Source organism: Patella vulgata, chromosome 4 (genome assembly GCF_932274485.2).
Source record: "Patella vulgata chromosome 4, xgPatVulg1.2, whole genome shotgun sequence".
In the NCBI taxonomy this organism is placed as follows: domain Eukaryota; kingdom Metazoa; phylum Mollusca; class Gastropoda; family Patellidae; genus Patella; species Patella vulgata.
The window spans coordinates 76917584-77061762 of NC_065882.2; the positions used below are offsets into that span (position 1 = coordinate 76917584).

The 144179-nt window shown below is 36.9% G+C and overlaps 7 protein-coding genes and 1 long non-coding RNA gene across 13 annotated transcripts in view; 3 read left to right on the forward strand and 5 right to left on the reverse strand.

The window, feature by feature from the left end:
• LOC126819427 (uncharacterized) overlaps positions 1–2073 on the reverse strand; it is a 16430-nt gene extending 14357 nt beyond the window's left edge. For both annotated transcript variants that reach the window (XM_050547450.1, XM_050547449.1), the window contains exons 1-2: positions 1940–2073; positions 942–1121 (exon numbers count right to left, since the gene is read on the reverse strand). In XM_050547450.1, coding sequence (XP_050403407.1) covers positions 942–1121; positions 1940–2033 — 274 coding nt within the window. In that variant the 5' untranslated portion in view covers positions 2034–2073. The remainder of the gene's footprint in view (positions 1–941; positions 1122–1939) is intronic.
• A 4369-nt stretch (positions 2074–6442) lies between these two features.
• LOC126819451 (uncharacterized) lies at positions 6443–27820 on the reverse strand. The gene is made up of 6 exons (XM_056100538.1): positions 27678–27820; positions 23006–23209; positions 18340–18503; positions 9625–9819; positions 7551–7633; positions 6443–6580 (listed from the first exon to the last, which is right to left on the reverse strand). The coding sequence occupies exons 3-6, from the start codon at positions 18479–18481 to the stop codon at positions 6542–6544; spliced, it is 459 nt and encodes a 152-aa protein (XP_055956513.1). The 5' UTR covers positions 18482–18503; positions 23006–23209; positions 27678–27820; the 3' UTR covers positions 6443–6541.
• Positions 27821–27853: 33 nt separating this feature from the next.
• Positions 27854–40972, forward strand: LOC126819437 (AP-1 complex subunit mu-1). 2 transcript variants are annotated; one of them, XM_050547467.2, is made up of 11 exons: positions 27854–27955; positions 31082–31156; positions 32092–32316; positions 33371–33501; positions 34649–34793; positions 35250–35376; positions 35788–35933; positions 36371–36442; positions 36972–37130; positions 38059–38184; positions 38952–40972. In XM_050547467.2, the coding sequence occupies exons 2-11, from the start codon at positions 31115–31117 to the stop codon at positions 39048–39050; spliced, it is 1272 nt and encodes a 423-aa protein (XP_050403424.1). In that variant the 5' UTR covers positions 27854–27955; positions 31082–31114; the 3' UTR covers positions 39051–40972. The 2 variants fall into 2 exon arrangements, with proteins under 2 accessions (XP_050403424.1, XP_050403425.1); XM_050547468.2 differs by having other exon boundaries at positions 35791–35933.
• A 5118-nt stretch (positions 40973–46090) lies between these two features.
• LOC126819423 (E3 ubiquitin-protein ligase Topors) lies at positions 46091–57010 on the reverse strand. Its single transcript, XM_050547442.1, has 2 exons — positions 56912–57010; positions 46091–51457 (listed from the first exon to the last, which is right to left on the reverse strand). Exon 2 carries the CDS (start codon positions 51443–51445, stop codon positions 47012–47014), a length of 4434 nt encoding a protein of 1477 aa, XP_050403399.1. The 5' UTR covers positions 51446–51457; positions 56912–57010; the 3' UTR covers positions 46091–47011.
• A 97-nt stretch (positions 57011–57107) lies between these two features.
• On the forward strand, positions 57108–87228 carry LOC126818067 (DNA excision repair protein ERCC-6-like 2). 4 transcript variants are annotated; one of them, XM_056100646.1, is made up of 28 exons: positions 57108–57158; positions 57507–57711; positions 58156–58362; positions 59382–59451; positions 60139–60288; positions 61316–61506; positions 62794–62897; positions 65033–65161; positions 65406–65489; positions 66405–66526; positions 66860–66959; positions 67549–67608; positions 69258–69373; positions 70567–70682; positions 71470–71553; positions 72200–72348; positions 72914–73153; positions 73767–73838; positions 74272–74417; positions 74989–75084; positions 76212–76311; positions 76987–77139; positions 78153–78324; positions 79727–79903; positions 80409–80560; positions 81617–81762; positions 82723–82943; positions 83686–87228. In XM_056100646.1, exons 2-28 carry the CDS (start codon positions 57660–57662, stop codon positions 85023–85025), a joined length of 4749 nt encoding a protein of 1582 aa, XP_055956621.1. In that variant the 5' UTR covers positions 57108–57158; positions 57507–57659; the 3' UTR covers positions 85026–87228. The 4 variants fall into 4 exon arrangements, with proteins under 4 accessions (XP_055956621.1, XP_055956624.1, XP_055956622.1 ...); XM_056100649.1 differs by lacking the exons at positions 57108–57158; positions 57507–57711; positions 58156–58362; ... (18 more) ...; positions 76987–77139; positions 78153–78324 and adding an exon at positions 78724–78744; XM_056100647.1 differs by lacking the exons at positions 57108–57158; positions 57507–57711; positions 58156–58362; ... (18 more) ...; positions 76987–77139; positions 78153–78324 and adding an exon at positions 78834–78849.
• Positions 87229–87299: 71 nt separating this feature from the next.
• Positions 87300–106568, reverse strand: LOC126819457 (choline transporter-like protein 1). The gene is made up of 15 exons (XM_056100308.1): positions 106557–106568; positions 105400–105545; positions 100924–100933; positions 98439–98486; positions 97226–97297; positions 96585–96651; positions 95768–95775; positions 94280–94386; positions 93102–93155; positions 92260–92346; positions 91335–91450; positions 90092–90258; positions 89638–89730; positions 89231–89323; positions 87300–87880 (listed from the first exon to the last, which is right to left on the reverse strand). The coding sequence occupies exons 1-15, from the start codon at positions 106566–106568 to the stop codon at positions 87806–87808; spliced, it is 1155 nt and encodes a 384-aa protein (XP_055956283.1). The 3' UTR covers positions 87300–87805.
• LOC126819456 (uncharacterized) lies at positions 100933–104188 on the reverse strand. The gene is made up of 4 exons (XR_007679630.2): positions 104104–104188; positions 102802–102901; positions 101957–102020; positions 100933–101032 (listed from the first exon to the last, which is right to left on the reverse strand). It is a non-coding gene; the product is annotated as an uncharacterized LOC126819456 (long non-coding RNA).
• A 2447-nt stretch (positions 106569–109015) lies between the features above and the next one.
• LOC126819445 (uncharacterized) lies at positions 109016–117237 on the forward strand. Its single transcript, XM_050547483.1, has 5 exons — positions 109016–109568; positions 110599–110670; positions 112658–112784; positions 114094–114178; positions 116544–117237. Exons 1-5 carry the CDS (start codon positions 109044–109046, stop codon positions 116647–116649), a joined length of 915 nt encoding a protein of 304 aa, XP_050403440.1. The 5' UTR covers positions 109016–109043; the 3' UTR covers positions 116650–117237.
• The last annotated feature ends 26942 nt before the right edge of the window (positions 117238–144179 follow it).

The window sequence follows — 144179 nt, forward strand, 5'->3', positions numbered from 1 at the left end:
AATTTCATGTCGTGCAAATCAAAAAGGGACACAAAGTCTGATCAACGCTAGCCTGATCTATCATCAGCGTGTGAAAAAAAAACAACAACAAAAAAACAAAAACAAAAAAACAAACCCAAGCAAACCCCGTAAAAATCATCTCCACTTTTCCAAACGTCCCCAAACCTTGCCATGTCTAGTAAATTATATATTAAAAGATGTACATTAGCGGTGAAAGACAAATGAAGCAGTTGAAGCTATAAGAATATAATTTTTAGTCTTCGTCCTAATAATTGAAATAGGACGAAACATAATTAAAATTCATACCGAACAAATAAAGAAGTTGGATTATACATTGTCTTAATTTAGAAATTACGTGAATGGAAGTTAGAAATTACATGAATAGAAGTTAAAAAAATTAGACGATAGCATGTTATAATTTTGAATCTAACATACCGCCATACTTCCAGGACCCCAGAGCCGAAATACATCTTCTCTACCTGCCTAAATCCGTATATACGCGTCCTGACGGGTGCCTCACCCCTCCGTCAATGAAGGTTTTAAAGGGGCATTTTGGGAGATAAGATAAAGAGCTAGTAGTTCTCACTATAATAGTTAAAAACTAGATAATGTAAAGGGAATATGCTGAAAACTCTGAACGGAGATATTAGTGTTTGAATTTTAGGCCTAGCCTCGATCATCATTACTAAAGTCGGTACGATAAAAAAGCAGTCTCGATTATCCATTTTTATTTAAATCATCAATGAGCGTTGAGCAGCAAATCGGATTCAAATCCAGTGAAAATCCGACACAAAAGATGGCATCGATAGTTGATTAAGGTCCTTTCATGATAATAAATGTCTAATTAATATTTAAAATAACATTTCAGGCCCAAAGAAAGACCTGCAATAGGCAGATTTAGCTCTTGCATAATGCATGTTTAAATTATCACACAAACTTACCAACTAACCACATGTTAAATTCTTTGGTATTAGGAGTAACAAGTGTCCCGCCTTGCCGTGAACAGGCATCCTTTGCTTCTGAAAAGTACTCCGGCTCCTTTCGGAATTGAACGCACACGGATACATTGTACTGTACCCAACCATCGTCACAATACGAGTTACTAACATTGTTTACAATCTCTGGAACAAGAAAAAAGATACCCCAATAAAATGTATAATTTAAATAAATATGTTGGCAGGAAATGGGACATACACTCACCAGCACCCAAGTCGCCCGATACGTCCATAAACGCTACAATGATTTAACTCCATGGGCGAATTAAGATCGTACAAAATAATATTGGAGCAGTCCCACGAGGTTAGTCTTTTTAAAGCCCCAGCAGTTTAGTGTTCCTGGATCAAAGATATTTGTCATAAATAGTGATTGAAAGTTGAGTAAATTCTGAGAATACTTTGTGGACTCGGGGCCATGTTGATTTTTAAAGCCCCAATAGTTAGAGTGTTTTAGGGTTTTGATTACAGTACAGTTACTGTACGGGCACCCCCCCCCCCCCTCCCCAAATAAACACCACATGGGGTGTTCCCATCTACATTAGGTTGCTTGAAAAGAGTAAGCCCTTAGACCCCCGCGATAGCCAACGAGTCAAAACATCATTCAAGCTAAGTTCAAATATTTAAAGAACTTTTGAAATCCTTTCTTCGTCCCCCGGACCCGTTTAGCATGACGTTTGCTATGACATTGCAATTCGGGAAAAACTACGATATAGGATAATGAATGATAATGAAATGCCTCCTGGAAACGATAGAATAAAGCAAGAAGTCACCATATTTCAAACAAATGAAATGAAATGGGGTTTAACGTCCTACTTTTCTGCATCGACTGGTGAATGAAGAAGGATATTTCAAACAACTATTCCGATGTCTTTGATAAATATACACAACCCTAAAATTCTCTCAGAGCAGGGCGGGTTACAATATATATTAGATTTGGCACTTACCTGTTGAAGAGACGGTTTGACAATAAGAAACACCGACAAGAAATAACGTATATAAAAAAATAATTAATAAAGTTGAACATTTTAAAAGCACCATCTTGTTATAATTATAGCCTTTTGTAACGAAAGATGGGTGACCTCCCTTTGTCGCGTGATTACTCCCATTAATTAATTAACTAATTTGATAAGATAATTAAATAAAGAGTTCGGGTTATAATTTACTTCATCAAGATCTCATTTAATATGGTCATTGATCATAAATATAACGGTTAGATCATTTTAAGAAGTATGGAAACTACGTTGGCTCAGCCTTCGGATGAGACGAAAAACCGAGGTCCCGTGTATACATTGGAATGCACGTAAAAGATCCCTTGGCAGTTGGAATTCGATATAAGAGTAGGCGATAGTGCCGCTGCCCTGGCAAGATTTCCCCCTCATAGCACACTGTATGGCGTATGCCCGTCTTCATTAGCCCAGCATAGGAGCAGGAGCACCCGGTGTTGAGAAAGTTCCTCGGGATTTTTTTAGCGATGCTTTCCCTTGTCAGTGGTGCAGGGCGAGGGGCTGACAAGGACCATGCTCTAGTTGTTCAGATCGGATGAAAATATTGACAGTTGGAATTCCTTATGTCCGGGCAAAAGTTTCCTCATTCGATGCCGTATGTCTGTCTTCATTAGCCCGTTTGGTGCAGAAAAGTAGGGCGTTAAATCTAATTTCATTTTACTAAGAATGAAAAGATTGAAAGTATTACGAAACCCCAATCCAATTAAATAGGAACTTATTCCTCACTCCCTAGGACACCAATTGGGGGAGCCATGCTGGCTAAGTGGGTAAGACGCTGGCTCGCAAGCCTGGAGGTCGCGTGTTCGATGCCTGCATTGTCCGAGAAAGTTCTCTTAATCAATCGTGCAGGACGGAGGGCCCGACAAGGACAGCTGTCTAGTCCTTCGGATGGGACAAAAAATCGAGGTCCCGTGTACACATTGGCGTGCACGTAAAAGATCCCTTGACAGTTGGAATTCGATATAAGAGTAGGCCATAGTGCCGCTGCTCGGGCAAAATTTCCCTCATAGCACACTGTATGGTGTATGCCCGTCTCCATTAGCCCAGACGGAGCAGAAAAGTAGGACGTTGTATATACATCTCCATTTGTTGTCTTAGATATGTATCAAAACACTAGATTGTACCTCAAAATGTACATCAGTGTTAGCAGAAAGATCGCTTTAAAACTGCAGCAGCTATTTTGTGGAACGGCATATCAAGACAGACAAAACCCGAACAAGTTTTAATCTTTTTGTAAGAACTTTTTACAGTCCGGCAATATCTATGGAGATAGAGAGAATGTTTCAGGTTTCACTTTTTAATAGGGGCAAAGACAGTACTTTGTAAGAATGATCAATCTGAATAAAATACAGATCTATATTTCGTTTCGTTTTTTATACTTTCAATGGCCTACAGTACATGAAGATCTGAACGATTGTAGTGGAAGGTCGCGTAAGGGATCGTACGAGCGGCTTTTGACCTTATGACGTCAGACATTGATCAGCGCTGGGGTTCCTAGTGGTTTACCCACAGTTCCGTGCATCGCACGCCAAGAACTCGCCGTAACAGACCGTTTCATTGGATAATCCCTCACATCATTCAGAACACGTCAATGATAACAACTCTTCCAGATCCTAGTGTAGTAAAGACAAGTAAAACGAAATTTTGAACTATAAAAAACGAAACGGAATAGGATTTGTGTTTTAATCAGATTGTAAGAATGACTAGAGTAAAATAAAATCAATCCACCAATTAATGATGGATAAGAGGTTGGGTTTTCTATATTCATTGGGTTTCAAGGACAGATGATGGTACTGCTTCAATTCATGACTGGCAATAAATGAAATGAAGTGTAACGTCCTACTATTGTGCTGCAAATTGCCCAATGACGACAGTACACCCCATAGAGGGTTCTATAAGAAGCGGTGCTATGGTCTACTCTAATTTCGAATTCCAACTGTCAAGGGTTCATTTAGCTGCATGCCAACGTGTACGCGGGACTTTGGTCCTTGGGCTCATGTTGTGTCTTTGTCTAAATGTTGGTTGACGCTTTCTATTAGTAAATGCCGGGGGACTACACATCCCACGTACTAATGAAAGTAAAATGACATGATTTTATATAAAAAAAACCAGTGATATTTTGGTAAATCATTTATTTATGACATATATCTGGTAGACCAAATATGGTAATGTTCTCCCCCCTGGTCTTGGGAAATGGGGATGTTTATTCCATATTTGGGATAGAAATTAACGTCAACGTCAGTCTAGGACGTGCAGAAATTAGGGTGTTATATTAGGGTGTTGAGCGAGACTAATCAGAGCTCACCCAGATATTCTGAGCAGCCATCATCTATGCTTTATTGAGAACGAGGGACCTGTAGTTTTATTACGATCACAAGGAACACAACAAGGAAGTCCGATATTACTACAACTTTGGTACCCTCCTAACCATGTTGTTCCTTGTCAGGTCCTGTGTACTTCACCATTAACAAGGCGTTTGTTTGTTACCACTTTGGAAAACCCTGAGGTATTTTCTGGACCATTATCACCTGTAACTACTTGGATGGCTATCCAAAACTTTACTCACTAAGACACCCTTATTCCGAATGGCAATAAATTTCAAGGCCTTTTTAATGTAGAACAGTTATATTATTAAACTTATAAACATTAAATGTCAAAACATGTTGTTATGTAGTTTAGCAGGGGCGGATCCAGAATTTTCAGAAAGGGGGGGGGCTTGCTGCCCCCACTTGGGAGTGCGAAGCCTGGCCCTCGGTGGGCGGACTCACGGGCAATCAACCAAGTCACCAACCGATTCGTTTCGGAGTAAATTACGATTTCCAACCTAAACTGACTGTTAATTCCTTTCCCGCGAGAATATATGATGTAACAAATTGTTCGCCACGGCAAAAAATAGTGGGGGCCCCTAGCTGGATCCGCACCTGGTTTAGGGTCCCTCTTTAATCTTGATGAATTTCTTGATACATGTATATTTGTTTGAGGTCTTTGGAAAGCACCATTGAAGTTCACATTTTAAAAAGTTGTTCTTGGCAAAGTCTTTGGGACCTCTGGCTTCCAATAGTCTTCCCTAGCACTGAAAATGCATGGGGGGGTGGATGGCCGAATGGCTAGCCCGTGCGCGCTGTATCATAAGGCCTGTCATTGAGTCAACTGGTGTGGTTTTGAATCCCTGGTTGTATGTGACAAGGAATAGGAGAGCCTGTCCAACCACGTGGGTTTTCTCCGGTTTTCTCCCACTGCTAAAGACCCCCCGCATGGAAGCGAATTATTGAAATAAAATTAAACCATATGTTAGTCCCGAAATGACCTAGTTTGTGTCAAGTGGACGTTAAACCCCATTTCTCTCTCTCACTGAAGATGCATAACCATTCAGCTATCCTTCATATTAATTAGAAATATTGTCTGTACAGAAAGTTTATATCTGTCACTTCTGCTCAAAACCCAACACGATTGGTAGGCTGGACCAGGCCATTTTTTAAGGTCTTGAAACTGCCGGGGCCCCCGTACATTGGCCTTAAAAAATGGCCTGGGATTGACTCCCACCCATAAAAGAAATTACCAACAGATTTTATATTTAAAAATTTATACACGATTTTGTTAAAACATAAAAGATTTCACATAAAAATATATTTTTTTTTACAAATATGATTATCATATTATCAATTAAATTAAATATAAAGTTATTCTAACGGACAGTCTACACATAGATTGCTTGATAATGGTGAGAATATCCTCATTGTAATGCTGCAGTTAATAAACCTAGTGAATATTATCCATAAAGCTGTCTGTTGATATATATATGGCTTTCACTAAATAATATCCTTTAAAGATACCTACAATGGCTTACTAGAAAAGAAATGAATCCCAAAAGTTATACATAAACAGGTCTCTTTTAAATATTTCACATTGCACTTAAAAAATACACAAACATTATGAACACAACAAGGATTTACGCATTTGCTTCACTTAAAAAACATGTAATTTAAGCAGCACTTGTCAACCACAGAAACACTCTGTAAGATTATTTAAAACCTTACTTATTATATATACAATATGTTTCATAAAAATATAAATATAGCTTGCCAGTTAATGAAACCTACTTTTGGTGAAAAATGTCCTGTATGTGAAGTTGATGATGCACTTGAAGAGACAGTTGATCAAACTGTTCTCATTACTACTGGTGAAAAATGCCCTGTACTGGAAGCTATGCTGATTCTCTAGAATGTCTTGTATTGGAAGCTATGATGGTGCTCTATAAAGCCCTGTACTAGAAGCTATGATACTCTAGAATGTCCTGTACTAGAAGCTATGATGCTCTAAAAAGTCCTGTACTTAAAGCTATGATGATGCTCTAAAATGGCCGGTACTGGAAGCTATGATGATGTTCTTGTTTTGGAAAATCTAACATTTTTATATACAAAAATTATTCTTACACATTTAAGTGTAAGATTGATGCTTTGTTAGATTATACAGTGTACACATAGCTTGATTAGATAATTGGTTCACGTCTATCGTTATTTACACTATTATATCTCACTGTCATCAGATCCTCTGTAAATAATGCTGAACAACAAGATATTCCTAAAATAGAGAAAACAAAGTCAAACTAGTGATTGCTCAAATTCCATTGTACTGGGGTGGGTGGGTGGGTTGGTCGAATGGTTACTGAGTCAACTGGCGCACGGGAATTATTGAAATAAAATAGAACCATCTTCTAGTCCTGAAATGACCTAGTTTATGTGTGTGTGTGTCTCTCTCTCTCCTATCTTACTCACTTACTCACTCATTGTAGTGAAAAACGTTATTACCGGTTTGATTGCAGGTAAGCTCCCTCCCCTTAAAACTGAAAATCGCTCTCCTTTACAAGTCATGTGAGGGGTTTATCATCATTTATGGAACCAGGAATGACCCCCAAAGATGCAGTTATTGATCTTCAGAACCATTTCCCATACACACAATCACTCTCCTTAATATCAGATCACTTTTCTTTTCTAAACTAGCAGAGCTTTTTTAGGGGAGCGATTTTTTCAATTTGTCAATTAAGGGGAGTTTTTCTCAGCTCCCCTCTAAAATACAAATAGCAACGACTGCATTTAACATTCAAAATTTTGAATCAAAGATTATCATCAAATTAACAATTTAAGCCAACAGCAGAATGGAAACTATTCAACAGTTCATTTAATTTACAGAGAAAGATTCTAAAGCAAAATGTCATTCTGCACATAGTGAACTTTCCACTTTGAGAATAGATCTCTGCCCTAAATGGTCGCCATATCCAAAAATAAGTATATTGTTTTGTAATGTGGTTCTACTCTGTTTAACATCTGCCATACACACATAAAGACTTAATAAACTTTTTCAATTCCATTAAATGGAAGCAGAATAAATACATCTTAAAATTCTCGAAGTATACTTAGTGTTTTCGACTAAAATCGTCGATTTAGGACTTAAAATGTTGATCAAGTAGCTTAGTGTCTGTTCTCAAGCAGAGCTAACTGTAGACAGACATCCTAAGTTTAGTATGTTGTAGAATGTGAAGAGCCTGACAAACCTGAAGATTTGTGAAGAGTAATGATCTTGATATGTAGAGTTGTCTCCCCTGTTTATCATACCTCCATAAATGTAAAACTTTTCCTGCAAGACAGAGATAATCAAATTACTCAATAATAATAAAAATAACATTGTTCAAACCAGGGTTCTTAATCCATTTTGAAACGAACTGGCCAGAATTGGGTCAAATGAGGTCCCGGTAGGAAATCGGTTAATTATAAGTTTCCATTCCCTTTAATATAACGACAATTCCACAAAAATAATTCTTGGTACTTTGTTATTGAGAATGTCGTATTATGATGTATGTGATTACCACAAAAATAACGACAAATAGGTACACCATTTGAAAATTTTCCATATTTAATTCACGTACCAGCTTTCAAGTTCACATCAGTAATTCTGTTGAATAAATTATTCGATGAAACGTTCGTATTTCATCAGTCGATGAACTTCAAACTTTAATTGTGTCCCAGTTAATGCTAATGTGTAAGCCTTAAAACAATTGCGTTAAATCATATGGTCTGGACGCAATTAATCTGTCCAACAAATTATGACAGACTGGCAACTAAAGTGGTTGATCTGTTAAATTTCTTTAACTATTGTTTTAAATGTAAAACAAAAATAAAAATGGTTCGAGTGCCCAAGTTTAGATGTGTCGTTGATTCCATAAAGTAGTTAGGTTTTAGAACGTTAAATACTGTGTAATTCAACATGGCGACCGAGGGGTTTAATATGATATAGGTACGAAATATTACCAAATGGTTTATTTATATGAGAGTCAAGGTTTGGACTATAATGCCTTGGAAATCGGGAGTAGGAGGCGACTAGTATGTGTCTCTCTTTTGTGGACCGATGTGAGATTGTCCGTTGTATTAACTGGACAGGTAGGCCTATTCACCTTCGGTTATGTGTCAATGTCAAATGAGCGGCTTCTTATCAACAAGATCGGCTCTAGACCAGTTTGATTCTAGGTATCTCTCGTAGCTGAGAGAATAAAGATTTTTTAGCCGAGAGAATATCTTCCGTCAAAGTAGTGGTTGATTCAGAGGCAAAAGAAGGAATCACGACTGACCGATTTGATCAACAAAATTTGCCTCAATGAGATCGTAAGCAAAGAGTGAGATAATATAAGAGATGAGGTGGGTATGAAGACCTGTTATCCTGAATGTCAGTACTGACATTCAGGATAACCAGGTCTTCATAGCCACCTTATCTCTTATATTATTGGTTTAAATGTCTCAAGATTTAATCTTTCAATAATTATATTTTTATGTCAACACTTTCATAGTAACTAATTTATATAAAAAGACAAATGTATGTAAGATGACTCATTAGTTGGTGAGGCCAGCTTAGGGAACATATATACTAGTTGGAGGTCCGGTAAATTGTTGCTGTTAATTATTTGTTCCTGAAATAAAGTGTTGAAGATCCATTCCAAGAATCTGTATTTATTTTCTATACTTAGAGAACACACGTCGTCGAACTACATTCCCTGAAAGTCGTAAGGTGTTACCCGTCTTCATTGGTCCAGTCAGTGTAGAAAAATAGAACGTTAAAAACTGTTTCATTTCGTTATAAAATCATAAAAGGGCCAATCCCGATAATACTTTGGAGAATAAAACTGCTTAATTTTGTGTTAAAACCCCTTAAAATCCTCTACCTAAGGGCCGAACAACTTACACCCGTCAGTCTTCATCTGGAAATGGAGACCGGTGTCCCAAGCGATATTATGCGGTGTCTGGATAAAACCAGACTTTTATTTTATAAAAACTATGTGTAGGTCAAATTTACCTTTTTGTTATCCAGTACGGCACATGGGTCATTCACTGTATGGCCACCCAACGAAAAAATTGACCAGAAATCTCAAAAGGGTTACGTGTCCGGATAAGCATTTTTGACCTTCACTTGCAACGTGCAAACAACTCTATATTTTGAGCTGAAATTTTGAGACAAGGTAAATACACCATTCCTCTATATTTTGGAGATTAGATTTCATACGAACTCAGTCTTTTATTTTTGAGACTCTGTTCAAATCGTGATAGTCCCTTTAAGAAATAATTAAATATTAAACCTACCTAAAACGGTTTCAGAGTAATTACCACTTTCATCAGCTACGAAATAATTTCCTTCAACACAACTAATCTGATCCAGCTTATTGACATTAATTAATAAATCTTCTTCTAGAGGTTTAAATAAAGCTGTACCACTCGTCTTCCATTCCTCTGTATGGAACACATGAGTGCTATTTCTAACTGGTAGAAAATGTCGACCTTAAATATCAATAGAATAAATAAATGATTATTTGGTTTTAAAGAAAGAGAGAGAGAGATGGGGTTTAACGTCCACTCGACACAAACTAGGTTATTTTGAAACTAACATATGGATGAATATTATTACTTAGGTGTAGGGGTCTTTAGCAGTGGGAGGAAACCGGAGGACCCAGAGAAAACATTTGAGGTTGGACAGGTGACTCTACTCCTTATCACGTACAACCGAGGAATTAAAACCACGCCAGTTGACTCAATGATACAACGCGCTAACCATTTGGCCATCCAACCCTCCGGTTTTTAAGAAAAAGCAACCTTACAAAAATGCATCCACACGCTCATCAACTAAGTCTACTGTAAAATATCACGGTAAAAATTCCATGACATAATCAAGAGCAACAACTCAAGAAGTAATTAATCAGAATTATTCTTATTTAAAGGGACTTTAGGTAAGATTGGATAATGGGCTGACAGTTCTCGCTATAATAGTTAAAAAATTAGATAACTAAAACAGAAAATTTCAGTCAAATTAGCGAATCATTTTTAGGCTATCCTTGATCGTCATTATTAATGTTGGTACGATAATAAACAAAGTCTTGATTATCCATTTTTATTTTAAACTATCCATAACAAAATGTATTCAAATCCAGTAAATATTGCACGCTAACGATGGCATCAAGAGTTGATTATGGTCTTGGCATGTTAGTAAATGTCTAATTAATAATTTAGATAACATTTCAGGCCTAAAGAAAGACCTGTAATAGGTAGATTTAACTTTTGTATAATGTATGTTTAACAAGACTTTTTTGTTGCAATTATCAAAACAAGCTAAACTCGATCAAACAATACTTTTGCTGTTTGACAAGATTCCATAAAGCACTAGCAAGATTCCATAAAGTGCGCAAGGACAATAACTCTAAAATTTAGAGTCTAAAGTAAGGTAAACAAAAGAATTTGTTGAAATTTGATAGATTTCTTTAATCTGAACAATCTGTAATAGTATTAGACCGACTGCTAACCTTCGTCGCTTGAGCATTGGGGGATTGGGCGGCCAAATGGTCAACGTGTACGCGTTGTATCATAAGGTCTGTCATTGAGTCAACTGGCATTGTTTTGATTCACTGGTTGTACGTGACAAGAAGTAAGGTTGCCTGTCTAATTTCATGGGTTTTTCTCCAGGTCCTCTGGTTTCCTCCCACCACTAAACACTCCTACGCGCAAGTGAATTATTGAAATAAAATTGAACCATTCATTAGTCCCTTGTTTGTGTCGAGTGGATGTTAAACCCCATTTCTCTCTCTCTCTTTTTAATTCATGTAAGAGAAACATCAAGCAGATAATCTACCAATTTTGTTTATCAGTTAAATACCTATTAATAACATTATCTAGGAATGGTTAATCAGTTATTAATAATTAATTCATTTAATATTTTGTTATCTGATGTAGAAAACTTCGTTTTATGTGTCTTTGTCAATTAACCTTAGTAAGCTTAATATGCCCACATTAGAGAGAGCGAGAGAGAGAGAGAGAGAGAGAGAGAGAGAGATGGGGTTTAATAATAATAATAATAATAATATCTTTATTTTCAATAACCTCCACTCGACACAATTTAGGTCATTTCGGGACTAACATATGGTTTAATTTTATTTCAATAATTCGTTTGGGGAGTCTTTAGCAGTGGGGGGAATCCTCCCACCTCCATCCCATTGTGATAAGCATCAAGAGTATTGTTGTAATAACAAAGTTCAGTTCATAATGTAATTAGCCGACCACAATATACATTCCCTAATTAAGATAAAAACAGTGAAAAACAAGAGAATAATATTATTTTCTATGTGAACTCTATTTGACTGTGTATTTAACACAATATGCTTATATAAACATGTGTATATAACTTACTAATGAGTCTCACAGGACAGTAACAATAATTACTTGGAAGGGTTGTAATAATCAGGACAATAAATCTCTCTAGATCTAATTCTGTTATAGAGAGAGAGAGAGAGAGAGAGTTTAATGTCCACAGGACATAAATTACATCGATTCGGGACTAACATATTGGTCAATTTTATTTCAATAATTCGCTTGCGCGTAGGGGTCTTTAGCAGTGGGAGGAAACAAGAGGCCCTGAAACCCATGAGGTTGGACAGGTGACCCTTTTCCCTGTGACGTACAACTGGGGAATCGAATGCCAGTTGACTCAATGACAGACCTTATGATACAGCACGCATGTACTAACCACCCCCCCCCCAAAATGGAATAAGACCCCTGTTCTAAAGTTTGTTTCGATTCATTTTAAACAATATATTTATTAAGGATAACTGAATGAGATTGGGGAACAGGTTTAGACTATGTAAAACTACTGGTAGTTATAGTTTCTATTGAATTGAATTTTACTTTTCGCTTCAGTGGAGATTTGAAGTACCGGTATATTTGTTTTGTTTGCACTGACATCAAAGTCTAGATACAATGTATTATCTTATCTAGATTTTTTTAGAAATTTTCAAGGTTACTATGACATATCATGATACCTTTCAGCACTTATTTAACAATCAATGATTTCAAGGATTAAAATTATCAATTGACCTTTTATTTTATGGAAGAAATGGGGTTTAATGTCCACTCGACACAAACTAAGTCATTTCGGGACTAACATATGGTTTAATTTTATTTCAATAATTTGCTGGCGCATAGGGGTCTTTAGCAGTGGGAGGAAACCGGAAGACCCGGAGAAGTAACCCTACTCCTTGTCATGTACAACCAGGGATCCAAAACCACGCCAGTTGACTCAATGACAGACCTTATGATACAGCGCGCACGTGCAAACCATTCGGCCATCCAACACCCCATGAACAACTAAAATGTCCATATATCATCACTGTAACGTATAAATACCTCTAGTCTAGATCCTACTACAAATGTTTATTGTTTTCTTTTGTATATGAGAAGTAAGTAACACATGCTGTATATTCAATTGATCTGTTTGACCTCTTGAACTCTATGTTATATTATTCTCTTTGATGTTTATTTAAATGGTCATTAAGATTACAATATGATTCACCAACATAACGTATTACATGCTGTGCTCAGCAGTTTTTTCTAGGCTAAAATGGGTGGGTAGATGGATTTTTTCAACATGCATATTCACCACCATAACTTATTACATGCTGTGTTCGGCAGTTTTTTCTAGGCTAAAATGGGTGGGTTGATGGATTTTTTTAACATACATATTCACCATCATAACTTATTACATGCTGTGTTCAGCAGTTTTTTCTAGGCTAAAATGGGATGGTTGATAGATTTTTTTTAACATACATATTAACCACCACAACTTATTACATGCTGTGTTCAGCAGTTTTTCCTCATACTCCTTGCAGTGTTTCGTTTGATTAGACCTAATCCCACTCAATCAACAACCAGTACATAACCACGTAACAAAATCAATGGGGATTAACCAGAGCTCTAAATATATTACCGTAAATTGTCTGGTGACAAACACGGCTACATTACGCCAGAACGCACGAAATGTATTACGCTCAATTAACCGGTGCATAAACAGAATATTGCAGAGAAACTACTTGTTTGATAAATGAGGCTATCTGAAATAGCTACAATGTAAACATTTGGTAATCGCTGCGCACATGGAATCTTTTTATCATCTCTTGGGCCACACAGCAGATCAAAGAGAAGGGCTGTTGAATTGAAATTTCATTGATCTGTGCAGCTTGCTATGTAATAAGTTAACGCCATCTTTACATCTTCGCAAAAGCTGATTGATGGGCCTGTTTTGAACCTGATTGAATCCAAGCTGAGACATTATCTATTTTATCTGATGTGGATCAAATTGTGGGAAATTAACATCTACTTGACACAAACTAGGTCATTTTGGGACTAATATATGGTTCAATTTTATTTCAATAATTCGCTTGAGCGTAGGGGTCTTTAGCAGTGGGAGGAAATCGGAGGACCCAGAGAAAACCCACGAGGTTGGACAGGCAACCCTACTCCTTGTCACGTACAACCAGGGAGAGAGAGAGAGAGAGAAATGGGGTTTAACGTCCACTCGAAACAAACTAGGTCATTTCGGGACTAACACATGGTTCATTTTTATTTCATTAATTCGCTTGCGCGTGGGGGTCTTTAGCAGTGGGAGGAAACCGGAGGACCCGGAGAAAACCCATGAGGTTGGACAGGCGACCCCACTCCTTGCCACGTACAACCGTGGAATCGAAACCCCGCCAGTTGACTCAATGACAGACCGTATGATATAGCGCGCGTGCTAACCATTCGGCCATCCAACCCCCCCGTACAACCAGGGAATTGAAACCACGCCAGTTGACTCAATGACAGACCTTAGGATACAATGCACCCCACTAGCCTCCCTGGGATACAGTATAATAAGATTCAAGCCCAGAAATATTATATGTACCAGTACACTGAAATAAGAGATGAGAGCTCTCTATACTTTTTATATAGTATTGTTCTATTGTTTGTAAGTACATCAGATATTTGTACTGTGAACTGTAGATATCATATTCCATTAACGATCAGATTACAAAATCTTACATACAGATACCATCTACTGTTTAACTCGAAATAATTTTTTTTTCTTTTTTTTTAGCATATCTTTACGTATATCTACAAATGTTAACCATACATTATGTAAGAGCTAAATCTGTCTGTTGCAAGTTTTTATTTAGGCTTCAGATGTTATAGAAATTATTAATTAGACCTTTATTTTACACGAGAAGGGTGTTCGATCCCTGCATTGGCCGAGAAAGTTCATCCAGATTTTCCGGCGTGGTTCTCCCTTGTCAGTGATGCAGGACGGAGGGGCTGGCAAGGAAAGCTGTCTAGTCGTTCGGATGGTACGAAAAACCGAGGTCCCGTGTACACATTGGCGTGCACGTAAAAGATCCCTTGGCAGTTGGAATTCGATATAAGAGTAGGCCGTAGTGCCGCTGTCCGGGCAAAATTTCCCTCATAGCACACTGTATGGCGTATGCCCGTCTTCATTAGCCCAGGTTAGGAGCAGAACAGTAGGACGTTAAACCCCATTTCATTTCATTTCATTACACGAGAAGCTCAAAATCAACTCTGTAGACCCACGGATGGCTTGGATACAGTGTGGATTTAAACAGTCGTCCATTTAAAATTAAATTAATAAATGACTGACCAAGCTAACGTTTACAGTTAAGTCCCTGATGTCCATGCCGGAAACTGGTGATGAAAGGCCTGTCAAGCGAGGCTACCACCATAGCCATTGAGCATGTTACTTGATAATCGAGAAAATGTTTGTGGAGTTATTGTCTGTCAATCAAACGATCGCCAATTCTTATAGACGGTGCAGACACAATTGATGCCTATTTCTAGTCTAAACTTCCAACAGTGACAATTCCGTTCAGAAAAAATTAATTTGACTGAAATTTTCAACATTTTCTTTTTCTATTATCTATTTTTGAATTATTATGTGCAAGAATGGCCAACTCTTTATAAAACTCTTAACTAATGTATCTTTAACTATCAAGCACACTTATATTCAACAAATGTTTTTGATTTGTCAATTGGTTAAATAGGCGGCCTATACCTTTTTATTTTTGGGACTTTGAATTTTGTCTAATGGTTTGGAGTGTTCGTACTTGGGTTTATTTTATTATTACCCCAAACAAATTGCAAAAGAAACCAATGCAGTTTGGTTCAATAATACATATATGTCAGACAGCATCATAAAAGCGAAATGACATAATTAACATAATTCAATATGGCAGTCGTCAGATAGTTTCTCGTAACCAGTGTGTTTTAGCAGTAGAAGAATAACACTTCTAAAAAATTCTTCAAACACAAAGTGGTTATAGAGACGAAATGTGCCGAAAAACGAATATGACCAAAATAAAACCTCAAAAAATGTATATTTCACATGGTGTCGGTTATTTCTTTCAAAATGGCTGCCAAATACAGTAATAAAATATCATTTTCTCCATATACATGTAACCAGCGAGAATCTCGTAGAGATATGACTTTATGCTATGTCTTTTATATGGTTTTCGATGTCCCTGAGTTAAAAGATAAATTTTAAACATCCAACATGGCAGCAATTCAAAATGACAGCCAAACTGAAATCCAAAATTACGGATTTTAAGTTAATCATCATTTTGTCCCCTTAGGATATGATTTGTAATATGTCTTTTACATGGTTTATGATGTCGGTGGGTTCAATTCTGTAATGTAAATGGTGTTTTCTAGAGTATATCCTGATATCTCTTGCTTATGCACATATTTAGGGTGCGGCAATCTTAGCAATTCATCAAAACAATTAGGGACCCCTGAAACATTAAAACGTGTTGCAAATTTCTGCATTACTTGATTACTTTAATTATCAGTAAAACATACGCCATATAAAATGTTAAGTCATATATTATTTTACATCTACAAATGTTTTCAATTTATCCAAAAAACAATTTATTGTTATTTCATGAAGAAAGATATGGTGTCAAAGCCTGTTACAAATTTCCGTATTACATGGTCGACTTTAAATTCTCATATAAATTAACAATTGGTATATTGGTCGGGTATTTTACTGCTATAATTAGGACAGTTTCCGGTTAATCGAAAATTCCAATAAACAATTTATGTTTAATTCGAGGGGTAAGTGCAACAGGTGGTAGACAATATTTAAATGTTGTTTAAATATGTATTTTCATAAACTTATTATGTGGATAGATTATTATATGGAAGGTCCGCCTGTTTTAAAATAGCCACGAGAGAATAACTCCTTACTCTGACTCAGAAAAATCCTATGCAAAACAAAAATTTGCATTTTATCAAAAATTCCAATTAACAATTCATATTTGTGGTAGGCCATATTTAAACTGATAATGTGGAAACTATCTGTCGACATGAGGGGGGAGGGGGGTTGAAGGTCTCTGCACTCTTATGACTGTAAATCATGCTTTCTAGAGCCTATCCTGTTTTTTGTTTTAGCTTTTGCACATATTTAACATGTGGCAGTCTTAACAATTCATCAAAACAGATAGGTGCCAAGTAATGAAACATATGCCTACTACAGCAGCTAAGTCGTACTTGCGTTCAAAACATTTACAACACACTAAAATCTGATTACAAGTAACAATCGTTAAGTAATTATCAGAAATCACTGGAATTTGTTTCGATTGTTTGTCTCATGACCTTATAAACACCGTGTATAAATTAATATTAACATTCGCAAGATTTCTCAAGTGATCAAGAGCAATAACTCTGGTGGCAATTATCGGAAATTGTTGAAAATTAATAGGCTTTTTCATCTCAAGACCTTAAACATTGTGTGTAAATTTAAAGGCAATCGGATATTAACTTCAGCTTCCAAAGAGCCCAAAAGTGATCATGGGCCATAACTCTGGCATAACCATTTCTGAACTAATATTAGGACGCAAATTTTTAACAACTGGATATATCGAAACGACGTTTACCCCAGTGAAGATGATTCAAAGATATACCAAATAAAGAAAATTGTACTAAGAAGAAAAGAATGCTAGATAGATGTTTGGATTTCTTAAATTTATTTTTGAACCCAAAATATTGAAAAGACCAAAGATCTTTTGGAGATAAAACTATATTTCAAGTTTCATCAAAATCGGATAAGAATTGTGACCTGTAGAGTGTCCACAAACAAATTAAGGATGGAAATCCGGACAGGGGCTATGACATAATACCTCCACACGAAAATGTAGGCGTATAAAAATGCTTAATTAACAAGATTTTTAAAGAAAATGCAGGAAATTATGTGTATTTGCCAAGATTTTATATTAAATTATAAGTTATTCACTTTTATTCTTACTTATTAATTATATTTCTAAATAGAACCAGTAACCAACTTTATAATAAATAAAATATAAGAATTCAATCTCCCATTCATGAAAAGAAAGATATAAATAGGCTATTGAATAGATATTTTCCAGCTCTATATGGTCTAAATAAAAAAGGAAAATAAAAACAGGATCTTTTTTCATTTATCTGTTGATCTGACTTGATATTTTTGCAAAGTCATATTTTTATATTTAGTCAGCCCTACAAAACACATGATAAAACACTATGGCAACAACTGCAGTGGCTGGCAATTTGTCAGGTACAACATGTAGTGTATGGCAATTTATCTGGTACAATATCTTTAGTGACTGGCAATTTGTCAGGTACAACATCTGTAGTGACTGGCAATTGGTTCGGTACAACATTTGTAGTGACTGGCAATTGGTCAGGTACAACATATGTAGTGACTGGCAATTGGTCAGGTACAACATATGTAGTGACTGGCAATTTGTCAGGTACAACATATGTAGTGACTGGCAATTTGTCAGGTGCAACATCTGTAGTAACTGGCAATTTGTCAGGTACAATATCTGTAGTGACTGGCAATTTGTACGGTAGGCCTTCCACAATTGCATGTACTTTTATATGAATTAGCTGATTTCTTATCATATCATTAATCAAATAATTTCTTAATTATCAAGCAGGAGTAGTAGCAGTACTTACCAAAAACCATCTCGTTATTGTTAGTAAAAGATGAATTTGAAAGACAAGATTGTTGGTCGGTCATCTTTCTCTTCTTGTGTATGTTAAAATTATTATCACCATCACTGTCATCACAACTTAATGAATCACACGCTATATTCATTCTTCCTTCCTAATTACTGCAACTAGAATAATAACAACTATATTTATTACATAGCGGGGATTTATATAGATTATATATTTTACAGATCAAGTTAAACAAACGGTCAATCTGATTAAAATACAGATCTATATTTCATTTCGTTCATAACACTTTTGATGGCTTACACTAAATGAAGATCTGACCAGTTGTAGTGGAAGGTCACGTCAGAGGTCATATGAGTGGCTTTTGACCCCATAAACTCTGACATTTGATTAACCAATCAGCGTTGAAGTAAGGGGGGGGGGGGAGTAGGGAGAGGTTAACTGAGTGGTCTGCCATGTGAGCTTCACTGGACATGATTTTAATCCCAATAATATATGTGACAACGGGTATAATCGCCTGCCTAATTGTGTGGTTTTTATTGCGGGACCTGCGTGCAAGCGAATTATTAAAATGAAAATGCACCGTACGTCGATCCCAAATCACCCTATTTCTCTCTCACTAACAAGGAAAAAAACAACACTGGAAAATCTGGTCCCTGGATAATTAATGAGAGAGAGAAATGGATTTTAACATCCACACAAAATAGGACATTTTGGGATGAACATATGGTTCAATTTTATTTCAACAATTCGCTTGCGCATATGAGTCTTTAAGAGTGGGAGGAAACTGGAGGACTCGGAGAAAAGCCAAGAGGTTGGACAGGCGACCCTACACCTTGTCACGTTTAACCAGGGAATCAAAACCACGCCAGTTGACTCAATGACAGACCTTATGATATAGCGTGTGCTAACCATTCGGGAATCCAAACACCCAGATACTTAATGATGTTAGAGAGTAGGCCTACATGTAGTCACAAACTTAACTGTCTAAAACATATGTTTACAATCACAAAAAAAATTATTGACTCTGTTTACGGGACATTTTTACAAATATAAAATCCCTTTCCTTATCTTTCTCCCTCCTAATGACAAATAAAATTGGACTTTGATTAATTCAGTGAGATAGACTAATGTTTTGTTGGGTTCATTGCTAATAATGCAGCTGCACTGTTAATTATAAACATTTAGGCTTAACATAAATAAATAAAAAAACCAATATGATAATGGAATCAATTTAGAGATAACATTTTCAATATTTATACAATACAGTCGTAATCAATTAGTCTAAATCTGATAAAATTACATTTAAATACATGAATTTTATATCATGTGTGTGGGTTGAAGTATATCAGCCACAATCTCTGATGAATTTTAGCTTCTTAGCTTTAATTAGGTGTCATACATGAAGCAGGGTATACATGTACTGACTTAACAGAACACCTTATGACATTTATATATCTTATTACATGTGGAAGCCACGGTGGCTAAGTGGGTAAGACGCTGGCTCGCTAGCCTGGAGGTTGCGCGTTCGATCCCTGCATTCACCGAGAATGTTCATTGGGATTTTCCGACAGGGTTTCCCCATGTCAGTGGTACAGGACGGAGGGCCTGACAAGGACAGTTGTCTAGTCGTTTGGATGGGACGAAAACTGAGGTGCAGTGTACACATTGGTGTGCACTTAAAAGAACCCTTGGCAATTGGAATTTGATACAAGAGTAGGCCATAGTGCCACTGCCCGGGCAAAATTTCCCTCATAGCACACTGTATGGCGTATGCCCATGTTTGTTAGCCCAGTCAGAGCAGTACAGTCCCACGCTAAACCCAATTTCATTTCATTTCTTATTGCATGTGTACGTACATGTTTCATTTATAATCTCTGACCTGCTGTGGCCTCTCAATTGCAAGCTGTGGTAGTTGTCATACATACATAAAGCAGTGTATACATGTACTTATTCTTCCCAGAACACTTTATACCACATCTCTTGTCGCAGTCTTATATAAGTGTATATGTGAACACTGGGTAGCTAGGATTAGGAATTTAAGATGCAGTGGAGGTGTAAAGACACTAATTTTTCTGACATATCTGTTTTGTAAAAATAGAGACATTGAAAAGACACTTACATTGACAAGGCACTTACATGTACATAAACAAAGCATTGACAAAAGACATTATTCAAGAGCTAAATCATAGTCCTGAAGCAATGGCTTGAGAAATCCCTCTCTGGCCGTTGCTGGATTAACTTCTGATACTTGAGCTTTTGAGGGAGTTGGTCTATTCTTCCCGTTCACTCAAATCTATCTCAAGTAGAGCAACATGACAGCCCTTCGTTTAATCTGGGGAGTTCCCTAAAACTTTGGACAGCGATTTAATGTCCATGTATTGTCATTTTCAATCGTAATGTTTTGGTGTCAAAATGTCCCTCAAAATACGATTTTCCAAGCAAGTTTGGAACTTGTAACCAAATCCACCATAATTTAACCCATTATATCGATATTTGATAATATTCTGTTTATGCTTAATTGTCATTTTGAAATTAAAATCATAATTCACCCTCTAAACAATTTGTTTTGATCTTTATACTAATTTCTTTCAAAAAGCCAACAGTGAGGCTGATGTCCCCCGTCGAAATCCCAAATAAATAGATGAATATTAATTAATCACACATTTATTTTTTTTCAAAAGTATCAAGCAATCAAACTGATTTTCAACTATACACTAAGTTACATCACTCTCTATCAGATAGAATCAAAGTTATCTTGTCCCAAAGCATCGACCAATGAAATTGCTTAGCTCTGTTTAGCTTTAGTCGAAATGTTAATTATTGAACTCAGTCAAGACATTCACCTAATGAACAACCAAGTTTAAACATTCTACCTCAATTAAAAGCAGAGTTGTTATGTTCCAGTCTTGACCAATCAAATTGCTTATAGATCCTTAGCCTAAGCAGAAAATTCTCATCATTAAACTTAGTCAAGATAATGATATAATGAATCTATACTCAGAGTTCCATTTTCTCACTTAATTAAAACCAAAGTTATTGGCCCCAAAGCATCAACCAATCAGATTGCTTATCTCTGTTTACCCTAAGCAGAAAATGCTCATCTTTGAACTCCATCAAGGCATTTGCCTAATAAACACCTACACCAAGTTTGAACGTTCTAGCTCAATTAGAAGGAGAGTTATTGTGTTCCAAAGTCTTGACCAATCAAATTGCTTATCACTCTGCTTACCCGAGCAGAAAATGCTCATTATCGAACTTAGTCAAGCTAATGATGTACATGTAATGAACTATACACCAAGTTTCATCACTCTCACTTAATTAAAACTAACGTTATCGTGTCCCAAAGCATGAACCAATCAAATTGCTTATCTCTTCTTACCCTAAGCATACAATGTTCATCTTCGAACTCCATCAAGGCATTGACCTAATAAACACCTACACCAAGTTTGAACATTCTAGCTCAATTAGAAAGAGAGTTATTGTGTCCCAAAAGTGTGACAGACAGACAGACGAACCCATTTTAATAGTCCCCCGCTTTCTTCAAAAGGTGGGGAACAATAACTCAGAAAAATACATACATGGCATGTACATATTAACACCTTCTCACTACCTCAGTTACATGTTGAATCCCCTATATTTCATTTCCCAAGTAATCTAACATATGAAGAGGAAGAATTAGCACTTGGATATGTGAATACTCAATATCCACAGTTGATGTTTCTCATAATACAGTACAGAGCACAATCTGATATATTTAAATGAAATGAAATGAAATGGGTTTTAACATTCTATTTCGACTGGGCTAATGAGAGAGAGAGAGAAATGGGGTTTAACGTCCACTCGACACAACTAGGTCATTTCGGGACTAACATATGGTTTTTAATTTTATTTCAATAATTCGCTTGCGCATAGGGGTCTTTAGCAGTGGGAGGAAACCGGAGGACCCGGAGAAAACCCACGAATTTGGACAGGCGACCCTACTCCTTGTCACGTACAACCGGGGATTCGAAACCACGCCAGTTGACTCAATGACAGACTTTATGATACAGTGCGCGCACGCTAACCATTCAGCCATCAAACCCCCCCTGGGCTAATGAAGACTGGCATATGCCATACAGTGTGCTATGTTGGAAATTTTGCCCGGGCAGTGGCACTATGACCTACTCCAACTGCACACGCCAATGTCTACATGGGACCTCGTTTTTTTTTTTTTGTCCCCATCCGAACGACTAGACAGCTGTCCTTGTCAGCCCCTCCGTCCTGCACCACTGACAATGGGAAACCACGTCTGAAAATCACGATGAACTTTCTCTATTTAAACCAAAATAACTTTCCAAAACAAGATGTCTTTCATGATGGAAATCAATCATACTTTCAGTTCAAGAGGAAGTATCTTGACGACATCATGTTCCTCAGCAAGTATCGAGCATATATTATCAACATTCGGCTTAGTGCATTCTAAACTCAGAAACAGGTTAAGCGTGGAGAAGGCTGGAAAGCTAGTTTTTGTTTACAGAATGACCAATATGAAACTTCAGTTATGTTTTTGTGAGAAATTTTGTGTAGCTTTCAAATTTTGACTTCATTTATTTTCAACAAATAAAACATGTTTTTTTTCAACCCTAAACATCAAAATAATGAAATGGAAACAATTTCTTACCTTTTAATTGACATACATGTATGAATGAACAGGTTGTTTACTGTTAGAGTTCTATAGATCTTGTTATTATTCTGTTTACTACATGTAGTGGATAACTTCACTCAGCCTGTCAAACTCAGGTCAAATCACCTGTCAATAACAAAGAGGGTGTGGCCTAGTGGATTTGGAGCAATCTGATTGGTTAATATCAGCTACATGTAGCCACTAAAAAAAAAGGAAAAGTGGTAGTGTAAACAGTATTACCAATGCAAAACTTATTACAGACCTGAATTGAAAGATTATAAAGTTCAATTTCTTGCTTATCAACATAAACAAAGGAATTCAATGAAGCAATAGTAATTAAGTCCAATCCAGTAAACAATATTGTAAAAACAGTATTAATAGGTTGCAAGCTAGAGTTCTATTAGTAAGTGCAGATCGACCGCACTACACGCAAAAAAAAATATCTGCAAGATAAACCTGCGGACAAGACAGAAAATAGACACTGCACCCAATAAACAAATATCAAACCAAGGGAATCGGGGGCCATTGTAGATAACCACAAAATAACAACTTAACTGAATCAGCCAAAAATTACATGTATCTATAGGCTTCTAATAGCTTTATGTAGATACAGTAGGTATAAAAACAACTTATCAATGATAGGCTACATGTACTTCTACAAAATCAAATTAACTGAATCAGCCATGCGAGAGTATTATTGTCACTAACCTATTTTACAGTGACAAGATGGGGGCCTATTGATAGATCTATCTCATCAGTCACAATTCACAAACTAGGAAGACATAATAGCACTTGAAGCGTCAAAATGAAGGGGTTGGGGTGGGGAGGACAAAATGCAAAACATTGCCTTCAAGCTCCAATACTCTAGAATAAAAAGTTAAATACACAATCAAAGAATTTTAGACCATACTCAATCAAAAGTACATTTTGTCCAGTCTGTCATGAACTATACTTTAAAGATACGTTCCCAGAAAAGTATTTATCAGGTGGTTATTTCCAATAAAAGCATGGCAATTTTGGTATATATGGAAAGTAGAAATATCCAATCTTACTAGAAAAATACTGGATTCCCTGAAAAAAACTCTTCGAGCGCATACAGGACAAAAATGTAAGGGTTTTCCTAATCGACAGCCCGACGATAAGGAGCGCCTGCATGCGTGACGTCAAAGGTTGCACGCGGAGATTGAGGGCTTGATGTACATGTTGATAAACTTTATGAAGAGTTAGGCGTACAACAATTTCTGAGATAACAATCACGGAAAAAGACGCGGGCAGTGAATAATCTGAGAATTTAATTAGGCTTCGATATTTGTAATAAATAGTCAGCGATTAAAGACAACATCGTCTTGTGTATGCAATGAATTCTCTTCCGACTTCGCACCCGTTGCTAGGTACCGAGAGAGGTAAGTCACGTGACACAAACATGACCTCTTTTGATTGATTTTTTATAGCCAGAGTATTCCCTGATAATTGCAATGTTTTGAGAAGGATTTGAAGCAAAATTATATATATATATATGATAAATTAATTAGTTGGAATATGTTTTTAGTCCAAATATATCATCAAATCACCCAGTTTGTACCCGGGAATGTATCTTTAAATACACAGGATTATCAGGCCTGGAAATAATGCTTTTAGATGTACCTGACCAAATGTCAGGCACTAATGAAATAGTACCTGACATTTTCAACTTAGTGCCGGACATGTATTAATAATATTAGCAAAAAAGACATATCAGTGCCGGACAAAATGACAGGCACCTGAGGTTTTGTGCCTGACAAAGCCTGAATCTGTGTCTGACATTGTCAGTGACAGGTGCCTTATTTCCAGGCTTGAGGATTATATTCCATGGTGTACAATTACTGTTTGTTATTCAGCAATTTTTCAACTAGGATTCTCTAGTCATTATCAAACAATGATTCATTCTGCCATTGTTTGTTTTTGTTATTGTATTGTTGTTGGATAATAAAGACTATAGAACCATCATCAAAACTTCATCAGTTGTAAATGGTATTCCATAGAATCATGCCCTGTGTATTTCCAATTGAATTACTAAATGCCATTAAAGCGATTTATACTATAATTGATGAACTACCTTTTAATAGAGAGAGAAAAATGGGATTTTTAATGTCCACTCTACACAATTTAATTACCAAATGCCATTAATGCAATTTATACTATAATTGATGAACTACCTTTTAAAAGAGAGAGAGAAAAATGGGGATTAAAGTCCACTCGACACAAACTAGGTCATTTCGGGACTAACATGTGGTTCAATTTTATTTCAATAATTCGCTAGGGCATAGGGGTCTTGCGCAGTGGGAGGAAACCGGAGCACCTGGAGAAAACCCACTAGGTTGGACAGGCGACCCTACTCCTTGTCACGTAGAAGAAGGGAATCGAAACCAAGCCACTTGACTCAATGACAGACTTTATGATGCAATGCCCACACACTAACCATTTGGCCATCCAACCCCCTCGTAAGGCTAGAAAAGAGAGCTGGAGTGTCTCAGTGCATAGATTTATAAATGTTATTAATCTATAACTACTGTCTGTTCCAGGTGATTCTCCGACTCGAAAATTGCTTGCCATTTCTTCATTTTTTAATTAAAATGGTTAAAACTTTGTGATATACTACATGTACCTGGAAATTTCATCCCTTTGATTTCTTCCCTTAGCCTAAATGACTAGACGGCTGTTTTCAGTACTAAGATGTCAACAAACCAAGATTTTCAAGGGAGAAAAACTATATAGCTTGATCTGAACTTAGATCTCACAAGACAGAAAGCAACGGGATGACCATTCCAGGTATTTCACAAAGTTTTAGCCATGTTAATTAAAAATTGAAGAAATGGCAAGCAATTTTCACGTCGGAATATCACCTGGAACAGACAGTAATTAGCTAATCATAATCAGCCCAGTGTAGTGACAAAACCTTTGTATAACTGCAACAATTAATTATCGGGTAATTTAAATTAATCAAGCCTTGTTTTTCACTGACTTTCGATATTTCATTCATATTAAATATAGTTATGATGTATTAATTATTATTAGATAATACACATGCACCCCACTGTGAATCACTGTGAGAAGCAACTATATATATGTATAATGTATGTACTGTAGACAAGCAGGGTCCAATTTTCTAATACCTATCTTTTGATATGACTATCAATAATCATAATTTCTGTTTCTGAGCTTTCAGTTTGACGCTGAATATGATTATAGTGGGTAACTGGCTTGCTAGTCTGGATGAGGTCGCATGTTCGATCCCTGCATTGGCTGAGAAAGTTCATCAGTATTTTCCGACGTGGTTTCCCCTTGTCAGCAGTGGCGGCGCCAGAAAGTGGTTGGAGGGGCAAAGCTGGGGCAAAGTCCAAGGTTAAGGGGGCAAAGGCACGAGCTTCAACTGCTACGGGTAGGGGGGCCTCCCCCTGAAATTTTAGAAAAACAGGCTGCCGGAAATGCAGCCTGGCAGTTTTTCAGGCACTGATTGTCGAGATAAAGTGTCAAACAACCGAACCTCGACTAAGCCCACTCACGATCGCCAAAGTAGGGAAAAATAGACTGTTGGAAATGCTGTCTGACAGTATTTAGGCACTGATTGTCGAGATAAATAGAGCTGATCAGATACCGTCTGTCGTTTGATCTATCCGACCCCAGAGAGGAAAGTGTCAAATGAACGGACTTGCGAACCTCAACGAAGCCCCCGAAAATTTGAAAAGTAGACTGCCGGAAATGCAGTCTGGCAGTATTTCAGGCACTGATCGTCGAGATAAATAGAGCTTCCCAGATACCGCCTGTCGCCAAATCACTAGTTTATCCGACCAGAGAGGAAAGTGTCAAACGGACGGAGTGAGTGATTCAAAGTGAATGAATATTTTCGCCACGTTATTTTGTGAAATAGTCTGCCGGAAATGCAGCATTTCAGAAATAGAGCTGACCAGATACTGTTCGTCGCCAAATCACCAGCTGATCGGAACAGAGAGGGAAATGTCAAATGAACGGAGTGAGTGCATCAAGTAAATGCATATTCTCGCCAATTTGAACCTATATACCCAAAAACTTTGAGGATCGTAAAAAGCACTTCTCAAGTGGTTCACGTGTTATTGTTTATAGTAGGTTTACAGCAGGATGGGCTTGGTAAGAAATCACTCAGACTCTACAACATGCAAGTCTATGACTGAGTGGGGATGTGGGATTTAATCACCGTAGAAGGTATTAATTACTGAAACGTATCACAAGTAATTTTTTTTATTTTCCAAAATTATTGGGGGGGCAAACAGAGGGCAGACCAGATTTATGGGCCCCCCTTGTCCCCTGCAGGATGGAGACAGGCAGCTGTCTAGTTGTTCTGATGGGATGGAAAACTAGGTCCTGTGTACACATTGGTGTGGATGTAGAAGATCCCTTGGCAGTTGGAATAGCACCATAGAGTACGCCATAGCACCGCTGCCTGGGCAGCACACTGTATCATTTATGCCCATCTCCATTAGCCCAGTAGGAGCAGAAAAAGGTAGGACGTTAAACCCCATTTCATTTCATTTCATTTCAATATGATTACAACTGAATAAGATGAGATGTCTTTGCTCTACTCAATACTTGAGACATACATATAACAAATTAGAAATAACACTAGTCTAATAGATGGTATAATAGCGTTAATTACCTATACAACGCCGATACGCAATCAACCGCCGAAAACAAATTCTTTTGTCTTTATTATGATCACTGGTTCAAAGGTTCAGCATTGAACTTGCCGCCGTTGTATATTGTTGTTGACACACTTCTATTATCCAGACGGTTTGAAACCGCGTGAAAAATACGTCTGGCAATTCAAGATCAATGTTTACGGAAATGACGTAAGGGACACGAAACAGGAAACGGTACAGGTGCGCGAGATTGATTTCCGGTTGAATTTGATGGCTTCAAGAAAATAAATTTTAGGTGTGTAACAGTTTTATAAGCTTTTTAGAATATGCTGTAAACTTAGAGAATTTACGAAAGCGTATAATCAAAAGGCATGCTGACAGTGAGCTAATTTCTTAATGTCTGCTGTCAATTAATTCATCATGTTCGCCTTCGGTCGATGGTGCGTTCACGCTGGTGGTTGTGAAATTCTGTCTGAACTCCTCTTTTAGAAGTTCTTTTACGCCGGGCAGAAATGAAAATGAAATGGGGTTTAACGTCCTACTGTTATACACCGACTGGGCAAATAATGATGGTCATAGGCTAAATTTTGTCCTGATGTGTACACACACAGGAGCATGGTTTTTTTTTGTCCCATCCTAATGGCTAATGACTAGTATACACACATTAAACACTAGCTACGAGAACGTAACTAAAAACGCTAAGATATACTGATGTGCTTGTTTTTAGCTACGATTGGATGCCTTTAGTTCCAAGTGGCAAACTCAATTTCTTTATTAAAGCAGAAATTGCAAATTTTTAAGTTATATTTTTAAAATTTATTAAAATAAAGCCTGAAAATAGATGGTATCCATGAACAGTCCTACCTTGTTAAAGAATAATCCTATTAATCCTATAATTCACTATTGCCAGCTGAGAAATTGGCAAAAATATCATTTTCCTCTTCATTTTCAAACGTTTGAAAAAAGCTACTCCATGGTGGAGAATAGAAAACAAGGGAGGTAATTGTGTTATTATTTCCTGTGTAAATGAATTTTAAGTGTGAGAATGACACCTATGATCGTATAATTGTGAGTTGACAACCTATTGAGCAAAAGACATAGAAATAATTATGTTTTGACTTTCTTAGAAAATTTGCAATTTCCACTTTAATGTATGTACCATCTTGAAAATAAGTTAATTTTATACTATTAGTACTTATTACATATATGCAGTCCAATCTACTGAAACAACATTCATGTATCAGCAAATATTGACAATAAAGTAAATCAAGCGTTGTTTTTATCAAAATTGATTCAGATGTTCATAATTACGCCTTAATACCTACTGCGCAACTCTGATCAGATGGGTACTTTGATTGGCTATTGCACACAAGGCCCTGCCTTTATGTGTGTACAGACGTAAATTTAAAATGTCGGAAAAAGCGATCTACTGTCGCTTTGATTTAAAAAGAGGGGATTTGTACCTGTTTCAGGTAGGATTATATGCTTAATTGTAGTTGGGTGTGACAGAAATATCCTAAATAACAATAACCAATCGTTGTTTTGATTAAAAATATTGTCAATTTTGTTTACAAATGCCGGGTGCGAATCGCTCCCACATGTGCTACATTGAAGGCAATGGCCTCATCTCTTATCTCGAAACACGGAGGGTTGAGAGATTAAGGTTTGTTATCTAATCAAACACTAGGGAACCACAAGTAAAAAATCCTGATGAACTTTCTTGGCCAACGCTGGGATCAAACTTGGAAGCCCTAGGTTAGCGAGCCAACTTCTTACGTACTGAAAACAGACATATGCCATTGAATGTGCTATTATTGGGGAAATTTTGCCGAATTCTGTGATTCTTTTCTTTGACCGGCCTTCCATCCGTCATTAATGCCATGTAGATAAGAAACTTCATCTCTGTGTGTGTCTCGAGGTAGAGATGGTACTACATGTATACATATAGTACTTCAATAAGCAAATCTATCAATTCTTTCTTCAAAACAATGATTGTTTATTGTTATTTATTACATTTCTGCCACATCCAACTTCAATCCCGGATACAAATCATCTCTTTAAAATCGAAGCGTTAAAAGCTGGCTTTGCTAGACATTTTAAAATGAAGGCCAAACTAAGTATATGTCATGTACAAGAGCCAATCAAAATACTCGTCTTAAAACCACAAGTCGAGAACCCGTATGTGTCGTGCATGACCAGGGATTGAAACTAACGCTCACCCGGTCGCCCATGGCGAGTAAAAGTCAGTACAGGCGAATGAAGTTCAAAATCAATTAGCCTGTGTGGCGACCTGATATTTTGGTACATGTAGTTGTAATAATTGATAATTTGTACTTAATGAACATTGTCATGAAACTAACTTCCGAAAATCGTCGCCATCACTATTTACGTGTTTTTAATCGCCATACCGGTATGAAATCTGAGCAAGTGAGCTTGCTGGTTGGTTGAAATTGTATGATAACGAGGGAGGGTACGGAACAGCCTCTGTTTACACCTCGATGAATTATGAAGCGAAAGTCGATATAATTGAATAACTTTTCAGTCATATTTCAGGTTAATTATCATAAATCGCCTAACCTAATCGTTGATATATATACATGAAGTAATTTAGCGAAGAACACAGATGTTAAAAGGTTTTATAACAGCGATATATTACGGCAATGAAGACGCTCGTAAATAAACATGCTCTGCTATAAATAACTTCATCACTCGGTGACAACTTATGATATTAAATTTTAAGGACATTACATCATATTATTTTGCACATCACAACTGAATTTATAAAACATAAATGAAATATAAATACAAATGAGGCCCCTGAAAAAATCTATTGTATTGAAGATTAAACTTCCAAAGGACAAATATGAAATGAAATGTGCCAAATTGAATTTTAATATATATGTCTTCATGACTGATTAATGAATTCATTATTTGATGAAAAAACAGAGGCAACAATGAACAAAGTCTATTTGTTGTATTATTAAATGTGCCAAAATAAATTTAAGTGCATTTATTTTGGTGTTTTTGATTGATTAATGATGAACAAAACAACAGTCTAAATCAGAATTTTTACGCCTGGTGCCAGTTTCTTACTGGGCTAGTAGAATGTTGGCTGGGCTAGTAAGATCTGAAAGCTACTAGCCCAAATGGCTAGTGACCATTTCAGGTTAGTTTTACAAGTTTTACCCCTGATGACTAAAGCACCGTTATTATGAATGGCCAATCTAATTTTGTAACAAACACCGCTTGATTACATGTAACTTTGCTGACAATATTTCAAGATATTAAAACAAAAGTTGTGTCACTGCATTGGGCTGGGTAATTAGTCCTAATAGTATAATATTACCTTAATTTTAGGATGTTACATTCATTAATAAAGAAATTAAGTTTGCCTAGTGAAACTAAAGATGTGTTTTTTCAGGTGGTTTGTTGATCAACTTGTACCAGTGTCATCATGTCAGCGTCAGCTGTTTATATTTGTGATGTCAAGGGAAAGGTAAAAAAACGTTCTCCTTTTTTTCAGATTTATATTATTTAGGAAACTAATAGACTTGTTATGATGCAACCGTCTTTCATGTAGATGTCTAGACAGATCCATGGGTGGTCCATTTTAAAACATAGAACTGATCTCAGTCATGATTTAGGCAATATGTTGAGAAGCAACCACTATAACCAGTGAAGATTAGACAAACTCCGTGGGAGTACTAGTAATAAACAAATTTATTGGTGCAAACGTTTCGGACAAGTGGTGTCTTTACTGAAGAAGGACACCACTTGTCCGAAACGTTTACACCAATAAGGACACCACTTGTCCGAAACATTTACACCAAGGAGTTTGTTTAATCTTCACTGGTTATAGGGGTTGCTTCTCAACAATTTTGTCGTCTTTCATGTAGATGTCTAGACAGGTCCATTGGTGGTCCATTTTAAAACATAAAACTGATCTCAGTCATGATTTAGGCAATATGTTTACACCTGAACCTCTTGTGTATCGCTGAGATCCCAGTTTAGATGTCCTCCTACTAGTCTCCAGCTACATAAGACTGACTTTACAAGAGTTGTCGTCGTCTTCCACTGCTTATTTAGGCAATATGATATTGATTTAACAGTTATCAAATAGTTAATAAAACATACATGTATATTCATATAATCGGAGATAAATCCACACAATATATACAACTCAATTTTGCTAGAGATATGACCATCATTTACCATTATATTGACCGTCTTTTATAACTGGTGGTTCAAGACTACATGTATTATACCCTCAGTCAATCAAACCATTCCTTCTTATTAACTCATTGCAAATATATACAAAACGTTTCTTTTCTATTCAATTATTTTACTATCACTAAGCATGCAAATAAATGTTTGTTTTGTATATGATGAACAATTCAGAGATAATTATATTAAATATATTCTATTTTGTAGGTGCTGATATCCAGGAATTACAGAGGTGACATTGACATGTCAGTGATTGACAAGTTTATGTCATTAGTAATGGACAAAGAAGAGGAAGGAAATGTCACCCCTATAATTCAGCACAATAATGTCACCTTTATTTATATTAAATACAATAATTTATATTGTGTGGCTACATCCAAGAAAAATTCTAATGTCGCACTTGTCTTTTCTTTTCTACATAAAATTGTCCAGGTAAATAACATTTGCTCTTCTGAGCTTCTCTCTCCTCTGCTAATAAATTCCCAGGGGGATCACGTGGCTAAGTGGGTAAAACACTGGCTCACTAGCCTGGAGGTCGGTTGTTCGATCCCTGCATTGGCCGAGAAAGTTCATCCAGATTTTCCCGGCGTGGTTCCCCCTTGTCAGTGATGCAGGATGGAGGGCCTGACAAGGACAGCTGTCTAGTCCTTCGGATGAGACGGAAAACCGAGGTCCCGTGTATACATTGGAATGCACGTAAAAGGTCCCTTGGCAGTTGGAATTCGATATAAAAGAAGGTGATAGTGCCGCTGACCTCGCAAAATTTCCCTCATAGTACACTGTATGGCGTATGCCCGTCTTCATTAGCCCAGTTTAGGAGCAGAACAGTAGGACGTTAAACCCCATTTCATTTCATTTTTCCCAGATCCCTTGTACTGGCTTGTCCATTCAGTGCAAAAATAAGTAGTGATTCATTGTTTTATAATATGCCATTGCTATACTCTGACGCTTGTGGCATTATGAGAGGTCGTTGACATTACTAGTACCCATGGGTTTCACTTGCCCAATTTACATGTCCGAAAACTAGCATACTATTCCTAACACTATTTTGTAACTTGGCTATGATTAACCTCAGCCTCACAACTGTAGAAATCAACTGACTGTACAGGTTAGGGGGATGCATGGTCTAGTAGGTTAACACATGCACATAAAATCACAAGGTCTGTCATTGAGTCTAGTGCAAGGTTTTCTCCATGTCCTCTAGGTATCTCCCGTTTCCCTCTCTTTCTCTTTAAAGATTAGTGCAATCAAGACAGATTTGGAAAATCGTGTAGGACATGTTCAAAATATACGTGTGAAGTAGCATACATACAGTCATTTTTGTATTGTCCACGTATCAAACATGGTGCATATTGTTGAATTATAAAGAATTAATGTAACATGGTTTTTTTTTAGGTCATGTTTATAAATATTTCAAATGATATAATTCTTTTAATTTATAGTATTCTCCCTTATTTTTAGAATGTTTTAATATTTCTTTCAACAGATATTTATAGAGTATTTTAAAGAAATGGAGGAAGAGAGTATTCGAGATAATTTTGTTTGTATTTATGAATTATTAGATGAGGTCATGGACTTTGGTTATCCGCAAACAACTGATACAAAAATATTACAAGAGTAAGTCATTTTGATATTTTGGTGGGACCTCAGTGAGTATTGAGTGGGCTCACTCAATCTGTTTCACAGAGTATTATGAAAGTCTTCTAATATCTCTGTAAAAGATGACTGCCTTCAACACATGACGTTATATCACGCGGCGTCAATCATTGGCTCAATGGCGAGTGCATTGTTTACATAACCCGTTACTGATTCGAGGAGAATGGCGTCTTATTACTCATTTTAATACCCATTTACACTAAAATAGGAAATAATTTTTACCTACAAATACTTCAAACTTCTTAATTTATTTTTCTAATACATAAAAAAATGTTTTAGAATTTAATTTGTCGGAGGAAATAGTTAATATTTGTGGCTCATTAAGTCGCATCGATGTCATCCTTATCAGTGATCGTCGCGGCCTAGTGAATATTCACTGCGGATCAGTGTGGAGCTCACTAATCAGGAGTTCCTGGGTTTGACCCTAGTGTTGACCAATAAAATCATTCAGGAGTCTCCTGTCTGGTTTCTCCTATTCAGTGGTGCATTATAGTAATATTATATGTTTATAGGAATACCGAACCCCTGACATTTGGAAGTCAGAATAATAATAGGCCTTAGAGTCGCTTTCATGGCAAAATTTCCCTCCTAGCTTACTGTATGGTGTTTTCCCATCTTCATTTGTCCAGTTGATGCAGAAAAGTAAGCATTTGATTATGCTATTTTGACTTTAAGCCTTTGTTATGACTACCATTTCGATCAGGGAGCCAGCGCTGGCTGAGTGGGTAAGACGCTGGCTCACTAGCCTGGAGATCGCATGGTCGATCCCTGCATTGACCAAGAAAGTTTCTTGGGATTTTCCGGCGTGGTTTCCCCTTGTCAGTGGTATTGGATGGAGGGCCTGACAAGAACAGCTGTCTAGTTGTTCGGATGGGACAAAAAATCGAGGTTCCGTGTATACATTGTCGTGCATGTAAAAGATCCCCTGGCAATTAGAAATCGATATAAGAGTAGGCCATAGTGCCGCTGACCGGGCAAAATTTTTCTCGTAGCACACTGAATGGCGTATATGCCCATCTTCATTAGCCCAGTTGGAGCAGAACAGAAGGACGTTAAATCCGATTTCATTTTCATTTTGATCATTACTGCATTTTATGTTTACTGACAGGTATATTACACAAGAAGGTCACAAATTAGAGATGGCCCCTCGACCACCGATGGCTGTGACTAACGCAGTTTCCTGGCGATCAGAAGGTGTTAAATATCGTAAAAACGAAGTATTTTTAGATGTTATTGAATCTGTTAATTTATTGGTACGTACATACAGGTCATCAAGATCTTTATTATATGAAAGAATGTAGTTTCTTACACATTGATGATTGTCTTTGATGGAAAAAGATTTGGAAATTTGTGTAGTTAAGCTATCTGCAGACACAGAAATAATGATATAAGCTGTACCTGACAATATGACAGGCACTATTGAACTTGCACCCGACATTTGGAACTTTGTGTTGGCCATGTATTAAAAACAGCAATAAAAGCACTGGTAAATTTCCGGCACCAGAGGGAAACTGCTTGACAAAGCACGATTTGTATACAGCATTGTCGTAACAGATACTTTATGACCAGACTCGGCTATCCCTAAATGATCGTATGTTAATATTAACGTATTGTTGTGTATATACATGTATTTGTACCTGACGTTGTTGTAACAGGTACTTTAACTCCAGACTCGGCTATCTATAAATGATTGTATGTATATATTTCAGGTTAGTGCTAATGGTAATGTGTTACGTAGTGAAATAGTTGGATCTATTAAAATGAGAGTGTTTTTATCTGGTATGCCTGAACTACGACTAGGATTAAATGATAAAGTTCTGTTTGAGAGTACTGGAAGTATGTTATTGTTTAATTTTATTATCTCCACTATAATATTTTATATAGTTAACTTAAAGCCACTGTTCATCACATTTTGGGATTTAGAATCCTTTTCAAACTATAATATTTTATATAGTTAACTTAATAGTTAATCTCCCATAATGTATCTTTAATACAGCCCTGAGGATCAGTGACTCCACATTTATCCTTTAAATATTTATAAGTCTTTTAGTCTAACATAGATTCATGGACAATAAAATTTTGTTATTTCTTTTTGTTTAGCTTGATCTCTATCCATCTCTTGCAAAATGTGGGCGTACCCTGCCTGGGAGCCACTGGTTCCTTTATAGACAAATATTTAAATATTTATAAGTCTTTTAGTCTAACATAGATTCATGGGCAATAATATTTTGTTATTTCTTTTTCCATGAGGAGGAAAGAGTAAGTCTGTAGAACTGGAGGATGTCAAGTTTCATCAGTGTGTCCGATTATCACGATTTGAAAACGATAGAACCATATCATTTATACCCCCTGATGGTGAATTTGAATTAATGTCCTACCGACTAAATACACACGTAAGTAGGAAAAAATAAACAGAAAATTTGCTTTCTTAATAAATGTATAGAGTCTTAATCTTATTTATACCAATTGGGTGGGGGGGGCGAATGGTTAGCACGAGCGCGCTGTAGCATAAGGTATGTCATTGAGTCAAATGGCGTGGTTTTAATTCACAAGGAGTAGGGTCGTCTGTCCAACCACGTGGGTATTATTAGGGTCCTCGGATTTCTTACCACTGCTAAAGACCCCTACGCACAAACAAAATATTGAAATAAAATTGAACCATATGTTTGTCCTGAAAGGACCTAGTTTGTGTCGAGTGGACGTTAAACCCTGTTTCTCTCTCTCTCTCTTTCATGCTAAGATTAAACCTGGAATACAAGTACATTAGAACAGAGCATTGCAAAGGAATATGTTTTTAAGAATGCTCTAATAATGGTTGATTATTTTCTAGGTAAAACCGTTAATATGGGTAGAATCTGTGATAGAAAGACACGCCCACAGTCGAGTTGAATATATGATCAAGGTATGTATTTGAAACAGAGATATTTTTTCCTTGTTGAATCGATCGGGTCATTTCTTTCTCATTACCAATCTGATTGAAATACACATCTATATTTTATACTTTCGATGGCTTACACTACATGTGGAAGGTCGTGTCAGAGATCATATGAGCGGCTTTTGACCCTATGACATCAGACATTTGATTAACCATTCAGTATTGATGTTTCTAGTGGGTTACCCACAGTTTCGTGCACGTCACGCCAAAAACTCGCCGTAACAGACTGTTTCATTGGCTAATCCCCCATATCATCCAGAACGCGGGTTATATAACAACTCATCCAGATCCTAGTATAGTAAAGACAAGTAAAACAAAATTCTGAACTATAAAAAACGAAAGAAATAGGATCTGTGTTTTAATCAGATTGCAAGTTGATATTTTCTCAGATTCATTTAATTAAGAAAACAAAATCAAAATATGATTGCTAGATAAAAACATAACGAAATAGGATGCTGTGTTTTAATCAGAATGGATTGATATGATTTTTTTTCAGGCCAAGAGTCAGTTTAAACGTCGATCAACAGCTAATAATGTAGAGATTATAATACCAGTTCCTACAGATGCTGATTCACCTAAGTTTAAAACAACTGTAGGTAATTGTAGATATACACCAGAGATCAGTAGTGTTGTATGGAGTATTAAATCATTCCCTGTAAGTAATCTCTTCTCTTACTAATATAATATACTACCTGTTTACCTGGTGCTGAATGCTTAGTTCCTGTTGATTCTTCCTTGTAAGAGTTTTGTGAAACCGAAGTAGTATAAATCTGCAATCGAAAGTAGTATATATCTACAACACTAAAAATAGTGTAAATCAGCAATCGAAAGTAGTATAGCTCTGCAACCGAAAGTAGTATTGCTCTGCAACTGAAAGTAATATAAATCTTCCACAGAAAGTAGTATAAATCAACAGCTAAAAGTATAAATCAACAGCTAAAAGTATAAATCAACAGCTAAAAGTAGTATAACTCTGACATGAAAGTAGTACAACTCTGCAACTGAAAGTACCATAACACTGCAACTGAAAGTTATATTGCAACACCTATGTCAATCCCTGGCTCAAGCTGCCCATTTTCCCGAAATTTTAGTCTTATGGCAGTCCTGGGCCCTTATTCACGAAAACTTAAACTAAGTTATAACCGAAATTTTAAGAAATACTGCAACTTCATTGGATATATGCAAATTGATTTTACTGGTCAGCCAATCGAATTGCAGTATTTCTTAAAATTTCGATTGTATCTTAGTTTAAGTTTTCGTGAATAAGGGCCCAGGTGTAGTTACAATCCCTGAACAGACAAACAAACGAACGAGATTCACAAATACATATATTTTTACATTTGATTTAGTAATAATTTAGCCATCTTGCATCTCTGGTACGTCACCCATGGGCTAAAACATGAAGCTGTAGAATTTGGTTCACCAATTCTGTTCTGGAGGACTCGTGTTGTTTTCTTTGTTTTCTCCCATTAGTGACATTGCTAAAGATCTGCCAATTTGTAAATGGCTGACATTGTGGTAGTGCATTCAACATAATCAAATACTCTTTTATCAAAATAATTCAAGGTATTTTGCATTTTTAGGGAGGAAAAGAATACCTAATGAGAGCCCATTTTGGTTTACCAAGTGTAGAAACGGAAGATTCAGAAGGTCGTCCACCTATACAAGTCAAGTTTGAGATTCCATATTTTACCGTTTCTGGCATACAGGTAAGGTATCAATTATATTATGTTTAGTTCCTCTATATGTAGACAGTGTATAAAAAAGACTTGTTAACTTGGAAGGAGGCGGGAGTGTAGACGAGCGAACAAGGTTTTGGACTAGAATGTACCAGGTCCAGTCTCGATGTGGGGTCGAGAAACCCCTTTGAGCCGGCCTTGCTTTCATATTATAGGGTTAGCTCTTGCAGGATTAACAAGGAAAGTATACCTTGTCGTTCAGAAGTAGCGATGAAAAAACCCAGATGCAAGTACATGTACAAGACCTCTGTAGACAGGTACGCTGCAATATGGAAAAGTTATCTTTCCTTGCATTGCACCCGTAACCCATGACATGGTATTGCGTTGATAAGACATAGAGTTCAAATCCATTCTATTTTGTCATTAGGAGTAAACTTTGTTATTATTCATATTTAGAGGGAGTTGGATGAACGAATGGTTAGCACGTGTTGTATCATAATTTCTGTCATTGAGTCAACTGGTGTGGTTTCGATTCCCTGGTTGTCCGTGGCAAGGAGTAAGGTCACCTGTCCAAACTCGTGGGTTTTCTCCATGTCCTCCGGTTTCCTCCCACTGTTAAAGACCACTATTGAAATAAAATTGAACAATGTGTTAGTCCCGAAATGACCTGGTTTGTGTCGAGTGGAAGTTAAACCTCATTTCTCTCTATTCATATTTGATTATTATTATGTTGAGATTCAATATTCCACATGACCCACTATATATACATTAAATTCTATTATACTATTTTTATTAAGGTTCGTTATTTGAAGATTATTGAAAAGAGTGGATATCAAGCTCTACCATGGGTGCGTTATATCACACAGAATGGAGATTATCAATTACGTACAAATTAATCAAATTATCAAATATCGTATTTAACTTACGACATAATTGTCCATTTATTTACAATTCATTTTTGTCCATCTCTTTACACAGTTGCTCATTTTAACTCCTCAACTTTCAGTTAAAATAACAGACATTTTAACTCAGCATCTTATAGTAGCGGTATTGTTATTAATTTTTAAAAACGTCCAGTCTTGGCATGGAGTAGGAGAAATACTATATTATGGTCATCTATAAACTTGTTGAATCTTGTAAACCTTCAAATTTCTCAAAAACAACTCTTAATTCTTAAATTAGGTTGGCTTTCAAAATATTGTTTTGTTTAAGGAGATAAAATATGAACATTATGCAAATATAATGTAAATAACAGAGCTTAAACTGTAGGATTTTCTAAATTGATATACATATTCAACAATGGCGCCATATTATTCTGGCTTGTGGGGGGTTGGTTGGCTGATTGATTAGCGCGTGCATGTTGCATTATAAGGTCTGTCATTTAGTCAACTGGTGTGGTTTCGATTCCGAGATTTTACGTGACAAGAAGTAGAGAAGCCAGTCCAATACCCTGGGTTCTCTCTGGAGTTCTCTGGTCCCCCCTCCCACTGCTAAAGACCCTTATGCGCAAGGAAATAAAGTTGAACCATATGTTAGTGCCGAAATGTTATTGATTGTTTTATTATTCATGTTAAGATTTTCCTGATGTAAGATTATGTGTCCGTTCAATGTTATAATGTTTGGGCAGTATATTATTCTGTTGAATAAGAAAGCTATTTATGTTGTCCGGACTTATTATAGAATTTCCCACAGCAGGATGTAGAATAATACATACTTATAACTCCGTTATCAAGGTTCTGCATATGATATATAGAGAATCTACTACAAGTCTTTTTTTTGGGGTATCAGTAAAGTCGAGTAGAAGATTTTATTTATCTCCCAACCCTTTCCATCCTAAAGCAATATCTCCTTGGAGAAATCGCTCAGTCGGAAAAGTTATCACACAAGCAATGTCTACTGTAGAATGTGTTATTGGATGATAAATGTCTTTTACTCCTAGCGAGAAACTTGAGTGCTCTGGTAATCACAAATTATCTAAGGCCAATTGCACATCATGTAGTTTTCTGTAAATTTAATGTCACAGATTGTCATCTGAGAGATTTTGAATGTTAAATTGTAAATTACGCAGCATTCGTCATCGTTTTCAGATAATGTAAACAAGCCAGTATTACCTGGCATTTTTTCAATCCAATTGAATCCAAGCTTGTAGATTGTCTATCATTGTTATTTGGTTTGATATCTAGTCAAATATCAAATAATAAATCTACATTTTAGCACAGATTAAGGGGGGAGGATATCCGAACATTTTTGTTCTGAAATGTTAAAGCTATTGAATTGAAAATGGCACAAGTAGTTAGTAAATGTAATAGACAAGGGAAATTACTTGTGCCATTTTCAATTCAATGGCTTTAGAATTTCAGAAAACATTTTTCGGGTAGCCTCACCCCTTAAGCTATGAAAAGTTATATATTATCCAACAAATAGAAAGGAGAACTAGTGGTTTTAATGCAGAAACCACATCATGCAGAATATAAAAACTAGGTTTAATATTTGAGTGTCATTTCATGTTTGAGGAACACATTAACAGAACTTAATTTTTATGGGATATCGATAACTGGTTTGAGGATACTTGTCAAAACGTGCTATTAGAATGAAACCAGTAATTTATATCCCATAAAACTTGTATTCTGTTTAACTTGATTAAATATTAATAGTATAAAGAACTTGTATTGTATATTTATGTATGTTATATATTATATGTGTGTATATTGTTTCCATGGTAATGTATATTGTATATATACGTGATGTAATCATAAATTCGCTTTTGTGGCATTTGTGACATTCCTTGATAGGATAATAAATTTATGTAATCAAATCATTCAATAAGGTTCTTTTCTTCTTTAATATAAGGGGGTGGGGTGGATGGCTAGCCGCGCTGTTTCATAAGATCTGTTATCGAGTCAACTGACGTGGTTGTATGTGACAATGAGTAGGGTCGCCTGTCCAACCTTGTGAGCTTTCTCTGGGTCCTCCGGCTTCCTCCCACCACTAAAAACCCCTACACGCAAGCCAATTGAAATAAAATTGAACCATGTAAGGACAATAGCTCTAGAAGTAATAAGCTGAAATTCATGAAACTGTTTTTCACTAGTCTAAACAGGAGCCATGGTGGCTAATTGGGTAAGACGTTGGCTCGCTAGCCTGAGGGTTGCGTGTTTGATCCCTGCATTGGGCGAGAAAGTTCCTGGTTTCCCCTTGTCAGTGGTGCAGGAAGGAGGGCACAGACAAGGACAGCTGTCTAGTCTTGTGTATGGGCGAAAAACTGAGGCCCCATGTACACATTGGCGATCTCTTGGCAGTTGGAATTTGATATAAGAGTAGGCCGTAGTGCTGCTGCCTGGGCAAAATTTCCCTCATAGCACACTGTATGGCATGTATGCCCATATTGATCAGCCCAGTCGAACCAGAACAGTAGGATGTTAAACCCCATTTCATTACTAGTCTAAACAGTCTCCATAAATTTAAAGTAAATGAGATGATAACATTTGTTTACTAGAGGCTACAAACTAAGCAAGGGCATTAACTCTTGAAGTAATGGAAACTGTTGAAATTTTCAATAATGTGAACAATAGTGAAAGTAAAATAACTTTCACTTAATCTCAGGTGGGAGTATGATGCTAATCTTGGGAGGGGGAGGGGATTGGCTGAGGCTATTTACTCGAAAATTTTCTTGATATATGATTTCTTTGATATATGGTCTCATTCTCTGATGTTTGTGTTCGAATAATCGACAGTTCACCGAATCTAGGACACCCCCCTGGAGACACAAAGGCTGCAGCCCCTAAAGCCCAAACCTTAATTCAAATCTAGGTGCATATAATAAAACAGCAGAAAAATTAAAAAACATTTTCGTGATTTATTTATATTTTTATCATAAATTATTCATCATTGATTGTTCATTCAAAATTAAGGATACAAATGTACACTATATACAAGCAATATATTACATTTGATTCAAACAATAGACAACAATAATACAGTTTGATTTTATACCCTAGACTTAAACATACATTATGCAAGAGCTAAATCTGCCTATTGCAGGTCTTTCATTAGACTTGACATGTTATATAAACTATTAGTTAGACATTAATTAACACGAAAAGATCTTAATCAACTCTCGGTACCATCTTATGTGTCGGATTTTCACTGGATTTGAATCCGATCTTCTGCTCAATGCTCATTGTTGATTAAATCCAAAAATGGATAATCGAGACTATGTTTTTTATCGTACCGACTTTAGTAATGATGATCGAGACTAGGCCTAAAATTCAAAAGCTAATATCTAGTTTCAGATTGGAGCAATTTGACTGAAATTTTCAGCATATTCTATTTACGGTATCTATTTTTTTTAAAACTATTATAGTAAGAACTGCCAGCTCTTTATCTAATCTTCCACAATGTATCTTTAACTGAGAGTAACTGAACCCTTATAGACATTGAAAGACTACAGAGCCTTATACAGGCTCGATGTATCATTTAAGGCTATAGGAAGGCCCTATATGAATCCCTTGCAAATTACAATTTTGTGAAACTTTAATCACTAGTAGGATTATCAGTCTGAATGGTTCAATTTATTATAAATATTTACAAAGTTCTGATCAATTTTGATTTCTTAAAGAGCTGACCATTCTTGCTATAATAGCTCAAAAATAGCTAATGTAAAATGAAAAAATTGAAAATTTCACTCATATAACTTCATTCTGAGACAAGTTATCACTGTTTGTAGTTTTGACAAGATGTGTGCATTGTGGTAACCAGGGCACTGGTATATTCGAGACTTAGCCTCGCTTTTCCATTTTTAAATCAAACTTTTAAATGGCAAACCGTTTTAATCCAATTAAAATCTTGAGTGTGCGATACCATCGAGAGTTGATTATGGTCTTGTTTTGTTAATAAATGTCTAATTAATAGTTTATATAACATTTTAGGCTTATAGAAAGACCTGAAATAGGCAGATTTACCTCTTGCATAATGTATGTTTAAATGAATCTAAGTACATATTAACATGTATAAAACTGTGAGAAATTTGATATTTTAGCGAACCTACAAATAACATACTATTACTGAGGTTTTAATACACATGTATGTAGTTATCACACAGAGAATATGACCTGAACTGTGGAGATGATGTCAAAAAGTCCCTGACATCCTGATTGTACTCGAGTTAATGGCTGATAATCTATCGTTTTTACGTCATCAATGTCATTGTGTTTACTGTAAATATTACACACTGTATTCGAATAATTACAACATTCTACTACTGACTTAATAATATAATTACAACATTTCACTTATTTAAAGCGATAGTTGCATATTTTGTAAGAAAATCAAAAATAATTATTCTTATATCTATTGTTTAAAAGGTTGTCAAATCACTACTATATAATCATAGGGGAGAGAGAGAGAAATGGGGCTTAACTCTACTTGACACAAACTAGGTCATTTCAGGACTAACATATGGTTTCTAATTTAATATTTTAATAATTCGCTTGCACTTAGGGGTCTTTAGCAGTGGGAGGAAAATGGAGAACCCGGAGAAAACCCATGAGGTTGGACAGGCAACCCTACTCCTTGTCATGTACAACTGGGGATGCGAAACCACGGCAGTTGACCCAATGACAGGCCTTATGAAACAGCGCGCACATGCTGACCATTCGGCCATGCACACCCCCTCCGCCTAGAATCATAGGAATCATTCTAGCACTTAAAATAATAACTTGGAAATAATAGAAAATCTACCTTGTTTGTTTTCTATATGCTCCATGGCAGTAGTGGATTATAGGATTAAACATATATTATGCAAGAGCTAAATCTGCCTGTTGCAAGTCTTTCTTGAGGCCTGAATATTACATAAAATATTAATTAGACATTTATTATCATGAAACGACCATAATCAACTCTTGATGCCATCTTATGTGTTGGATTTTCACTGGATTTGAATCCGATCTGCTGCTCAACGCCCATTGATGATTTAATCCAAAAATGGATAATCGAGACTGTTTTTTTATTGTACCGACTTTAGTAATGATGATCGAGACTAGGCCTAAAATTCAAACACTAATATCTCAGTTCAGAGTGAAGCAATTTGATTGAAATTTTCAGCATATTCCCTTTATATGATCTAGATTTTAACTATTACAGTAAGAACTGACAGGTCTCTATCTAATCTTCCATAATGCCCCTTTGATAAGATCATTCTTTAACAAAGTAGGGCTGTGTGTGGATTCCATGTGATTCAAGGCTTTATTTTAACATATTTATTTTGAACTTTTAAAAATTGCAACTATCGTTAATCATTCAGTGGCATTTAGTAACTGAGTGGAGTTATAAACTATAAAACACATGCAGGAAAAACGGCTAGTAATAATTTGATAGCATTGAGAGAATACTCTTCAAGACCTTGATCAAATATGTTAGTAGCTGTTTTCCATAAGAATGTGTTATAGTTCATTAAACATACATTATGCAAGAGCCTTAAATGTTATCTAAATTATCAATTAGACAATAATTAACTTATCCAGACCATAATCTTTTGTGATGGATGATTTAACGTCAAAATGGATTATAAAGACTGTTTTTTATCGTACCGGCTTTAGTAATGATGATCGAGGCTTGGCCTAAAATTCAATCTTTAATAACATTTGTCCTGTGACGATTGATGAGACACAGATGCATACTTTCAACAACATGTATAAATAATAACAGACAGCTTTATGGACAACATTCACTAGGTTAATTAACTGCAACATTTCCATGAGGTTACTCTCATGGTTATCAAGCATTGAAATGTTGCAGTTAATAAACTTTGTGAATGCTGTCCATAAAGCAGTCTGTTGTTAAAAAATATTGATTTCATTAAATGCACTCTAAAGATAGTAAACATGTATAAATATTTGAGATTATCTGTCAAACAGTCAATTACATAATCCAAGTAATAATTCTATGGAATACAATTACTGCTTATTACTGAGCGGTAATTGTATTCCATAGAATTGTGACCTGTATATTATTCCAGTTCAATTACTAAATGTCATTAAAACAATTTACATAATCCGAGATGCTCAAATGCAAAAATAACATCATTTTGGTGATTTTAACCATTTAAATACTTGAAGTCCTCATAATCCCACTTGCTTGAGGGAAAGTACATGGCATGGGGCTTTAAACCCAATTTCATTTCATTTCCATTTGAGCATTCTAGAGTCAGTCAAACAATGTGTTTATCTGTGACTTGATGTAATCCTGTTTGAGGCCAGTCCAAAATATACAGTCTTACATGTATATGTTCTCTCAGTAAAGCCTAATGCACTGTTTAAAGAATGACCAAGTGTGTATAGACACTGACCCCCACAAAATACCCTGATATTTATTAGAGTCTTTGTACAGCATTTAGAAATTGGGACAAAATCTAATACAGCACCATTTCCGAATAACAATTACCATAGTTTAATAGACTGTGACATTTCAACAAGACTTCATAAGTTGTTAAACTGTTTTAACGGCATTTAGTAATTGAATTAGAGTATACAGGTCACTATTCTATGGAATACAATAAGTTGTTATCTAGCCAATTTGATTAAAATACAAATCTATATTTCGTTTAGATTTTTTATACTTTCGATGGCTTCTATACTACATGAGGATCTGACCGGTTGTAGTGGAAGGTCGTTTCAGGGGTCGTACGAGTGGCTTTTGACCCTATGACATCAGACATTGATTAATCAGCGTTGACGTTTCTAGAGGTTTACCCACAGACCGTTTCATTGGCTAATCCCTTACATCAACCAAAATGCGGTTTATATAACAACCCTTCTAGATTCTAGTGTAGTAAAGACAAGTAAAACAAAATTTTGAACTATAAAAAACGAAACAAAATAGGGTCTGTGTTTTAATTGGATTATTATTTATCATATAAACTAAAATAAACAAAACAAAATTTTAGCCTTGGGACAACCCTAGTGTAGCCGCCAACCCTGGACAGACAAACAAATGACAGCCGCAAATATTAATACAGATAGATACATGTATGTAGGTAATCCCTATGTAAATATCCACTCAGCATGATACAGATAATGTTAATAACCCAGTAATAGTTATTCCACATACACTGTACTAGAGTCAGTTTGGTAAACTTAAACATACATTATGCAAGAGCGAAATCTGCCTATTGCAGGTCTGTCTTTAGGCCTGAAATGATTTCTAAATTATTAATTAGACATTAATTAACTTATCCAGTCCATAATCAACTCTCGATGCTATTAGATTTCTCCGATATTAAATAGATTAGAACAGTTCAGCCATATTTTGATTTAAGCTAAAAATGGAGGAGTGAGACTTAGCTTTGAACAACCAGTACAGTGGTTGAAATTATTGCACACGTCTTGCCAAACCTTCAAAGGCTAATATCTTCGCTCGTAATAGAGTAATTTGAATGAAATTTTCAAATTATTCATTTTACATTAACTATGTTCGAACTATTATAGCAAGAATGGCTAGCTCTTTATCTAAATCTTACATAATGTATCTTTAATGTATTGATGTTTAATATCGTACAGTACTTTAAAACAAAAGGAGCTTGTAATAATACATCAGATCAATCCAATTTAATCATCTATTTTAATTAAAAAAAACTTAATTGAACTTATTTCAAATTATAGCATAAATTTTAAAGAATTAAGCAGGACTTGTGTCGACTTTGTAATTAGGAGCAATGCCTTCAACTAGTTTTAAGTGTGCTTATGCCGATCAAATAAGCAACTGAATCTGATAAAGGTCTCCGGTCATTCTGGGGCCTAATTCAAGAAAACATAAAACAAAAATATTTTAAGGTCCCAGTCATAATTAATGATATTAATATTCAATCTACTGGGTCAATTTCATCACTATCGTCAATATTACTTTCTGATTCGCTTTCTGTACTTTCTTCAGCTGATACGTCTTCTCTCCATGATGAATCAACAAGAGATGTAGCCTTCTTCTTCCAAAATATTGGAAATTTAGATGCTGGAGTGTCATTAGAGGGCGTCACACTATCAGTATTAGAAAGTTCCGTCGTGTTAATCAATGATTTCGATACATCACAAAACTGAGTGTTGTATGAATTCTTAAAATTATTTGCGGTATTAGTTAAAATATCCGATTCATACGAAGTTGATTCCGATTCATTGGTTAGTACTGATGGATTGAACTCATTTGAATTTGTTTGCAATTGACTTGTAGATGGTTGATCACCATTGTAAGATTGTAATTCACTTGTTTTTTTTATGTCATTAGAATGTAATTCACGTTTTGAAGATTTGTGATCGCTAAATTTTAATTCACTTTGTGTTTTGAAATTACTAGCATTTAGATCACTTGAGTAAAATGCATTTGATGCTGATCTGAAGCTACTACTTATACTTTCATACTGGCTAGTTTGTAATTCACTTCCCATAGATTTGTAATCTCTGGATTGTAATTCACTTGACACAGGTTTGGTTTCACCTAATCGTAAATCATTTGAAAGAAGTTTAATATCACTTGATGAATCACCTGTGCACTTCAGTAATTTACTTGGTGTCACTTTGTCTAACTTTTGTGTTTCTGTGGATATCTTTAAATCACACGAATCAGAAACTCCATTACTGTACACATTGGAATCTTGAAGCTGTTTTGCGAAAGGTTTTAGATTTAAAGATGAGCCAATAAATCCATAATCGTTGGGTTTTTTTACATGATGTAAAGATGATGTAACATTGGGGTATTCTAAATAAATTGGTAACGCTAGGTTACAGTCTTTAAATGCACTTGTTGATGATGGTTTACTATTTGAATTGATAGTTGTTGTTGTTTTTGAATATGTGACATTATTTACAACATTGTTTGTCCTTAAATTGTTGTCAAAGTGATTATAATTGTTCGTTATTCGTTTCATGTTTATTTCTAACATATCTGTATCTGTTTTCACTCCATTTTTTTTCAATACTGGACACTTTGCTAAAAGAATGTCATCTTTTTTGTCCGATATATGAACTTCTGGCGAACTTTGTGCATTAATAGAATTGCAATTTAACATACTTGTCGAAGAACGAATTTCGGGATCTTCGTCCGAAATTTGCTGATCTGAAAGAATATTAACATCGATATCTGACTGTGAATTATCAAGTCTATAAATGTCGGTCTCAGCATCGGAGTCATCATAATCGTTACTTTTTTTGCTTAAGTCCAATTCAATAACATTATCTGTTTCAGACTTGGAGCTGTTGATGGTATCATGAGATGAATGTACCATTTGCTCTGAGTCAGAACTTTGTATTTCAGTTGGGGATAAATCTATGACATTTATTACAGCATCATCAGGTGGACTACCTCGTTTCTCTGCAGTGGAAGATTGTGGGAGATTCCCGGTACCTTCTTTATCAAAACTTACAACATCCAAAACAGGAGACACGATTTCTGTATCTGTTTCTTCATTGCCACTACTTGACAGGGTCAGATCCATATTATTAGGTTTTGTACTATCTGCCTGCTGAACTTGTGTTAGGTCCAGTGGGACAGAGTCACGATCTAAAATTGTATTTGCTAAATTTAAAGGATTTGATTGGGTTGTTGAGGATGGTCGAAGACCAAGATTTAACGGTTTATTATTTGAAAGAGCACTGGTGTAGTGTGGTGGTTGTCTGTACCACGCGTGTGGGTTATAACCAGAAAAGGCACACTGAAAACTCTCCAAAACATTGGAATACAAAACAGATCCTGCACCATGACTAAATAATGGATCACCATGCATCATCACATCAGGCAGAGGTAATGAAAGAGATGTGTTTGTTTCTGAAATCCTTCTTGTATGCGACCTTTTATGACCTGAGGGATGTTTTTTGAAAGACATTGCACCATTTTGTTCTTCCAAAGACTGTAGAGAAAGATTTGTAGCTTCAATGGAACCTGCAGCATCTATTGTGGATACCACATCTAAAATGTCATCATCCAATTCCTCTGGATTGACTGAAGTTAAATCTAGGACTTCATCTGTGGTACTAACTAAACTGCCTTCTATTCCAGTTGTCTTTTTAGCAATACTGGTTGCAATCTCAACTGGTGTCAATGTATCACAGATACCAGACAGAGCATCAGTAAATGATCTGGTAGACAAACTTGCTTCGGATGACGTAGTGGCGCAAGTGGAAGAATTTTGTGAGGATGTTTCTGGTGTTGTTTTTTCACTTCGAATGATGTCAGTAGGTTCTGCCACAACAACAGTACTAGCAACAGTCTTGTTATGGTGCTTGTGGGAACTTTTATGTTTATGCTTGTGCTTTTTGTGTTTCTTTTTGGACTTGTCCTTGTGATGTACACTGATGATTTCTACACTTGGACTTCTGGACTCCTTCCTGCTCTTTTTCTTGTGCTTTTTATTGTTTTCTGGTGATCTGGATCTAGAAGCAGATGAAGATATATTGTGATGAGCTTCACCATCATCTGCTAAGTTAGCAGATTTATGATCATGATGCTTACGTTTTGAGCTTAATGATGAGTGAGGAGAATTAACCAATTCTGATGAATAAGATACTGTTTCTTTTTTACGCCCACTATCTGATATCTCCGGGGATGTTGATCTTCTGTGAAACAGAATGTTAATTCTTTTAGAGTAATGGGAATCCCTATAAGACTTCGATTTATGCTTTGATTTTTTCCTGTGAACATCTGAATTTCCAAGGGAAGTAGAGGGTTCCTCGGAAGGTCTTTCAGACGCATCAGCTGGTGTTTCAACTGGTTTTTCAGTCTGTTGATCTGCAGGAGTATCAGTTGCTGCTACTGATGTTGCCTCAGAAGACTTATCTTTTGTCCTATGTGACTTTTTGGACTTTTGTTTTTTAGATTTGCTTTCTTTTTTCTTTGATGTTTTATTTGCTATTAGTACTTCACTTTCTGAGTCAGTTGAAAGACTTATGGGAGAACGTTCCTCCCAAGGTTTATCATATGCTACAAACACGATGGCACTTCCTGCACTACTAGCAGAGTCACTACTTGAATCAATTTCAGTTTCGGTTAAACCAACAGATCGACCTAAAGCAGGAATAAAATTTCTAACCGGTTGCGGTGGAGGAATTTGTTCAAACTGCCAGGAGGGTCCAGGAGTTGGAGAATGCCAGGAGGATGTTGACAGATAACTTGGACCTCCCCAAAAACTGAAATTAGAACTTCTGACCTGAACTTCAGCACTAATATCGGGTAGGTTTAAAAATTCTCTTGAAGGTACAGATGGGGCTGCCTCTGTTGAAACAATCTGAACATCACTATCCTCATCACTAATAGAATTAACAGTATCAGTATCAGAGGACACAGACTCAGTTTGTTGTTGATATATCGCCTTCTTATCGTGAATAGTCATACAATATGGAGACATGGCAAACATTTGAAATTCATGCACAAAATGTCTGGTGTGTCTTCCAATAAATGGGGAGATGTGTTGGTAAAAGTCTTCGCTGTTAATTTCAAATCTTTTAATGAGACCCATTATTAGCTCTAAAACAAACTGAACGTGTGATTCCTGGTTAAACAGAAGAGCATTAAGTTCCCGATTCAGCCAAGGTACTAGACGATGTGTCAAGGCAGGATTAGCTGTGAAGAAGGCAGGACTTATGTCCCTTACTCGACCATTTGTTCCCCTAACCCCAGATAAGCGCATACCATTGGTATAAATTCGTCTACGAAAGTCCGAAGTTGAAGCTTGGCGTCTTCTATTCCAATCCTGTCTGGCATTAAAGTCTGTCGCACGAAGGACATGGGGAGAAGCTCCAATAGCTTGGAGTTGTAACACAGTTTCTGGATCTGTTACTGGGTTCCCAATAACCCTGCTCCTGAGATTAAGTACCCGATCTTCAGTCAAAGTCGTTCTGTATCTGAAACTTCGACTATATGGATGTTCTGGAGAATGATTACTCCTATACATGGACAAATGATATTGGTCATAGTCTTCATAGGATCTCACATTATGAATAATACTCTTAAACGATTGTTTACAAAGTGGACATTCATTTTTAACTTTGGACCATTCTAATAAACACACAAAACAGAACATGTGAAAACAGCTATCTGTGAAAGATTTGTTCTCTAGTTTACCAAGGCAGATGGCACAATTGGGATCTGGTGAATTGGTGGATCTAGTTGGTGTATCTGCTTTGGGTGGTTCATTTCCTGTTTCTGGAGGTGGAAGGGGAGATAACTCCTTTGTTGGGGTTTCGTTCTTTTTCTTAGATTTGTGAGAAGACTTCTTTTTCTTGGAACGTGTAATGGTACTAGAGTCAGCCATGATGATCAATATCTGAAATAAGACACAAAAAAAACCAACAATTATTAAAGTTTTTTAAAGCAAAGGGCAAGTAACAAAAAACACACCAAGCAAGAGGGTCTTTAGCTGTGGGAAGAAACCGGAGAACCTGGCGAAAACCCATGAGGTACCATTCAAACGACTAGACAGCTGCTCTTGTCAGGCCCTCCGTCCTGCACCACTAAAATGGGGAAACCACGCCAGAAAATCCTGATGAACTTTCTCGGCATCAACCATTAAACTAGTATTATACATGTACCACCAATCAGTTAATGAAACATTATATTTACATTAAACCACCAATCACTATTGTGTTAACGAAACATTATATTAGCATTAGACCACCAATCAGTATTGTGTTAACGAGACAATATATTAGCATTAAACCACCAATCACTATTGTGTTAACCAGACATTATATTAGCATTAGACTACCAATCAGTATTGTGTTAACAAGACATCAGATTAGCATTAGACCACCAATCGTTATTTAAAGGGACTATCCCGATTTGAACAGAGTCTCAAAAATAAAAGTCTGATTACGTATGAAATTTAAGCGCCAAAATATGGAGGAATGGTGATTTATCTTGTCTCAAAATTTCAGCGCAAAATATTGAGTTGTTTGGATGTGAACTTCAAAAATGCTTATCCGGACACGTAACCCTTTTAAGATTTTGGGTGAATTTTTTCTTTGGGTGACCTGATAATCGATTCCCATTCCTTTAGAGGTCTATACAGTGAATGACCCACATGCTGTATTTGCTAACGAAAGGTACATTTCACCTAAACGTTATTTTTCTAAAAAAAAGTCTGATTTTATTCAGACACCATACAATACAGCTTGGGACACCGGTCTCGATTTCCAGATGAAGACTGACGGGTTTACGTTGTTTGAAAATGTATCACAAATATTGAGTCAGCTGCTCGGCCCTTAGGTAGAGGATTTTAAGGGATTTTAACACAAAATTAAGAAGTTTTATTCTCTAAAATATTATTAGGATTGGCCCTTTAAGCAGGTGTTTTCAGACCACAATCAAAAATCATGTGTCAACAAAATATTCAACTTCATACGTAATAAAAAAAAGGTGCACCAGGTTATTTTTCAAATTTAATTCCTGTACGGTATTCAAATTTATGTCAGTAATATTCCTATAAAATTATGCGTTGTCGTAACAGGATAGAATGAAAGCATGCCGACCCGTACCTGTTGCAAATGCCTCCAAAATTATTGTATTTTTCGGGGTATAAGTCGATACATTTTTCAGCAGAAGTCCGGCATTCGTCTTATACTCTGTTTCGACCTACATGTACATACGGAAGTTTAAAAAAAATGACATCCCGAAATTTATTTGGCAGTAACCGTAGACACATATAAAATTAATTTGTATATATTTATTGCAATGTAAGCGTTATTATAGATAAAAATAGAGTATACATGACATGTATATAAATACTAAAATATATTACCATATATACATGCATAAGTGAATGAAAATTGTTTTAGTAGACCAGGTGCATATTCATAAATTGTCTATGTGGCTGGATTTAAAACATGTCAGTATAGCTTTAAATATCGGAAGTTGCTGCCAGGATTTCGATAATGAAAATGGAATGTAATCATTACAGTAATGGCCATGTAATGCATAATGGAAGATTTCAAAAGTAATGAGAAACGGAAATGTAATTAAACATACATTATGCAAGAGCTAAATCTGCCTATTGCAGGTCTTTCTTTAGGTCTAAATGGCATCGGATTTCTCCGATGTTAAATAGATTAGAACAGTTCAGTCACATTTTGATTTAAGCTAAAAATGGAGGAGCGAGACTTAGCTTCAAACAACCAGTACGGTGGTTGAAATTAATGCACACATTTTGTCAAACCTTCAAAGGTTAATATCTTCGCTCGCAATAGAGTAATTGGAATGAAATTTTCAAATTATTAATTTTACATTATCTATTTTCGAACTATTATAGTAAGAATGGCTAGCAATTTATCTAAATCTTACATAATGTATCTTTAATTAGATTCCAAAAATCATTTCAATTACTCTTCAATTAACTTTTCATGGCACATACAAATACATGTATTATTTCCAATATGATAAACCTTAAAGAAGTAAATTAACTATCACACAAAACCATTTCATTGGAATTTTAATAAAAAAAAGATTTAAATCAGGATTAACTGATCATAATAAGAAAGCATTAAACATTTTCTTTAATTACTTTTTATTTACAAGTAGGCCAACAACCCTTTTTCAGACATGTAACCTAAAATGTGGATTTCTGAAAAGAAGTATATTGTAATCTAAGATTAGTGCTAATTTGTAGATAATTATACAGTCAATCAGTTAAGATTAAATGACAATATAATTTTATTATTACACTTAATCTTAATCTCAAGGTGACAAACCAAAAACAATGGCCTTCAAGTATCTCATCCTTTTATGGTTACTTAATACACAACAAATTTATATTTTATGTTTTAAGTGTCATACTAAGTAACTTCCCAGTTATACAACGTTACAGTTGGATTAAGAATTTTATAATATTACTTAAAGAAAATGTAGGATTCATTCCTTACGTCACACAGTTAAAACAACAGTTTTTATCACTGCTCCTCAATTAAAAACTTGCTTTTGCCGTGATGTTATAATTTATAGAACACTTATTAAACATAACAAGTGGTTGCCATGCAAGATACACCCACATTTTGCAAGAGATGGACAGAGAACGAGCTAAAAAATAATAATCCAGGAAGATACGTTCCGATATGCGTGAATATCTAAAGGAACCAAGATCTTTGGGTTATAAACATGTATTTCAAGTTTCATCAAAATCGGAATAAAATTGTGACCTCTAGAGGGTACACAGCCTTATACCATATTGTAGCGTACGAGGGACGGCCATTTTGTCTGGCAGTTTTGGTCTGATTTGAAATCAACCATCACTACGGTGTTATAGTGATATATTCAAACGTTTTTTTAAATCGGATAATATTTGTGACCTCTAGAGGAACCACAAGCTAAAAACGCGATTTTTCGTACAATCAGGGGCCATAATTCAGGAAGTTATGATCTGATATGCGCAAATATCGAAAGGAACCAAGATCGTTGGGTTATTAACATGCATTTCAAGTTTCAATAAAATCAGCTGAAAATTGTGACCTCTCGAGTGTCCACAAGCTAAAAACGTGATTTTTCGTACAATCAGGGACCACAATCCATGAAGTTTCGATCCGATACATGCCAATATCGAAAGAAACCAAGATCTTTTGGACATAAACCTAAATTTCAAGTTTCATCAAAATCGGATAAGAATTGTGACCTGTAGAGTGTCCACAAACAATTGTGGACGGACAGACGGACGGACGGACAGGGGCGACGACAAAATCTACATATATGATGTAGGCTACATGTACATGTATGTGTATATTAGTAGCACAAGGTTAAAATTCTATCACAACACCTATTTAGATTACTTCCTGTTTATTAGGTAAAAGTGTGAAAACTGTAAGATTAGAGAGATTTCGCAACTTAACAGTTACACTTACATTTAGTAAGTGGAAATTGTACATTATGACATTTCGCTAAATACCCACTTACAGTTACACTTAGTAGTTGGCGCACCAACTTGGTCCACGATCTTGATAGGCCTTCATCACGGATAGATTGTTAAAGATGAGATTAGTAAAGCACGCACGTTTTGTCACGGCCTCTTGCAAGAAAATAAATGAAGTACAGGGCATGTTTACATGAAGCAGAAGTCTTCTCTGTGGATTTAGTTCATGACCACCACGACACAATTATGGACTGAATTATATAAATTAAGCAAGGTTTAGCTATGTGTTGTGAACTTACAGTTATAGAGGCTGTTATTTGTCGGCACCCACTTTTATAACGTGCGCTTCACGTCATACGTCACAAAAACTGATGATGTTTAACCGTCTAAGTGTAAATGTAAAGTTGCGAAACCTCTCTAATGTTAAAAAGTTCATTATGCAGTAGAACAATCTGGTAGCTCCCATAAATGACTTTGCAATTTGGGTCCATGTCAAAACCCCCTCTGGTCAAAACCCCCTAGGTCATAACCCCCTTGGTCATAAATTAAAAACGGACAATACCCCCTTTTTATTTATTTATTTTTTTATTAATTTATTTCCTTTATTTATTATTATTTAAAAATAAATATCTGAAAAATAAAATATTATTATTTAAAAAAAAAATATAATGACCAACTAAGACAATTGACCACACAATTAACATAATATAATCTGCTTTTTACTAGGAATAACATAGCCACAGTTATTGTAATCGTTCAAGTGAAAAGCAATTATCTGATCAATCTCAACTGAAGTCATGGTGCTACAATTTAAAATCTCCTATACCCAACCCTATTCCCAGCAGAACTCTGGAACGTTCATCTGACAACACTTGGTGGTGGGTCTCGCACTAACAATCTATGTGAGTCTTGGCGTTCAGTTCCCTGCTGGGAATATCAGACCCCACAATCTGGCGGGCTCTCGAACATCTCCATCTGGATCACAGCAATGTCAAGACTGCACTCCTGCAATACTAACGCGGACAACCACCAAAAAACAACAGGAGATCTACAAGAAAGACTTTACAACTTGTGTGCAAACCATAAAAGGTATTGGGCACACCATCCGATGGAAATAATTTCACCCATATAATTGCAAATAAAATATAAAAATAATCGATTTTGTTGTGTACTTCACTTCACAAACCCAAAAAACATAATTTTGAAATTATTTTTATATTATGTAATATAAAAATGGGGGTTTTTGACCAGAGGGGGTTCTGACTTAGGGGGGTTTTGACCTAGGGGGGAATCTGACCTAGGTCAAAACCCCCTAGGGGGTTCTGACTGGAGGGGGTTTTGACCGTATCCCTTGCAATTTACAGGTAGGTCTACTGGTATGTTACCGGTCCATTTTTCACCCTTGTTAATAGTTAAAACAATTAAAAAAGTATGAAATACATGTAGCTAGGCTACCATTAACGACTAATTAACCATCCAAAAATAGTATAGCCATGAATGAGAGATTTAGAGATGGAATCAAGACCCATGTGTAGGCCTACATGCTAGGGCGCAGTGGTTGGGAAATGCGAATCGAATCGAAGTGAAAGTCAAAATCTGAACGATGGGAACTAACAGCTTTTGCGGTCCTCTTGTACTATTAGGCCAGCTGTATGTGTACATAATTTGTCACTTTCTTCGTAGCCTGCTGTTCTTTACAGAGTACTGCATAACACTCGAGATAATTTTGTTTTACATTACAGTGTCAGTAGGGTGCCCTGTCACTAGGGTTGATGTCGAATCAAATCATTATAACAACAATAATTTTTCACCTTATTTCTTTCAAAAACGAAATAATTGTGATTAATTTCAATGTTACTCCCCAGCTAAATTATTCTTGGGTATTACCTTTATAAAATCATCTTACATAAAAACAGCAATTCGATAGGAAAGACCTAGAATTTTCAAGAACAATATCACTTCTTTCCAACTAATTCAGCTGGCAGCCATATTGGTAATAATGTTGTTAAATGCAACATACATGGGGAGTGGTTAGCCAAAAATAACTGGCCAATGAAAGGGAGTATAACAATGTCTTCATAGCATACGGGATTCGTCGGTGGAAAAGTTCAACTTGATAAGGCGCAATAAAGATGTAGGTTATTTGCACAAATGTGCCCATTTAATGCACGCATTTTCGAATATAAAATGAAAAATAAAGTATTCTAACAATATTGACATACATAGGAAGGGACGCTAATCAAAGGGCGATTCGAAGTTTTGTAGGTTAGATTATAATTACGGCCTAAATATTAAGAGTCCGGAATATTGTAGTGTCCACGAAATCGAAAGTAGAGAAAACAGGATCCCTGTCACAAAAGAATCATACAACTTTTTCTGGCATGTCATAGATTATTATTATAATGTACCGTATGTGTAATATGGTTGGTTAAAATATTTATACAAGATAATTAAAAGAGTAAGATCTCTTTCTTTTCTGCAGGAAAATGAATGATGGGATTTGGAAATGATAAACTGAAAGTAGAAGCCTATAATTGTCTTGGTTGGATGTGCTTGATCATCAACATGCATGTACATTTGCTATAGTTATGAGCTGATGAGAGCCAATATTTCCTAATATCTACGTTGGTAAATAATGACTGATGATATTGTCAGTTTCTCAAGCACTACGGATATAAAAGAAAAAGGTAATGGTTCTGGTTCAGTGACATAGATGTAGGCCTATGATATAGCCTATACCATATAATTTATGTAACTGTCTACATCTAAATTATAAAAAGTAAACATTAAAATGCGCATTGAGCAACATAAGATAAATATTTATTGCATCAAAACATCCATAAAGAACAGCATGCATTGCACATAGGTAGACTTCCTAGTACATAGATAAAATCACGTTTCTGGATGACAAGGGATATGATCAACCACGTAAGTCTGCCTAACTGCAAGGGGCTTCTCTTGGTTTCTTCCTCCTACGGCTGAAGACCTTTGTGCAATAGCAAGTTAGTGAAGTGAAAATATACTCATTATCAATGAACAAAAAACATTACATCAAATTTTATCACATCAGTTTTAAATCACATCAAATTTAATCACATCATGTGAAAACTCTGAATATTATTTTACTACAGTATGGAGTAAAGGTGACGAATGTTGTGTTAAGTGGCCTGGCGATGGGCAGACGTACAATGGTAGAATAAAAAAACTCAGAAGATGTCTGGAGTCTAACAAGATATACGCTTTGGTAACATTTGATGATTTTGGAAAGGAGGATGACGAGGAATTTGATATTAAAGAAATACAAAAACAAGAAAGAGAACCTTCACCCGCTAGAAAAAGTAGGTAAATAAATAGTACATGTGAAACAAGTAGTGGAAAATGACGACAACTCTCGTAAAGTCAGTCTTATGTAGCTGGAGACTAGTAGTAGGAGGACATCTAAACAGGGATCTCAGCGATACATAAGGGGTTCAGGTTATAGGGATTGCTTCTCAACATAAATAGTACATTTATTAACATATAGGTCAGTATTTCCCAATCTTTGGGGTTTTGTGGATTCAAAGGGGCCCCTCACCCTCAGTGTTGGGGGGGGGGGGGAAGAGGGGTATATTAGAAAAAGAAAATGAAAGTACAAGAACAGATTAATTTTACATAAATGATGCACATATAAGGCTTGTTGTTGCTATAGAAGAAACTAACATCAAATAAATTGTACTTACGTTATACACATATAAGGCTTGTGGTTACTATAGATAGAAACTAACACCAAATAAATTGTACCAACGTTAGGGTTTTTTAAATATACCTTATGCAAGAGCTAAATCTGTCTATTCCAGGTCTTTCTGTAGGCCTGAAATGTTATCTAAATTATTCATTAACTCATCCAAACCATAATCAACTCTCGATGTCATCGCTAGCCTGCGATATTTACTAAATTGGAATCTGATCTGCTGCTCAACGCCCATGTGTGCTTTGTTGTAACCAGAGCACTGGTATATTCGGGACTTAACCTCGCTTTCCCATTTTTAAATTAAATTTTTAAATGGTGAACCGTTCTAATCTAGTTAAAATCTTGAGTAGTTGATTATGGTCTTGTTTTGTTATTAAATGTCTAATTAATAGTTTATAAAACATTTCAGGTCTAAAGAAAGACCTGAAATAGGCAGATTTAGCTCTTGCATAATGTATGTTTAATGACTTGTGACTCTGTAATTTGTGCTTTTGACAGCCAATTATTGTTATGTTATTGTAAGTATGTGTATAAAATTTGAAATTATAAATTTGTGAAAATGTTTTAATAATTGACCAAGTAATTAAATTCTGTATATTGTTTTATATGTTGTTTTTGTTTTTTCAGAAAAAACTTGTGAGATAAAGAAAGGGTTGTTTCAACCTCTAACTGGTATAGAAAATAATAAACGTCTAGAGTAAGTCTATCCATTCTTACATAATAGAATATTATTAAATGGAATGGGGGGGGGGGTGATCAAATTGTCTAACACTACTGCTTTAGATCACACGTTCTGTCTTTTAGTCAAGTTGCATGGTTTCAATCCCACTCTTGTCACCTGTTATTCCTCAGGGGGTTTCTCAGGGTCCATTGGTTTCCTCCCACAGCTAAAGATCCCTACATGCAAGCGAATTATTGAAATAGAATGGAGAGAGAGAGAGAAAAATGGGTTTAACGTCCACTCGACACAAACTAGGTCATTTCGTTACTAACATGGTTTAACTTTATTTCAATAATTCACTTGCGCGTATGGGACTTTAGCAGTGGGAGGAAACCAGAGGACCCGGAGAAAACCCACGAGGTTGAACAGGCGACCCTATTCCTTGTCACGTGCAACCGGGATTCTAAACCACGCCAGTTGGAAATAGAATGGAACCATATGTTAGTCCCGAAATAAACTGGTTTGTGCTGAGTGCTTGTTAAACCCCATTTCTCTCTGAATGGAATTATACAGCATGTTATATTGAATATATCTCTACAATGCTTAGGCCACTGAGGTTTAACTTGAACCTCAACACTAACCAGTTGATTTTCCCTACATTATCCTGCAGAATCACTGTAGACTGTCAATATTCCATAATCTAAAAACCATCTTTTTTGATAGAGAGAAGTATGGAGGTCTTGATGATCTGGATGAAGAATTTACAGAAAGATCAACCAGCTATGAAGAGAAGACAACTCCCAGGCCTTTAATTAGAAGAAAACCATCTATAGTAACTGGTGGAAGTTCAAAATCGTCAACATCTAAACAAAAGTGGGTGTGTTTTAGAAAAAAAAGAGAAAAAATATGAACAGAACACAATTTTTATGGGAATCAATCACAAAGTTTCGACAAGTATCGTTTATCGTTATCAGAGAGAGAGAGAAATGGGGTTTAACGTCCACTCGACACAAACTAGGTCATTTTGGGACTAACATATGGTTTAATTTTATTTCAATAATTCGCTAGCCCGTAGGGGTCTTTAGCAGTGTAAGGAAACCGGAGGACCCGAAGAAAACCCACGAGATTGGACAGGCGACCCTACTCCTTGTCACATACATTCGGGGATTCAAAACCACGTCAGTTGACTCAATGACAGACTTTATGATGCAACACGCACATGCTAACCATTCGGCCATCCACCCTCCTCCCCCCTTATCGTTATCAAGCAAATTGATAAGAGGATACTTGTCAAAACGTCGTGCTTTTAGAATAAAACCAGTGATTATTTCCCATAAAACTTGTGTTCTGTTAATGTGTTTCTCAATCGCTAAATGCCACTTAAAGATTATTATAAAAAATATGACCATTTCAAGTTTTGTTTGATTGATAAAACTAGTAAAATGTATCTATCTTCTTTATAAGTTGCAATCTGATTAAGATACAAATCTATATTTCATTCCGGTTTTTTATATTTTCGATGGCCTCTACTACATGAAGATCTGACCAGTTGTAGTGGGAGGTCACGTGAGGGGTCACACGAGCGACTTTTGACTCTATGATGTCAGACATTTGATTAACCAATCAGTGTTGAAGTTTCTAGTGGGTTACCCACAGTTCCATGCACCTCACACCAAAAACTAGCCGTAACAGATCGTTTCATTGGCTAATCCCTCATATCATCAAGAATGCGGGTTATATAACAACTCTTCCAGATCCTAGTGTAGTAAAGACAAGTAAAACGAAATTTGAACTATCAAAAACAAAATGAAATAGAATCTGTGTTTTAATCAGATTGTATAAGTTTAGCAGACCTTGCAAAACACCATTTTTGTATTTATTGTCATATTTTTTTAACCAGAAAACCAAATGCCCCAGAACCAAAGCCATCAACAAGTGGTCGACAAGTAAACAGTGAGGTTAAAAATACGGCAAATAGAAACTCAACAGAACCAAAGCCATCAACAAGTGGTAGACATGTAAACAATCAAGCAACAAATACGAATAGTAAAAACTCAACAGTTGATATAGATAACGACAATGACATTTTAGGTATGTTTATTAAATGTTATAGTTATTTTTTGACATATTTTTTTTTATATCCTCTTGTTGTTGTTGTGAATTTTTGTCTTCCCTGTTTGTCTGTCCAGCTGTCATCCACAATTGTTTATGGATGCTCTAATGCAGACGTTTGGCTTTGTTTTTATATAAAATTAGAAATCTATGAGTGGTGTTTTTATAAAATTGGAAATCTATGAGTGGCGAGTATAAAATAGCCCATGCCGTGCACCCTCCAATCAAATCATTTAGAAGGCTGATATGCAAGTAGAAATGTTACGATACAAATAATTGGGCTTTCCATGACTGATCCTGACTGAGACATAAATCATATGTCACGTTGGATAATGTTTGAACCATTTTAAATCAAAATGGATTCACACTTAAGAACTTTTGCAACGAACGGCTATACAATTTCATAACATTTAGTCCCGAAGGGTCCCCACATTGGGGGGTTGGATGGCCGAATAGTTAGCAAGTGCGCGCTGTATCATAAGGCCTGTCATTGAGTCAACTGGCGTGGTTTCGATTCCCCGGTTGTATGTGACAAGGAGTAGGGTTGCCTGTCCAGCCTCGTGGGTTTTCTCCATTTCCTCCAGTTTCCTCCCACTGCTAAACCCCTATGTGCAAGCAAATTATTGAAATAAAATTAAACCATATGTTAGTCCCAAAATGACCTAGTCTGTGTTGAGTGGACGTTAAACCCCATTTCTCTCTCTCTCTCTCGGTCCCCATATTCTTTATATTTATATCTTTGTTTTTATAATTTCTGGTCCACTTGATGTAAAATGTTAGTTCATGTGGGCCCCTGAATCGAAGTGAGTTTGACACCCCTGCTCTAGAGGCTACAATTATCATACACAGTTCCCAAAATGAAAAGGGGGGTTGGATGGCCGAATGGTTAGCACGCGCTCGCTGTATCATAAAGTCTGTCATTGAGTCAACTGGCGTGGTTTCGATTCCCCGATTGTACATGACAAGGATTAGGGTCGCCTGTCCAACCTCATAGATTTTCTCCCACTGCTAATTAAGACCCCTACGTGCAAGCGAACTATGGAAAAAAAATTGAACCATATGTAATTGCCGAAATGACCTAGTCTGTGTCGAGTGGACGTTAAACCCCCCCCTCTCTCTCTCTCTCTCTCTCTCTCTCTCTCTCTCTCTCTAAAATGAAAAAGCTGTTTGATTTTCAACAGTTGGAGTTTTGGGGAGGCTTCTGTTCAACTTTAAGAACATAAAGCAGACTGAAATTTATTTCTATTTTTAAATTTCTGACTTCAGGATTCACTGAAGATGATTTAGAGAAACCTGTTTTTACCATTAAACCTTCTGCAGCTAAAGTTCCTTTTATTTTATCTGGAAACACGGATAAATCTGTCGTTCAGGTAGGTGAAAATATAAATGGTTTATTTATTGGGGAATTTGTAAAACTTTAAAAGATATGTTTACTTTACAGTCTTTGAAGTTCTGTGCGTCATTTGAGGGATTTTGATTCGATTGCAAACTATAATATTGTTATTAAAGTTGAATTTCTAAATGGAATATCTCGTCCAAAATGGTCCAATTCTATTCAGTACAGTAAACTTTGCATAAGTCAGATCTTCGCTCAATTTGGATAAAATAGTTTAAACCCTTTGATCCTGCACGTTTTTCTTATTAAATTTCTGCGCGTAAGTCAGTTTCGTCCCGATGGTCAAAACGCGATCAGGTATTCCATGCACAGAGCCCCAAAATAATTTCTCCAATTATTTTGACTCAAATCAGCCTATTTGACGCGATGCAATAATAGAATTTTCACGGAAAATTCGAAAATCGCTGTTTAGGACATTTTTTTAAAGATGGCGACAAAACGGAAGTTATCTACTCGCACATACGAACAAAAGCTTGAAATGTGCCTTTGAATCAATTATTGTCCAGCTCTTGCAGTTTATTTCTAATCGAGCTAAGACTGAATTTTTGTCTTCGGCTAACTCGGATCTTCGCTTAACTCGTATAAAATTGGTCAGTCCACTAGATCTGACTTTTGCAAAGTTTACTGTATTTACAACGATGTGATTGATTGATGATTTCATCACTTTTAACCCCCCCTTCAGATGTTATAAAGAAGCCAGTGCCTCCTTTTGTTTTGTAGCTTAATTTTTGAAACCACCGGAAACAGCTCTAGCATGCCTCATATTGCCAGCGTATATGATCCTTATATAGTGCGTAGCTGTTCACGTGACTCCAGCAGATTGATTCATTAGTTTTGGGTGGTGTTATAGGTTTTTTTTAGTTTTTTTTTGTCCCCCGCCTTTCGAAGAAAGCAGGGGACTATTAAAATGGGTTCGTCCGTCTGTCTGTCCGTCTGTCTGTCTGTCTGTCCGTCTGTCCGTCTGTCTGTCTGTCCGTCTGTCTGTCCGTCACACTTTTTGGGACACAATAACTCTCTTCCTAATTGAGCTAGAATGTTCAAACTTGGTGTATGTGTTTATTAGGTCAATGCCTTGATGGAGTTCGAAGATGAGCATTTTCCGCTTAGGGTAAGCAGAGATAAGCAATTTGATTGGTTGATGCTTTGGGACACGATAACTCTCTTCCTAATTGGGCTAGAATGTTCAAACTTGGTGTATGTGTTGATTAGGTCAATGCCTTGATGGAGTTCGAAGATGAGCATTTTCCGCTTAGGGTAAGCAGAGATAAGCAATTTTTTTGGTTGATGCTTTGGGACACGATAACTTTTAATTGAGCTAGAATGTTCAAACTTGGTGTATGTGTTTATTAGGTCAATGCCTTGATGGAGTTCGAAGGTGAGCATTTTCCGCTTAGGGTAAGCAGAGATGAATTTGATTGGTTGATACTTTGGGGCACGATAACTCTCTTCCTAATTGAGCTAGAATGTTCAAACTTGGTGTATGTGTTGATTAGGTCAATGCCTTGATGGAGTTCGAAGATGAGCATTTTCCGCTTAGGGTAAGCAGAGATAAGCAATTTGATTGGTTGATGCTTTGGGACACGATAACTTTAGTTCTAATTAAGTGAGATTGATGAAACTTGGTGTATAGTTTCATTACAGTAATACCTTGACTAAGTTTGATAATGAGCATTTTCTGCTCAGGGTAAGCAGAGCGATACGCAATTTGATTGGTCGAGACTTTGGAAAACAATAACTCTCCTACTTTGATTGTCCCCCGCCTTTCGAAGAAAGCAGGGAACTATTAAAATGGGTTCGTCCGTCTGTCTGTTTGTCTGTCTGTCCGTTCCGCTTATTTGTGATAAATTTATATGTGTCCTCTAATTATTTTCCTATTTCGGCGGGGGACATCAGCCTCACTGTTGGCTTGTACTTTTTCCAAGAGGCAAATCAAACATGATAATAAGATGATGAGAGAAAGAGTAATGATGTCATGAATGATCCGCCTCTTGAGGATAAGCCATAAAAACCTGCTTAAATTAAAACTAGGGTTATCATTGCTTCAACAAAATTAGGTTTTCAGCAAAGTGCAAACAAACTGATTATGAATATTATTTTATTTATTGAAAGGTTCCTGCAACGATCAACCAATATTTACGAGATTATCAGAGAGATGGCATACGATTTTTATACAAACATTATAAAGACAATAAAGGAGCCATATTGGGAGATGATATGGGACTGGGTAAAACAGTTCAGGTAGGCCTACATATTGGGAAATGATATGGGATTGGGTAAAACAGTTCAGGTAGGTCTACATATTGGCAAATGATATGGGATTTTGTTCCATTCTTTCTGTCATTGGCTGAGTTAAAAAAAGATTTATTCCAACTTGTACCAATCCTGTATTTGCCGGCTTGACCTCTTGTGACCTCTCGCGATTGACTACCTTTCCGTAATCTCTTGTTTAGTTTCTGTGTATTGTGTATCTGTAATATTTCAGGTTATTGGCTTCCTGGCTGCTTTATTAAACAAACAAGGAAATCGGGTTGATGTTTTAAAACAGAAACCATCATTTATTAGAAAGGTAAGATTCCTTTTTAATGTCAAATGCTTTTTTATTTGTTCACTTCTGTCATGTTCAAAATTGGAACCTTTATTTTGAAAGCATACACATTAATGAGTCGAATATAAGGGATATTCTTTTGTACCTTTGTTTCTCTCACCTGTAGGGCCACCTGTCAAACCATATGTTAGTCCCAAAATGACCTAGTTTGTGTCGAGCAGACGTTAAACCCCATTTCTCTCTCTCTCTCTCTCTCTCTCTCTCTCTCTCTCTCTCTTATCTCACTCTTGAGTAAGTATGGGGCGGGATTACTAATCTCGTGGTTATGGATTTCATTCTGGTGTTGTCAGAGATTTTCCAACCAGGTTTCCCCTTGTCAGTGGTTCAGGACGGAGGGCTTGGTGATGATGTTCGGATGAGATGAAAAACTGAGGTACTCGTTGGCATGCGCGTAAAAGAACATTTGATAAAGAGTATATGGAAGTTAAAACCACATTTCATTTATCAAGAACATAATAATTTACATATGCCAAGACAACAGGGGGGGGGGGGAAGGAGGAGAAATGAGGTTTTAACGTCCACTTGACACAAACTAGGTCATTTCTGGACTAACATATGGTTCAATTTTATTTCAATAATTCGCTTGTGCGTAGGGGTCTTTAGCAGTGGGAGGAAACTGAGGACCCGGAGAAAATCCATGAGGTGGGAGAGACGTCCCTACTCCTTGTCAGGTACAACCTGGGAAACGAAACCACACCAGTTGACTCAATAACAGGCCTTATGATACAGCGCACATGCTTTAACCATTAGGCCATCCACGCCCCCCCGAACAACAAAAGGATGTCACACTCGTTCATCAAAGATTCTTCATAAAATTTGTCTAAAATCTTATATATTAAAAATTGAAATCGTCATCCCTTTTATTTTATTTAACAGCTTTCAGATACTGAATATATTGATGATAAAAGTTGTACGAGTCCGTTCCTGATTATTGGACCTGGTAGTGTTTTATATAACTGGTTAGATGAACTAGAAACATGGGGATATTTCTCTGTTGGGTAATTTATTTTCTTTATTGTCAACCATATCAAAATATTGAACTTACATACGTGTACCTAATGCTGTACTTGCTTTGGTAATTCTTGGATATGTACCAACTTGAGTAATATAGCGATCTATATTTCGTTTCATTTTTTTATACTTTCGATGGCCTCTACTGCATGCAGATCTGACCAGTTGTAGTGGGAGGTCGCGTCAGGGGTCATATGAGCGTCTTTTAACCCTATGACGACACTAGCTTTGTGTCTTTTCTCAAGCGGTACTTCTGTTACCGGTACTTCTGTATTCTTAATTTTCATATTGTGTAAAATAACTTTGTTTTTGTTGATTAGAAAATACCATGGTGTTGATAAAGAAAGATGTCTTGCGGAAATATTGAAAGGAAAAGTTGAAATTGTTGTCACAACATTTGAAACATTTAGAGAGAATATGGTAAGAATTTATTTTTGTCTTTGAGTAAAGACCCAGGATGACTGTGAATAAGGTGCTGACTCTGTACTGGATGACTGTGACTGAATGAATAAGGTGCTGACTCTGTACTGGATAACTGACTGAATGAATAAGGTGCTGACTCTGTACTGGATGACTGTGACTGAATGAATAAGGTGCTGGATAACTGTGACTGAATGAATAAAATGCTGGGTCTGTTTAGGATGACTGTGACTGAATGAATAAGGTGCTGGCTCTGTACTGGATGACTGAGTAAGGTGCTGACTCAGTACTGGATGACCGTGACTGAATGAGTGACCGGGTTTTATCCCAGTGCTAGCTGTGAAAGTTCATCAGGATCTTCCATCACGGTTTCCCCTGGCAACAAACAGTCTCTAATCATTGTGATTTGATGCAAAACTGAGGTACTGTGTTCACGTTGGTGTGCACGTCAAAGAACTCTTGAAATAAGAATAAACTGTAGGGCCAATGTCTGGGCAAAATGTCCTCATAGAACACTATGTGATGAGAATTTGGATGTTATTAAATCCCATTCATTTCACTCCACAAAATGTTTTGATGTTGGTTTCAGAAAGAAATATGTCGAGTAGTCTGGGAAGCTGTAATTGTTGATGAAGTTCATCGGATCAAGGTTGGTTCTAGTTGTTTTTAATATCTTTTTCTGTGGCAGACATTTCTTTACTTCGAAATACTTTTAAGAAACATGTTTGTGGTCTAAGGGGAGATAATATGAGATTAGGGACATGCATACAGAGTTACTTTTCCTTACTTTATTAAGTTTTTGAGACATTTTCAGCTGTAAATAGAGAGAAATGGGGTAACGTCCACTCGACACAAACTAGGTCATTTCGGGACTAACATATGGTTTAATTTTATTTAAATAATTCGCTTGCGTGTAGGAGTCTTTAGCAGTGGGAGGAAACCGGAGGACCCGGGGAAAACCCACGAGGTTGGACAGTCGAGCCTACTCCTTGTCATGTACAACCGGGGAATCGAAACCATGCCAGTTGACTGAACTGTAAACAGAAATATACAAACTGTATGTATTACAGACATACTCTTACGATAACTGGCAATGGTATGGCAAGGTCGTAAGTAGAACCTTCTTAAAGGGGCATTATGGGAGATTAGATAAAGAGTTGACGTTCGCGCTAAAATAGTTAAAAAATAGACAACGTAAATAGAATATGCTGAAAATTTCAGTCAAATTGCTCCACTCTGAACCAAGATATTACCATTTGAATTTTAGGCTGGCCTCGATCATCATTACTAAAGTTGGTACGATAAAAAACAAAGTCTCTATTATGCATATAGCGATTTAATTATTTTTAAAAAAATGTACACCAATCTGCTAAATATCGAAGACTAGTGATGGCATTGAGAGTATAATATGGTCTGGAAAACTAATTAATAATTAATAATTTAGAAAACATTTCAGGCCTAAAGAAAGATCTGCAATAGGCAGATTTACCGCTTGCATAATCATAATGTATGTTTAATTTGGGACTGTTGGTTTAGGAAATGAATCACACCAATTCCCGTATAAAATGTGTATTCAGATTAATTTTACTCATTGTATTCCTACACTCGGCAAACCTCGGCTGTATGACGGTAAGTGATATGTACCTATGCCTATATAATTGCGATACGGCACCGGTTTACTTGTTAGGGAAACTTGCCGCTTCTAAAACCAAGTTCTCAAAGTTGCGTTGTTCGCAGAGTGTGTAGAATTTTCAGTGCAAAGTTGTCCTTGTTTGAAGACTTTGAAATATTTGTATGATAAAACATTCTTCAAAGGCGTTGTCACGGGCAACGCTGTTGGTAATCTAATGGCGGACTTCGTCATACAGCCGAGGCTAGATGTAGGGTACTGGAATCTGTTGAGGTTCTTCCATAGATCATTCATCAAAATTTCCCTGCAAAGTCTGAAATATCATAAACACAAATACACGTTTTATAATGAAAGAAAGTAGAATGTAGCTTTCTATTGTAGCGTGGTTTCCTCTTGTCAGTGATACAGGACGGAGGGCCTGACAAGTACAGCTGCCTAGTCATTCGGATGGAATGAAAAACTGAGGTCCCGTGTACACATTGTCGTGCACGTAAAAGATCCCTTGACAGTTGTAATTCGATATATAAGAGTAGGCCGTAGTGCCACTGTCTGGGCAAAATTTCCCTCATAGCACATTGTATGGCTTATGCCCGTCTTCATTAGCCCAGTTCAGAGCAGAACAGTAGGACGTTAAACCACATTTCATTTCATTTCATTTTCTCTTGTAGGATGTAAAATCTCTGACAACTAAAGCTTTACGAAAAATACCAACTAAACGGAGATATGGTCTGACTGGAACAGCTTTACAAAATAATATGACAGAATTATGGTCTTTATTAGATTGGTAGGTGTTAATCAATAAGTTCTTCGTGCACTGATTTGGAATTTGTAATGTTGAAATTTATGATATTTTTGAAGTTGGGTTGTGAAGTAAATATATACATCATTAACTTCTGTTTTATATTTTTTTATTGCCATTAATTTTATCAGAAATCTGGGGCCTGTTTCACGAAATTTTAACTAAGATAAAATCCAAATTTTAGTAATTTGATTTGATAATATTGATTTTTAGTGCTTTTCCAATCAAAATTGAAGTATCTACTAAAATTTGGATTTTATCTTTAGTTAAGATTTCGAAAAACAAGGCCCTGAATGTTATAGATTTCACTGTATTTGTTTTGACAATTAATTTCACTGTATTTGTTTTGGCAGGCTATATAAAAATAATAATCTGGTTCTCATGTAATCTGTATGAGCTGTTTTTATTTTAAAAAAAAACAAAAAAAAAACAGTCTCATTTGTTACCGCGCACAAATGTTTTACCCCTTTACAGGAAGCAACTCTGAAAAAAATATTTGAACGAATCCTGAAATGTGGCATAGACTCATTTATAAATGATACTGACAATTATAAATAATACTGGAAAATTGCAAATTCCTGTTAAACAACATGATGAGATAAATGTAGTGCCTTAAGTTGAAATGTGATGTTTATGATAAGTCATTTAGCCCAGGGAGTTGAGGGGGGGTTGTGGATGGCTGAATGGTTAGCATGTGCGCGCTGTGTCATAAGGCCTGTCATTCAGTCAACTGGCGTGGTTTCGAATCCCTGGTTGTACGTGACAAGGAGAAACGTCGCCTGTCCAACCTCTTGGGTTTTCTCCGGGTCCTCTGGTTTCCTCCCACTGCTAAAGACCCCTACACGCAAGTGAATTATTGAAATAAAATTAAACCATATGTAAGTCCTGAAATGACCTAGTTTGTGTCGAGTGGACGTTAAACCCCATTTCTCTCTCTCATTTAGCCCCTTCCCGTCTTCTCCCACATCAGATTTTTGGTAAGGGTTGTCATGAAAACTTTTTTTTTGTTTCTTTATCCTGTGATTTACTAGCAGCTAATGACCTATTTTGTACATAAGACAGAGTGAACTCACTCTAGAACACCTGATACCACATCTAATAGCAAACATGGCTGTATAATAGATCCATTGTTTGTTTCTATGGAAACAAAAGTGTCACTCCATATTTTTCTGTTTCAGGGCTCAGCCGGATGTTTTGGGGTTTGTTTACGAATTTACTGAGAATTTTGTTAAACCTATTGAAAAGGGACAAAGGGTGGATTCTACAAAACGAGAATTAGCGGAAGCTCGTAAATGTAAGTTATGTATGGAAATTTGCTTTATAATATGTAAGGCTACTGTTAACTTATTCTGATGGTTCCTAAAAAACTACAGAAGAAAATGACAGTTGATTATTGGTCTGTTTTATTTTTGATTTCTTGTAACAATCAATGAGCATCAAGATGAGCTTGGTGTTAACATGAATATTCATGACCTTTGTATATATGAATGGTAATGACTTGCCATGGACTTCATGATCATTTGTCATGGCAAAGTGTGCAGTTGTCTTTTGTACATCCAAAGCAATAACATTTAAAGGCATTAATGGGAGGCATTTAAAGTTGTGAATAATTTGATATACATAGTGTGGTCACATTTAACAGTTTGTACCAGTGATGGGTTTCGCCCGGAAATTCCGGACTTGTCCGACGTTATTTTCCAAACGCTCAAAATTGTCCGACAGTGAATATGCCCATAAAATTACAAAGTAATGTGTAAATTCTTCTGTATTTATTGTTGTTGTTATTGCTGTTGTTATTTTATTAAAAAATAATGAAATGGAACGTACCTGAAATAAAAGAAAAGAAAAAAACGTTAGATTGTTGTTTTTTATTACGTACAGGATTTCAATATTTTGTTGACACATGATTTTTAATTGTGGTCTGAACCCACCTGCTTAAATAACGTTATGCCCCTTTATTTTCGGTAAAATGTCCGACTGGGAAAATTTTGAAATCCCATTACTGGTTTGTACTCAACTTTTGTTTTCAAATTGTGAAATAAAAGTATACAATGTTTGTTCTATGATATTTATTATTTCAGTAAAAGAGAAATTTTCTGCGATCAGAAATGCAATGATGATTAGAAGAATGAAGACATTGATAGCTGATCAACTTCCTGAAAAAGGTGATTTTTTAAAAATCTGTTGAATTACAAATACAAGACCACTTGTTATTAATACAAATAGGGTATTATATCATGATATTGATGTGTCTTTCACAAAGTAATTGATATTACACAGGACAGAATTAGAAGGTGTTCTGTTATTGTATCATAGTTGATAATGTGGTGTTCTGTAATTGTATCATAGATGATAATGTGGTATTCGGTAATTGTATTACAAATGATAATGTGGTGTTCTGTAATTGTATTACAGTTGATAATGTGGTGTTCTGTAATTATATTATAGATGATAATGTGGTGTTCTGTAATTATATTATAGATGATAATGTGGTGTTCTGTAATTGTATTACAGTTGATAATGTGGTGTTCTGTAATTATATTGTAGATGATAATGTGGTGTTCTGTAATTATATTATAGATGATAATGTGGTGTTCTATAATTGTATCATAGATGATAATGTGGTATTCGGTAATTGTATTACAAATGATAATGTGGTGTTCTGTAATTGTATTACAGTTGATAATGTGGTGTTCTGTAATTATATTATAGATGATAATGTGGTGTTCTATAATTATATTATAGATGATAATGTGGTGTTCTGTAATTGTATTACAGTTGATTATGTGGTGTTCTGTAATTATATTGTAGATGATAATGTGGTGTTCTGTAAGTTAAGTCATCTCCAGACCAGTGTGTATAAAGCTATATTAAATCATCCTGATCTACAGTTAGTTTTAAAGAGTGAAGATCCGTGTACATGTGGTAGTGATAAATCACGCGGAACATGCTGTTATACGGTAGGTTGTGAAAATATTGTCTCAAAGTTTGTGAGAGATTGTTATATAGATTTATACATATATTTTACTTTACTGATGACTGACTGGACACTAGAAATACCTAAAACTAATGCTGAAGGAACGCATATTTTTAGTAAATTTACCCTGGTGCAGGACAGAGTGCCTGGCGAAGTCAAGTAACCATTTGATCAAGAAATAACAACCAACCCCCTCACTTAAGCTAGCACACAATAAGCTAGCAGACAACAGTCGGGTTGCCAGTTAGTGATACCCTGACAATTTTGCCCAGTACTTGCCCCATGGGCGTTTTTCGGGTAATCCAGTATTTTTCTAGCAAGATTGGGTGTCAATGCTTTCCACATATCCGAAATTTGCCATACTTTTATTGGAAATAACCACCCGATAAATACTTTTCTGGGAATGTATCTTTAAATTGGCGGATATTTGTTTAATTGTATGAGGTTGTTTTAGCATATCTGTCCATCATTTATCTGTAATGTTATCTATGGTAATTTTTGTCATCTGTGATAATGGACTTTTTTATCTTGTTTTAAATTTTCCAAAGAAATCAAGCGACGGAATGATGACTGTTCAAGGCCTTAAACTTTCCTTCATGCATCTACTGATGAAAGTGGCCAATCATGTGGCTTTACTAATACCAGGATCTAACACAAGTAAGAATCAAAATGTCCGAGCTCGTGAAATCTGTGAGACGGCTTTAAAGGGTCATCAAGAATTTATCAATCTAAAAGAAGATGCAACATTCCGAACTCTCTCTGATCCCAAGTACTGTGGAAAAATGAAGGTAGGTGATAGTTTTAATTTTGATATTTATATAATCTGAGTTTTAAGTTCATCAGGATATTTAGCGTAGTCTCCCTATGTTAAGATGGAGGACTGGGCCTTTCAAGGAACAATTGTTGTTGTTCTTAGCGTTTATTGATCGCTTCCACCGAAGGTGATATCGCAGACAAGTAGTCTTATTTCCATTTTTTTTATTATCTTAGCGCACGCGAAGGGGTCTTTGCGGTTTGAGGAAACCGGAGTACCTGGAGTAAACCCACGAGCTTGAGATGCAGCTCCTATCTCCATGTCACATACGCTCACACCAGGGATCGAAACCACAACCACAAGCCCAGAGGTGACCGGCCAGCTAGAGGTCGAAGTTCAACACTCTAGACCACTAGGCCATCCCAACCCCCCTAGTCTTTTCTAGTCATTCCTTGAAGTATTCCTTGCCATGACAGTTGATTAAGAATAGATGGAAACTCTGCTGTCTGGGAAAAGTAGGACATTGAGCCTCATTTCATTTCTTGTTGAGACACAATTTACCCAATACACAGAAAGAAATCAGGTTCAGACATCATTATCTTATCAGCAATGTAGTATTTAAAATGAATTTTCATTTTTGTTTTCAGATTTTGGAAGGACTTTTACAAGTGTTTTATAAAACTCATTGCAGAGTTCTTATATTCTCTCTTTCTACCAAGGTAGGATTCAAATTCGTGGTCTAAGGGGAGATAATATGAGATTAAGGACATTAGTACAGAGTTATGTCCCCTTTTAATGATTCACATTTTTAACAATTTTAATGCCCCATTCTGATATTAAATACTCAATAATAAGTTGATGAAAAGACTAAAGCTCTTTAATTAAGTTTATTCTCCTACAGAACACAGTCCAAATATGACAACCTATAGAACACAGTCCAAATATAGAACACAGTCCAAATATGACAACCTAAAGAATACAGTTCAAAATCTTACAACCTATAGAATACAGTCCAAATATGACAACCTATAGAACACAGTCCAAATATGACAACCTATAGAATATGTTAGTCCCGAAATGACCTAGATTTTTAGATCGAATGGACGTAAAATTCCATTTCTCTCCCTCTAATGATTGATCACATTATTTCAGCTATTAGATATATTAGAACAATATCTAATCAGTTCATGTTATGAGTTCAGAAGAATAGATGGATCTGTTAGTAACAAGAAAAGGATGGAACTTGTTCGGGAATTCAATAAAAGTCCAAATATTTTTATATTTCTCATATCTACCAAGTAAGTAATTAGATAATAGTACTTAATTTGGGGGGTTGGATGGCTGAATGGTTAGGTGTTCAATCATAAGGTCTGTCATTGAGTCAACTGGCGTGGTTTTGATTCCCCGGTTGTATGTGACAAAGAGTACGGTCGGGTGTCCAACATCGTGGGTTTTCTCCAGGTCCTCTGATCTCCTCCCACTGCTAAAGACCCCTACCATCTCTCTCTCTCTCTCTCTCTCTCTCTCTCTCATGGGAGATTTCACATGATTGATACCGGAATCAGGAGGATAACAGTGACCGCTATGATGTAGCCCTCTCGTAACCATAAGGTTGTTATTCATGTTTTCATAAAAATTGATAATTGTATCCTTCAAACTGGGATTTATTGGATTCTAAGAAATTATTTATAAGTCTAGATGTATATTTGGTTATATTTAAGTTATAAGTCTAAATGTGTATTTGGTTATATTTAAGTTATAAGTCTAGATGTGTATTTGGTTATATTTAAGTTATAAGTCTAGATGTGTATTTGGTTATATTTAAGTTATAAGTCTAAATGTTTATTTATATATATTTGTGTATTTTAGAGCAGGAGGATTAGGATTAAATCTAACAGGTGCTAATCGTGTTGTTATCTTTGATCCCAACTGGAATCCAAGTCATGATCTTCAAGCTCAAGACAGGTAACTATAGAGCTGGATTAAGCTTGCATAGAGCCCCTGGATGAACATGTCCCTGGGGTTCTTGCATCTCCAGTGGAAAAGGACGGACGCATATTCTGGTTATTGTCTTTGACACTCACATAAATACAATTTGTATGTCAGCATGGTAGATAGATAGATTTATTTGGCACAAATAAATATAACATTATAAATTATAGGCTTTATATAAAATATTTTTTTATACGCCCACATTTTCATGTGGACGTATTATGCCGTCGCCCTGTCCATCTGTCCACAGTTTGTTTGTGGACACTCTACAGGTCACAATTTTTATCGGATTTCAACGAAACTTGAAATATAGGTTTATCTCCCTAAAATCTCGGTTCCTTTCTATATTGGCATGTATCGGACCGTAACTTCATGGATTATGGCCCCTGATTGTACGTAAATAATCGTGTTTTTAGCTTGTAGACCCTATAGAGGTCACAGTTTTTATCCGATTTTGTTGAAACTTGAAATGTAAGTTTATAACCCAAAGATCTCGGTTCCTTGCGATATATTCGCACATATCGGACCGTAATTTCCTGAATTATGGCCCCTGATTGTACGAAAAATCACGTTTTTAGCTTGTGGACCCTATAGAGGTCATAATTTTTATCCGATTTAAAAAAACGTATTATTATATCACCGTTACACCCTAAGGATGGCTGAGTTCGAATTTTGTAAAAATCGGACCAAACCTGCCAGACAAAATGGCCGCTCCTCAATGCAAATAGTGAAAACATCTGGTATATCAAGGTTGTGGACCCTCTGGAGGTCTCAATTTTGTGCCGATTTTGATGAAACTTGAAATGCATGTTTATAACCCAAAGATCTTGGTTTCTTTCAATATTCATGCATATCAGATCGTAACTTCCTGAATAATGGCCCTGATTGTACGAAAAATCACTACTTTTTTTGAGCTTGTTCTCTGTCCATCTCTTGCAAAATGTGGGCGTATCTTGCATGGCAACCGCTTGTTTAACTTATTTGTGGGCCACAGTAATATTGGGGCCAGCGCTGTCATTTTTATTAATGTTTCATATAAATCTATTTTAGGGCCTATCGTATACGACGGAGATCGATTTTACTATATAAATCTATTTCAGGGCATATCGTATTGGACAGAGACAAGATGTTAAAGTATACAGATTAATATCTGCTGGTACAATAGAAGAAAATGTTTATCTTAGACAAATTTATAAACAGGTACTGTCATCCATTTTTGATCTCTGTCTGTTAATCCCCAAAGAACTATTGTTGCAGGTGGTTGGATGGCCGAATGGTTATCATGTGCGTGCTGTATCATAACGCCTGTCATTGGGCAACTGGCGTGGTTGTGAATCCCCTGTTGTACATGACAAGGAGTAGGGTTGCCTGTCCAACGTCGTGGGTTTTCTCTGGGTCCTCCGGTTTCCTCCCACTGCTTAAGACTCCTAAATGCAAGCAAATTATTGAAATAAAATTAAACCATATGTTAGCCCGAATTGACCTAGTCTGTGTTGAGTGGACGTTAAACCTCATTTCTCTGTCTCTCACTATTGTTGCACTGTGTTTGATTATGATTTTAAATATACAGACACTATCACCATATATTTTGATTTGACTATATATTTATATCAGGCCTGTTTAACTTAAATTATATAGTAATTTGAAAGAAATAATCGTATGAATTTAACTGTGCCATTCTCAGAAGGATTCGGACATCATCTCACATCAGTGGTCCTGCTCAAAGAACCATTAAAATGGAAACAGCATTTAAGATACAAACATTTTAAATTCAAATTTTTGAGTCCTTCAGTTTTTATTCTCATTTCAACAACTTCAGCGATTCATTACTCATGATTTAAATAATTGTTTCAAGTTGACCTCTTTTTGTTTCAGCAATTAGGAAATGTGGCCATCAGTGCTGAAAATGCCAAGAGATTATTCCATGGTGTTCAGGGAAACAAAAATAAACAAGGTGAACTGTTTGGTATTAAAAACATGTTTCAACTACGTACTGGTGAATCTTGTCTAACTATGGATATCTTAGAGGTATTTTCATATTTTGGATTATTTGATATTGAATCACTTGCAAAGGACAGCAGTGGGAAAGTTGAATCGCTAAAGGGAATAGTCTGAAAATTGTTGAATTCCGTTCAGTAATGACAAAGATATTGACGTACAGAGTCCTATGCAGACAAGCCAGTGTCACCTATTTGTGTAGGGTAAAATCTTTTGATGGGCAGGCCCAAAATTGAACTATATGTTAGTCCCGAAATTACCTAGTTTGTGTCGAGTGGACGTTGAACCCCATTTCTCTCTTTCCCTTTAGATGGGCATGTTTTTAATCCAAATCGGGAGATCATATGTCGTCAATGTTTTGGTTTTGTTTTCTTAGTTAAATAAATGTTAACTGACTAGAATTTGAGTAATATTAGCAGGGATTTAGGCATGAAAAACTATTTATTATCTAATCAATGCAATTGATGATCAATAACTTTAGAGTGTATATAAGGTTATCATATTGATCTTAAATACAAACCTAGAAATAAACCACCTCTCACAGACAATCTCAGGTACAAATTAAGACTTTGTCAGGCAAAATTTATTTAGTGGCTGTTATTTTATCAGGCACAGATTGGACGTAAAGTAGTGAACATTTCACTATTACCCGGTAGTAATCTTTTCTACAATCCATTTGTCTTTTTTATGAATTATTATTTGGCTAAGTGGGTAAGACGCTGGCTCGCTAGCCTGGAGGTTGTGTGTTCGATCCCTGCGTTCATCAGAATTTTCAGTTGTGGTTTCCCCTTGTCAGTGGTGCCATCTACTGTGTAGTCATTCAGATGATATGAAAAACCTATGCACGTAAAAGATCCCTTGGCAGTTGGAATTTGATATAAGAGTAGGGTGTAGTACACTGTTTGGCGTATGCCCGTCCTCATTAGCCCAGTAGGAGCAGAACAGTAGGACGTTAAACCCCATTTCATTTCATAAACTTTATTACATAATGTTATGGAATCCATTGGTCTTATTTGCGATTTTATTATACATTATTGTTACAGAGAAATTGTAAAGTAGAAGCAGGATTAAAAGGATATGATATGACTAAATATATTCCATCTGTTTACGAGACTCAAGATTCATCAAATGACATGGAAGAAGATAAGTTAGATCTGAAGAGAGCCGATAGTTCAACAGATTCAGATACATTTCACGATCTCTTTGATTCTAATGGTAAGTTATATTTCTCGATCTCTTTGATTCTAATGGTAGATCACATTCAATGATCGCTTTGATTCTAATGGTAGATCACATTTCACGATCTCTTTGATTCTAATGGTAAGTCACATTCCACGATCTCTTTGATTCTAATGGTAGATCACATTTCACGATCTCTTTGATTCTAATGGTAGATCACATTTCACGATCTCTTTGATTCTAATGGTAGATCACATTTCACGATCTCTTTGATTCTAATGGTAGATCACATTTCACGATCTCTTTGATTCTAATGGTAAGTCACATTTCACAATCTCTTTGATTCTAATGGTAGAGCACATTTCACGATCTCTTTGATTCTAATGGTAAGTTATATTTCACGATCTCTTTGATTCTAATGGTAAGTCACATTTCACGATCTCTTTGATTCTAATGGTAGGTCACATTCAATGATCACTTTGATTCTAATGGTAGGTTATATTTCACGATCTCTTTGATTCTTATGGTAAGTTATATTCCACGATCTCTTTGATTCTAATGGTAGATCACATTCAATGATGTTTTTGATTCTAATGGTAAGTTACGTTTCACGATCTCTTTGATTCTGATGGTAAGTCACGTTCAATGATGTCTTTGACTCCATGGTAAGTCACACTCAATGGTCTCTTTGATTCTAGTGGTAATCACACAAGCCTTGAAATAATTGCTGATTTTTGGCCAGACATTTCAGATTTTCAGCCATGTGTCTTGTGTCTTGTCCGTAGTTTTGTTTTATGTAATTATGTGTGGTGCAGCCCCCCTGCACTTACGATTGTGTAGGCTCTATATTATTATACCAAAAACTGTTGAAATTTACTATGTTTAATCTTTATTATTGTAGCGTATTTTTCGGGGTACAAGTTGATACTTATTTCCGTGGAAGTCGGGCTTTCGACTTATACTCCACATCGACTTATAGATGAAGATAAAAATTACAACCCGAAAAAATAATTATCACACTTGTAGTCGTACAGTAAAGTTAAACTTTTGCTATCGTCCAGAACTACTTGCGGTATCCAATACAAATACTTGTCGAATGTTGGCCGTGAAAGTTCATCGGGATTTTCCGGTATGGTTTCCCCTTTTCAGTGGTTTAGGACAGGGGGCCTGACAAAGACAGCTGACTAGTGAATTGGATGGCGACGAAAAACCAAGGTCCAGTGTATACATTGGCATGACACATAAAAGATCCCTTGGCAGTTGGAATTTGATATAAGAGTAGGCCATAGTGCCGCTGCCCCGGCCCAAATTTCCCTCATGGTGCACTGTATGGCGTATGTCCATCTTTATTAGCCCAATAGGAGCAAAACAGTAGGATGTTAAACCCCATTTCATTTTGATTTCCAATTCTTCAGGATTGTCTTATTTTTCTCTTTAGATGAAAGTGAATTGGTCACGAGAACCACCAAGAAATCTGAGAAGTCTCCTGTAGCTGGTCCAAGTAAAACATCCTATGTTAAAGTGAGAAAAGATGTCACAAGACAGTTAAAGAAGAAGACCAGTGTAACTGATGAACCTTTAAATCAATCTTTTGCTTCTATTAGTGATGTATTAGGTGAGGATATAAGAATTTTAGATTAAAAGTTTAGTTAATTTTGTATTAGATGCTACAGTTCAGTGAAAATCTTACAGATTTTGCTGCTTACTCATCTTTCAGGTATTAAGTAATTTACATCTGAAGTCTGTGGTATTCAAATTTCAAAGTAAAACCATCAGATTCCCTGGTTGTACGTGACAAGGAGTAGGGTCGCCTGTCCATCCTTGGGTCCTGCGGTTTCCACCCACTGCTAAAGACCCCTGTGTGCAAGCGAATTATTGAAATAAAATTGAACCATATATTAGTTTTTGTCGAGTGGACGTTAAACCCCATTTCTCTCTCTCTCTCTTTCTCTTATACACTCTCTGTAAAACCATCATTAAAAAAATCCATCTTCTATGATGTAGTCAAAGGGGAGATAATATTGTGTTTGTGACACTGAAGCAGAGTTATATCCCCTTAGTCTGACTCTTGAGAAAAGCATCATTTTGAGAATACTTTGTTTATTAATGGTATATTTTAGGTCAGAGTCAAGTATTACATATACATGAGAATATAAATATTATTGGTACCAGTAAAGCTGAAGATTATATGACACGCTGTGCTATACAAGAAGTTTATGAATTACATCAAAATTCTCAAGTTCCTGCTGCTCATTGTGATCCTTTATCAGAGGTAGGACTTTCTACAATTTATGGGAGCTGTGGTGGCTTAGTGAGTAAGATGTTGGCTCGTTAACCTGGATGTCCTGTGTTCCATTCCTGTGTTGACCGAGAGAGTTCATTGGGATTTTCTGACATGATTCCCCTATGTCAGTGGTGCAGGACGGAGGCCATGGCAAGTGACTGTATAGTCGTTCGGAATGGTACAAAAAACTGAGGTCGAATGTACACATTAGCGTGCATGTAAAAGAACCCTTGACAGTTGGAATTCAATATAAGATTAGGCTGTAGTGCTGTTGTCTAGGCAAAATTTATCTCCTAGCACACTGTATGGCGTATGCCCGTCTTCATTAGCCTTGTCGATGCAGAACAGTAGGACGTTAAACCCCTATTTCATTTCTACAATTTATGCTGTACATAATCTTCTTTATCACAGGTAGGACTGCTAACATTAATGTTGTAGATGTCATTAGTTAGAAGCATATTTTATGAAATTTGCTTTTCCAGAATGCGAATTCTCTTGCACACTTTTCAAAATAAGCCAATAATAAGGGTTTTTATAGATATAGTTTTTATGCTTTGTTCCAATTAATATTGGGGGGTCCGCAGTATCATAAGGCCTGTCATTGAGTCAACTGGTGTGGTTTCGAATCCCCGGTTGTAGTGACAAGGAGTTGGGTCGCCTGTCCAACCTCGTGGGTTTTCTCCGGGTCCTCCGGTTTCCTCCCACTGCTAAAGACCACTACGCGCAAGCGAATTATTGAAATGAAATTAAACCATATGTTAGTCCCGAAATGACCTAGTCTGTGTCGAGTCGATGTTAAACCCCATTTCTCTCTCTTTCTTTCCCAATTAATATAAATATTAAGAGTGTAAATGTTGTATTTCTTTGAAAAAAATCAATTTTATGACTTAGCAAAGCATTACAAGAAAACCGAAAGTAGCCAGTATAAGCAAACTGAAAGTAGCCATTATTGTTTTAGTTACATGTCTGTTGGAAGCAAGTTAAACAAAATACCAAACCATGAAAATTTTTAATGAAATATGTGGACAAATGTTTATTTTTCAGCCTTCTAGTGACGAAGAACCTTTACCAAAGAAAAGGTTAGGAAGAAAATCTACATCTAAAACTGAACCGGATCATAATACAGCTAGAATATTACATCACGATTCTACTAATATACTACTTGGTCAAACTCCTACAGCTATTAAACGGTATGTATATATCACTGATTAGTTTGCCACATGATATGAATTCATAATTCTAATTAAACGGTACAAGGTGCACCTATTTTTTATTAGGTACAAATTTGAATATTTTGTTGACACATGATTTTTGTGTGTGGTCTAAAACTGCCTGCTTAAAAAACGATAAGAATTATGTCCCTTTATTTTCGGTAAACTACAACCTTTTCAGCCCTACGGCCACAAAGCTGAATTCTGGTGTGTGCGGACACCACTATCTTAAAAGGACGGCTACGCATTATTTTCATTGGAAAAAGGGGTAGCCTTGCAGTGAGGATGGGCCTTGAGTGCTGCATGGGGCAGGTTGGGAGCCCCTGGTAAAGAATATTATCGAAACATTTTACAATATACAGATTCATTATACAAAACCTTGTAGGTATAAAAATATGCAATAAATATCAAAATTCCCATAGAGGAGCCATCCAAGGCCTGCACAGAAATAAATTAATTTACCATTTGATGCACATTTATCAGTAATATTTCTGTTTAAAATCCTGCATATCTTATTTCCAACTTCATCCAGACATTCACTGAACATGGATGAGGATATTGGGAGGGGAAGAGACATTTATTGAGGGGAAAATTATTATCATGTTTATGAATTCATCCAAATGTTTATAACTGATTATTTGGGGTTGGATGGCCGAATAGTTAGCGTGTCATAAGGTCTGTCTTTGAGTTAACTGGCGTGGTTTCGATTCCCCGGTTGTACATGACAAAGAGTAGGATCGCCTGTCGTCCAACCTCGTGGGTTTTCTCCGGGTCCTCCGGTTTCCTCCCATTGCTAAAGACCCCTACGCGTAAGCGAATTATTGAAATAAAATTGAACCATATGTTAGTCCCGAAATGATCTAGTTGTGTGGAGTGGAAGTTAAACCCCATTTCTCTCTCTCTCTCTTTATAATTGATTATAATTTGAATTATTTTCAGTAAACATTTTGAGAAATTGGCTGAGTTTAAAGACGGTAGATCATTATTAGAGTTAGCAGTAGAAATAGTACAAAGCTGTACAGAGGACAGATTAAATTTATTAAAATCATTTTATACTGCTGAACATCCTGAACTCCAGGAGATATTATCAGATGCTATGACTATTCAACCCTCTACTACTGGTACAAGATCTACATCAACGCCATCTAGTGGTAAACAAGGTAAGAAATGGAATGGTGCTTATTTAAAATAGCTAAGTCTCTAACTCAATATCATCCACAGTCTTCGACATTGCAAACACGACTTATTGGTCATTTTAAATCAACATTAATGTTGTTATCTTACGTGAAAAAATGAGCTTCTGATATCCATTAATTAAGACATAATGAAAATTTTAAAATTGGCACTCGAATCGTGTGCCAGAATGCTTTCGAGCGCCATGTGTAATACAGAGACTCGATGAACAAGGGTAAACATGTCCTACAGGAGAATACTATCAGTGTAGACTGGAATAACCAGACACCAAAGACTGCCATCAATTTGCACTCTTGGTGTATTTCGACGAACATAACTGATTAGAAATTACAGTAAAAACAGAAATGATTGAATGTAAATCAGTTTATATACATTCATATTACATTATTAAATGTGCTGCGACGGTTGTATCCATTTCTAGGTGCTGAACAATAACAGTTTGGCTCCTTTAACTCTTTGTCAATGCTTTACCAAAGTAATTTTAAGACCAGCTTACTGTAAATTTAGAACATAATCTTTATGGGAAACAACCCCTAGTTTCATGGTGTACTGTATAAAGTGTAAATTTATTTCTAAGAAAAAGATTCAATGCACAGGGGAAAATTTTTCCCTTGTTTTGGCAGCTGTCTATTGCTTCAAAAAAGGAAGCAAATGTTTTTATGGTAAATAATTTGTAACAATTGGGATATTTCATCTTGATTTTTACAGATAAAGTGAAATTGATAAATAAATCTACAACCAAATCAGTTCGAGGTGGACGAGTTAAACAAGCTACGCCTGGTAGAAAACGGACAATCCCTGGAGTTTCGTTTCTAGATCCGAGTTTATCAGATTCCACATCAGATTCCACAACGCAAGAATCGACCATGCCATCTGATACTAATCCTAGCATTGAAGAAAGTAGTTTGGAAGTCGGCATAAAACCATCTCCATTCAAACAACGGAGAATTCAGCAATCAAAATCTCTAAAACTAAAATCGGCGAAAAGAAAGAATGTGAGACAGACACTAGAGGGCAGTGCTAAACCCAATACATCCGCCATCTTGGATACATGTGAAGGTGACCTAGAAATGGCAGTGTCTGGTACAGAAACAGAGCAGCAATCAACAAACGTTATCGGACCATCATGGTTGTCAACTGAAGGCATTTTATATGACAACATGGTTGTTATAAAACCAAATAAAACTTCTAATTCCTCAGAAAATGTTACAAATTCTTCCAAAAGCGAAAACAAAAGTAAACCAAACATGCTCGCAAAAGTAAAAAGTGAAGTTGCCACAAACGTAAAAAGTGAAGTTGCCACAACGAGTATGGACGACCTGTTAGCAGAAATGGCAGCATCAGATTCGTTAGCTAATAATAAAGACATAGAATTTGTGAATTCAAAGTTCATCAACAAAGTTGGCAAGGCAATTAACACAAACAGTACAAATTCCAAACAAAATCGGAAAAAAGCAACAAACACAAACATGGAAGTTAGAGATCAGAAAAGTGGTGAATCAGAAGGAAAAACTGCTAAAATAATTGTGAAGGATTCACGGAAAGTGTCAAAATGTGATTATAAATCAGTACTTAATGAATTTTTGTTAAATGATTCAAGTGATGGGGATGAACCATCGCAATCTTCCCCTCGGAAAACATCAGATGAAACAAAGAGCTGCAGTGAAAGTTCACCGGATAAAGGATCGCAATTTAAACGTAAAAAGCGATCAACTGACGATTTATTCGCTGACTGGGACAATTTCACTTCTTGTTCAGATGGTATGGGTGACTCGGAAACAAGTATTTTGTTGAATAATTCCACGTTAAAAGACGACGCCATTGACTGTTTTACGGACCCTAGAAAATGGAAAAAAAACCCTAAAGTGAAACTAGGGGTGACTAAAACTGTCGAAAAATTTCTTCAAGAGTCAGATGATGATTATGAGAAATTATTTAAATCTGGAAAGATGCGGAAACGTGTTACTAAACCAGAATCGGTAAATCAAGGTGAAAATGAAGATCTGAATAACTGGAATCCAAATAACACTCCTAGTCTCTTCTCTTAGAATTTTAAGTGCTTTATTTTTTTATTTCTTTTAAAGCAGGTCGGAAAACAATAGACAAAATGTCCGGCACTAATGAATTAGTACCTTATATTTTTTAACTCTGTGATGGACACATATTTTAAAGTTGTTAAAAAAAACCTTGAAAAAAAACCAACAACTAATCTCGACAAAGTGACAGGTGTTAAAGAACTTGTTCATGACAAATCCTGACTATGTTTGATTTCCTGGGTTTTTGGGGTTTATAAGAGGATATGGTATTTCACAAATGGGCCATGTAGATCTAGATATATGTTTAAAGGACAATACTGGTGTCAGTCATTATTAGTTCATAAGTGATAGAACTGGTTAAACACATTCAAGTGATAACAGACACATGCGAATTATTAGTGAAATGAAATTCGACCGTGTGTCTGTTATGGCTCATCACTTCAGTCAGTTATATAGAAGGATAACTCATGTTTGTCATTTTTCGTGTCCTGTTTTTTTTTTTTCAAATGTTCATTACGCATCTATCGTAGCAATGATCTCTGTGTTAAAATTATATTTGGAATTTGTTTAACCAGTTCTATCACATGTGTAGGAATGACTGACACCAATATTGTCCTTTAAGTATACTGTATTCACATCAGTGATAGATGATTTAAACTATCTTGGAATATGTTTATATGATGTTAATTGAAGTTTGAGTTCTTGTTGAATTGACCTCTTATTATAATACGTACTATGATGGACATTCCTACACTTTATAAGTAAGACACAGATATTGATTTTAGCATGTTAATTGTCTGTTTTAACTATAGAAGAATTTTTTATTCATACATTTTTTTATAAACCATTTCATTTTTAAAATCATATTACAGTTTTTATAAACAATGAATTAAGTAAGTTTTATAATCTTGGAAGGAATATAAAATTTTAATAACCATTTCAGATCAGATTTTTTAGAAATGTGCTTGAAAATATATTTTTTTTATGCAGTATAATGGTCTGTTCTGTGCAGTTGTTCCATAGTGTCCTGTCTTAAACCATTATAGAAATATACATGTTACTTAAATATGTAAGATTTAGATAAAGATCTGACAGTTCTTGCTATAAAAGTTAAAAACTACATAATGAAAAGGAAAAATCTTGAAACTTTCGGTCACATTACTTCATTCTGTACTACGTTAGGGCTGTTTGAAGAATGCGTAGTCTTGATTGGCATGGATACTGTTGATACAGTTGTAAACAAAGTCTTGATTATCCATTTATTAATTAAATCATTTACCACCAATCGTGTTTAAATGCGTTGAAAATCTTGAGCAGACGATGATGGTATCGAGATTTGATTATGGTCTTGGTAAGTTAATTAATGTCTAATTAATAATTTATATAACATTTAAGGCCTAAAGAAAGACCTGCAATAGGAAGATTTAGCTCTTGAATAAAGCATCTTTTAAAGCCATTGTTGGTCATTTGAGGAATTTTGCAAACTACACTTTTGTTAAAGCTGAATCTGTAAAATCAATATGCAGTCCAAAAATGGTTCAGTTTAGTATTTATAAATCTTGTATAATAAAATCAAAGATGGATGTCTGTATGTATGTACGCACCTACGGTCCTACGCCCATCAGACATTGTCACCGAGATCCATCCCCACGTGTGGTTTCAAATTAACCAGTTTACCAGCATGACCCTGTGAATGATTTAGGCCTTCAAATTTATGGTCCCGGGTGAAGCCAGGTATCTTGCTTGTATATGATAGATTGAAAATTATATGTCAAATAATCAATTTTGTAAATTTACTCATACTGGGATTAGTCTTGAAAAATGAGATGTTGTCCAAAATGAAATGAAATGACATTCAGCGGCTTTAAGCTTTACTATCACTGTAAGAGCATAACAGGTACATGTACAATTAAGAGCTGCAGTTAAACTGACCTCATCCAGAGCTTCTCCTTTGGATAAAATATACCTTGGGTGCTTACCTGCAAATAAATTGTGTCTCACGCAAAAGCTGGATCAAGCCTATTTTGTGGCTTTCTCTGGGAAGTTTTTTTTTTAGGAAACACTTGTCTATGTTATCATCCTTGGTGAAAGTGGACATAACACTCCACCAACGAACCAAAAACTGACATTGAACAAAAGAATGGTTTGTTAGTGAAAGAAAATATTATATTGTTATTTTGTTATTCTTTAAATATAAAAACTATAAAAAAACACAGTAATGAAAATAAATTGTTTTTATTTGAAATATGTACAGCATGTAATTCATATTATCTACAATCTGGTAAATTGTCTATGACAATGAAAAATTTGATGTCTGGCTCTGGTTTTTTTTTACCCTGTGTTTTGGGGAACTATTGCTTCCTCTATGCTTTCTCTGGTTATTTTCAACTATTCTATTTCAACATATTTCCATAGTGATTTCTGACTAGTTTCCACAAGTCTCTATGCTTTCTATGTTTGGAGCTATTTTATTTTAATGTTTCCATGGCAATATTGTTGACTAGTTTCATCAAGTCTCTATTGTTTTTATGTCTGGAGCTATTTCATTTCATTATTTGCATGGCAATATTGTTGACTAGTATCAACAAGTCTCTATTGTTTCCATGGTGATGTGGACTAATTTATTTCAGCAGTTTTTCATGATGAATTTTGCATATAGTCTGCTTATCATGCAGGTCTATTTGTTTCTGCATGTCTATCTCTGTTATTTCTTGTTTATTTTGAAATGGTTTGGTGATTCTTGGCGGTTTTTGACTGGTTTTGTAGTTTTGGGATCAGACTCTGCATGGGGGTTATTTCTTTCTTGGTGATTTTGGACTGGATTTGGGGGATCTACCTTTAAATGTTTCAATATTACTAACACATGTCTGAAACAAAGGATATTGAAACATACAGCTCAAGAATTAATTTATTAGACATACATGTATATAACTACTGTTTGAATACAAATTTGAAGCTTCAGGATCTGGACAGAAAAAAAGCAAACATGTAGATTAGAGAAAGAGAGAGAAATGGGGTTTAACATCCACTTGACACAAACCAGGTCATTTTGGGACTGACATGGTTAAGTTTTATTTCAATAATTCTCTTGCACGTAGGGGTCTTTAGCAGTGGGAGGAAAACAAATGACCCGGAGAATACCCATGAGGTTGGACAGGCAACCCTACTTCTTGTCACTACAACTGAGGAATCGGAACCACGCCAGTTGACACAATGACAGACCTTATGTTACGGCCATCCAACCCCACATACATGTAGATCAGAGTTAGCAAATTGTAGGGAGATGACAAGTTCCCTTCCGTTTGATCCAACTTTATTTGAAGATGTTATAACTATATTGACTAGTAATGACAGCGAGCAGTTCAAGGAATGAATGAATAAATGAAATGGGGTTTAACGTCCTACTGTTCTGCTCCGACTGGGCTAATGAAGACGGCATACGGCATACAGTGTGCTAAGTTTTAGGGAAATTTTGCCTGGACAGCGGCACTATGGCCTACTCTTATTATATCGAATTCTAACTGCCAAGGGATCTTTTACGTGCATGCCAATGTATAAACGGGTCCTAGACTTTTTGTCCCATCCGAACTACTAGACAGCTGTCCTTTTTAGGACCTCCGGCCTGCACCACTGAAAAGGGGAAACCATGTCGGAAAATCCAGATGAACTTTCTCCGCTAATGCAGGGATCGAACACCCAACCTCCACACTAGCGAGCCAGCATCTTACCCACTTAGCCACGGTGGCTGGATTTACTAATAGGGGGAGAGAAATGGGGTTTAACGTCCACTCGACACAAACTAGGTCATTTGGGACTAACACATGGTTCAATTTTATTTCCATAATTCGCTTGTGCGTAGGGGTGTTTAGCAGTAGGAGGAAACCTGAGGGCCCGGAGAAAACCCACGAGGTTGGACAGGCGACCCTACTCCGTGTCACATACAACCGGGGAATCGAAACCAGGCCAGTTGACTTAATGACAGACTTTATGATACAGTGCACACGTCCTAACCAATCAGCCCCCTCCCCCCCCCCCCCATTTACTAATAGGCATAGACCTAGGAAATGTAGTGTGCCAGGTATAACCTTGTTTCAAGTGCACACTGCTGAGTTTGCCGTATGGCCGACAAGTAGATAAATCGACAATGTAATAGTTAAACATTCAATTAATCAACAACTGTTCTTTTAACTGAACACTAGCTAAGAGGTGTATATTACCATCAGATTTCTACTCATAAAATATGGTTTATCATTTCCATTATTCATATCACAGTCTTCACAAAAACACATAAATAAGGTATCTAGAACAATCTGAAAAATACATAAGATATTGTATGTAGAGCAATCTATAAAAACACATAAATATTGTATCTAGAGCAATCTGAAAACACATATTGTATCTGCAATAATCTGAACAAAGAGAGAGGGGGGGGGGTTAATGTTCACTCGACACAAACCAGGTCATTTCGGGTCTAATGGTTCAATTTTATTTCAATAATTCGTTTGCGCATAGGGGTCTTTAGCAGAGGAAGGAAACCGGAGGACGTAGAGAAAACCCACAAGGTTGGACAGGCGATAATGAATACTGGATTAAAATAAATAAATATATAAACACCAAAACTCACTTCATAAACCAGCATAAAACAATGAGCTATAGCAAAAGCTATAACACCACCAAACGTCAATGGAACATATTTATACGTTAGATCAGGATGAAACTAGAATATAGAAATCACATTATACCATTGAAATACAAATACTAGAATTACTGTTTAAGTATTATTTTATAGGGAACGCATTTTAACTGCCCACTTTTATTTCGAATTTGAACTGTTAAAGGTTCTTTTACGTGCACATGTACACGGGACCTCGGTTTTTCGTACCTTCCGAACGACTAGTCGGCGACTAGTCGCCGTTCCTTGTCAACCTTCGTCCTACACTGACCGTTGACAACCACGCTGGAATATCGCGGAGAACTTTCTCAACCGAAATCATGGTTTGCGATCCAGTGCCATTGTGTCGACTTCATGACAAGGAATGAGACCCAACCAATATTTGAATAAGATATATATATATTACCGGTAGAAGTTCATTTCCAATAATGAGAACCAAAGCTACACAGCCTAGTTTACTGAGAAATAGTAGAAAATCTCCAACAGTATTAATAGCTATAACTCTTAATGCATTGTTTACAATTGTAACTAAAGCTTTTCTTGCTCCATTACAAAAATTATCCCCATGAATAGCTGTAAATATATAAAACATATGTTAATTCACAATCTCATTAAAACACAGATCTTATTTCGTTTCGGTTTTTATTTTTCAAAATTTCGTTTTACTTGTCTTTACTACACCAGGACCCGGAAGAGTTGTTATATATGCTACATTCTGGATAATGTCAGGGATAAGTCAATGAAACGGTCTGTTACGGCAAGTTTTGGGAGTGAGGTGCACGGAACTGTGAGTAAACCACTGGAAACATCAACGTTGATTGGTTAAGCAAATGTCTGACGTCATAAGATCAAAGGTCGCTCGTATGACCTCTGACGTGACCTTCCACTACAACTGGTCAGATCTTCATGTAGTAGAGGCCATCGAAGTATAAAAAAACGAGACGAAATATAGATCTGTATTTTAATCAGGTTGGTTAATTCACAAAGAGCCAATAGAACATTTATAAAAGCTAATAACCGATAACAACCCTTTTTAGTTGACATGTAATTATTTCACTGCAGTCATTATGAAACATCCCTCGAACTGAGTAACACGTTAATTATTCGCGTACCTATGCTATAGGTGTCATCTAAACACTTTTTTAAAAACGGTGGATTTTTCTGCGTAAGACTATTCACTTCGAAATGGGGCGAGTTTAAGTATACAACTGTAGTCGTGAGCCTTGGAGTGGTAATGAACGAAAGACCTACACCAAAGAAGGACATCTTTCAGATACAAGGGTCACGTGAACTCCTTCAATTAATTCCTTGCATTCATGAGAAAGTAGTCTTGTTTTAACATCCGACTGGCTGTCGGGATTAGTGTGCCAGTCAATAAAGGATTAGTGTGCCAGTCAATAAAGGCCTAAAACGGTGGTAAAATTCATGTATTAATAACATGGTTTGTGGACCTACTAAAACAAAACTTCTGGATACGTCACAAGTGGTAAGAAAGCCACAATAACTGGGTTAAAATCCCCAACCCAACATAAATATATAGCAGTTGCGACAGGGGTAAATGTGGCAGCCCTCGTCAGGTCTTCATGGTTTTATACATAAAACAGTACTGTACAAGCTGTATTCAACCAAATTGCCCTGAACGTTCTTACCAATCATTATATACGCATTTCTATTAATAAATTTCAGGAATCGTTCAAAACACCACAAACAACAGGCCAACATTTTCATAATAAATTCAGCAAATTTATTGGTCTTTCCTTTTAATCTGAAATACATGAAGAAACAAAGACAGTCACGTTCAGTTTCTGATGTCGATCGTACTTTATAGTGGCCATTCTTCATTAGCCCAGTCGGAGTAGAACAGTAGGACGTTAAATCCCCATTTTATTTTACCACGGTGGCATATTTACGTAGCTACACAGCGGCGTGTTTATGTAGCTAAACAAGTAGCTCAATGGCTTAGCTATGTAGCTAAAAAGGTAGTTCAGCGGTGTAGCTTTGTACTCTAAATGAGTAAATTAGTGGCGTAGTTGGTAAGCTAAACGAGTAACTTAGTGGCGTAGTTTGGCAGCTAAACGAGTAAGCCAGTGGCATAGTTATGTAGCTCAGGGGCGTATCTATGTAGCTAAAAGAGTAACCCTGTCGCGGAGCTATGTGGCGAACAGAATAACTCAGGGGCGTACATATGTAGCTAAAAAAGTAACTCAGTGACGTAGATGTATAGCTAAAAGCGTAGTTTAGTGGCGTAGTTAAAAGGTACAAGATGTAAATAAAACAAGCCCTGTGACTTCTGAAATGATCACGAAGCCTTCAACCCGTCTCTTGGAGAGAGAGAGATAGAAATGGGGTTTAACGGCCACTCGACACAAACTAGTTCATTTCGGGACTAACATGTGGTTTAATTTTATGTCACTATTTCGCTGGCGCGTAGGGGTCTTTAGCAGTGGGAGCAAACCGGAGGACCCGGAGAAAACCACGAGGTTAAACAACCCGTCTCTGGATACATTTACGACTTTTGGGTAAATTATGACTACAACTTATATTTGAATTTATATGATATGCAGTATTACTTACTTCTTCTGTATAATCATGAGAATAAAACGAACAAATCTAACAAGAGCTATCAGAAATGATCCAAAAGCAACAGATCCAATATGATACCTGAAAAAACAAAAACAACCACGCACACACTAAAAAATATTATATCTAAAGAAAATACACACTAAAAATCTTATATTTAAAGAAATTAAATCTGAAAGGTGGTTATACTAAAATAGAGAAGATAATGGACGACGCCTATGTAGTAGACACATGTGGTGATGCCAGGCCCGTAATTCGACCCCCCCCCCCCTCCCGTGAAGATATTGTCGACCAAACAGATATGCCTTGTCCGTCAATTTTACAGCACCCCTAAGACCCCCCCCCCCCCCCGTTGCTCTATTCGACATTAGGTAAGATTAGATAAAGAGCGGGCAGTTTTCGCTATAATAGTTAAAAATAGATAATGAAGAGAGAATATGCTGAAATTTTCAGTCAAATTACTTCACTCTGAGGTTAAATATCGGCGATACAATTATAGTCTAGCCTCAATTGTCATTACTACCGTTTTTACGATAATAAACAGTCTCGATTATCCAATTTTACGGTAACCGCATCGACCACAAAACGTATATAAATCTAATCATATCGCAGTAATTCACCGGCATCAAGAGTTGATTATGGTCTTGGTAAGTTAATTAATGTCTAATTAATAATTTATATAACATTTTAGGCCCAATAGACAGTTTTAGCTCTTGCATAAAATATGTTTAAGATTACATGCATGGGCTGTCGACCCAGCATCATGACTATAAATTTAATGTAAGGTACTGTATTGTTTGGGCCTACAGGTGAGTCTATCCAATTTAAGTTCTTACCTTATGAGGTTACAGGTTGATCGGCCTATCGGACATCCAAGTTTTGTTTTGTTTCTAGATAAATGAAAATTAATTGTTGTGATAAAATATAACTTATTATCGTTGGATGTCTGTATTTAATAATGAGTGACCACCAAGACAAATTTGTGAGTCAATCAAATTTACTAGTTTGGGGTGAAAGCAACTATTTCAGTATAGTAAATTCACAAAAGTAAGCCAGCCTTTTACCTATTTGCAAAAAGTTAAGGGCAATCAACTTGACGATGTTAGATCCACTAACGTGATTTTTTTCACTTGCTTGACCGAGAAACCCACGCTGATCAGGCCGCTACAATCACTGATAAGGACGACATCGATGCGACTTAATGAGCCCCAAATATTAACTTTTTTCCTCCGACAAATTAAATTCTAAAACATTTTTTTATGTATTAGAAAAATAAATAAAGACGTTTAAGTATTTGTAGGTAAAATATTAATTACTATTTAGTGTAAATGGGTATTAAACATTCTGCCCGGAAGCGGTAACGTTTCATGTAAACAATGCACGCGCCATTGCGCCAATGATTTACGCCGCAGTTATCTTTTACAGAGATAATTAGAATACTTTTCGTAATCCTCTGTGAAACAGATTGCGAGAAACCCTGTAGTCCTATTCCAACTTATACTTTCTCGTAAACATCAAGTTATTCGAATATAATAAAGCAACGGAATCATTAAAATATTAGAAAGAATATGTAGACTCGTATTCACAAGGTATTTTTGAGGCATTTCGGGAAAGACAAAGTCTGTAACTCCGCAAGTAATTGTCAAATGTCGTTGATAAAGACAGGAATATAAAGCTTCATACCGAATTTCATTTAAATTGTATAGAAATTGGAAACTCTATCGCGTTCATAAGGCAACACACCTTGTTTACTCGAATAGGGTGAAAACTGTAGCCTCTCTCGAGTTTTTAGTCCCGAAATGACCTAGTTTGTGTCGAGTGGACGTTAATCTCTCTCTCTCTCTTTCTCTCTCGCTCTCTCGTTTACAAGAATGCGTGTATTAAGAAAATATATAGCCTATACGTCGAGATTAAATGTGAGCAACTTAGATGTGTAATAAATATCGGGGCATAAGTTTGTTACATTCTCATTACTATTACATGTATCAACAATGTATTATATTGTAGAACATACCTAGTGAAATACCATATAGATACAGCTCCTGCTATAACTAAATCTTGACATGCTACGATAAAAGCCGAAATCCAAAATATACCAAATATATGGTACCATCGTAAATACTGAAACATACAAATTTATTAATAAGTGTCTTTAAATTAACGTTTTGAAATGTAAAACTTAACATACAACTCAGTGAGGCCCTGTTATATAGCTTCCTTGAGAATGCCGGTGTATAAACCATCGGTATAGCACGTTAAATATCCCCTGACCGTTGAAAATGGGTATAGTACGTTAAATATCCTCTAGTCTGACCGTTGGGAAACGAAATAAGTTTAGTCCGTTGAGAGGCTGCCAGCACACCGCATGCCCGACTTCATTATCCCGTCAACAACAATTTTTATAAAGGGCTATATTTTAATTAAAATAAGGTGAACAATTTTGAGTAATTTCTTAACTTAAGTCTGAGAATGTTTTGTGAAGTTCTCACAAAAAAATCATACAAGTACTAAATCTGTAGTTTGTTTAGTTTATGTCTATAAATATTTATTTAAATAAATAACAAGCGGTTGTCATGCAAGATAAGTCCACATTTTGCAAGAGATAGACAGACAATAAGCAGGGGTCAAAATTCAGTAAGTTATGATCCGATATCCGAGAATATCAAAAGGAAGTGAAATCCCTGGGATATTAATATATATTTTTAGTTTCATCAAAATTAGATAATAATTCTGACCTCCTGAGTGTCCACAACCTTGGTATTACATACTTTTACACTATTTGCGTACAAGGAGCGGCCATTTTAACGGGCAGTTTCGATCTGATTTTCACGTAATTCGAACTCAACCGCCATTAGGTTACACTGATATATTTAAACTTTTTTTTTAAAATTGTGACCTCTGAGGGTCCGCAAGTTAAAAACTGGATTTTAATTTTTTTAACAATCAGGGGCCATAATTCAGGAAGTTACGATCCGATATGCGTGAATAACGAAAGGAACCGAGATCTTGGGGACATAAACACGTAGTGACCTCTAGTGAGTCCACAACCTTGGTATTAGATATAAGTTTTGATCCGATACATGCCAATATCGAAAGGAACCGAGATCTTTTGGTGATAAACCTATATTTTAAGTTTTGTCAAAATCGGACAAGAATTATTCTGACCTGTAGAGTGTCCACAAACAAATTGTGGATGGATGGACGAATGGACAGGGGCGACGACAATATACGTCCACGTAAAAATGTGGGCGTATAAAAATAAACTGTGGATCTCTAAAATAAAGTAACATCAGTCTAATGGTTCAATTCTGTTCAGCATCTATAAAGATAGGATCAGCTGAAAATTTCACGACATTCAACATCTTCAGCAGTTCATAAAATCGGCTGAATCGAGGCCAGGAGTTACCTATCTTTTATATTTTGGTTATGAAATATTTTAAGATGAACGTACCTTCATGAGTTCTTCTATTTGGTATTTTACGTAACCAGATGGTCGTACAACCGGTACTTCTGTAAGTGATATTCAACACAATGTAATTAATATTTTAAACACTCTTCTGGAAGCTGATATTTGGTTTCTACAAATCTTGGTTCTCTTATAAATCAACCATCAAGATTAAATACTTCTAGATAGACAATCCAGTTTCTTTCTTCAGTATACATTGTAACTACACATTTGTACTTCTTTGGCTGGAGCTACGGTGGCCAAGTGAGTAAGACGTTGATTCGCTAGCCTGGAGGTTGCGTGTTCGATCCCTGAATTAACTGAGAAATTTCATCGAGATTTTTCGGCGTGGTTTAACATTGTCAGTGGTGCAGGACGGAGGGCCTGGCAAGGACAGCTGTCTAGTCGTTCAGATGGTACGAAAAACCGAGGTCCCGTGTATACATGTATATTGGCGTGCACGTAAAAAGATCCCTTGGCAGTTAGAATTCGATATAAAAGTAGGCCATAGAGCCGCTGCCCGACCCGGGCACCCCCCCCCCCTTCAGCATACTGTATGGCGTATGCACGTCTTCTTTAGTCGGAGCAGAACAGAGCAGTAGGACGTTAAACACGATTTCATTTCATTCACTGACTGCATTGAAGGCATACAAACCGAGCACTGCTAATTTCGACGGGTGTCCTCGAGTGGCTTTCATTGCGGCATAAAGGGGAACTTTATTGTTAAGGATTGTTTTTATTACATATGTACAATAATATTACATTAACAGATACATATCATTATTTGTATAATAATATTACATTAACAGATTAATATCATCATTTGTATAATAATATTACATTAATAGATTAATATCATCCAAATAGAACTTACTAGATGTTTCTATATACAGGGCTATTACAAGAAGACCAGCAACTGCCGCCATTAGTATCAGTAATGTCTACAAATAAAAAACAAGTACAAGATGTTCGTAAAAAAATAGACACGTTTCTGTCAAAGAAGGAAGTCTATATGGTGGTCGGCGTTTTCCTTTTTCTAAATTCTTGCTATATTATCAAAAATTCTGAGCTTATTAGGCGAGAGAGAGAGAGAAATTGGGTTTAACGTCCACTCGACACTAACTAGGTCATTTCGGGACTAACACATGGTTCAATTTTATTTCAATAATTCGCTTGCGCGTAGGGGTCTTTAGCAGTGGGAGGAAACCGGTGGACCCGGAGAAAACCCACGAGGTTGGACAGGCGACCCTACTCCTTGTCACGTACAACCGGGGAATCGAAAACCTGCCAGTTGACTCAATGACAGACCGTATGATACAGCACAGCGCGCACGTGCTAACCATTCGGCCATCCAACCCCCCAGCTTATTAGGCAAGCACGTTTAAAAATAAGCACCAAAAACTTGTCTGATTGTTTATTTCACTATAAGAGTGTCTATAGAATATAGAAATTCAGGGTCGTGCCAATTTTAATAGAGCGTTAATTGTCTTTTAAAAGAGAAACCGCCATACTTACCCATATAGGCTGTAAAATTAGAAGGGGTATATGGGTTATAACTCTTCCAGCTTCCTTAAATAACTTCACAACCTGGAAAATTAGATTCTTTGTATCAAACAAAACCCTTTATGGACTACGGACCGAGGCTATGTGGCCTACTTTTATTTCGAATTCGAACTGTCAGGGGTTCATTTACGTGCATCCTAATGTGTACACGGGACCTCGGTTTTTCGTGCCATCCGAACGACTATACGTTGTCCCTTGCCAGGCTCTTTGTCCTGCACCACTGACAAGTTGGTATTACCATTTATCACCCAATAATACATTCTACAGTAGATATCGCTTGTGTGATATATTTCATAATCTCCTTAGGAGATATCGCTTTACATGAATTTGATTGGTCAGTTGAAAGGGAACTACTTTTTTTTATTTTCAAAGAACAGTTCATTTATGATTAAAAGTAACTTTTTTTTTATTAAAAATGAATTATTATTATTCAATTGACATTGATGGAAACACTGGGTCAATATTAAGGACTTTGCAATGGTTGAATTGCTGTCAAAAAATGATGTATCACTACGCCGTAATGTTCAGTAAAAGTGAAATCTACAGCAAAGAATTATATTTATCTATTTGTGCATGTAAGAAGGGATTGGGTGATAAATAAAATCTCCTACTCGTCTTTTTTGATATCAAAAAATATCAACAATTGTTGATAAAGTAAAAAAAAAACTCGGCAAAGCCTCGTTTTTTGTTACTTTATCAACTTGTGTTGATATTTTTTGATATCAAAAAAGACTGGTAGGAGAATCTCTATATATAAATTTTTTTTAACCCTTTATTTCACACAACTACCTACCACTGGAAACAGATTATCATATTACGGGGAGGGGGGGGGGGTATGGCCGAATGATTAGCATATGCGCGCTGTATCCTAAGGTCTGTTATTGAGTGAACTGGCGTGGTTTCGATTCCCCGGTTGTACGAGACAAGCAGTAGGGTCGCCTGTCCAACCTCGTGGGTTTACTCCGAGCCCCCCGCTTTCCTCCCACTGCTAAAAAAAAAAACTCTACGCGCAAGCGAGTTATTGAACTAAAATTGAACCATGTGTTAGTCCCCAAAATGACCTAGTTTGTATCGAGTGGGCGTTAAACACCATCTCTCTCTCTCTCAGATTACCATATGACAAAATTTGGAGGAATACATTTAAATAATTCATATGTTTACTTACCAACTTAATTCTCTTCCTCATAACCAATAAAATCAACACTACCACTAACTATAATGTAAGTAATGATTTAGGTCAGCGGTCGTTATTGCGACGGTATATTTGTGGAATAACAAACCGTTATGCAAAAATGAAATGAAATGGGGTTTAAAGTCCTACTGTTTTGCTCCGCGAACTTGGCTAATGAAGACGGGCATAAGCCATACAGTGCTATGAGGGAAATTTTGCCCGGACAGCGGCACTGCGGCCTACTCTTATATCGAATTCCCACTGTCAAGGGATCTTTTACGTGCATGCCCATGTGTACACGGGACCTCGGTTTTCCGTCCCACCCGAACGACTAGACGGCTGTCCTTGTCAGGCCCCCCGTCCTGTATCACTGACAAGGGGGGAACTTTCTCGGCCAATGCCGGGATCGACCACCGGACCACTAGGCTAGCGAGCCACTTAGCCACCGTGACCCTCCAAAACCGTTATGCTGATCGATGTCGGATTAAAGAATCACTCCGTTTAAGTAAGAAGGATACTAGAACGGACCAGCAACTGACATAGTTAAACACACGTATCCAGTAAACACTAATCACATTATACAAGGACGAACCATGTCCAGTAAACACTAATCTCATGATACAAGGACGACCATATCTAGTAAACACTAATCAAGTGATACAAGGACGACCATATCCGGTAAACACTAATCACTTGATGCAAAGACGAATCGTGTCCAGTAAACAATGACGAGCTATATCCAATAAACCATTGTAAATATTAAAATACAATATCTTACAGCTACAGCAGATGCTATTAAAGAATAAATAAGCCACGTTCTTAGTAGATCTTCTTGTTCAGGTGTACGTTTTGATGGATTCGTTTCTTGATAAGCTTTATCTAATAAATACCATTTATACCTGTAAATACACAATGTCTATTAGTAAATGCAGGAGGACTGCACTACACACAACAAAATCTACAAGATAAACCTGCGAATAAGACAGGATATAGACATTGCAAAAAGTAAACAATCTCATCTTATGCCAGAGTGTACACTGTTTCCGCCTACTCTTGATCGGACTCAAATGTTGTTTTATGTCCACGCCAATCTGTACACTGTACACACGGATGGATCGTGATTAGTTGCCCCATCCTAACGAATATGGGGGGATGGATGGCCGAATGGTTAGCATATGTGCGTTGTATCATAAGGTCTGTCATTGAGTCAGCTGGTGTGGTTTCGATTCCCCGGTTGTACGTGACAAGAGTAAGGTCGCCTGTCCAACCTTGTGGGTTTTCTCCCACTGCTAAAGACTCCTACGCGCAGCCGAATTATTGAAATAAATTTGAACCTTATGTTAGTCCCGAAATGACCTACTTTGTGTCGAGTAGACGTTAAACCCCATCTCTCTCTCTCTCTCTGATCGGACTCACTGGTTGTTTTATGTCCACGCCAGTGTGTACACACGGATGGATCTCATCCTAACGATTAGGCGCTGTGCCATGTCCATCAATACTTGATCGAATCCGAGACTTCCTGGTTCGTGAACGATTTACACATGTATATAGTCACAAAAGCCTTAAAATTCAATTGTATTCACTTGGCCAGACGGGATATCATTTTGATAATTGATTGACAAGAAATCAAAATTAAACCCGTTAGTGAGACTTACGCGTCACATGTGTGTGTTTGGCACTGCAGAAGATCGCAGACTGGCCGTGAAGACTTTTAGTTCTGCAAATACAAAATTTCCACCCGGTTTCTTGGGTCCGGTCTGAGAGCCACCAAACCCTACAGCCCGTTCCTGTCAAAACACGTAGGGTGGGTTGTGAGCTAGGCCTTACGCTGTTCTGCTCCTATTATACTGGACTAATTAAGACGGGCATACACCATACAGTGTGCTATGAGGGAAATTTTGCCCGGACAGCGGCACTAACGCCTAATCTTATATCGAATTCCAACTGTCAAGGGATCTTTTACGTGCATTCCAAAGTATACACGGGACTTCGGTTTTTCGTCTCATCCGACGGACTAGACAGCTGTCCTTGTCAGACCCTCCGTTCTGCACCACTGACAAGGGGGAACCACGCCAGAAAATCCTGATGAACTTTCTCGGCCAATGCAGGGATCGAACACCCGACCGCCAGGCTAGCGAGCCAGCGTCTTAACCACCTAGCCACCGTGGCCCCCCTAGGCCTTACGCGAAGTGGGACATTTTGGTGCAGTGCTAGGCTTCCGCCTACCCTTCCCTCTTCGAATTCCAACTGCCAATGGTTCTTTTACGTATACGCCAATTTGTACTCAGTTGGACATAGTATATTCGTCCAATCCGAATGACTATGTACATTTTCCGTGTCAACCCGTGTGCCTCTCCCTTGAACCAAACGTATCTCTCGTGTAACTCCGGGATTCCCACCTGGGTAATTTTAGTCTAAAGGCCCTACCGCTCGATTATGGCGACCCCCCCCCCCCCACACACACTACATGTTGACTTACCAGCTGTAACCTGCAGCAGCAAGAACTAGAAGTGTTGTTAGAATTACTATCAACCATACAATAACACCAGCAAATAACCGTAACAATATCACTATCAAAAACGATGCCGCTGAATGATAAAAGTACACTTATAATTTAAAACACAGCAGTATAACATGAATAATTGTGTCAATATTTAGGTCCCAAATATTAGCGATTTAGCTCCTTTAATTTGTGCTTCTTATGGCGCACTTCCGATCACCAGCCCAGTTATCTAAGAAAGGATGGCTAACAAGAGCACTTTATATCATAAGTCTCGCCATTTGGAGGAGAGGGCCTAACTTGCGCACTTTAGACCATAAATCCCGCCATTTGGGGGAGCGGGTCTAACGCGCGCACATCATCGATTCAGAGAGAGAGAGAAATGGGGTTTAACGTTCACTCGACACAAACTAGGTCATTTCGGGACTAACATATGGTTTAATTTTATTTCAATAATTCGCTTGCGCGTAGGGGTCTTGAGCAGTGGGAGGAAACCGGAGGACCCGGAGAAAACCCACGAGGTTGGACAGGCGACCCTACTCCCTGCCACGTACAACCGGGGATTGGAAACCACGCCAGTTGACTCAATGACAGACTTTATGATATAGCGCGCGCACGCTAACCATTCAACCATCCAACCCCCCTCATCGATTCAGGTAAAATAGTTTCTATCTCGCGCTTATATTTAACACGTGGTGGGGTCGCCTGTCTAACCGGTTAGTTCTAAATGAGAGAGAGTTTCGATTCCCCGGTTGTACGTGACAAGGAGTAGGGTCGCCTGTCCAACCTCGTGGGTTTTCTCCGGGTCCTCCGGTTTCCTCCCACCGCTGAAGACCCCTGCGCGCAAGCGAATTATTGAAATAAAATTAAAACCATATGTTAGTCCCGAAATGATCTAGTTTGTGTCGAGTGAACGTTAAACCCCATTTCTCTCTCTCTCTCTCTCTCTCTCTCTCTCTCTCTATCTGTCAATAATTTAGCGAAAAAAGTTAATAAAATAACTGTACAATACCAAATGACATTGCAGCCATATACAGGATCTCTCTCCAGCTCAGTACAATATCAGTAGCGATACTCTACAAAACAGAGGAATATTAAACATGTATTATGTAAGAGCTAAATATGTCTATTTCAGGTCTTTCTTTAGGCCGTAAATGTTATCTAAATTGTTAATTAGGCAGTTATAAACAAAACAAGACCATAATTAACGCTCGATGACATGGGATACTTGAGATTTTAACTAGATTATAGAACGGTTCGCCATTTAAAAATTTAATTTAATAATGGGAATGTGATAACTTTTCTCAGAATAGAGTAATTTGACTGAAATTTTCAGGATATTCCCTTTATATCATCTAGTTTTTAACTATTATAGTAAGAATGGCTAGCTCTTTATCTAAATCTTACATAATGTATATTTAAACTCTGATTACCAGTCAACCGTGGGTGTAGCCGTTACATGTACGAAAATATTTAATAATAACACGTCCCGAAAAAATATTCTTTAATATTCTTTTCGATTTTGTGATGCTACGTCATCGAAGTCGTAGAGTGTGTATTAACAGCGCCATTTTAAGACTATGGACCCGAAGTTGGATAATAACCTAAGATTTATATGATTGTATATATATATATAATGTGTAAAATATCAAATAATAATGCGTTCCATTTAAACGGAAGTTCGGCCATTTTGAATTGTGTGGCTGGCGCCATTATCAGGAAAGTTTTTCATTACTGATTTACGATGATAGTAAATACACATCTGCTTGTCTCCGTTCGAATATGTTGTGAATCTTGTGATATGTTTATAAAAAAAATCCCACAAAATTAAATAGTTTACTACATTTTAAATCTTACCTGTGCCACATCACTCGACGCCATGCTACTAAAAGATGATGCTACACTTGTCGCTAATTGAAACATACTACTTGGTATACATCGATTTAACAAACTCAAACTGTGTATAAAACAAATACAATTAATCAACTGACCTCTCAGTGTAATTACCGTACACTGAAATGAAATGAAATGGGGTTTAACGTCCTACTGTTCAGCTCCGAACTGGGCTAAAGAAGACGGGCATCCAGTGTGCTATGAGGACAATTTTGCCCGGGCAGCGGCACTATGATCTACCCTTATATCAAATTCTAAATGCCAAGCCATCTTTTACATGCACGCCAATATATACACGGAATCTCGGTTTTTCGACCCATCGGAACGACTAGACAGCTGTCCTTGCCAGGCCCTCCGTCCTGCACCACTGACAATGCAGGGATCGAACATGCGACCTCCAGACTAGCGAGTCAGCGTGGCTTCGTACACGATATGGTGGGTGTGTGCCAGTGTACTGATATCAGTAATACCGGCTAGGTAGCAAGACGTTAAATTCCAAAGGTAGGACCATGCACAAATCAAAGATGCTTTCATCATAAACAATCTCCTGTTTCAATAATTGTTCAGATTATCATTTCTAGTTTAAAGTAGCTAAATCTCTAACTCAATATCATCCAGATATAAACATTTTACCATTGCTACACCATAATGCGTTTTAGTGCCATTTGTAACAAGGGACTCGAAGAACGAGGCTAGACATATTCCACAAGTCCTATAAAACGGTGACCTCATATTCTTATTTGTTCGTTCGTTTCTAGAATTTTACGTCCAATTCCACCTAAGGTGATATCGTAGACAATTCTTTGAAGAGCATTTTGAGAGCATGCCCAATAAATACTATCGGTATAGCCTGGAATAACCAGACGCTAGAGATTGCCATTCGATTTAGACTTCTGGCGTATGTCTCCGAATATATCTGATTAGACTTCTGGCGTATTTCGCCGAACATAACTGATAATAGAAATAACAGTAAAAACAGAAACGACTGAATATAAATCAGTTTACATGTATGTACATTCATATATATGCGTTTTGACCCATTTGTGTCAATATCTAGGTCCGAAATATTAGCGATTTAGCTCCTTTAAGTTATGGGCATGTAAAGATTGGTCTCTATTGATTTCATAATGCCATCTTTTCTTGTCTTAGACACATATATAATAACAATTCTGTTATCTTATTACAAGCCTTCCAGATCGTCTTTTCACTTATTAGAATAGTGCGCTATGGGTTGTTGTGCGTGCCTTAAAAAGTAAAGTTACTTACTGTGGTGTAACTGGGAGAACAGGACACAGAGTAGAATTTGATATATACGAATTGATGTCATATCGGCATAAATGTGTCCCTGTCTCAGTAGCAAAATTATTAACATCTGCTGGTAAAGGTAGTGATTTGTAAGGACATTTAGCAACACAAACTATGAGAGGATCTGGATCAGGGGTTAGACCTGTACTAGGTAGTGCCGACAAGAAGTACAACTGATTAAAGAAGAAAGCTTTACTGAAATAAATTAACAACATACAAATTCTCTCACACAAGTTCTTTCTCAAGGGCTTTAATTTTTTTAGATATATGGGTGATTTTTAAAAAGTTCTTCTGAAAAATCTACGACCTAAAATAGATATATGGGTGATTTTTATAAAGTTCTTCCAAGCTGAACAATCTACGACCTAAAATACTCTTATACAAATTCTCTGACAAAATTTCATTCTCAAGGGCTTTGATTTTTTTTTTGATATATGGGTGATTTTTATAAAGTTCTTCCAAGCTGAACAATCTACGACCTATTCGCATAGCTGATCACCCGACAGATTTGGGTTAGTTCAAAATGTACGTTCAAAATAAAATACTTCTATACAAATTCTCTGACAAAACTTCGTTCTCAAGGGCCTTAATTTTCAGATATATGGGCGATTTTTTATAAAGTTCTTCCAAGCTAAACCATCTACGGGCTATTCGCATAGGGTTAGTTCAAAGTGTACGTTTAAAATAAAATACTTCTATGCCATACATGCATAAATTATCTATGTTAAGTATTGAAATGATTTTTTACGACGTCAACCGGACAATCATTTAATTATTCTGGCTGGTGACCACGTAAAAACTGGGATGTAATTCAGCTTCTAAAATATATATCAATGACATGCATATAAGCTGTTAGCTTATAAATGATAGAAATAGTTCATGAAAACGATATGAAATGCGGTTTAACGTCCTACTTTTCTGCACCGACTCAGTCTGACTGAGTTAATAAAGACAGGCATACGCCATACACTGTGCTATGAGGGAAATTTTGCTTGGAAAACGACACTACGGTCTACTTTAATTCCAAATGTCAACCTTGGGTTCTTTTACGCGCATGCCAATGTGTACACGTAACATCGGTTTTTCGTCTTATTTGAACAACTATACGTTGTCCCTCACCTTACCAGACCCTCCATCCTGCACAACTGACAAAGGGGAACCACGCCGAAAAGTCCCGAACGTCTTACTCATTGAGCCAACGTGGCTCCCTATAAATCATAAATGATAAAAATAGTTCATAATATCCATGAAACTTACGGTCTGTCGACCATATTTCTTCCAGCAAACTGGGCAGAAATGTTGAGATTTTCATTACTTTGTCCACAAATATTACCCCAGCTATCATAACCATATCTGACTAAGTTAGGATTACCTTTCTCTGTAGCTAGGTAACTAACATAACCCTAAAATAAAATACGGAATAAATCAGAGTCTGAATGCACCAGGAGGCCAATAACCATTTTATACGCCCACTTTTTCTGGGAGTATACTGTCGTCACCCATGTTCGTCGGTCCGTCCGTCAATTCATAATTCTTGTAAACGCTATAGAGTCCATCAGAGTTTCTGACAGATGTTTTCTTACTTGCTTGGCTAGTCATAAAGAACCGTGGAAAAAATCAGAGCTGTACAACCAATTATAAGCGCTCTGTCGTTAAAACTTTTCGAATGTTCAAGTTTGAAACCTTACTGACTTGAGCCAGTCTTTTCGAATGTTCAAGTTTGAAACATTATTGAGCCAGGTAAATCTTGGACGGAGTTATTGCCCCCTGTCTGCCAAACTTAGTAAACGCTGTTCGGTTAGGTGTTTGGGGGATTTTTTTTTAAAAAAACAAAACTTTCTGGAATTGTTAGGCTAATCATAATGAGGGACGGCGTGTACGTATTGTGTACGGCGTTAAGTCGATATTTGTCCCTTATTTTAGTTTTGGAATCAGAATTTGAAATATATCCCTTCAAAGCCATCAGTAGAAACTAAAATAAAACCATTACGAATAAGTACGGACATGCAATTTATTCACCTAATCGCAAGATATAATAACAATGTCTGTTAGAATTATTATGTTAATACTTACCATTCCTGCCAGGAAGCCCAAGAAGAATATCAGAAATATAATATCAGTACAATGTCTGTGTTTTGATGGTCCCTCATCTTCAGGCTACAGGGAGAGAAGATAAAGTAAATGTCGAGAAGTTAAACTTAAAATATTCCTGCCCAGAATTAGTCTTCATCATTCCAGTCGGTGCAGAAAAATAGAACGTTAAACCCCATTTCATTTAATTGTTTCGGGACAGTCAAAGCAAGAGGGGGTGGGGCAAGATTTAGCAACAGCGCACTCGGTTAGTGGGATTTAGTAGCTGCCTCAGCCCCCAGGAAGTGCCAATCCAAGTTTGGCGGGCCTGTGTTTGATGTTACTGTTTGATCCATGTAGCTATCAGTAAAATCATACTCTAGGGATCTATAGGAGGTGGTGGGGGAGGGTGAATGAGGTACATTTAAAGTCCTCCTTTTCTGCCCCAACCGGAAATGAAGACGGGTATACGCCAAGCAGTGTGCTATGCCCAACGAATTCATACGGGCGAGGGATATTTTACGCGCCAACGTGTACTGGATCCCGTTTTGTCACCCCGCCCGAAAGAGTGGACAATTTTGATGCCCATCTAGGAAATCCCGGGAACCAAAGCCTTATTTACCTTACGGTGCCACAATGTTTGTATCAGCGAAGCCCCCTAGAAAATCAAGTACCGGTAACCAAATATTTATCATTCCATAAGATCCTGCGATTTTGAACCGGTTTTGCTGTAACAAATGTGTACAAAACAATTCTATCCAGACCCGGCGAGTAAGGTACGGGCTGGAGGTTTCTATAATTCATTGTAGTCCAAGGGAAATCGGGAGCCACTGTGGTCCAGTGAGTAAGCAATCTCCCAAACAGAGTTGTCTTCCCTTGCAGTCCACACTTACTGGATAGCGAGACTTGTGTGGAGAATGGTGAGTAAGGCCCTGGCTTACTAATTTGGTGATCTCGGGTTCCATACCGATGATTGCCGAGAAGCATTCTCTTTATTGACCATAATCATAGAACGGTGAATATTTGGATCCTTGTGATGTTAAAGCTTTCCAAGAGTCGACAAAGACGGGAATTGTGAGTTGTCAATGGGAATTAGAAAAAAGTTAAACGATTTGGGGTCCCTGCTGGAAAGTAAACATAATAACATTACAAAATGAAATGAAATGAAATGAAATGGGGTTTAACGTCTGTTTTGCTCCGAACTGGGCTAATGAAGACGGGCATACGCCATACAGTGTGCTATGAGGGAAATTTTGCCCGGACAGCGGCACTACGGCCTACTCTTATATCGAATTCCAACTGCCAAGGGATCTTTTACGTGCACGCCAATGTGTACACGGGACCTCGGTTTTTTGTACCATCCGAACGACTAGACAGCTTTCCTTGTCAGCCCCTCCGTCCTGCATCACTGACAAGGGAGAATCACGCCGGAAATTTCAGCTCTATCCGCACTGTCATTCATTGACATATTTTTATTCTCAATTTACTTTCTCTTTTACTTATTAATAAATCTTTTTATATAGGCCTATATAGATCTAGGCTTTTTATTATTAAATCTAATATATTATTTCTTGTCAAGAACGAATTGTGCAAATTTTGGCCATCATCATCATAAAATAGTAAATAGCCTTTGGCTTGCACAGTTTTCTCCACTAGGCCTAATTAATAAGGACATAAAATGCATAGAATTAGAAATTCACACGACCATTGTCCATACACGGCACTAATTTGATTCCCTATTTTTTTATGTTGTCGACTACGGTATGATAATATTAATAAATAAATAAACCCGTGCGTGTTGAAATTGTATGCACGTCAACTAGGCCTACTTACTCCTTGCTGGGGCGACGTAAAATGAGTCGAATGACCCAATAATAAAGCCAACGGCAACAGCACACAGAGTGATAGTGATTACCGTGGCCGGCGTGGGTATGCACAATAGCCGGAATAGTTTCGTCAGACATCAACCCAGAGTACAAGTAGTCAACAAAGTCGCCCTTTTAAATACCAACGCCGGTCAAAAGCTACTGAATAGGCAGCAGAGGCTGAGGGAGATAGACTTAGGCTAACTTACAAAATTGTCATCCGGTTGAACCTCGGTGTTACTGTTAGTAGGCCTACAACAACCCGAAACCATCACAAAGGATTCGTCAGGTTTATTTTGGTATTTATCCGCCAGTCTGCGTGTGCTGCCGGGAACTCCCGTTTATTTGCTTTAAAGATATATTTTGTAATAGGCTATATATAAGGCCCTAACCTAAGAAATAACAAAAAACCCGTTCGAAGAAATAAAATGGCCGCCTGCTTTTCAAGAATGACGTCACATACGTCGTGACGTCAGAAGCTGGCCTCGTTTTAATACGTAATTATTTTTTCTTTGATTTTTTTTTATTTCATTCTTATAGTAATACGCTAGGTAGGGGCGGGGCCGTGGTGAACTCGATCCGTCCTGGTTTTGTTTCTCAAAACCGTTCAAATTAAACAACTTTATGAAATTTTGTACAAAATTTATAGGGTCTAGTCGCCACTTTTTTTTTTTATTTTGAAGTTTTGCTGATGGTTAGGCCTAGGCCTAGGCTAGTCGATTACAGAAAATTCTAGGACTTAGTAGCCTAATTGTTTTCTTTCTTATAAAGACGTCCCTGTTGTAACTAGATATATTGAATTTATCTGTGCCATTCGCTACATCATGATCAGTGATTAAAACTAAGTCCTATATAAATATTTATCCTACCAGTGTGTAAATGATTCCTGATGTGATCCATAGATAACTCTATGGTCTGATCCCGTCAGCGTACCGCACTACACTGGAGTTATCTCCCATTTCCAAGATGTCAGCCCCCGTTTACTGTCAAAACTTGTCAAAATGTATTTTAAATTTTAGTCTAAATAGAACTATATGTAGCAAATTAAAATCTCCCAGTTCGAAATTAAGAAGCATACAATGGCGGCAAGGGCTTGAAAAAACAAACGTGAGATTCTTTAACAATGACATGTCCAAAAACTTGTCGAGTGCAAGACCAAAATATTTAATAACAAAATCTGTTAAAAGTAAACCAATTTCAACTTGTAGCTATTCATTTTATGCGAAACATAAACAATTTCAAAGCTACTGTCCTTTTTCGGCTATTCATATAAATAGATTTTCGACGTCCATTAAAAATTTGAGTGAAGAGAATGAAAAAGGAGGCAAAGAAATCGAAAAACAAGGCAAAGAAGAGGAGAAACAACCAGAAGGAAAAATTATTACTGTGGTTAATCCCTTTAGTCTCTTGCTTTTAAAGTATAATGTATATAGGTTACGACAAATTGATCCTTCATTTAATATGGATGAATTTCTTGTGGGTGTTAAGCAGGTAATATATATGATATACATACAGTAAACTTTGCATAAGTCGGATCTCAGTGGACTGACCAATTTTATCCGAGTTAAGCGAAGATCCTAGTTAAGCGAAGATCCGAATTAGCCGAAGATCGAAATTCAATCTTAGCTCGATTAGAAATAAAGTGCAAGAGCCGGATAATAATTTATTCAAACACACATTTCAAGCTTTTGTTCGTATGTGCCAGTAGATAACTTCTGTTTTGGTGCGAGTATAGATAACTTCCGTTTTGTCGCCATCTTTGAAAAATGTCCTAAATTTTCCCAGAAAGTGTCCCGTACAGATCCGAATTATACGAATCTGACTTATGCGACGTTTACTGTAATACCTTTTCAAGCCTTTTGGCATACATATAATTCCTCATATGTAACCTCTTTTTGTTTTTTTATGCCAGGTAATTATGGTGTAATTTTTACCAGTACTTATCATGATCACAAAGAACTAAAAATTTCATAGGGTTACTATAGTTTTTACTAAGAACATATGGTACACCAGATGAGAAATCTCGACATTATCTGGGAGCCGCGGTAGCAAGATACTGGCTTGCTAACCAGCAGGTCTCGGATTCGCTCCAAGATGAGAAGTCTCAGTAGCTCTTGTTAGCTGAGAAAGTTCCTTGAGATTTCCGGCGGGTTTTCCCTTTGTTAGTGTTGCTTGATCGAGGGCCTGACAAGGACAGTATAGTGGCTAGCTGTTAGGATGAGACAGAAAACCAAGGTCCTGTGTACACATTAGCATGCACGTAAAAGATCCCTTGAGAGCTGGAATTCGAAATAAGAGTAAGTCATATACCGCTGCTGTTTGGGCAAAATATCCTTTATAGCACACTGTAAAGCGTAAGCCTGTCTTTGTTAACCCTGTCTGTGCAGAAAAGTAGGACATTAAACCCCATTTCATTTTATTTGTTTCAGTAGCAGGCATGAGGTATAGCAGCTAGCTGTATGCCTTCTTTTTTTTATGAAGCTTATATAGATTAAATTTTTAATGTTTTTTGTTTTAACAGGCAGTGACATTAGTTAGTCAGTATATATCACGTAAAGATTATAGTAGTTTAGAAGGATTAGTACGACCACAGGTGTGTATTATTTTATACCTATCTTATTCCTACTGTTTTCTTCAGATTCCAGATGTCAATTGTTTGTAAATATAATCCATGTTCCTGACATTAAAGTCCTGATGTGCCATTTTAGCACTATAGGAATCACTTGCTAACTAACAATATTCTGAAAGATATAATCCTTGAGTGGCATTTAGTGATTGAGCACATTAAAAAACACAAAACAATTTATATGGAATGCAATCACTGGTTTATACACATAAAGCACGACGTTTCGACAAGTATTCTCTTATCGAGATCACTTGCTAACTAACAATATTCTGAAACATTGATCTCTAATAGGAATATCAAAATGGTTCAATTCCATTCAGTATTTCATCAATCTATGCTGCTCTGCAGCGTAATACGCATGTTGCCATTTTGTTTTCCATGAAAATTGTTTAACTTTGATAGAATCCAAGGTTATCCATACTCCTCGCAGTGTTTTGTTTGATTAGAGCTGATCCCACTTAACACTGCTGTAGTGGAAGCAAATTTCTGTTCCGAATTATGACTGGTCAATAGTCCGATTAACAACCAATAGCCAACTGTGTAACAATATAATTATGCTTTAAACAGAGCTCCAAATTGGACCAAATATATGTTTACATAACATTACGTCATGACTCACGATTTTGTTACTCCAACCAGTGGATAGCAGAATATTGCAGAAAAACTAATTGCGTGACAAACGAGGCTATCAAAACGAATACAATGTAAACAACACTGTTTGGAGATGAGCAATTTCACCGTTTCTAATACCTTAAATCACTGTCCAAAGTTTTAGGGAAGACCCCAGATTAAACAAAGGGCTGTCATGTTGCTGTACTTGGGATAAATTTAATTGAACGGGAAGAATAGACACACTCCCTCAAAAGCTCAAGTATCAGAAGCCAATCCAGCAATGGCCAGAGAGGGATTTCTCGGCCATTGCTTCAGGAATATGAAGGTTATCTAGCGTTAGTGTTTGGATTTTGTTATTTTATTAAATATTCAATCTGAATACATATTACATGTAGTTTGGATAAAGCAGTGAGAAATTTGGTATATCCATCAAAAGATTTTACCCAAAACTTCAAGATGGCACTAGTATAGAATTTTATTTGAAAGTTTTTATGACTCTCAAAAGAAAAGCCAATGAAGAGCCATATATTAAGATTAAGTGAGTCTGGCCAAATATTGAATAACAAAATGGATTTTTGTCTACTCTTACTTCTATGCAATTACTGATTCTTATACAGTTCCTGCTTTTTATGGGGATCTGGTGGCTAAAGTGGGTAAGACGCTGGCTCGCTAGCCTGGAGGTCGGGTGTCCGATCCCTGCATTGGCCGAGAAAGTTCATTCAGATTTTCCATCATGGTTCTCCCTTGTCAGTGATGCAGGACGCAGGGGCTGACAAGGAAAGCTGTCTAGTCGTGCGGATGGGACGAAAAACCGAGGTCCCATGTACACATTGGCGTGCACGTAAAAGATCCCTTGGCAGTTGGAATTCGATATAAGAGTAGGCCGTAGTGCCGCTGTCCGGGCAAAATTTCCCTCATAGCACACTGTATGGCGTATGTCCGTCTTCATTAGCCCAGTTTGGAGCAAAACAGTAGGACGTTAAACCTCATTTCATTTCATTTCATTTCCTGCTTTTTATGCAGAACAACCAGTTCATTTTCACATTATTTTACATTTCTTCGAGGTATGCTGATCTGTTAAACTTACAGAGAGAGAGAAAAATGGGGTTTAATGACCACTTGACACAAACTAGGCCATTTCGGGACTAACACATGGTTCAATTTTATTTCAATAATTTGCTTGCACATAGCACTGGGAGGAAACCGGAGGACCCAGAGAAAACCACGAGGTTGGACAGGCGACCCTACTCCTTGTCACGTACAACCGGGGAATCGAAACTCTCTTTCTCTCTCTCTCTTGTTCTTATTTTCATGTTGGTTAATGAAATAATATAAATTACAGGTTATTAAATGGTTACAGAGGGAATGTAGTGAATGGACTGATGAACAGTATAATGACATAGAACTAGAAACTAAAAATATCCAGTTTCTTCAGTCTAATGGAATGACAATTGAAGAAGGAAAAAAAGGTATGATTAGGGGAAATTCTAAAACTATTAACGGAGGGTCAGGCAAGGAACAGTGTCTAGTCGTTTGGATGGGACGATAAATCATGGTAATGTGTACACGTTGAAGTGCACTTAAAAGAACCCTTGACAGTTGGAATTCGATGAAGAGTAGGCATAATTGCTGTTGTCCAGTTAAAGTTTCCCCTCATAGCACACTGTATGGCTTATGCCTGAATTTTCCAGCGTGGTTTCCCTTTGTTAGTGGTGCCGTGCGGAAGACCTTGCAAGGAACATTGTCTAGTCATTTGGAAAGTACAAAAAAATAGGTCCTGTGTAAACCTTTATATGCATGTTGGAATTTGAAATCAGAATAGGTGGAATTGCCGCTGTTCAAGCCCTGAGTTCACAAAACCTTCTCAGACTTACCGATAAGTTAAGAATTTACTCAGAATTGTTCGCCTAATTTTAACTAAAGTATAGCCCTTTGTAAAACCTTTGTTGTTTTACTCTATCAAATACATCAATAAGAAACTATTAACAAAGTTTTGTGTTTCTGGAACAAAGATATTTCTCATAAATTGTGATTGAAAGTTGAGTAAATTCTTAACTTAAGTCTGAGAATGCTTTGTGAACTGGGGGCCATGTAAAATTTCCCTCCTAGCCTAGCACATTGTATTACAGCTTATGCCCATCTTTATTAGCTTGGTTGGTGAAGAAAAGTAGGATGTTACGAATCATTTTATTATATATCTAATACTATTCTTATCTTAGGTGGGGATCACGATGGCTAAGTGGGTAAGACGCTGGCTCGATCCCTGCATTGGCACAGAAAGTTCATCCCGATTTTCCGGCGGGGGACCCTGGTTCACTAGCCTGGAGGTCGCGTGTTCGATCCCTGAATTGACTGAGAAATTTCACTGAGATTTTTCGACGTGGTTCCCCCTCATAGCACACTGTATGGCGTATGCCTGTCTTCATTAGCCGAGTTCGGAGCAGAACAGTAGGACATTAAACCCCATTTCATTTCATTTCATTTCTTATCTTAGGTGTGTTATTTCCCAAGATTTAATATCAAGTTATCATTATGCCAAGGGCCATATTTCTCAAAAAATTTAATTTTAGATTTTTCTTATCCCAAGGGGAATGTTTCTCACAAAATTCAATTTTAAATTTTTCTTATCTCAAGTAGCATATTTCTAAAAAAATTATATTTTAAAATATGCTAATACTAAGGCGTATATTTCTAGAAAAATCAATATGAAATTAATATTATTCTAGGAAAAAAAAATTCTACTATTATTTCTGGAAAACTCTTTGTATAATTTTTCAGGAAACTTTCTGGTAACCATAAAAACATGTACAATAGGTGTAAAAATGTCTAACAAATTGCTATGTGTTGTGGAGATTGCATCCAAGTAAGTAGGTTATTAAAGTTAATTAAATTTTAAAATGGACTTACCCTAAAAGATGCTTATATATTAGTACAGCAGGCAACTTAAAACATGGGGTTGGATGGCTGAATGGTTAGCTTCTGCGTGTTGTATCATAAGGTCTGTCATTGAGTCAACTGGAGTAGTTTTGACTGGGTTGTTCATGACAAGGAGTAGGGTCGTCTGTCCAACCTCATGGGTTTTCTCCTGTCCTCCGGATTGACCGGCGTACGCCGTTTGCAAACCGGCTCGCCTATCGGCGGAGAAATCAAGCAGACCCATGGTCACATACAAGGGCCAATAACTCTGGAAATACTTTTGCAAAAATACTCCAATAGATCTTGACTTGAAAAAAAATCCACCCAGAACTTATCTCTGTGAATTCAATATCATCTTTACCCTAATAAAAACTATCTCAAATCTTATAATTTATAAGATTTATATTTCATGCACGCCAACATGTACAGAAGATCTCAGTTTTTTGTTCGATCCAAACAACTAGAAACTGTCCCTTGCCAGGGCATCAGTTCACTGCTGGTATTGTCTGGACACTATCATAATGAGTAAACGTTTTGGAAAAGGCGGGGGAAAATATCACATGGTTTACACGTGATTGGAATGAAAGGGGGTATATCCCTTTGATGTCACGTGATTGCTGTCAGACATTCCGACTTCTAGAGTAGATGCCGATAAAAATTTAGAAATAATTTAGTGATTTGTTTTGTTATGCTAGGCTAATGTAGATAATTTGTATCAATAAATGATAACTTATAATATAGATCACACTACCAACAAATGGGTTTCCATTAGATGGTCCTATTTTTAACTATAGTTCTAGAAATGGCGGGAGAATGTCACGTGATTGCCACTGTTGACAGACAGGCCGGGAAGCTATCGCTTTGATGTTTCATTCATTACCGCATGAACCTTTCCGACATCTATTATTGACATACATGTGCCGATCTTTCTAGGGCATTATATCGTAATCAACACTTAAAATATGACGATCTCGACTTTATTCATTAATGATACAGCAAATAATTAAGTTCGTAATAGATGGACTGTATTTGTGATTGCGTAGGAAGCGTGACCTAATTTTATTAGTTCAAAAACACGGCGTTCGTGTTTGATTCCCGAGGTAAAATAGTACCATACTTTTCCCGACTGACAATGACATATATCTACATAGATTATCATGCCATTCGAGGCATTTTAATGTGTAAAAGTTTTATATCCACCACTATCGTTAATTGTATCAGTATCGATCGATATATTTCGCAGTCAATATCTGATATCGGTAAAACCGATAGGTGCCATATCGGACCATCACTACTTAGGCCCTATAATACAGCTGACACTGTTGATGTCGGGCAATATTCCATCTTGGCACACTGCATAACGTATATTCTAGCAAAATAATAATAATAATTGATTTTTATATAACGTTCTACAGATTCGTTTCAGAAACGCTTTACAAGAGTTAAAAGATAAGTAATAGAAATAATCACAATTAAAATATAATGCATACAGACATATAAGATACCCATATAAATGATAAAAAAATAAAATCAGATACAAGTTAAAACATTAAATAAAAATGATGAAAAATAAAATGAGATATAAGTTAAAACATTAATTATAAAAACCCTACAGTTGTTTTAAGGTACACCGTAGAAGATTTAGGGTAAAAGTAATTACCCGCTGAATAAATAGGTTTTAAGACCACGCTTAAATGAACTTAATTCCTTTTTCTGACGAAGATGTTGTGGGAGGTTGTTCCATAGTGATAACGCTATAGTTGGAAAGGCTCTCTGTCCGTAATTTTTAGGGGATCACGTGGCTAAGTGGGTAAGACGCTAGCTCGCTAGCCTGGAGTTCGGCTGTTCGATCCCTGCATTGGCCGAGAAAGTTCATCCAGATTTTCCGGCGTGGTTCTCCCTTGTCAGTGATGCAGGACGGAGGGGCTGACAAGGAAAGCTGTCTAGTCGTTCGGATGGGACGAAAAACCGAGGTCCCGTGTACACATTGGCGTGCACGTAAAAGATCCCTTGGCAGTTGGAATTCGATATAAGAGCAGGCCGTAGTGCCGCTGTCCCGCTGTCCGGGCAAAATTTCCCTCATAGCACACTGTATGGCGTATGCCCGTCTTCATTAGCCCAGGTTAGGAGCAGAACAGTAGGACGTTAAACTCCATTTCATTTCATTTTCATTTCCGTAATTTTTATTGGTATGTTTAGTACAGAAAACTCAGAAGCTAAACCCCATTTCCTTTCATTTACTCCAGAATTCAACTGGTATTGAGATACTTGTTTAGAAATTACTATTGATATTTTTTTTTCTCTTTTCTCAGTTTTTGTAGGAATTACAAGGATGATCAAGCTGGAGACTGGATATTAGATAAAATAACAGGCATCAAAATTAAAAAAGCCAAAGACGATAAACCAGTACCTTTTTAAAAAATGGCTGAAATGGATACGGAAACATGGACTGCCAGTGTCTAATGCCATTTCAAAAACAAGAATCACTGTCTTCGATTAAAAACATATATACAGATAATGTAACCAAAGATTATCATGTATTAGTTGTACACGTGTGCTTTAAGAGATTAAGTATAGTGCGAAACTGTGTGAACCCTGTACCAGTTTAAGAACTAACTCTAGATTAGTAATTGTCAACCAGTGAGCCGCGGCACACAGGTGTGTTGCGAGATCTTCCTATGAGTGCCGCGAAATTTTCAACGGCCCACTAAGAAAATTTCTCACTTAAAAAGTCAGCTTTTTGACTGATGAAATTCGAAACAATGCAATAGCTGTGTTTTTCTTTATTTAGTTCGAGTCATTATATGTGTCTATGACTAGTCTTTGTCTACGATTGTATGTCGTCTATGACTCGTCATGTTTTGCAAAATACAAATATTTTTCATATACATTTAGCCAGGTGTGCCGCTATTTTTTCATGTGTTCCAAGATGCGCCGGTGTCAAAAAAAAAAGAAGGTTGAGACCATTACATTTTATAGTAAAGATTAAAGTAATACATTTGAATGTAAATCCCGGATTAACATTTAACTATTAAAGTAAAGTATTAATGTTGAATGAGATTTATTGAATTTTTGTTGTTTGTTGTTTTGTTTTTCATTCCCTAAGCCACCTGGGAGCCGCCGTGGCGCAATGATTAAGATACCGGTTCGATAACCAGGAGGTCTCAGTGTCGTTTCCTTTGTTGGCCGATAAAGTTCCTTGTCAGTGGTGTAGGACGGACGACCTGGCAAGGAACAGTGTCTAGTCATTCAGATGGTACAAAAAACGAGGTCCCGTGTTAATATTAGCGTGCACGTTAAAAACCCCTCGACAGTTGTAATTCAAAATAAAAGTAGGTCGGAGAGCCGTTGTTCCGATATTTTCCCCCCATAGCACACTGTATGACGCATGCCTGTCTTCATTATCCCATTCGGTGCAGAAAGGTAGGCTGTTGACCCTATCTCATTTCCATTTCTTTAACCATTTCTCAGAGAATAATTTCCATGCAAGAGACCATGTGGGGAGATCGATGAAACGCATTACAGATCAATTTTCTCTAACACGAATTCGACTGAATGGGAATGTTGATAATCACGATTTCATTGAAATGAAATGGGGTTTAACGTCCTACTGTTCTGCTCCTACTGGGCTAATGAAGTCGGGCATACGCCATACAGTGTGCTATGAGGGCCAACTCTTACATCGAATTCAAACTGCCAAAGGATTCTTTACGTGCACGCCAATATGTACACGTGACCTCGCTTTTTCGTCCCATCCGAACGACTAGACAGCTGTCCTTGTCAGACCGTCCGTCCTGCATCACTGACAAGGGGAAACCACGCCGGAAAATCTGGATGAACTTTCTCAGCGATTTCATTGAGCCTCAATAATAATTAAAGATACATTGTTTGATAAAGAGCTGGTAGTTCTCAGTATAAAAGTTAAAAACAAGATAATGCAAAGAGAATTTTCTGAAAATTTCAGTCAAATTGATCCTCTATGAACCGAGAATTAAGGGATTGAAATTTCAGCCTAGCCTCGGTCACCATTACTAAGGTCTGTACGATAAAAAACATAGTCTCCATCATCCACTTCATGATTAAATTATGAATGGAAGTCGAGCAGCAAATGGGATCATAATCCAGTAAATATCACAGGCTAGCGATGCCATCGAGAGTTGATAAGTTAATGTCTAATTAATAATTTAGATAAAATTTTGGCCTAAAGAAAGACCTGCAATTGGCAGATTTAGCTCTTGCATAATGTATGTTTAAATAAGGTATGTGCCGTCGCCCGAAGGTTTATATGCCTTCCTATTATCATCCAACAGGCTGGGTTCACTGCCACGCCTAACAACGTCTTGACAAGTCCAGCAAATTATCTGGTAGCGTCAACTGTCTTCATCAGTACAGACATAATCCTCCGTCGGTAACTACGCTTTTCTGATTTTGACAAAACTTATCCGAGCAAGTTCCAGAAATAAAATAATACCATGATTGAAAAGATTAAGCGGAAATTGGCCTATTGACAAACGCAGACTTTATCGGCCAGTCTAAAATATCTCCATAAAAGACAAGACTATCATTACACTAAACTAATCAACAGTGTGAAATGTTGGACCCAAATCAAAGAATGGAATATCATGGCCTTTAACGTCTAACAATGTAAATTTTATTTCAATAGTTGCAATCTGAGAAGGGGCATTCGTGCGGTCACCAGCGTCTCCGTCTTCTTTTCTTCGAACTCCAACTGCTAAGAGTTCTTTGAGAGAGAGAGAGAGAGAGATTAGTCCATAACGCGGCAAAATATCCCCCATGGCACACTACATTCCCAGTCCGTGCAAAAAAGTAAAACGTCAAACACGGTTTCATTTTATTTATACATAAAGATTGGAGGACCCTTGTTAAATAGTTACACCAGACAGTCACAGAAAAAAAGTCACATAAAATTACATAAATGTATGCATAAGATACTAAGCTGTAGTTTGTCTAACTACAACGGCCTATTTAAATAAATAATAAAAATAAACTGTAGATCTCTAAACGTAACATCAGTCTAATGTTTCATTAATATTCTGTTCAGCGAGAGAGATAGGAAGAAATGGGGTTTAACGTCCACTCGACACAAACTAGGTCATTTCTGGACTAATATATGGTTCAGTTTTATTTCAATAATTCGCTCTCGCGTAGGGGTCTTCTTCAGTGGGGGTGAACTAGAGGACCCGGAGAAAACCCACGAGGTTAGACAGGTGACCCTACTCCTTGTTATCTACATCCAGGGAATCGAAACCACGCCAGTTGACTTAATGACAGACCTTATGATACAACGCGCACACGCTAACCATTCGGCCATCCACCCCCTCCACCGCCCCCATTATTTTGCAACGATATGTGATTTCATTAGTCAACTAGATGATAGAGGCCTTGAAAATATTACAATGGCTATCAACAACACTGATAGGTTATAAAACTCATTAGGGCATTAATAAACCGAAATTACTACTCCATTCAGAGAATGGTCGGAGTATTATACTGAACGTACTGATGACTTGATGGAAAATTAATGAGGCCTAAAAAATTACATTAAATCGACATTATCACCTTGATAGTTATAATAACAGTTCTATTTATAGTCGTTGATAGCTTTTATTCCCAATTAGTCATTCCTATATTCGCCCTTCAAACGCATGCGGGATGGATGCCCGGGCAGGGATAACGCCTAGTTGTTCGGATTGTAGCCAAAGCCTAGGTCCCGTGTATACGTACAAAAAACCCTTCCCTTATAATGCACTGTAAAGCGTATGTCCGTCTTGATTAGCTCTGTTGGAGCAGACAGGTAGAACGGTAAATATCATTCATTGGTCTTTCAAACGCTGATAATTGATACGCTGTAGATATTACCTTGTAAAATCTATTTGTTAAGGCTAGCTCAAGTTTTGTCAAGGTCGTTGATGAGATTGTTGGTGAGATTGCCGGTTATGTTTAGGGTAAGCATTTTGGGCCTAGGTCCAGGCTTAGGGTTAGGGTTGGGATTTAGTGCTAGCCCTGGTTACTTACATCTGGTGACCTATGACGAAAAATTGAGCTGGCCTTACCATTTAGCACTTACCATATTACCTAGTAAAATCAGTGATTGTTGTTATACTATGGTTGTAGGGAGGAAGTGGGTGGGAATTGTTGTTATGATACACCAGGGAGGAGGTGGGTGGTGAATTGCTGTTATACTAGTCTGTAGAGAGCAGGTGGGTGGTGAATTGTTGTTATACCAGGCTATAGGGAGGACGTGGGTGGGGAATTGTTGTTATACCAGGCTGTAGGGAGGAAGTGGGAGGGGATTGTTATAATACATAGGGAAGAAGTGGGTGGGGAATTGTTATAATAGGTTGTAGAGAGGAAGTGGGTGGGCAGTTGTTGTTATAATAGTCTGTAGGGGGGAAGTGGGTGGGAATTGTTGTTATAATAAGCTGTAGGGAGGACGTGGGTGGGCAATTGTTGTGCAAGACTGAGTTTGTAGATTGCGGTTACTATCTGAAAACAAGGAAGGGACCATAGTTGTGGTATCCCCTGCCCTAGTTTAATATCCGTATTATACATTGGAATGGTTTCATTTTGGGCTAACATAGGTCCTTTGTTCCGTATTGTGACGCTTCTAGTATCAACAAAAGGACACTTTATGAAAGGGGGAGCTATAGTCTCTTTGCTGGGAAAGGGGGAGGGGGGTGCAATTTAGCCAATAACTGATTGGCATTAAAAAAAGTACTATTTATATGGTAGTTATTACCAATAAAATTATGGTAAATTTGGTATTTATGGAAAGTAGACATATCCAATCTTACTACAAAAATACTGGATTTGTTGTGAGAACTTCGTTTATGATGATCGAATGGCTAGCTTTTGTGAGAAATGAACTGAAATGGGGTTTAACGTCCTACTTTTCTGCACCGACTGAGCGTTTGTGAGAACAGCCAGATACGTATACGTTCAATATACTCTGCGATTAAACGGCGGTCATAGTCGTGGGCTGGTGATAATCCATGGTTAACGGATAGCGAGTAACGGCAGTTACAAGTTGGTACACGTGAGGGCATTTTTTTAGGCATTAGATGCTATTGTTCTTTGCGTGTTTCTGTTTTTCGTCGACAAACTCTGAGAAGAACAAGAAGCGTATAAAATCAACTCATTATGTGGCTTAATAATGTTAGATAAATGTTTACTTCAACTCCTTCATTTTATGTGTCTACTTTGTAAATTATAGGGCTTCTGTTGAATTCCTTGTGTAAACGTCATTTTCTCAACATCGGCGGTTTTTGTGATAAAACAGATACCGTATGACGTACATCGCAGGTCATGAATCAAGTAATTATTATCAACATTATATGAAATGAAATGGGGTAGTACGTTTCTGTATCAACCGGGCTAATGTAGACAAGTATAGCCCATGCAGTATGCTGTGGGGGGACAATTTTGCCCGGGCTGTGGCGTTTCGCGTACTCTTCATCAAATTCCAGCTGTGGCGCGTTTTTCGTGCTACCAGACACCGTTCCTTGCCAGACCCTCTGCTAGGCACCACTGACAAAAAATAGACTATTCAGTATGCTAGGGGGGATAATTTTGCCCGGGCCGCTGCGTTTCGCGTACTCTTTATCGAATTCAAACTTTGACGCGGTTTTCGTATCCTCTGACACCCTTCATGGCCAGACCCTCTGCTACCATTACGGTGGTTACGATCAATGCACACAACTTGTCCAAACTACAATCATTGATAACTTCGCTCAAAATAAAGTAATTTGAATGAAATTTTGAATATATTCATTTGGCATTAACTATTATTGAAATATTATAGCGAGAACGGTCAGCTCTGTATCTACTCTAAAGGGGCATTATGGACGATTAGATATTAGCGATTTAGTTTTAGGCCCACCTTCGATCATCATTACTAAAATCGGTACGTTAAAAAACATACTCTCGATTATCCATTTTTGGATTTAATCATCAATGAACCTTGAGCAGCAGATCGGGTTCAAATCCATTGAAAATCCGACACATAAGATGGCATCGAGAGTTGATTAAGGTCTTTTCATGTTAATAAATGTCTAATTAATAGTTTGTACAACATTTCATGCCTAAAGAAAGATCTGCATAATGGATGTTTAATGAAAATACGTCATAGACCAACCCCAATCTCTACTGCATTATCTCATCTCATCTCATCTTATACAATCCCACCAATAATCAGTCACGTTTATATTACACGTAAACAAGTCTATTATATATACATCGTATTGACGTACCACGCCAACACCAACGTTAAAATTGTATTAGTTGACTAATGAAATCTCATGTAGTTCCGGGGGATGGATGACCGAATGGTTAGCGCGTACGCGCTGTATCATAAGGTCTATCATTGAATCAACTGGCGTAGTTGCGATTCCCCGGTTGTACGTGAAATAAAATTGAACCGTATGTTAGTGGACGTTAAACCCATCTCTCTCTCTCTCTCTCTCTCTCTCTCTCTGTCTCTCTGTTAGTTTTTAATATCTTATCTTGTCGGAAATAAACATCAACTGAAAATTATTCTGAATTTAACTGCTGATAGAAGTGGGTGTAGTATGGTTGAAGTGAGAATCTTCAGTAATAAATACACACTGGAATTGTCCTTGAAACTATTTATTACCGGAAAACATTAAATATCATATACGGAGAACAGCATGTCCGACAGGCAGAGTGACTGTCCCGGAAACTGTATAACCCTACAATACTGAATAGATGTCAAATTCTATATTTAAAGAAGCTAGTATGAAAGGATTAAAGATACATTATGGGAGATTAGAAAAAGAGCTAGCTGACAGTTCTCACTATAATAGTTAAAAACTAGATAATGTAAAGGGAATTTGCTGAAAATTTGATTCAAATTGATCCAATCTGAACCGAGATTTTAGCGATTGAATTTTCGGCCTAGCCTCGATCATCATTACTAAAGTCGGTACGATAAAAAAACATAGCCCCGATTATCCTTTTCATGATTAAATTATGAATGGAAGTCTAACAGCAAATCGGAACCTAATCCAATAAACATCGCAGGCTAGCGATGACATCGAGAGTTGATTATGGTCTGAATAAGTTAATTAATGTCTAATTAATAACTTAGATAACATTCAGGCCTAAAGAAAGACCTGCAATAGGCAGATTGAGCTCTTGCATAATGTAAGTTTAAAATTAAAGTGACAATTAAAACATATAGGGCACAATAAAATATAAAAACGTAGCCACAGTGTTGTGTTAGGGTCGTCACAATGTTGTATAAGGGTTGCCACACTGCCGTGTAAGGGTTGTCACACTGTTGTAAAAGGGGCGGTGGGAACGATAATTTATAATAACAGCAGATAACGATGTGTTTCGGACGGATTAGATATTTCAACAATTGATTTGTTATCATTCACTGTAACTGTATAGGACTTATTGGAATTGAGTGGAGTATTAATTCGTCTTTTCTTCATGCTAAAAACCTTAAGCTAAGAAAGACGTGACGACTTGGTTGTTTACATCCACCCTTTCTGCACGCGTATAACTCGTGCCAAAAAAAGACGTGATTACTCGATTGTTTACACACGTAAAACTCGTACCGAACAAAGACGTCATCATTGAGTTGTTTACATTCATGTTTTTATATACATAACTTATAACGAAAAAGGGTGTAATCAGTGGGTTATTTAGAGTCGTCTTTTTTACACCCGAATAACCCATAACGAAAAAATACGTCATCACTGGCATGGGTTAAAGTTTACATTCGTCTTTTTTAAAACCCGAATAACCCATAACGAAAACAACGTGATCACTGGGTTGTTTACAGTTGTCTTTTTTTTAAAACCCGAATAACCCATAACGAAAAAGACGTGATCACTGTTTACATTCGTCATTTTTACCCTCGTATAACCCATAACATAGAAATGGCGTGATTACTGGGTCAGAATTTATCAAAAAAATTATGGGTGTTTAAAGAGAGAACTATTTTATTTATGGGAACATTGTATTGTGAAATCGATTTTCACCAACCGGGAATCACAGTAAGTTTATCTGTAAGGCTTTTAGAATTGTTTAATGTTCAGTTTCTGAGTAAATGGAAATCCCCGACTTATAAAGTACATGGGTCAAAAAGTAACTTTAGCTTTGGAAATGTTTAACGTCATTGATGTAATGATGAACCACACGTTTAGTATTCCTGATGGAAGAAATAAAATGTTATTTTTCTTGTTAGATTACTGGTGATAAAAACGCATAACAATAATACGGTACTTTACGGTTACCAGGGGAGACATTTACTACCAAACCATCGATTTTTTACCAGATAATTACAAATCGCCTTCATTTACATACTATAAAACCTAAACTAAAAGTAGTTGATGTATTACTCAATAATTGTGTTTTTATCTTCAATTTTAGTTTGTTGTAGTAAAAACTATCAGTGTGTTGGTGGGGCTATTAGAACTGAATAAATAAAACACACGAGGGTGTATATATTGTCAATGCATATAATTCTATAATTAAACAAAACTATAGACCCTCTGTAGTTTAGCAATGAAATGAAAATAAAATGAGTTAATTTTCTGCACCAATTCACCGTGGGTGTAGCGCGTAGTGAGTCAGCGCTACACCCACCGTGCCACCGCCCCCATCTCACCCCATCGTGTAATGGATTGGTCTTTAGAGAGACTTTTGACCGGACAGCGGCATTACTGCCCGCCCTTCTTCCTGAATAGTTAAGAAAGACATGGCCACTGAATTGTTTATACTTTAATAAGGAAGAAAGACGGGCTCACCGAGTTGTTTACACACGAATAACGAAGAAAGACGTGCTCACCGAGTTGTTTACACACGAATAACGAAGAAAGACGTGATCAAAGACTTGTTTACACCTGAATAACAAAGAAATACGAGATCACTGGATTGTTTACATCCGTATAACAACGAAAGACGTGATCACTTTATTGCTTACACCCATATAACGAAGAAAGACGAGACCACGGAGTTGTTTACACCCGAATAACGAAGAAATATTGCTTCTTATACTGGCATGTGAAGATGGGCGTACTTCGGGTAATCTTCATATCATATCCGAATGACTTGTCAGCACCGCGCGAGTCACCCTTGACAAGTATTGGAGGGCATGGACCGCCTTTCTCATTATTACCAAGGGCGAGACAGACAACTAGTAATTATACCCCCACCCCACCCCACACCCCCACCCCACACCCCGACACCTTCATGAGACTTTTATAATGTAAGAAACATTACAAAACAAACTTACTCAAACCATATTTTTACGTAAGAGCAATAACAATAGTGTAAATTAAAATTAAAGTTATACGCCTTAGTCCTTTATTATACTCCAAGATAATAGTATCATTTGTACAACAGTTCTTAAATAAACACGTGTTCTTATATTACATTTCTATTGTAATAAAAAACAAAATAATTAGCACCACATCCTCAAAATACTGACAGCTCATTGTCTTAAATAACCAGTGTGTTTTGTTTTATCTCTCAAAGTAATAACTATTCACTGTTTTAAAGGGAAACAGACGCCAGATAAATTATAGTCATTCATGATAATAAATACTCTATGAGGAAATACAGGGATACGAAATGAAATGAAATGGAATGGGTTTAACGTCCTAGTGTTCTGCTCCGACTGGGCTAATGAAGACGGGCATACGTCATAAGTTTTGTCCGGACAGCGGCACTACGGCCTACTCTTGCCCGGACAGCGGCACTACGGCCTACTCTTGCCCGGACAGCGGCGCTACGGCCTACTCTTATATCGAATTCCAACTGTGAAGGGATCTTTTACGTGCACGCCAATGTGTACACGGGACCTCGTTTTTTTGTCCCATCAGAATGACTAGACAGCTGTCCTTGTCAGGCCCTGCGTCCTGCATCACTGACAAGGTGGAACCACGCCGGAAAATCTGGATGAACTTTCTTGGCTAATGCAGGGATCGAACACCCGACTTCCAGGCTAGCGAGCCAGCGTCTTACCCACTTAGCCACCGTGATTCCCCAGGGACACGAAAACAGATAAAGGCTAAATTATATTTATTCAGTACTTTATGAGATATTGCATGAATACGGAAACCGCGCAACAATACACAGACATGACAAACATGGTGACATGTGCAGTGCGAGCGTTGGGTGCTTTTTTCCCCGGACAGTGGCGTTTCTGTCATACATGGTGATTAATTTATGCAGTGCGAGCATTGGCGTTTCTGCCAATTCTACTGCGAATTCCAACTGCAAAGGCATTTCAGGAATACGAAAACTGTGCAACAAAATACAGACACGGCAAACGATACAAATGAAATGTTTCGTCTGAGAGTAACATATGGTAATTATTTCAATGTTGCCCAGCGTTACGGTGAAGATTCCCCCGACAGCGGCCTCTTTGCCAACTATTCTGCGAATGGCAATTGCAAAAGAATGTTCTACGAGCACTACCAATCGGTACAATCTGTTTTTCGTCCCATTCACACATTCCGCAGATTCTTCTTGGCCCTTGCCGGGATTAAAAAGGGAGAGAACTGGGGTTTAACGTCCACTCGACACAATCTTGGTCATTTCGGGACTGGATGGATCAATTTCATTTCAATAATTCGCTTGCGCGTAGGGTCTTTAGCAGTGGAAGGAAACCGCAGGGCCTGGCGATAACCCACGAGGTTGGGCAGGCGACCCTACTCCTTGTCACCGGGATTAAAACTCGGAATATTCGATTACTTAGTCCCATATTCCACAAGACAAAAAGTAAACTTTATGAGTCAATTATTATACTATGATCGTAGGAGTATTAACAGAGGCTGAGTTATGAATGGCTCCAGGCTGATTATATGAGATCGTGCAAGGGAATTCATATGTCTCAAGTGCTAGTCTCGATTATTCAGCTTTATTTGGTACTGAGGGTGAAAGTCCGCGGGAAAGGGTGGGTGACATTAAGTGTGCGGTACTATTATGCTATACATGGATTACTTTACTTAAATTGTAGGTTAATTGCTTTTGTGGTTGATAAGATGCCCAGAAAATAAACACACCGTTTCCTCATTACCCAAGTGTTTAAAGATTATCCCAGTGTTTAGATCAAAGATTATCCCAGTGTTTAGATCAATGATTAAAGCGTGGGTTTACCGCCTGTCTAGAGGCTAGTCATACAAACAGCGACCAGTATTAATTGTTTCAAATACGGAAATAAGGGTGTCAGTTTCTGATTCATGCCATCCCAATGGGGCAGGTGTGTTTTTTTTATTGATTTTAAAAAAAAAAAAATTAAAATTTTATTTTGTTTTATTATTTTGGAGACGGATTAATATAAGCTTTATAGTTTGTTTCCCAATCCAAATAAATTATTATGTATTGTATAAAATACATACAGAATTCGGATTTACCAGCGATTTTTTGGCTGAAGTAATAAGGAAATAAATCGGGACATGAAAATCATGTCGGATGTCACAGCAATGCGGAGTGATCAGACATCGGAGTCCACTGTATGTAATTATATTCTAAATAAATACTGTCTAAATTAATGGGGCCTTTCCATTTTTAAATACAAGCGAGTGCTATAATGTACTGAAACATCAAGTAGAGGTAACAGTGTCTGAACAATTTTTGTTAATATGCATTTGTTTTGATATCCACTGTCTTCAAAACAAACTGTTATTCTGATTTACATGTAAATGTGTTTTCTTTGAAGAACGTGGAGGAATGGAGGGCGGGGGGCACATAAAGTCTGGATCCACTTCTGTCCAAATATAGCAAGGCCCCATTAGTAGACGCGAACATGCTTTGATCGTATAAGGGTTGATGAATTTTGAAATTATCAGTTATTAGATTTGACCGTTATAGGTACCTTTTAACCTATCAACGACATTATCAAGAGGCCATTTACTGAGCCATTACTGGCTTAGATAACAGCTATGTATATAATTATCCTTTCAGACAAACGAACAAAAAAAGAAGCTTTAATGCCTGTGTATATATATGTATATATAAGACAACGACATTTTATATTGGAAAAGCGAATAATGTAAGCTTGACGAACATTAACGATCTAGCAAGAACGCCAATACAAAGTAAACACAATACAGCATAGTCTAAATAACGTCAACACAATACAACACAATTCAACATAACAGTCTAACCTACTTCAACACAAAGTAAACACAATACAACACAACATGGTCAAAATAAACACAAAGTAAACACAATACAACACAACATGGTCAAAATAAACACAAAGTAAACACAATACAACACAACATGGTCTAAATAACGTCAACACAAAGTAAACACAAGACAACACATCATGGTCAAAATAAACACAAAGTAAACACAAGATAACATAACATAGTCTAAATAACGTCAACACAGAAACAAACACAATACAACACAACATAGTCAAAATAACTTTGACACAAAGTAAACACAATACAACACAACATAGTCAAAATAACTTCGACACAAAGTAAACACAATACAACACAACATGGTAAAAATAACGTCAACATAGAAAAAAACACAATACAACACAACATAGTCAAAATAACTTCGACACAAAGTAAACACAATACAACACAACATAGTCAAAATAACTTCGACACACAGTAAACACAATACAACACAACATGGTAAAAATAACGTCAACACAAAGTAAACACAAGACAACACAACATGGCCTAATTAACGTCAACACAAGGCAAACACAATACAACACAACGTGGTCAAATAACTTCGACACAAAGTAAACACAATACAACACAACATGGCCTAAATAACGTCAACACAAAGTAAACACAATACAACGTGGTCAAAATAACTTCGACACAAAGTAAACACAATACAACACAACATGGCCTAAATAACGTCAACACAAAGTAAACATAATACAACGTTGTCAAAATAACTTCGACACAAAGTAAACACAAGATAACAAAACATAGTCTAAACCAACACAAAGTAAACACAGTACAGAACAACATAGTCTAAATAACGCCCCAAAAATACAACACAAACTAGTCTAAATGACGTAAAAAATAGACGCACAAGACAACACAACATCGTTTAAATAAAGTCAAAATGAAAACCAAAACTCTGGCAGGAAACGAACATAGTCAACTAGCAGCAATTTTGAAGATTGTCATAGCATTTTGTACGGTAAAATTGTTCTCCATTCTCCAAGACTTTTACAAAGGTTTCTGCGACAGGACCAGAAAAACAAGATACGCCCACATTTTGCCATAATCCAGAATGTTGTGGTTTTACGTGCGTCAATATCGAAAGGAACCGAGATCTTTGGGATATAAACATATATTTTAGGTTTCATCAAAATCGGATAACTAGAGGGGTCACAGAATTGGTATTACATGCTTATTATGCTATTTGTGTAAAAGGGAGCGATCTTTTTGTCAGACAGTCTCGGTCCGATTTTCACGAAATTCGAACGCAACCATAATTATTGTTTAATGGTGATATATTTAAACGGTTTTTAAATTCCAATAAAAATTGTGACCTGTACATTTCCCCAAACTCTGAAATGTAGAGCATTCACTAGAATTGTGAACGCTTATAACAATGGGGAAACTGGCGTCAATATAAATAATAGTGGAAAGGTGGGCGTACAATGAAATTAATGAAGAAATCCTATTCAGCACCGCTGCCGATACTTCCATCAAGTATTTGTTGATTCAAAACACAAAACAAAATGACCGTTTTGTTTGTGGGATAGTCGATTGAACGTCCGTGATTGGATTCTCTAAATCCCAGGAATATCGACACAATGAAAAAACGTGACGCGTCTAATTTTAACCCGGATATAGGGTCTGTTCACAGAACAGGATTCCATGGCACACAAATGCAATTCTGTCAATTCGGGCTACAACACAATGAAAAACGATTTCAGGCTACAACGCATGCGTCGATTCATAAGAATATGCCCCAACTAGCCACAACAGCAAACGTGACGCGTCTAATCTCACCCCGGATATAGGGACTTTTCACAGAACAGTATTCTATGGCACTCAACTGCAATTCTGTCAATTCGTAACGCTCCTGAATACCAATCGAGCCTCTCCCTGTAGTGACATGGCTGATAAGATTTATTCTAGCATCCATTATATACTATTCAAAAAAAGTAGGGGATATTTGATTTTTAAGTGTTATTAAAGTCACCTAATGAAACTGACGAAAAAACAAATGACAAAATGAAATGAAGTTCACATTCATCGATTTATTCCAAATGATCGTTAGACTAAGTAAGGCACAGACTGACCATTATAAGGGTAAAATGATACCCGGGGTCAAACAGCAAAGTTACCACAGCATCACAACCAAGTCAGTAACGGGTAAATCCTCCTCTGTTTGCCAAACAAGCATTGATCCGACGTGGCATACTCCTAATGAGACGTCTAAGGTCATTTTGGTCCAGATTGTCCCATTCCTGTTGCAACGCAGCAGCAAGTTCTTGGACATTGGCAGGACGTTGTTGACGTTGACGTAACCTCTGTCCAAGCATGTCCCAGACATGCTCGATGGGGGAGAGGTCGGGACTCAGTGCTGGCCAAGGTAATGTGGTGATGTTCTGTTGTTGGAGGTAACCTGTAACGATCCTGGCCCTGTGACATCTTGCGTTGTCATCCTGGAAGATGAAACGGCGGCCATGATGTCGTGCGAACGGCACAACATGGACTGCCAAGATGTTGTCCCGGTAGTACTGGCCTGTAACACGCCCTGCAACAACATGTACAGCCGTTCTTCCAGCAACAGTGATGCCTCCCCACACCATAACAGAACCACCCCCAAATCGATCATGTCTGATGACGTTAACGTCTTGGAAGCGCTCGTTTCGACGACGCCACACCCTCCTACGTCTGTCCAAAAAATCAACAGTGAACCTTGACTCATCTGAAAACATCACATTGCTCCAGCGTCGATTATCCCAGTGTTGACGATCCCTACACCAACGACGTCTTGCCTGAATGTGATGATCTCTCAAACAAGGGATCACGCGAGGACGTCGGGCGCGAAGGTGACCCCTATGCAGTCGATTCCGAATCGTCTGGCCACTCACTCTCACACCAGTGTCTGTTTGAAGACGAGCGCTGATCTGATTTGCTGTGATGACACGATTTCTCAAGGCCAAGGTACGGATAAATCGATCCTGGGCTTGAGTTGTCGCCCTTGGTCGACCTGAGCGTGGTCTGTCCTGTACAGATTGTGTATCACGGTATCTGGACCATAGCCTGCTTATGACAGACTGAGAAACATTCATCGTCCGCGCCACAACCGCCTGTGTTGTGCCGATCTGTAGCATGCCAAGGGCACGTAACCTTTCATTTTGGGTAAGCCGACGCATATCAAAATTTGTTTTCTGGTCACTAAAACAATTAAACTGATGTTTCCACCCTGGAATTCAATGCCACAATGACTGTAACATTCAAAGTCAGAGTCGTGCAAATCTTGGGTTGGACCCCCATGATGATCCCAAGCATCACCTGCATTCCATGCGGTAGCTATTGGTGCGTTTGGGCGTCACATGTAACTGGAAATGTTTCTTCTGTTAGGTTCTATAGTGACTTTTTTCGTAGTCATTTGCATATTTTAGTATTATGCCCCCAAAATCAAATATCCCCTACTTTTTTTGAATAGTATATCATGTAAATATTAACCCGGTGCAAGAAAATCGATAATTTTAATTAATCTGTTGTCTCATGCTTCCAACTATTGGATTGTTTTAACAATCGATTCAAGCCACAGAGATAGACAGAATAAATAAATGTAGTCTCATTATTTTATTTGGTATGAATGATATTAAAGGAGAATTATCACTCTGACCCAGAAAATAAATAGAATTAAAGTTTTTAATAATATCATATTAATCTGATATGTGCGTTTGTTTGTGATTTCTGCGTATTGTGTCTTGTCCGTAGATTTTGTTTTGAGTAATTCATGTAGTGCAGTTCCCTTGCACTTACTATTATAAATTTCAGCGATGACGTTACGGATATGTCTCAAATTTCAATATTCATGATGTAACTGTAAGACAAATCACGTCAAAAAAAAAAAAAAAAAAAAAAAAATTGTTTACCATCCGACGAAGACCTCTAAACCATTAAAGGGGCATTAGGTAACATTAGATAAAGAGCTGATAGCTCATTTCGGGACTTACATATGGTTTAATTTTATTTCAATAATTCGCTTGCGCGTAGGGGTCTTTAGCAGTGGGAGGAAACCGGAGAAAACCCACGAGGTTGGACAGGCGACCCTACTCCTTGTCACGTACAACCGGAGAATCGAAACCACGCCAGTTGACTCAATGGCAGACTTTATGATACAGCCACAGCCACCCCCCCCCCCCATTTAATATTGAAAATGTACATTTATCTAGTTGTTAAATCATAAACCGGACTACCATACAACCGGAAGCAAATGGTGTTTCGGCAACCGGTAGCAACTGACGTCAACTGAAAATGGTCGACCAGTGGAAAGCAGTTGTTACCTGTTACAAAGTCGACAACAATACAGCAATTACTTTCCAGATAACAAAACAACAAATTTATATCCCGATGTATAATATACGTCAATAGGATTGAATGGGTCCAATCAGAAATGAGCTTACATATTATCGTCTTTACCTATCTACGTAAGATGATTGCTATCAGTCACGTCTGAATCGATAATAACAATGTATTGAGAAATGTGTCGGTAATTGAAGGAAACTGATTGATGAGGATTTTGTTTACTATTATGAAACACTCTTGACGTCATCTCTCAGAAACAAAAATTGAAAGTTACGGCAAAGGAATAATGCACACGTACGTTGTCAGCACTATAATTTTTTTACTTGTCTATAATTTATCATTATATGGTTACCGGTCATTCTATGTGCAAGCATCATTGTTATGGAATGAATTACCAATTCAAATTCGTAATGTCACTTCTATTGTTACTTTTAAAACTAAACTAAAAAAGGCTTTTATTCTGTGATTCTTATATATAGATTATCCTAGGATATTTCAATTTCTAATTTCATATAATTTTATTTAAATAACAGTTTTTATTTAAAAATTTTATTTTATCAAGTATGTCATGCCCTTTTCTATCTGGGGGGTTGGATGGCCGAATGGTTAGCACGTGCGCGCTGTATCATAAAGTCTGGCATTGGATCAACTGGCGTGGTTTCGATTCCCCGGTTGTATGTGACAAGGATTAGGCTCGTCTGTCCAACCTCGTTGAAATAAAATTGAACCCTGTGTTAGTCCCGAAATGACCTAGTTTGTGTCGAGACTTGGGCCTAGGGCTTGTTTACAAATCTACCCATTAAAACAGAACATCTATACAAAAATTTAGTATTTAAAGCCTAAAGATGAATAATAAAGTATAATCTATACTAATATTTGTAACTGTCGTTTCTTTGTCTGTCTGTTCAGGGTTGGCGGCTACACTAGGGCTGTCCCGAGGCTGAAATTTGGTGTACAGGGGTAACTAGGACCGGGTAACTTCCGGTTCATAGCTATACCCGTGCTAAGGCGGGTCGCGTGCTTGTATTAATATAAACGATGACAACTATTTACAAAAAAAAAAAAGAAGAAAAAAAAAAAAAAATGATTCCCGATAAGTACCGGCGCGCCCCACCCCCATACACAGATACTAATAATATATGTATAATGTCATGTATAACAACCCCCTTTCTTACAATCTACTTTTCATAAATTATATTATTTATCCCACAAAGAAACAGTGACATAAAACTGATATCGGGTCATTAATGATTTTAAAATATTTGTTTTGAAAGACGACATGTCAAATTTAGAAGACTTGTCATTCTATGATTTAGCTCCTTTGTACGTGAGGCTATTTTTAAAAAGGTCTATTTTGGGTTGAGGAAGCAATAAGTTTGAATTTAGTCTATTGTAAGAAGTAACCTTGTATTAGAAAAAGGTTTCTGAAATATGGTGGACTATTTCCATAAAGAATTTTAAATAGAAAAATTAATTTTATTTTAGAGTTGAAAAAGTTTTCTGTTAATAGCTTTGGTGATATATTTCACGTGGTTATTGAATTTAAAAGTAACATAACAGCAAGTAATTTGATAGTTTTCATAACTCCAATTTTGGTACCTTTAATTTTAATAGACAAATGTATGTTGATATATATTTACGTTTTTGTTGGGTGCATATTAACATGGCCTTAGTTTTAGAGGTATTTATGATCATAGAATTTGATTTGCGTCCTTAAATTAATCTATCAGTATCAGATTGAATATTATTAATAACCTTTTTACACGCACATATATTAGTATCGCCTGCAAAAAGATGTGAGTAGGAGATCATTTTATAAATATTGAAAACAAAAGGGGATCAAAGATTGGACCTTGTGGTACTCCATATTCGATTCACTTTAAGTCGGGTAATGATCCACCAACATAAGTTCGCTGCTTTCTTTCATTTTATTAAGATGTTATAAAATTGATAAGATATGGTGAAAATTTATACAAAGCAATCTTATTTAAAAAAAAAAAGATAGTGTGATGAACTAGATTGAACGCTTTTCGAAAGTGAAAAAAATATCATTCCACATATTTGATTATTATTCAATGCATCATATGTATTCTCAGCTTTATTAGTTAACGCAGTAAGAAAAGATGACTTAGAGTGGAAACCTGATTGAAATGTAAATAAAAGATTGTTACCCGACAGGAAATTATACATGTATTTATATATATGTTTATCTAAAGGCTTTGATAACACATGGGTGCGTGGGTGTCTGTGTGTGTTTGGGGGGGGGGGGTGAAATTGTCTGTAAATATTTGACTCATTATTACAAACTGATTAGAACAAAGGTATCACTTTGGGCTCCTTGAAATGAGCAGAAATTCATTACTTGATAGACAAAGTACGGAAATAAAAACATGCCCTGAGCTTAAGAAATGTTGCATTAATATTATCTAGACACACCCAACTTATTTACATCCTTATATATTTCATTGCTGTTTATGAGTGAAAGGGATTTTACCATGAGATAAAACAAATCATTTATACTATTTACAGTATCTGAGTCTAAACTGTGATTAATTATCACTCAAAAAAATCTTTTGGCAGAGAGAGAGAGAGAGAAATGTGGTTTAACGTCCAATCGCCATAAACTATGTAATTTCAGGACTAACATATGGTTCAGATTTATTTTAATAATTCGCTTGCGCGTAGGGGTCTTTAGCAATGGTAGGAAACCGGAGGGTCCGGAGAAAGGACAGGCGACCCTATTCCTTGTCACGTACAATCGGGGAATCGAAACCAGGCCAGTTTACCCAATGACAGACCTTATGATACAGCACTAAACATTCAACTATCCAACCATTTCAAACCATTATGTTGAATTTTTCAAAATTTTTAAATAAGGTGTGTTAAGATGAAATTTGTATCATCAATTAATTTAAATATTCTAAAATAGTATAATTTGTTGACCAGAATAAAGATTGTGACATATTATTCAGTTACAACAAGAGTGGTATTGATCCTTTAAATATATTATATGTCATGTTATTATCATTATTAGTAGTAAAAGTAGTAGTAGTAGTAGTAGTAGTAGTAGTAGGTATTTTACTCGAAACATCCTTAATTATTTTCCATATATCTTTAGAATTATTTGAATTGAAAACTAGATTCTTATAATATACGTTTCGGCTCTCGGATTTTAGATTTAATCAAATGTCCATAGTGAATATACTTATCGTGTCGAACTTTCTTTTTACAATTATTTCTAGTGTGAATTAAATTAGGAATTTCATTGGTTAACCAAGGTGGTTTGGCAATATTTGTAACACTATTTTACTGCGATAACAGTTTCGGACATATAGAGTTTATTTTCATCGGAAGAGAATATATAAAACATCTACATAAATGAAACAGGAACTAAATTAAAATAGGAATATAAACGATAACATTAACATGGTACATTAAGATAACCACTCCGCCACTCTGCCTGGGCAGCGGCTGAACTCGGATGAGCCCATTCGCCGGTCCCTGCTCCCCTTTCTCCTTCCCGCTCGTCTCTCTGTCAGCAGACCCCTGGTTATATAACCTCCGACAATAGATAATAGTCATGATCATTATATGAGATTGTCTATTTATGACGTCATGGTATGTATAACTGACCGATGCGTATTTCATTTGAAGTCATGCGGAGCTTGTACACAGATCATATGCAGCTTGTAAATGACATATAGGATTAATTACATGTTTAATTAGATCATAGCCAGTCCATGCCTAACAGAAGTATATATAGAGTTCAAAAGTTAATATTAGTTATTATCAAAACCCAGTAAGTTCTATGCACCCAAATTATCGTTCAATTTGATGAAAGTTAAAGAGGACATATTTTTAACACGTTTGGTATAAAATCTATAGCTTAATTTGGATCGTTAATTATCTCTTAATTATCAACATTGAACGAGCGATAGGTAATATATGAGTATTTGGTTTTAGGTATAACAAAGGGGTGATGATCTGAAGGGGCGTACGTGGGCACATTAATTTCAGTGATATGTTCCCTAGTTGACACAATAACGTAATCAATAAGAGTGGCCGTATGATAACTTGCTCTTTAAAGCTGAACTCCGATTACACAACTACATAAATAATTAAATAAAAAAAAAAGGTAACGCCCTAAACGACCGCCATACTTGTTTTCAATTTGTAGAAGAAACATGGCGATCGCTTAGGGGTAACAAAACCACAGGCAGGTCACGCCCACGTCCAGTATAAGCCGTGTCAAGCAAACTGTCCACATCCAGTTAGTTATCTAGTCAACTACAAATTACATCCTGACTGATCGAAGTTCTTTTACTATCACTACTATCGGCTGATTGAAAATATTATTGCTGCACAATTTTTAAGTTTGACTAGGTACATATTATTTTACTAATTAGACGAAATAAGTCAACCACAATGTACTTTGCTGGACAAGTTTCCCCATCATGGCATATACCCCACCCCCCTTTTAAACCCGGTTGGTGCAGAAAACTACAAGTACACTGACAACTGACTCATGATGTGCACCCCCTTTTGTGATTGTCTTGGAGGCTTAGTAGATAGGGTTATCTTCCGCAGACAACTAAAATAGGCTACACGTGGGCTCAACTGAAAGGGTCTATATTCACAAGTATCAAATAGCTGTACCGTAGCAGTTTGTGAAGTTTTACAGATTAAGACTTTAAACTAAATCCGGGAACAACTGCCCTTTTTAATCGGGAACTAGTTGCATACACTTAGTATTCTTCTTGCTAAAATGAAGCATTCTTGTTTGGAGATTACTGTGCATTGATTGATGGACTTCGATTTTTAATATGGGGTCACAATTTCAAAATGGCTGTGTTGACGTCATGTCCGGTTCCTGGGTCATCTAAGTACTCCATTACTGATGACGATGTTCATGAAAACAATGGCGACTTGAATGAAGTAGGCGGACATACAGCAACATTTCTCAGATAGATGAGTTTCTACATGTAATAAATGGTTTGATATTTATTTGAACCCGCCAACTATAACTAGATATCAATCTATAAATCAGTATCATTTCTAATTGTTATTGTGTCGCTGTCGTTATCTATATTCAAACAGTGTTTAATTAATTTGTTAACTGTACGCAGCCACCTTGAACAGAGTCGATAATAGTCTTTGTTTTACGTCGGTAGAAAGAAACGAAACATTATATTATATATTTAAATCACCCGTCGTATTTAAAACCGTAATTAAGCTACCTATGGATATTGATCGACATTGCAGTTGTACTCAATGTACAGAAAATTTCTATAGTCACAAACTTAGTGAGCTATTAATACGCATTAATAGGAAAACCATTTATTTTTTTATTTTTTCATGCATATTTCTATCGATGTGTATTCTGACGAATTGTTTTTCAATGAGCGTACTTGAAGTACTGTACTATATCTCTAGTTTTTTAATTTGGATTGGTCGAGAAAGTTCATCCAGATTTTCCAGCGTGGTTCCCCATTGTCAGTAATGCAGAACGGAGGGCCTGACAAGGACATCTGTCTAGTCGTTCGGATGGGACGAAAAACCGAGGTTCCGTGTACACATTGACGTGCTCGTAAAAGATCCCTTGACAGTCGGAATTCGATCTAAGAGTAGGCCGCAGTGCCGCTGTCCGGGCAAAATTTCCTTCATAGCACACTATATGGCGTATGTCCGTCTTCATTAGCCCAGTTCGGAGCAGAACATTAGGACAGTGACTCGCTGAGTAAGGCGCTGGCTCACTAACCAAGTTGTCCTGGGTTCGATCCCGGTTGAAAGAGGAAATTTCTCGGGATTTTTCGATCTGGTTACCCATTTTCGGTTCCTGGCAAAGAACAGTGCATAGTCATTCGGGTGTTCTAAAAAAAAACCAGGGGCTCATTCTCGTTATATGGTCTGTTAGGTTGCTAACACTGTGAGATATATATAACTAAATACACAGACAAAATTATAGGAGTGAGAGAGAGAGGGGGGAGGCGAGAAATGAGGTTTAACGTCCACTCGACACAAACTAGGTCATTTCGGGACTAACATATGGTTTAATTTTATTTCAATAATTCGCTTGCGCGTATGGGTCTTTAGCAGTGGGAGGAAACCGGAGGACCCGGAAAAAACCCACGAGGTTGGACAGGCGACCCTATTTCTTGTCACGTATAACCAGGGAATCGAAACCACGCCAGTTGACTCAATGTCAGACCGTATGGTACAGAAAATTATAGTAGTAAAATATCAGAGAGTTGCTATGCCACTAGCTAATGAGGATGATAGAAATGACTTTTATTATTGATGTGATATATCTAATTATGTTGTCAAACGTTTAGCGACACCATCAAGTGGCTGGCATATATCAGCAAATTGTTTGAACTTGACAATCCCTGCTTTTTATTGTATCTATCAAACTGTGAACGTCTATACCAGGAAACGTGTATTTATCAGTGGTGCAGGACGGAGAACCTGACAAGGACAGCAGTCTAGTCGTTCGGATGGGACGAAAAACAGAGGTCCCGTGTATACATTGACGTGCACGTAAAAGATCCCTTGGCAGTTGGAATTCGATGCAAGAGAAGGTTATAGGGCCGCTGCCTGGCCAATCTTTGCCTAATAGCACACTGTATGGCATATGTCCGTCTTCATTAGCCCAGTATAAACCCCATTTTATTTCATTTCTTTAGATATCAGGGATAATGAGAATAAATAGAAATATCTAAGAAAACCTACAAAATCATAATTCTTAAATGTAACATAATACGATATGGTGTATTCAAATCACTTGGATGGAGACGTTACTGGTGTTCATCCAGTGGCATTCAGCTTCTAAAATCCACATACAAACTAAAGTTCCGGTATCTAAAAAGAATATAGATATACCGTGTACGAGGCAGACATGCCTACATTTTTATTAAAATGGCAACAATATTACAAAAGATGTAAGTAACTAATCTCGCAAGAATAAAATGTTCTGTAGATATATAAATTTATTTTCGTTTCATCTGTGGATATCAGAGTGAAATTTGACATAAAACGTACAGGAGTGCCGGTATACGGAAATGTGTTTTGTTAAAGGGTACGTGGTTCTATCCGTTGAAACCATAAACATACATTATGCAAGAGCCAAATCTACCTATTGCATGTCTTTCTTGAGGCCTGAAATGTTATATAAACTACTTCATTTAATTAGACATTTATTAACATGAAAAGACCATAATCAACTCTCGATGCCATCTTATGTGTCCGATTTTTATTGGATTTGAATCCGATCTGCTGTTCAACGTCCGTTGGTGATTAAACGCAAAAAAGGATAATCGAGATTTGTTAATTATCGTGTCAGAGGTAACAATAAAAATCGAGGCTACAGTGATTTTAAAATAAATTTTCTTGGCTTAGAGTGAAGCAATTGGACTGAAATTTTCAGCATATTCCGTTTACATCATCTAGTATTTTTTAGCTATTATAGTGAGAACTACCAGCTCTTTATCTAATCTTCCATAATGTATCTTTAACATAGACGATTTGAGAGTATATAAATTAATTTATATTCAGTTTTACAAAAAGTTGTTGTTATTCCTAATCTATTATGTCAGGTGAAATGCGCGAACAGTTCAAATTTAACCGATTTTAAAATGTTCAATGTGTCTTTTGATCTTGTATCTTCACGGCACGATAGCGACATCAATACAGATTGAAATTCACCAATATTGAATTCTAATCCTGTTTTTAATTTCGAATATTATGGAAAATATTAGGTTAGAGGTTTAGCTGCTTGAAGGACGTGTCAAAATTTTGTTAACATTCTCTCGGTAAACTGATATCTGTTTTGTTAAGTATGGAAGCCTATAACTACCATTCATAATTTCTACTTTTCGCCTCTTCACAACGCGAAAGTCGAAAAGTCGAAAAGTAGAAGTTACGACAAAATGTGAGGCGACAACACGCTATACAAGCCAAAATCAACTCGAAAATAGGAAATTAAGAAATAACACACAGCGATAATAGCGCCCCTCGTTTTTTCCTAATTTCTACTTTTCGAGTTGCATTTTGGCTTGTATGGCGTCTTGTCGACGTTCGACTTAGTCATATTTAGTCATATTTTGATAGAAAAGAATGAAATACAGTGTGAGCCCTGATTGCACGTATTCAAATGCGACCTGGAAAACTGAGACTACAACAACTTCCGAGGCGAAAAGTCGATAAGTCGCTAATAGCGTGGTGTGGTCATTTCCTAATTTCTACTTTTCGAGTTGCATTTTAGCTTGAATAGCGTGTTGGCGCCTTCTTACTGACATCAATAAATACAAAAATATGACTAAGTCGAAAGTCGACAAGACGGTATACAAGCCAAAATGCAAGTCGAAAAGTAGAAATTAGGAAAAAACGAGGGGCGAAAAGTCGCTAATAGCGTGGTGTGTTAATTTCTTAATTTCTACTTTTCGAGTTGCATTTTGGCTTGTATAGCGTGTTGGCGCCTTCTTACTGACATCAATAGATACAAAAATATGACTAAGTCGAAAGTCGACAAGACGGTATACAAGCCAAAATGCAAGTCGAAAAGTAAAATTAGGAAAAAACGAGGGGCGAAAAGTCGCTAATAGCGTGGTGTGTTAATTTCTTAATTTCTACTTTTCGAGTTGCATTTTGGCTTGTATAGCGTGTTGGCGCCTTCTTACTGACATCAATAAATACAAAAATATGACTAAGTCGAAAGTCGACAAGACGGCATACAAGCCAAAATGCAACTCGAAAAGTAGAAATTAGGAAAAAACGAGGGGCGCTATTATCGCTGTGTGTTATTTCTTAATTTCCTATTTTCGAGTTGATTTTGGCTTGTATAGCGTGTTGTCGCCTCACATTTTGTCGTAACTTCTACTTTTCTACTTTTCGACTTTCGCGTTGTGAAGAGGCGAAAAGTAGAAATTATGAATGGTAGTTATAGGCTTCCATAGTTAAGTACCTGTCAAAATTTTGTTAATATTATCTCGATATACTGACATCTGGTTTGTCAAACAACCTTTCCTTTACTGACTGGTGAACAAAATATGTTACAGTGGCTCATTAAAACGGTTCATATTTTAGTAATGAAATACTTCGAATAGTTTTTCGATTCTTTAATAATGGTAAGTATGTAAACATAATGCGCCCGATGCTACCCTCACACAATGGCGAATATCTGTGCGAATATTAAAATTTAAATTCGCGACAAATTCGCCGAAAATTATAAGACTGGCCTGGAGAAATACTGAAATAAAAGTGAGATCTTACAAATGCTTGTGAACGCCTTACGAATGAAATAACTACACAACGCATGCCTGGCGAATTGCATATAAATCCCTTGCCCATACTTTTGCGTTGTCAATTATGGTGCTCTCACACAGTTGCGAATAAGGTTGCGAATGGACTTAAAATTCGCATCCAATTCGCAATGGTCACAAGGCGATCTCACCAAGTTAGGGTGCGTCATTTAAAATATAAGAGGGGAAGGGGTGTTGGATGGCCGAATGGTTAGCACGTGCGCGCTGTATCATAAGGTCTCTCATTGAGTCAATTGGCGTGGTTTCGATTCCCCGGTTGTACGTGACAAGGAGTAGGGTCGACTGTCCATCCTCGTGGGTTTTCTCCGTGTCCTCCGGTTTCCTCCCGCTGCTAAAGACCCCTACGCGCAAACGAATTATAGAAATAAAATTGAACCATGTGTTAGTCCCGAAATAACCTAGTTTGTGTCGAGTGGACGTCAAACCCCATAACCCCACCTCTCTCTCTCTCTCTCTCTCTTAAAATCTAAGTGAAGAAGGGGAAATAAATCACGATCGATAAGAGTTACCGATGACATACGAAATCGATGAAGTGTGTCTATAATAGATTAAAAGATTATTTGTACCATAAAATAAAACTAAAACAATTAACGGATCAATGGCAGGTTATGCTTCCACCAGAGTCGGACAGTGGGAGATTTATGGATTATTGCCCAGTTATGATTACAGTAACTGACTTAGTTAGACAAATATATAATTTAGGGATTATCACACTATGATAGTAAGTTGGTTGGTTTCCTCAAAATATTTGAGCCCAGCCGGCATACGACACTTGTAGCTTACGGGACACCGTGTGAAGGCACATGCCACACATAGTTTAAGGGACACTATGTCTGTGAGAAGGCAAACGTTACATATATTATAGCTTACGGGACACCGTGTCTGTGAGAAGGCACACGTTACACGTAACTTACGGGACACCGTGTGAAGGCACATACTACACATAGTTTAATGGACACCGTGTCTGTGAGAAGGCAAAAGTTACATGTAGCTTACGGGACACCGTGTCTGTGAGACGGCACACACCACATGTAGCTCAATAGACACCATGTATGTGAGAAGGAACACACCACATGTAACTTAAAAGGGGTATCGTGTATGTGGGAAAAGGGAGTTGCTATTGTTAAATCCCAATTTTCGGCAACGATTCTTTTGTCGTTTCAAAGCAAAATACCGATAAAGTCATAAAAAATATGGATAAGTATAATAAAATTTCCTTTTGATAATATGCTTGGAAAAGACAAGTGAATCACTGTTGGAATGTAGCTAAGATTACATTTCAGTAATTGTCTGCCATAGAATTATTGTGATTATCTAAATGTGTTTAATTACTAAAGGCGGCTGAAATAATCTAAATCACTTGGCTGTCAGGTTGCGGATGGTGCGAAAAACCCATGTTCCGCGAAGGCGTGAATGTGCACGTAAAAGATCCATTCACGTGTAGAATAAGATGAAAAGTTTACCTCATAGCACAATACATGGCGTATGTGCCCATTGTCGTTAGTAGACAAACAAAATCAAACAAAAACAAAAAATCGCTTCATTTCTCCAGCAGAGCGTTACTTTAATAAACAAACAAGATACAACTAGAAGCAATAAAACATGCTGTTATCTATATACAATATCTACCTGTAATCATATCTACCTGTGGCCACCACACGTTATTTAAATAATACATCAAACAGTCGTATACTACCTACATATGATATACACCACCAATAAACACAGTCCGTGCTTATTATATATAATGACAATTCAAGGGACATTTTGCTGAGAAAATTGTTCGATTGATCTTGACGCTAAGACTTACGGAAGTACCATAGAAAGACAAAAATGTCAATCTATTGTTGGAAACGTCTACTTGGCTAACTACATAAAAGTACTACGATTCCTAGCATTGGATTGAACAGGAGCATTATACTTATAGATTGAAATGTTCATCTTGAAATAGTCCCTTGAACTTTTAAAAAAACACAAAATGACGCCCAAAAGTGGAGCATAACATTTTAACTAAATACTTATATTCTATGTTTATTTTATTTTATTTTGGGGGGGGGGGGGAGGGGGGAGGTGGCGGGGGTAAACTGTAGGTCTA

Excerpts from the sequence above, each read along its gene's own strand:
- LOC126819451 (XM_056100538.1), bottom strand. The coding sequence starts at position 18,481 with ATGAATATAGCGTGTGATTCATTAAGTTGTGATGACAGTGATGGTGAT. Across the intron at positions 9,820-18,339 it reads CAATAACGAGATGGTTTTTG|GTCGACATTTTCTACCAGTT; the intron begins GTAAGTACTGCT and ends TTGATATTTAAG. Across the intron at positions 6,581-7,550 it reads TACTCTTCACAAATCTTCAG|GAATATCTTGTTGTTCAGCA; the intron begins GTTTGTCAGGCT and ends TCTCTATTTTAG.
- LOC126819437 (XM_050547467.2), top strand. The coding sequence starts at position 31,115 with ATGTCAGCGTCAGCTGTTTATATTTGTGATGTCAAGGGAAAG. Across the intron at positions 33,502-34,648 it reads GATACAAAAATATTACAAGA|GTATATTACACAAGAAGGTC; the intron begins GTAAGTCATTTT and ends GTTTACTGACAG. Across the intron at positions 38,185-38,951 it reads TTACCGTTTCTGGCATACAG|GTTCGTTATTTGAAGATTAT; the intron begins GTAAGGTATCAA and ends ATTTTTATTAAG.
- LOC126819423 (XM_050547442.1), bottom strand. The coding sequence starts at position 51,445 with ATGGCTGACTCTAGTACCATTACACGTTCCAAGAAAAAGAAGTCTTCT.
- LOC126818067 (XM_056100646.1), top strand. The coding sequence starts at position 57,660 with ATGACTGATGATATTGTCAGTTTCTCAAGCACTACGGATATAAAAGAA. Across the intron at positions 59,452-60,138 it reads GAAAATAATAAACGTCTAGA|AGAGAAGTATGGAGGTCTTG; the intron begins GTAAGTCTATCC and ends CTTTTTTGATAG. Across the intron at positions 67,609-69,257 it reads ATGAAGTTCATCGGATCAAG|GATGTAAAATCTCTGACAAC; the intron begins GTTGGTTCTAGT and ends TTTCTCTTGTAG.
- LOC126819457 (XM_056100308.1), bottom strand. Across the intron at positions 97,298-98,438 it reads TGAGGAAGAGAATTAAGTTG|GTTGTGAAGTTATTTAAGGA; the intron begins GTAAGTAAACAT and ends CTAATTTTCCAG. Across the intron at positions 93,156-94,279 it reads TCTATATGGTATTTCACTAG|AAACAAAACAAAACTTGGAT; the intron begins GTATGTTCTACA and ends TCATTTATCTAG.
- LOC126819445 (XM_050547483.1), top strand. The coding sequence starts at position 109,044 with ATGTCAGCCCCCGTTTACTGTCAAAACTTGTCAAAATGTATTTTAAAT. Across the intron at positions 110,671-112,657 it reads AAGGATTAGTACGACCACAG|GTTATTAAATGGTTACAGAG; the intron begins GTGTGTATTATT and ends TATAAATTACAG. Across the intron at positions 114,179-116,543 it reads GTTGTGGAGATTGCATCCAA|TTTTTGTAGGAATTACAAGG; the intron begins GTAAGTAGGTTA and ends CTCTTTTCTCAG.